We start from the raw sequence: 125,414 nt of genomic DNA on the forward strand, positions 1-125,414 counted from the left end.
CCAGGAGTAACTGACGATTTTTCTTCAAAACTGTGGAGAGCATGAAAATAAATAAATAGGGACAACTAGGAAAAACTAAGAGAAGGCCAAGTCAGTCTCCTTCTCATAGCTAAATTTCATGGGATCCACTACTGGGTCCTGGATTGGAAAAAGATCAGAAAACTGGCAAGTTAAGTCAGATCTGTAGTACACTTGATAGTACTGCATCGATGTTAACTTCCTGGTTCTGCCCATCGTGCTCTGTGAGATGTTAACATAAGGGGGAGGTGGTGCAGTAATATAACATGGGAACTCTGTCTACTGTGTTTGTCCCTTTTTAAGTCAAAAATTATTTCAAAAATGGTAAAAAAATTTAAAGGGACAACTATATTCAAAACCAAGTATTTGTGACTCAGGGTCTGTGCATGCCAATGATATCAAGTATTAATAATGTGATTTTTCCATTTTTTTTACTTCCCGACCACCTATAATGTACCAGGAGCTGAAGCTGGAGCTTCTATTCATTCTGTCCTTCAACCTTCACAACATGACACCATAAAGTGAAGTAACATGGATAAGGTGTCAAGTCATGGGAAACAAAGACAGATTGATACACTGTCACAGACCAGAATGGACTAAAGAGACATGACAACTAAATGCACTGTGGTGCCCTAAACCAAACTATGAGATAGGAGAAAAAAAGGTCATGAGTGAAAAAGCTGGTGACCTCCAAGTCAAGTCTCGAGTGTAGCTAATGGTAATATATCAATGTTGGTTTCTCGGCTTTGACACAAGTGCGATGTTAATATAAGATGTTAACATTAGGGGGAAACACGACTTGGCGAGGGATATATGGGAACTCTGCAACTTTTCTGTACATCCAAAATATTCCAAAGTAAAAAGTTAAAAAAAAAAAGGTTGGACCTACATTATGGAGAACCATATAGAAGTAAAAGGACAGTTAACTTAAGCATAAATAATTTGTTTGCAGTAACACTGAAAATTACAGCTGGGTTTCTCACATAAACTTGACACACGTCTCATTGAGAGTGAAAACCCTCCATCACACAGTTAAGAGAAGTTGTGCTGAGGAAACGGCCCATGCCAAAGAGACTCCAAATCACACATGCGCACCTACTCCATTAAAGAGAAATAAAACACCTCGCCAAGCAACTGTTAAACAAAGCACTCCGTGAACTCATACACACCTGCCATTGTTCAGCCCACATGAGGGTGCTATTGAATATCTCTGTCTGCTAGCCTGTAACCTGCAAAAGCAATATCTTTTTTTTACCCAGTTCCTGTGTTTCTTGAATGGAGCATTTAGGTTATTGAAGCAAGAGAAAGAACCTTTAGTTTCAACCAGAGTGGGATGTGTCTGGGAAAACACTGAGAAACAGCCCCATAGAGACCAGCTTCAGGTGACAGAGTCCTTCAGAGATCTGGACAACACCCTCAGCCTGATAGGCCTCACTCCATCCTCTGAGCCACGAAATGGGTCTATCTCATCAGGTATGCGCCCTTAGCAAAGACTAGTGGACACCAAGGGGGTCTGGGGCCATGATAAGAAGAAGGTCACATGGGCCTTTGAGGGCAAGGACAGTGACTCACAGTCCCTTATGCCTCTCCAAACTGCTAGCAGAGGGAGGGCAGGCACACACATTTTTGTTGATGTTGCTAACAGAATATGAGACTATACAGAAACACACAGGGCAGGGACATGTCCCCTACACACACCTGTACTCCCCTGGCCTGGTCAGTGCCTGTAGAGTAGGCGCTCACTCAGTAATCACTTGTTTGGTGCATTAGTTATATTCACCAACTGCTGCCCCTTGGCACTGATGACATCTTAAGAAAAGGTGGTACTAGGTCTCTATCCAACAGTCTCAAAGTTTTATTTCCATTTTTGTGTCTTTATTTTTACCTCTCCACTTCACTCAAAATGGTTATTTAGGCCCTCAAATCTACCTTACAAAAGAAGAATTTCATGAACTTGTTATTATTTTTCCACCAATAAAAAGGAATAATAGGCCCTGGCTGGTGTGGCTCATTGGATTGAGCACAGGCCTGTTAATCAAAGTGCTGCTGGTTTGATTCCCGGTCAGAGCACATGCCTGGGTTGCAGGCCAGGTCCCCAGTAGGGGTTCACTAAAGGCAACCACACACTGATGTTTCACTCCCTCTTTTTCTCCCTCCCTCCCCTCTCTCTAAAAATAAATAAATAAAATCTTTGAAAAAAAGTAATAATATTTGATGATTTTTGACAAGGTTGCCAATACCACTTAATGGGAAAAGAGCAGTCTCTACAATAAATGGTATTGGAAAAATTGGATATCCACAGGCAAAATAATGAATTTGGACCCTTATCTTACACCACATACAAAAGTTAACTCAAAATGGATTTATGGCCTAAATATAAGACCTAAAACTACAAAACTCCTAGAAGAAAACACAAGAGAAAAGCTTTATGACATTGGACTTGGCAATGACTTCTTGGATATGACATCAAAATCACAAACAAAAGAAACAAAAATAGGCAAATGGACTATATCAAATTTTAAAATGTTTATGCATCAAAATATACAGTCAACAGAATGAAAAGGCAACCTAAGGAACGGGGAAAAATATGTGCAAGTCATATCTGATACGGAATTAATATGCAGAATATTTAAAGAATACCTACAACTAAAAAACAAAAAAATCAAATAACCTGACTTAATACTGGTCACAGGACTCGGAGAGACATTTTTGCAAAGATGATATACAAAGGGCCAACAAACATATGAAAAGATGCTCAACATCATTAGTCATTAGGGAAATGCGAGCCAGAACCACATTGAGATATCACCTCATGCCCATTTGGATGGCTACTATTTGAAAGAAAAAAACACAACAGAGAGTAAGTGTTGGTGAGGATGTACAGAAATTAGGACCCTTGTGCGCAGTTGTTGGGATTGCAAAATGCTGCGACAACTACAGAAAAGAGTATGGAAGTTCCTCAAAAAGTTAACAATAGAACTACCATGTGACCCAGCAATCCTACTTCTGGGCATGAGCACAAAAGAATTGTAATCAGGGTCTCCAAGAGGTATTTGCCCACCCACGTTCACAAAAACCAAGGGGGAAGCAACCCAGATATCCACTGACAGATGAGCGGGGAAACAAAATGTGGTGTATACACATAATGGAATATTATTCAGCCTTAAAAATGAAGGAGATTCTGTCAAGTGCTACACAACATGGATGCATCTCGAGGACATTATGCTAAGTGAAATAAGCCAGTCACAAAGGACAAGTGCTCCACGGTTCCACTTATGGGAGGTGTCTAAAATAGTCGAACTCATAGACACAGGGCTCCTAGGGACTGGGGGAAGCAGGAAAAGGGATGTTGTTCTTCAAGGGTGAAGAGTTTCCATTTTGCAGGATGAAAAATTTCTGGAGCATTGCTTTAGGTCAATGTGAATATTTAATACTACTGCACTTTATATTTAAAAATGGTTAAGATCATAAGCATTGTGTTGTTTATAATAATTAAATAAAACTTTAGCTCGTTGATCATCAAGAGAAAGGCATAGTTCCTCCCCCACGGCCTTGTTTGGGGCTCATGCTCAGGCCCTCTCCACACCTCATCTGCTGACCTCATGGCCATTTCCTTGCTCCTGGTCCCTGGCTTCATTTGTCTGCTTCTTACGCATAGCCCTTGAACCTGTCTCTTGTGTTCACTGACCTTCTAGCTTTTACCTCTCCCTTTCTTCCTTGCACACAAATCCTACAGGATTTTGGTCTTAGGGAACCCTCCAAAACCAGGTACAAACAGCCAGTAATTAATTTATACAATCAGACCCTTAGCAATAGTCTATACTCAAGATATTCAATGCCAAGTTTAAAGAGACTACTAAAATACCTAATGCAGAAATTGTCATATTATAAAAGCACTTTAAAAATTATTCCAAATATCAAATGACACTTAAACTCCATTTCTTTAACAGAGAATCTTATGCTATTATCTTGCACCATTAAATGTGTGACAGAACTTTCATGTTATGTCTGGTGGGAATGCAAATTGATACAAACCCTTGGAAAACCAATTTGACAATATGTTTTGAGAACTGTAAAAATAACCATGCCCTTTGACCTATTAACCCCATCCTCAGGAATCTGCTCCAAGGAAATTATACTATAAAAGAAAAAAAAGGCTTACGTACAGATGTTTATTTCCAAGTTATTTTTGTAACTGCTATGTGGACATAAAACATATTTTATTGGTTTTCTCCCAGCTACTTTTAAAATTTATTCAGGTTTTTATTGGGGGAGGGGTGAGGGGAGGGACAGTAGGAAGGGGAAAGAAGCTTATCTCTGAGTCTAAATGACGACTATTGCAGCGTGCTGCCTGCTCTGGTCACTTTCTTGTAATGACAGTCTGATGGTCACATCTAGTTCCAAACATGGTCTTCATAGAGTCGTTCAATTTGTCCGTCATTATGTTAATCAACAATTCAGTTTTCATTCCAAAGATTTCTGCCCCTTCTCAGGCACAGCCTCCAGTCCAGTGAGAGGTGGGGGTGGAAGGTAACTTGTATGCAGTCAACTTCCTAGCTCCTGCCGCCCTGCGCGTTTCCACCCCCACTCACTAGCTGCTGTTTCAGATCCCACGTCAAATGGACGGAAGGCGAAGACCTAAGTGGTTGCCTGGAAATACTGTGGCTGGCTTGTGACTGCTCCTGCTGAAAGCTGACTTCATGCTCACTTTGCCACCATACAAACGCTTCTCACGTGTGGTGCTTTTCATGGAATCATTGGGAGGCCCCATCTTTGGGGACCTCTCCAGTTTTAATTCTTAGGACAAGGGAGAAGCATTTCCTCCCAACTGCCACTCCCCAACTCTTCCCCTCATTCCCAGGCCATCCTCTCCACCCAGACACCCCTGAGCAGGACTTAATTCCTGCTGGGAAGGGATATAAACAAACTGTGCATCGGTATATAACTGAATAGAAATTAAAAAGAATGAACTATTGACACACACAACCACATGGATGGAACTCAAGGATGTTATGTGAGTAATAACAAAAAGCCAAACTCGAAAGGTTCCACCCATGGCGGAGCACTCTTGAAATGACAGAACTGTAGTGATGGAGAATGGATCAGTGGTTGCCGGAGGACAGAGCTGGCTGGAGGGTCTGCCTGCAAAGATGTAGAGGTTCTTGGTAGTAATGGAGCAATTATGTGTCCTAATTGTGGTAGTGATCACACAAATCCACACATCTATAGATGTGATAAAATTTCATGGTAACATGTACAAGTGCGTGTAAAAATTGACGAAAAAACAAAGTTCACAGTACTGTATCAACGTCAATGTCCATTTTCTAGTTTTAAAAATGTACTAGTTTTAAGATATTGTCTTTGGAGAAAGCTGGGTGAAGGACACACAGGAATTGTATCATTTTTGCAACTTCTTACAAGTCTTATGTAATTTTTTTAAAGATTATTTTAAATGGCTCTAACCCAGTTCTCTCTCTCCCAGGGGGGACCCCACCTTCTCCTCATTTACCCCAACCGACTCAGGGAGGGCAGACTCAATCCCGCCCTCTGTGCCCTGCTCTCACAGCCACTCGAGCCAGCTCGTTGGCACCAACTGTAGAAACTACTTTTCAAGCTCAACATACGGTCCTAAGGGAGCCTCCATTACCCAGTCAGAAGAAGACAAGCATGAGCACCCCCGCCTTTCCCCTGGGGAGCAAGGGAGGAATCACAACATGCAACACTCTCTCCAGTGCATCTCCTTGCCCCATGCCCCCTGCTGAGTACTCAGTCTGGCTGCCTGAGTCCAGACTTGAGCGGATGCTATGGTCTCTGCCCAGATCTGCCTTCAAGACGGAGGCCCTCATTCCCACTGAGTCTCTCTGGAAATCGCTCTGAGCTGAAGAGAGCTACCTCACCCAAGGTCACATCCCCTTCCCAGGGGCAATGTGCATCCATGACTGGTCCATGTCGACTGATAAAGACCCGGACTCCTGGCCTCAGTAGGGACAACTCTGCAAGATCATCTCAGCTCCAGAATTAGTAGAGGGTCAGCAGAGGCCTTGTGGTGACTGCGCTGAAGTTCAACCAGCCCAGTCCTACTTCCTTCATTCCTCCCGCCCCCTGCAGGTGCTGATCCCCAGACACTCCCAGATAAACCTCCTGTACACAAATCTCCATCACAGTCTCTTCCTGGGAGCCTGGCCTGTGACACAGAGTGAATTCCATATACAGTGGTCAGTCTCACCCTCACGATGGAATCTGATAGCTGTTGAACTGGTGCCCAAGTCAAAACAGAGGGGGAAAAGTCCCACTTAACACCATCTTATATTTTCGATAGTAACAATCAAAGAGAAATTTATTAATAAATCATGGCAAATCAGCTTCATGAACTGTTAAATAGCCAGTAAGAATTATAAGCATTTGGCAGCAAAGTATTCCAGAAATTAACATTAATATTAAGAGAACACAAAATTGATTCTGGATTGGAAAAAAAGCAATAAAGGGCATTTTGGGGATATTTGGAGCAGTTTGAACATGGGCAGTGTATTAGATAATATTCTTGCATCAATATGAAACTTCTTGGACATGATCATAATATTGTCATTAGGCAGAAAAATGTCCTTGTTAGGTAAAGTTTCATAATGTCTGCAACTTGCTTTCAAATGGTTCAGCAAACAATCCTTAGTGATTAAGAGAGGATGATGGAGAGGGAGAGGGAAAGGGAGAGGGAAGGAGGGAGGGAGGGAGGGAGGCTAGGAAGGAAAAGAGGGAGAGAGAGAGGAGTGCTCGTGCCTGCAAAGAGCAAGATTACTCACTCTCTATAGTGATCTCATTCCCATTCCTGGGCTAAATGCTCCCCCTTGTGTACCAATAAAGCAGAATGCAGTCATCAAAATGTATTCTAAAACTCCCCTGCACAGTGGGAGCTCAAGACCCTGAGACTTAAAGAAGACCCTCCAAGTCTAGCATGTTTTAATGTACTCTTTCCCAACATCCAACCAACAACATAGCCCCCATAGTCCCCAGTTTGCTCTTCACCATATCAAACCTCTGGGTTTCAGTTCTGGTGGGGGAAGGGTGTGGTTGGCAAAGGGGTGGGGGGGAGAGTACCTATAGCCTTGCAGATGAAGGGCATAGGCTCTGGGGTCAAATGGCGCTGGGGTGACCTCTCCAATCATCAGCTTCTTCATGAGGAAAGCAGAAATAATAGTACCTACATGAAAGGGTAACTGGGAGGATTAAGTGAGATCATGCAGACCAAAACATAGCATAGGAAGGGGCCCACGGTCTAATTAGGGTTCAATGGGTATTAAACAGCCCTGACCAGAACGGTTCAGCTGGCCCATTTCCACAGCAGCCTCCCTAGTCCTGAGCTCCATCTGCTTGCATGTGGAGCCCTTTTTTCTCTGGTCTCCTGTCTTTCCCCTCTGTCAACCCCGACCTGCTACCCACAGTCCGAGGACACTGCAAAATGCTTGTTTTCCCGAAGCCTCCCAAGACCTTGTCACCATGGCTCCCTTTAGCTACTTGATTAACCCCTAAATCTCATCTGGTGGCTCAAGGCTCTCTGGTATCGAAGATATCTGTATGCCAAAGCCAGGCCACCCGTTACTGCCCTAGCTGCTCACTTTTAGTCTGCCCTGCCCCTCAATCTTGAGACCACCATGAGAAGTAATGCCAGATTTTGCCTTTGGACTTACTCCAGGGTGTCTGGATCTTCATTTCATGAGGTAGTCTCTGGAGTCAGACTCAGGTTCAAATCCTATTCTTCTGTGTATTAATTGCACTGCTTTGGACAAGTTACCCATATCTGGTTTCCCATGTGAAAAAGAGGGATAATAATAATAAGCCCTACTTCATAAAGTTGTTGTAAGGATTAATAATTTTATACACAACAAGTAGCTTTGGGTGGTACCTGGTACAAAGTGATTGCCCAATAAATGTTAGCTATCATTTTGGGTTCCTACAAGTTATTTTCAAATTCACAAAAGAAAACAAGAGATACCTACAAAGAAAGTTTTCTCCTTTGCATGAGCTCATGGGTTGCCTCCCATACACACCCCAATCAGGATTCAGCCTGCAACCCAGTCATGTGCCCTGACCAGGAATCGAACCAGCAACCTTTTGGTGCACAGAACAATGCTCTAACCAACTAAGCCATATTACCCGGGGTCCCCTGTTTCTCTTTTAATAACCCACTTTTTCAACTTTACAAAATACTTAATACATGCAATAGAATATAACGTAAACTTAAGAATAAAAATGCTACCACTTAGCTGAAGAAATATAACCTTCTTCATTTATTTTCATAGCTTTATATTTTCTTCTCCAGCTATACCTAACTCATTTCATCAGTTCCCATGGATGAGTCTCTAGGCAGTTTCCAGTCTTTCCTTGTTGTCCATCCACAGTGCTACACTGATTAACCCTGTTTGTTCGTTACCTTATGTATGTGTGGTGTCTCTGTAAAATAAAGTTCTACATGGGGAATTAGTAGGTGAGTGTTTATAGGTCATTTTTAGAGTTAAATACCTGGACTGCTCTCCACAGAGATTGAACCAAATTGATCTGCTCATTTTTATAAGCTGCCAAGAAGCCGACAAGCTCGATAGCTGGCAGTCATTTAAGTGGCGGAGCTGAGAGAATGGGAAAGTGGGAGGAATCTCTTTAAAATGACACTGATCGAGTTGTACACTTGAAACCTGTATGGTTTTTGCAAACCAATGTCACCCCAATAAATTCAATTTTTAAAAAGACGACATTTAAAAAATAAGCATTATCTTTCTTTTTAACCCTGAGGCAATCATAGAAAACTCCTGGCTTCTCTATTGGTGCTTGGTTTAGGGTCCAAATATATACTTTTATTCTGGTTTAATTCCTGTAAGGATTGATATTGCTTGGAACTGACCAGAATAATTCTTTCCTGTAATGATGTAATTATTAAGTCCTGTAACACTTTTTTGTAATTTTGTTTACTTTAAAATGCCTAATGCCTTAGATATTAAAGATGTGTATCTTGGGTTCAAAGTTTTGAAATTAAAATCCCAACCATCCGTAAGTTCACCTGACATTCAAAAGCATCAGGAACAAGGAGGATGGTTATCCACTGAAGTGTTTATCTGGAAATATAGCCACTGCTGAATCACAGGAAGTTTTGCAGTGGAATGTCACAGCCTATGGCATTTGGCATTGAAGACTCACGTAACTAAACAGAGTGTGTTCAAGTAATGTACCTAAAACCAACATTGCTTCCGGTCACGAATCCATTTACAGTACAGGTGGCAAACACAAGGCCTGGCCCTCCACCTTGTTTTACCTGGCTGAGCACCTTGTTTCTACCCAGCAGCAGCACCGAGCTCTTCGCCCCTAGTTAAGGAAGAGTTACATTCATACAGTCCTAAAATTACAGTCAATCCTTTGAAGGCAACCATGAGGCTGATGTGGCCCTTGGTGAAAATGAGTTTGACACCCCTGGTTTACAGCAAAAAAGAGTGAGCCCACGTGCTGGTGGTACCCTAGGATTCTCTCTGGCCTTACCATGTCTCCATATCCCAGAGTAGCTGATCTTCTGGATGGCAGAACAGAAGGCCCACTGAAGGCTGAGGCACAGCACCGGCCTTGGAGACACCACCTGGTGACGTCGGAGTTCTGTCCTATAAGACATGCTACCAGAAATTAGTCTGGGCACCCAGGGATAGATGTGAGGCATCTCTGGCTGCTATACCCAATGACCTCTCTCCAAACATTTGCTTCCATTCTCTGTGACTTTGAACCAAAGCCCCTTCAGTTGCAAGTAGCAAGAGTGACCTCAGGTACCTGCAACTGAAGCCCAGCTGTGGTGCTTACTCAATCAGCAGCTCTTGTGGAGGTGTCTGAGCATCTGCTTTTAAACAAACTCTCCAATGAATCTTTATTCACAGAGTTTGAAGATTACTGATAACTGCTCTTTGCAGTAACTGCAAGGTGGGTTACTTCAGGTGAATAGCTTTAAAGGGCACTTCATCAAGGCCATGAGGGAGCTGGATGCCCCACAAGAGAGAACACCTCTCTTTAGTGATGGGAATTTGATTGTGGAATTTGGGGACTGGGGACTGGGTAAAATGAACGATGGCAGCTGGCCCTAGAGTGGGATTCCCTGGATTCAAATCAGGCCTCACTAGCTATGCAGCTTCGGGTGAGTTACTTTAGTTCACTATGCCTTGATTTCCCCATCTATAATATAGAGAGAATCTACCTTATATCATTGTTTTGAAGATAAAATGGGTTAATACGCATAAAGAGCTTAGAAGGGCTATCTTAGAAGGGCATATATTAGGCACACGGTGTTAGCCACTTACAACACTTTACTATTAGGAGTATGGGACACTCTCTTTCACACACACACACACACACACACACACACACACACACACACACACAAAATCTCACTTGAACTCTTTCAAAATAATTCTTAAGGCAACCAAACCCCAGAGAGGTTAAGTGATTTCCCCAAAGTCACACAGCAAGTAACTAACAAAAGCACATCTATAATGGTGACTAAGGACTCAAACATGATTTTTCCTATATTTTGAGAGCAAGAACTAGACATACCTGCCCCAAGGAAGTCACACTTAGCTGTGGGCCTTGAAGGGAAGTGACTCACCCATCGCTCATAGTCCTAGAAATGGTGTGTGCTAGAACAGTGTGATGTACTAACATTTTGCCCCTCAATTTCTTTGCAATGTTCTTCCCCGAAATTGCTCTAAAACTCCAGGTCCCCATGGAAACCTAGAAAAGCCTGCCTATTGATTCTAAGTGAAATTCTGCTGACTGCTCCCTTGGTAACTAATGGATGTTATTAAAAGCTGGGCCCCACCTGACACCTGCTATAGCTCAGGGCCAAAGCCACATTTTCCTGAACTGAGAGTATGAAAGAGGCGGTTTTCTCTCCAGTGCTAGGGTGTAGTAGGCTTGGAGAAAAGGGGGGAAACAGAACCTGAGCCCCAACTGGCAGCATCAGACACAGGACAAGGTGCTTTCCACACGTTTCTGACAGCAGGCTAGAGTGAGATGTCCCCTGAGAGTGTGAGAGTGACTCAATTAAATCAGCTCGTGACAACCTTTGCTATCTGCAGAAGTCATTTGTAACGTGTTCTCCAGGCCAAAAGGTGAAAGAGTGGGGTTTGGAGATGAGACTTGAAAGACTGCAAAACAAACTTGCTTGAAAAAAGACATTAGAGTCTAAAAAAAGAAATAGAACCTGGTCAAAGGGACAAATTCAAAGAGCAAGAATATAGCAGCATTTTTGCAGCATAATCCAGAGATCTAGTGAAGGGGAACTCGATCCTCCAAACTCTTTTGATGACAGGAATTGTTCCTTCATTAAATATCTGAAGGCTATTCATTGAGTACCTACCCTGCATCACCCTGTCCCAGGCACCAGATTACAGGGGAGAGTGTGGGGGAAATAAGGCAGAGAGCGAGCTCCCAGTCTAGTAAAGGGAGATTTAAAAAAAACAAAAAACAGGCCTTTACAGTATGGAGATACCTCGAAAAATTAAAAATGGATCTGCCTTTTGAACCAGTGATCCTATTTGTGGGAATATATCAGAAGGAACCAAAAACACTGATTTGAAAGAACATAAGCACCCCTATGTTCCTTGAGGTATTATTTACAATGGCCAAGGTACAGAAGCAGCCCGAACATCTACTAGTAGATGAGTGGATAAAATAACTATGGGGCATTTATGCAATGGAATACAATTTGGCCATAAAAAAAGAAGAAAATTTTACCTTTTGCAACAGTATGGATGGACCCAGAGAACACTATGCTAAGTGAAATAAGCCAGTCAGAGAAAGACAAATACCACATGATTTCACTCATATGTGGAATCTAGTGAAAAAAACTGAACTAACAAGCAAAAGAGAGAAAGATTCATAGATAAAGAGCAGGATGACAGCTAAATGGCGGGGAGGGGAGGGATTGGAGGGATTGAGCAAAAAGGAAAAGGACTTGTGGACACGGACAACAGTGTGGTGATTGCAGGAGGGGGGCATTTGGGGACTAAATGGTAATGGAAAAAATACAATAAAAAGTAAATAAAACAAAAAAAAAAACAAGCTTTTAAAAACATAAATATGTAAGATACTTGCAGTTAGTGGTACCTGCTATAAAGGAAAATAAACATAGTGAAGTCACCTGATGTTGACTGGGGCGACCAGCTTTCAATAAATGATCGGGGAAGGATTAGCTGAGTTGGAGATGAGACCTGAATGCCAGGGAGCTGTCAGCCAAAAGAAGATATGGGAAAGAAAGGTCAGACTGGGGCAGAAGGGAGGCGAGGTTCCCTAAGGAAGGAGTGAGTGCATCCTGCTCAAGAACAGACACCGAATGGGGAGGCAGGATGGCAGGATGGGAAATGGTGGGGCTGGAGTCAGAGGCAACCACAATCCAGGCCACACAGGACCTCGTGGGCCAGGGCAAGAACAGAGGATTTCTATCGTAAGTACGTGTTGAAGCCATTGTAAATGAAGTGGTTGTTGTTTGTTGTTTTAAAGCAGAGGAGTGACATGATCTGATTTAGATATATTTTTAAAAGATCACTCTGGCTGCTTTGTGGAAAAACAATGCAAGGTGGGAAGAGGACAGGGAAAAAAAGCAGGGAGCCTATTCAGGCAGTGCCTAAGGCATCCCCATGATCTGGATGAAATATCTCTGCAGGCTGCCCAACTGTCTTTCTTCCAAGTTGACACCAAGGAATGGATCTAGTCGAAGGGAGTAGCCCCAGAGCAAGAACTGAGCAGGAATTGTCCCGGGTAAAAACAGTGGATCTGGAGGACAGGTCTTTGATGTCTCCAGGGATTTCCTTGGAGGGGGAGAATGGTTAACTTGTTTATCATAGAGAAAGAATTGGATGAGGACCAGACGCACAGAAGTCTCCCTTGACCAATATCCTCCTGCAGTACTGCCCCTTTTTCTAATCCCTTTACTATACCACTCTCTCCTGAATGCATTTCATATAGACCTCCATTCATCTCTCCAACGAAATTGCTCTGAAGACATTGCCAAAGTCAATGGTCATCTCAGCCCTCAGCTTACTCAACTGGTCAGTACCACTTAACATGCTGATCCCTCTTTTCCTTCAAATACACTTTCTCCTCTGGGCTTTCCTTGTTTCTCTTCCTCCCTCCCTGACCATCCTTTCTGTCCTCTTTCTGGTCCCCTTCCGCTTCCTCATCTCCTGACCTCTAAATGCAGGAACTCCCAAGGCTAAGTCCCTAGACTTCTCCATTTACACTCATTCTCCCACTGACCTCACACAGTCCTGTGCCTTTAAATACCACCTATTAACTGATGTCTCCCAATTTTATGTTCCCAGCCTGAGCCTCTCCCAAACCCATCCCCTTTATTCAACTATTTGGCATCTCCTTAGACATCTAGGTGGCTTCTCAAATTTAACATGGCCAGAATGAAACTCCTGATCTTCGTCTCCAAAACTGTTCCACACATAATCTTTCCCAACTCAGCAAAGAGCAACTACGCTTCCACACACAGTATTATGCTCATTGTCTGTTTGCTCCACCAAAATGTGAGCTCTGTGAGTGCTAGGGGCTCGTTTTCCTCACTGCTGAGTTACCAGACCAGGGACAGTGCTTGACTCTCTGTTTGCTACTGAGAGTGATGTGGCAGCTGTGTCCTTGAACTTGACCACTCTGTGCCTGTCTTCTTTTAGGACAGTTCTTATTTATCAGGACCTAACTTTACAAATGGTAAGCACGTACTGGATGCTAAGTGGGTAGACGGGTGGGTGAATGGAAAGATGAAGCAAAGCAGGGAGGAATGAATGGAACCTACCTCCCTGTAACTTCTAACTCTGTTCTCCAAAATGTATTCAAGGCAAATGACCAAGACTTCCTCTTCCCTGAATTGTATGAACCTGGTATGTCCCAGGCTTCCACCCATTGAGTGCAAGCCTGTCATATTTATAGTAATCCCAAATCTTGATGATTTAAGCACACATTTACCAACACAAAGTCCAGTTTTTTAAATGAGCATTCTCTACCAACAATTTTTGAAAATCATCAGAGGTGCCTACTATTGTCAGCTGAGGTACTCAAGCCCCTACTAACATATGAATCCTAGGCAAGTTCATGTTCTATTTCAAAGCCTTGATGAAATGCAGATTTTGAGAATGGAGAATCAAGAGCCATAGCCTACAGACTTTCTCATGCTTTCTGCTGCATTTGCTCTAAGCTAACCACCCAGCTACCAAAGTTCCAACCTCTGTCAGGTCACTGATTTCCACTGTTCCCCTTCTACTGCCCCAGACCAAGGGTCCCACAGAGCCATGTTGGGCTCCTAGTGACATAATTCTTTCCTTTCGTTCCTAGAAGACAGGGCTTTCAAGAGGTTGGAGTCATTTCAAGCATGCATTGCATGAAGGGGAAGCAAAGAGGAGACACACAGCATACTGTACCTACCACCAGTGAGTTCCCTAACCTCCTTGCCTTGTCATCCAGTCTGATTCACTCAGCCGGATGTCTTCTTCATTCAGGCTTCATTTCCTCTAAGAAATCTTTTGGTTTTTTTTTTTCTCATCTAGCAAAGATTGCTTTGAGTATTCCTGGTCCATTAGACAGGACTTGATGTGTCTGAACCATAAATGAGGATAAAGTTCATTTGTCTTCTTTCCCACAAGACTCCTGAACTTCATGCAAAATAAGAACTACAGATGACATCTATTTTCAGGGTTCCTGAACATTCTGTGAAGGACAATAATTCCACAAACACTGTGGGACATTTAGTAAAAGGTCTGACCCAAAGACGCAGAGGATCTAACTCTACATGGTGCATCACAAAGTCTTATTTCCAATCCAGTCAAAATAGTGTGTTACAAGTGTTTAAATGAGCACTGTATTATTTAGAGAGGGAAGACTAAACTGCTGGATCAAGATTCACCAATAATTCTGCGACCAAAAAAAAAAAAAATACACTTTTGCCTCCTAATGAACAGTTCCACACTCTACTTTCCAGGTGGATATGCAACTCAGCTCCAGAGGATCATTCAGGAATCCAGGCTGATGGTAGCTCAGCTGTCTTTAACGGATAACTTCTGAGGTCATTCTAGTCATCACCACTCCATCCAGTGGAAAAGGGGGAAGGTGTGAAGGAGTAGGCAGGCAATGTTCCACAAGTCAGCCTTGTAAGTGGCCATATCTTTCCCCTAACAACTCAATGGTGAGAACCTGATCACATGGCCACACCTAGCTACAAAGGAGATTGGGAAATGTGGTCCCTGGTAGGGTAGCCACAGACCAGGTATTATTACTCTTACTCTAGAACAAGGGACAACAAATTACACCTCAAGGGTCCACTCTTCAAGACCCTGGCTTTCTAAACAAAGTTTTATTGGAGCACAGCCACACCCATTCATTTTCATACTGTCTACAGTAGCTTTACCTGCTACAAAGGTAGAGTTAAACAGTCATGAGAAAGACCCTAAGGCCTGCCAAGTCTAATATATTTATTACTTGGCCCTTTATAGAAAATATTTGCTACCCTCTTTTCCAGGAAAAAGAAAAGCAAAAAACAAGAATGGATTCAGTGGTACAACTAGCAATCTAAACTTTCAAAATACAGGGTCCAGCAGAAGTAGGGCCTGCTTGAGAATGGTTGATAGGGTAAGAGTATAAGTGTAATAATTTATAGTTTTAATTTGAACATTTCACCTAAAATGTCATATGGTGGGCTTGAGTGTGTTATACAATTACATGCTTGTGATTTTGTAATAAAATGGCATTATTTGTGCTGGACCCTCTATATCTTGGAAATTGTTATAGAGATACATGAACAAAAGTACTGCTTGAAGCATTTCACACCATACCAAAAGACTAAAAACAACTTATAAAGGACTGTTAAATGATGGAGCATGCATACCACAGAATGCACAGAATGCTTAAAAATACCCATATTTTTTGGCCCATAACACACACCTAGGTTTTAGAGGTGGAAAATAGGAAAAAAAATTTTGAAGCAAAAAATGTGTTAAATATTTAATAACATAAATAACATTTCACCAATGTAAATGTAAACAGAATTCAACAGCAGCATTAACCACCATTATTCCTCCCAAATTTGGGGGGGAGAGGGGTATGTCTTATGGTTTGAAAATACAGTAAGTCCTGGCCAGGTAGCTCAATTGGTTAGAGCATTGTCCTGATATGCCAAGGTTGCAGGTTCAATCTCCAGTCAGAGCATGTACAAGAATCAACCAAACAAGAATCAACCAATGAATGCATAGAGTGAACAACAAATTCAATAAATACAATTAAATAAAAAGAATAAGAAAGTTCAACATGTACCTCTTAGAAAAATACCCAAATATATTAACTTAAAAAGTAAAATGCAGAAGAGATTTTTTTAAATTTTATTTTTAAAGAGGGGAAGGGAGGGAGAGAGGAAGAGAAACATCAATGCGTGGTTGCCTCTCCATCATCCCACCAGCGACCTGGCCCGCAACCAAGGCAGGTGCCCTGACTAAAAATCGAACCAGCAACCCTTCAGTTCATAGGCCAGTGCTCAATCCACCAAGCCACACTAGCCAGGGTGCAGAAGAGTAGATTTAGAATGTTACTATTGTGGGGAGGAAAATGAAAGAACTGAATACGTAATACAAATATGCTTACACAGGCACAAAAAATCCTGGAAGGATATAAAAGAAACTGAAAACAGAAGTTGTTTCTGGGTAAGGAAGTCAGAAAATTGGCCAGAGTGGAGGGAAGTTTACTTTTTACCATATAACCATATACCCCCTTTTATATATTTTGAATTTGTGAAATGTGCATGTACCATCTACTTTTTAAGTAATTAAAGGTTAAACTGAGAAAAACCACATACACAAGTATGTGTCATTATTTTCACTGCTAATCAACTCCTCTTCGGAAGGGTCATCTATCTTCAACCACAAACAGTCAGTCCTGCTGACCCGGGAACCGCCTCGTATCATTGTATTTGCATCCCTGCTCCACTGTATGTCAGATTCTTGAAGATTACTTATTTCTCTTATTTTTACAGTCAATTTACAAAGTTTATTTTAGTCCCGTGCTTTTCTTGAAACTTCCTCTTTCTAGACAGTATTCAGTTCTCTAACACATGTTGAATATAAAGAGTATATCTGACCTCAGAGAAAAATTAAGCACAGAAAGACAAAAGTAACAGTTCCTAAGTCTGATAAAATAAACAACTTTGAAGACAAATCTTGTAAGAGAACCCACCCACCTTTCAGTTAAAACTAACAGTGTTCCAATTCACAGAAGCTGAAGAGGAAAAGGAATCCACTGTTTTATGTAACTGGAAAGTTCAAAAGCTGGAGCCGGCTGGAAACACAGATTGTTCCGGGCACTCAGACTCGTCCTTGGATCTGTGGCTCTGCTCGCAGCACCGCTGGGTTGCACTCCGCAGGCAGGCCCTCCCCGGTGGCGGCAGCAGCCTCAAACTCCCAGGCCCCTAGCTTAGCAATCCTGGAAATGTCTCTCTCTGAACCCAAGATAGCAAATCCAGAGAACACTGTAACAGTTCGTTCTTAAACTTGTCAAGGCTGGGGTCCAAGCCTGGCCCAGCTTAGGCTCTATGCCTTTACCTGTGCCACCAGGACCATAGGTGCAAAAAAGGGGTCCCCAGAGGGCATTCACTGCAGGAGTACTAAGTAGAAAAAACAACAAATGCCCTCTACTGTTGCTAACAAGTCAAGACGATGGCCCCTGGATATTTTAACATGCTTAAAAACAATAAACCTTGCTTCCTACCCTTGTTAGAAGATAGGATTTGTCAATTTCAAGGCAAGGAGGCTGAAAAGTTCAAACTGCCAAATACATAGTCTGATTTGTCTGCACTAATATAATTTTGAACACCAAATAGGAAACCTACTTATGCATATGCAAAAAAAAATAGACCTAAACTGGAATTATAAATCAGATTACCACCCTTTGGTCCCTCTGAAACATTTTGCTCAAGACAAAGTATTTCCATGGTGCACCCTGCCAAGATTTATCTTCTTCATTTTAGCCACACACTTTTTAAATCACCATCTGGCCTTGGCTGGTGTGACTCAGTGGACCGAGTGCTGGCCTGTGAACCGAAAGGGCAGGGCGCCAGTTTGATTCCCGGTCAGAGCACATGCCTAGGTTGCAGGCCAGGTCCCCAGCTGGAGGCATGCAAGAGGCAACCACTGTATGTTTCTTTTCCTCCCTTTCCCCCTCTCTAAAAATAAATTTTTTAAATATTAAAACATATATAATAGATAAACGAATAAATCACCATCCACAAGGTCTACAAGGTATCTAAGTTTGAGGTCTATATTTAGCTCTAAATTATAAAATAACTTAAGAGGCTGTAATATTTGTATTCTTCTTACCAAAAATTCATTCACTTCCTCCCAGAATCTTCCTGGTCAGCTAAACCAAATGGATACAGGATGTATCCTTAGATTGGTTGATTCTTGAGTAAATGATTTCAGTTGGCCCTCCAAAGCACAAGGCAGAAAATTTAAGTTAAGGTTTTTGTTTTTTTTTTTAGATTCTATTTATTTTTAGAGAGGGAGGGAAGGAGAAAAATTATGTGAGAAACATCAATTGGCTTTCATATACACCCCAACTGGGGATCAAACCCACAATCCAGGCATGAGCCCTAACTGGGAATTGAACTGTGAACTCTTGCTTTGCAATACGATGCCCAACCAATTAAGCCATACCAGTCAGGGCTAAAGTTTCTTTTTTTCTTTCCTTCCTTCCTTTTTATTCAATTGTTGTTCAATTACAGTTGTCCCCATTTTCCCCACATTGCTCTCCCCTGCCCTGCCCACCTGCCCTCCCACATTCAATCCTCTCCCGCCCCCAATTTGTCTTTGTCCATGGATTCTTTATATACATGTTCCTTGACTTGACTCTTCCCCTTCCTTCCCGTTATTCCCCTCCCCAACTCCCTCTGGTCATTGTCAGTTTGTTCTTTATTTCCATGTCTCTGGTTCTATTTTGCTCACTTGTCTGTTGTTAAGTTCCAGTTATAGGTGAGATCATATGATATTTGTCTTTCACCTCCTGGCTCATTTCACTTAGCATAATGCTCTCTAGTTCCATCCATGCTGTCATGAAGGGTAGTTCCTTTTCTTTCTGCTGCGTAATATTCCATTGTGTAAATACACCACAGTTTTTTTGATCCACCCATTTACTGATGGGCACTTGGCTATTATAAATAACACTGCTATGAACATTGGGGTGCAGAGGTTCTTTTGAACTGGTGTTTCAGGATTCTTAGGGTGGAATTGCATAGGTCAAAAGGCAGTTCCATTTTTAGTTTTTTGAGGAAATTCCAGTTTTCCACAGCAGCTGCACCAGTCTGCATTCCCACCAACAGTGTACTAGGGTTCCCTTTTCTCCCTATCCTGGCCAGAACTTGTTTGTTGATTCATGGTGACCATTCTGACCAGTGTGAAGTGGTATCTCATTGTGGTTTTAATTTGCATCTCTCTGATGGCTAATGTTGAATATCCTTTCATATGTCTATGGGCCCTCTGTATGTCCTCCTTGGAGAAGTGTCTGTTCAGGTCCTTTGCCCATTTTTTAATTAGATTGTCTATCTCCCCGGTGTGGAGTTATCTGAGTTCTTTATATATTTTGGAGATCAGACCCTTCTCCAAGGTGTCATTGGCAAATATATTTTCCCATAGGGTTGGTTCCCTTTTCATTTTACTGTGTTTTCTTTTGCTGTGCAGAAGCTTTTTAACTTGATGTAGTCCCATTTAAACAAATGGTTTAAATAGGACTACATTCTTTCCTTTATATACTTAGGAATAAACCCAACCAAGGAGAGCCAAAGAGGTAAAAGAGAGCCAAGGAGGTAAAAGACCTGTACTCAAAACTACAGAATGCTAAAGAAAGAAATTAAGGAACACACAAATGGAAGCATATATCATGTTCATGAACTGGAAGAATTAATGTCATTAAAATGTTCACACTATCCAAAGCAATTTATAGGTTCAATGCAACCCCTATTAAAATACCAATTATGTATTTCACATATACAGAACAAACATTTCAAAAATGTATATGGAACCATAAATAACCCCACATAGCTTCAGCAATTTTGAAAAAGAAAAAAATAGTAGGAATCACAATATCTGATATCAAACTATACCATAAGGTAACTTTAATCAAAACAGTCTGGTACTGGCATAAGAACAGACATATACATCAGTGGAACAGAATAGAAAGTCCAGGAATAAACCCATGTCTCTATGATCAGTGAGTATTTGACAAAGGGGTCAGAAGCATAGAATAGAGTAAAAAATAGGCTCTTCAACAAATGGTGTTGGGAGATCTAGACAGGTATATGCAAAAAAAAAAAAAAAAAAGAAAGAAACTGGACCACTACCTTACACTGTACACAAAAATAAACTCAAGATGAATAAAAAACTTAAATATAAGTCATGACACCATAAAAGTCCTCAAGGAGAACATATGCAGGAAAATGTCAAATATCCCACAAAGCAGTATTTTCACCAATATGCCCCCTAGAGCAAGGGATATAAAGGAAGTAATAAACAAATAGGACTACATCAAGTTAAAGTTTCTTAATAGGCAGAAAACAACTAAGATCAAAAGCCTGGCTATCCTTGTTATAAAAATGGCTCATTTTTTTAGAATAATGAAGACATGAAGGAGAGCTACTGCTATATGCTGGTTTAATGCCAAACATCATTTATTTGGAATTAGATAATTAAAGTTCATTTCTAACACATCTGCAAGAAGATTAATAGGAACAACTATAAAGGATGCATGGACAAAACCAAGGTGGGGATGGAAGCAGGGGAGGGAGGTGGTTTGGCTGGGGTAGCGGGGAGTAGTGAGAGGATAATGCAGACAACTGTCATTAAACAATAAAATACTTTTTAAAATGACATAATCTTTAAAACAAAACTAATTTTAAATCAATTTATTTTTTAAAAAACAAAACATATATAAATAGGCTAAATAACATTCAAGCCTGAGAGGGCTACAATCTTTTTCAAGAACTTAATAGTCCAAAAAGACTAATACTTACTGCTGATTCAGCTCACAATATCAGCCCTCTCAGGCAGCAATACAATCACTAGCAAACGTCATATGGCCACCTCTTATGGGAATGAGAGATTCACTGTGCAATGAGCCACAACCCTGCCCTCCAGGAGCTTACATTGTAGCTGGAGAAAAACAATACATCCAGAACAAATAAAAAGTCCACACATCTATCACAACAAAAACAATTACTGGCATAAGTCATCATCACATGTTTTAACAAATGTTAGTTGTAGGGACTACCTTGGCAAATGTACACGACCTCAAGTTTCAACCTGATATATCCAAAAAAAAAAGTTTTATTTTTTTGTTCACTCATGTTTCAAACAAATTGAACCAAAAGAGGAAAACACAATTGCAAACCAAATGTACCATAAAGTTTAGTGTTCATGTCCCAGAATTTCTCCATCCAGACGTCCAGTTCAGCAGTTCTGACTGCCAAAACGATGTACAAATTCAGACAGCGAATAAACGGCTCCCCACCCTACCTCAGGATCCATACTGATAAAATCATTCAGGTTCATTTTGGAATCTAGAGAAATACATGAAAGAAAGGTCCACTGAAAGCACAACTTTGGTTTAACAGCAACAAAACAACCCAAAAAACCAAAATTGGGGAAAATTATTCAAACGGATAAGGATTCAGTATCACTTCTGTGGTATTCTTATTGCAAATGGGTAACCTCCACCTAAGCATGACAAAACATCACACAAACCCAAAATGAGGGATACTCTACAAAATAATTGACCAGTATTCTTCAAAGTTTAAAAGTTAAAAAAGAAAAGGAAGAAAGAAAATGTCACAATTGAAGGAGACCAAGGAGACATGACGACTAAACATAATACCATGAGTCAGAAAAAAAATCAGTGGGAAAACTTATAAAATTTAAATTAAGTCTATAAGTTAATAGTATTACGTCAGTATTTTTATCAACTGTACAATTTTCTTGGTTTCAATAATTACACTATAGTTTACTCAGATATCTGGAATGTGAGTGGTGTTTATAGGAATTTTGTGCTATTTCAGCAAATTCTCTAGAAGTCTAAAATTATTTCTAAATAAAAAGTCAAATGAAAAAAAATGCATGAATAACCAAACTGCTAATTTACAGGAAAGTCAGAGGACATAAAAAAGACACAATTAGGAAAATCCAGACTGTTTCTCCCACTCAGTTTCTTCAACAAATAAATTATAAGAAAACAAAAAAGAGTTGGAAAAGGAATCTACATATTAAAAAAGTCCTCCCACCCTGCCTGGTGTGGCTCAGTGGACTGAATGCTAGCCTGTGAACCGAAAGGTCATCAGTTTGATGCCCAATCAGGTACATGCCTGGGTTGCATGTGAGAAGCAACTGATCAAATGTCTTGCACACTGATGTTTCTCTCCTTCTCTTTCTCCCTCCCTTCCCACTCTCTCTAAAAGTAAATTAATAAAATCTACAATAAATAAGTAAATTAAAAATAAGACACTCCTTACAACAACAACAAAAAGCTAGATAATCAGCAAAACCAAGTTTTGTTGAAGTCATCAGAGAGCCAGGGATGCAGGATGACCAAGGAACCAGAAACAAAGGAAAGACAGGTAGGTACCTCCAAAGGAGAGATGGGGCAGAAGTTAATAAATCTTGCTTATTAACTGGGTAAGTCTTGTTTACCTGGGATGGAAGCCACACTCCCTGTCAGTAAGTAGGTCAGCTAAAATTTTTAACAAATTGCTAAGGAAACCTCAACTACTGAAATATGATAGTATCTGTTTTCTAGGGCATTTAAATACAATTAAATAAGAAATGAGTACTATCTTCAGGTATTCACTACTTAAAAACAAAATGAAAGTTTAAAAATTGTTAAAAGATCAATGTACAGCATTTGTTTACGTAACACTGCTCAAGGCGCTCAGCTCCAATCAGCCAGTGTTACCATAACACATCAGAAAGCGGTCAGATAAAAGCTGTATGCGGACAAGATGCTGCCAAGGACTCAGGAAGAGAAGAGGACAGATTTGGTGTCCTCTACAATTCAGCCCAGGACTTGGGAAATGTCCTTAAAAACTGAGTCTTAAGTAGCTGGTGCTGGGACTTCATCATTAGGGCAAGGCTATAAGACTGTAAATCTCAGCTTCCTTCTCATCAGGAAGAGTTCCTTTCTTTAAAATACACTAAATGCGGAATTGGAAACAGTGGCCCTGCAGACACATGGCCACTGAAATTACTAAATGTTTAGTTTTTCACAATGCACAATATATTAAATGTACTAAATTTTAAGTCATAAAAGTAATAAATGTAAGGGACCGAGTAAAGTTGCTATTAAAATACCTAAAACATGCATTAAGATTTGATATTTTCTTGAAACTTTAATTTCTTAAAAAATGAAACACTAATTAGCTAAAAGTAATTCCCATTTGTTCTAACATTAGATGTGTTCCTATGATAAATACACAGCTTGAAGTAATTAATCACATGAGAGAACATTACAATGTGATTAAATTATCACACGAGAAACCAGTACGTTTACCCCACACTGCAGAGCAGATTCCTTTTAATTTCAATCTCAAGTTCAGGAGGCCTCCGCTGAACTAATTACATATGCACCAAAAAAGACACTGGCCTCCCCATTAAAAAAACCTTCCTCAAGCCTAGTGTGCTGACCCTGCCACTTCCTAGCCATGCACCTTAGGCAAAAGGCTTACCCTTCATGTATTTCAGTTTACGGGTCTATCCAATATGGAAATAAAGCTTGACTCGTTGAGTCATGGTGAAAATTAAATTAAACTAATATGTTAAAGGGCTGGCACAAAGCCTGAGACAAAATAGCACTTATTACACGGTAGTAATCATCAAACCCAAAGGAGGGACCCAAAGAGGGTCAGGACTAATGAGGTGGTACTTACTGAATGTCTACCACGTACAAGGCTCTGAGTTAGTGCCCACAGCTATGAGAAAGGAAGCTGCCAAGACACATTGTCCCAGACCACACCCCCTACAACAGGCTGTCCAAGGCTGAAAGGCATACCTCTGAATCATACCACTCTCCTATCCTGGGAGCTATCCCAATTCTAATGCTGAGCCCAAAAAGCAGGTAGGTGAACCAAAAAGCAATTCCAGTATAAATTTTTTAAATTAGGAGAGCTTTTCACAGAAAGCCTAAAAAGTCAGAGTTTGAATCCTCTCTTAGTTCACTCCCTTCAAATATGACAAATATATTCTTACTTGCTTCCTTGCTGACGTCTGAACAGTTCTGTCCCATTTTTCTGGCTGTTGCACAGCTTACAGAGCACTTTCACACAGACAGCAGCCATGTGATGGGATGATCTCACCAATAAATGGTAATGTTGTAAATTACTTTCAACCATAAATAATGTTTCAACTCATGTGAATGCCAAACAATAGTAATAGGGTGAAGAACCCTTCATCCACTCAAATCTCAAGAAATTATTAATTGGACTGATGCCTAAAAGCATATAAATGAGATGAGTGGTACAACAAAATCTAGTGGATCTTATCTCCTCCTAATGCAGATTTTACTCTAGAGCCAGGGAAATGACGTTTCATACATCACAGGATACCCTGGTGATTTTTTCACCATAACACCAAGCCCTACCACAGCAAGGTACTACTAGGCACACTGTTACATGACACAAGCACACAGATCTCCTAAAGCCCAGTATTCCCGGAGTAGGTACATCCAATACTCTAGCGAGTGTCATGGCCTAATCCTTAATGCCCTTCCTCTCGCATGAATTCTGATGCCTTCCAGCTGTGCTATCTGTGTCTCAATTTCTGAATCTCATAAATACACACAACTACACTTCCTCTTACCTCCTTACCACTCGGGGGTTTTACCCAAAGAACAATGCAATTTTTGCCCTTGGTGAAATAAAAACGCTGATCTGCATGGGAACTGAAAAGCCCTCTAAGGAAGCATCTTTGGCTCACCTCCAGTTTCAATGCAGGGATATGATGGAGGAGGCTCTCTCCAGTTCCCACTGGAATCTTTCATGTGAGATCGGTCAGAAGCAAAATTCTTCAAATAAGAATCGGCACGGATTACTCTAAATTTCCTGCAGATAAAGCAGCATTCATTTATCTCAGAGAGGTTATCACAGTTGAAATTCTAATTCAATTTTTATATAAACTTATTTTCTAAAGCATGCACAAAACTATGCAAGTGTTTTTGTATTATCAGTAATACAGAAATAAACGTGCAGCTTATTACCTACTAAAGAAGCCAGGAAAAATGATCTGATGAAATCCAAAACTACAAAGGCATGAAATACATGTAGTTGCCATTTTTTACTCAATTGTGTTTCGGGAGCAAAACACACTCTTTTCAGGTGCTGCCGTAACAGCCTCATTTTGGCATCTGAAGGCACCCCATTCCCACACCACATACATACACCCAAAAGGAGCAAAATAACTATTTGGGAGAAATCTCCAAAATAACTAAGAAAATATATGAGATATTATCACACAAATTTTTAAAGGACTGCCACTGCCAACCCTTTATACACTGGACAGCCTTTAAAACTTTAAAACATTTTGAACCTTCTGTGTAGCATATCATTCTCAAATATCAACTCGACAGTGATGCCAAGACAAGCAGTCTTTGCAAAACAAATGCAAAAACAAACAAAACAACTTTATGTAACTGTCAAAGTCTCACTCCAGAAAGTAGGAAAATGCATCCTGACTTTCCTCACCTTCTGAACTGTGGATGGATGTCCTCATCAGATTTAAAAGCATCTTCTACATAAGCGTCAAAAGGACAGGGAAATGGCAGTACAGTGTCGAGATCATAAATGAAGCTCTGTCCTCCACTTGAAACATGAAGCAACACAACATGGTAATCCTAGAAGTAAACATCGCTGAAATTAAGCAAGTTACTTTATGATGCCAAATTCTAAGGTTATATAACACTAATATGAAGAAGTACCCAAAATACCCCAGAATTTATTTATAAAAAATTGTGTATTTATTCTCACGTGTTTAAACTTCAGTCACCTTCAAAGTACTCTCTATTTAATACAATACAGCTATAGAAATGTTTTTCCCACTGCTTAAAACAGTTTTTGAACTCATCAATTTTGATCCCTTTTAGTGCTCTGTCATCTCTTGTTTCACCTCTTCCACATCAGCAAAACATTTCCCTTTGAGGACTTTTAATGCAGGGGGACATTGAGTGAATAGGGAGGATGGGGCATGGGGGTCATGCCGTTTTTAATCAAAAACTGCTAAACACTCAGCACAATATGGGCAGGTGTGCTCATGAATCACCTATCATGAAATGGGCAAGCATGTTGAATCTTGAAAAAATAATCACTAAAGTAGAATACAGCCTCTCACAACACCACCAACTGGTGTATATGGGTTCCTAGAACACTCGCCTAGCAGGGGAAACCTGTACTACAAACAGCCTGTCCTCCAGAAGATAATTACGGTTGTTTTTTTGGCAGGGGTTAGGGTTCTCCCTTGTACATCAAAAACAGATATAAGATGATTACAACCGTCTTTATATTAGCAAAATAAAGCTAATATAAATCCTGAAAACAGACCAAATGTCCAGTGGCAATGTTCACACACATCAAATACCTTTTGACCATGCAATTTTTACTTCAAGGAATCTACACTACAAAAAAATGGCTATACACATAACAATATATACACACACACAAAGAAAATCTCTGTAGCACTGTTTATAATAGTGGAAATTCAGAAACAATCAGAAGTCCACCAAGAGGGTTACAGTTAATAAATCATGATACAGTCATATCATGGAATACCAATGCAGCTGTTAAAAAGATTTTGGTACATGTACGTGGAAAAGAAAAAATGTCCATGTTATATAGCTGGATGGAAGCAGCAAATTGCAGAATATGTATAACATATTTTTTTAAAAACTGCATGTATATAAAGACACAATGTACATTCAGAAGTAAATATGCATGCATATGAATGCAGAGGAAACAGTCTGTAGATATAGCCTCCAAACTATTAACAAAAGGAACTATTGAGGTTAGTCTGGAGAGGGAAAGAAGGGCTTTAACTTCTTGTTTTATACTATATATGTAGTTAAAAGAAAGAAAATTGTTTGTTTTGGGTTTTTGTTTATTTTTCTTCTTTTAATCAGCTAAAACCTCATTTGTAACCATTAAGGAATAAAGAAAGCTTTGTGCTCACAACTCAGTGGCAGAGTGTATGTGAGTCGCACTCTCACTCCCAGACCCTGGGCACTGCTGAAGGGGATGTCAGGGCAGTTATCAAGAACGTGGGGGCAGTTATCAAGAACGTGGGGGCAGTCTGGTGCCTTGAGTCCCTCAGAACAAAACACTGTCACAGAGAACACTGTGAGATAAAAAGTTCTATCACATTATTATAACATTCATAATACCATCTTATGTTTCTAGTACTTCAGAGCTTACAAAGCACTTTCTCAGCTATTATTTCATTTCACTCTGGAAGGTGGGAAAGATAATTCATTAAGACTAGAGGTGTTGTACCAACAGAGCCTAAAGTGCTCCCTCTGGCTCCAATTCTATCTTAGTAAAGCAGAAATAGCATCAGAAATGGATGCTTATTCCCTGTACCCCCGTTAATGCACCCTACCCTCCAGATATAAACGAAGCACGGCTCCCCTACAACAGCCCAATTCCCTCCCCTGGGCTCATTCATGTTATTCCCCTCCATCTACAGCAATCTTCTCCACCACTCTCTCCACATCCATCATTCAAGCTCTGACTCAAATGCACTCTTCCCTTTAAGTCTGTTTCCAAATCTGTTTCTTGCTTGACATCTTCTAACTCATATTATATATTTTTTGCAGTACACACTCCCTACTATTTATGGGAAACTGTGCTGTTGAAATAGATACAAAGATGGGAAAGACAGCTCCTCACTCTCAAGGAGTTCCCAGAGAAGTGAATCAGAAACACAAGTCAACTATCGCCAATAGAATGAGGATGAGATAGAATGAAGGAGGCAGGGGAGTGTGCAGATAAAGGCATTCTGAAATTGGTTCACCTATTCAAACCTTACCCTTCCACTTACAGCCTCAGTTTCCTCTTTTATAAAATGGAGGTAATTACAGGGTTCACCTTGGAGTGTACTGAGGGAATTAATAAGATTATGTATGTAAATATCTTTTTAAAAACCAACAACACCAACAACAAAAACCCAGAGGAGATGGAAGACCAATAGCCAAGGAGTTTCACTGAGGAAGGACTACCACCACTGAATTTTGTCCAAAGGGGAGAACTTTCCAGAAAGGAGATACAATCTGTGAAAAGGCATAAACAACAAATATCCACAGCCTTCGAGTTAGTTCAGGTCCACATTCCTACACATCAGATGGCTGATAAACTTGAGAGAAAGTAGGCCTCAACTTGGAATTGCCTTTACAGCAGAGATGTACAGCCAAAGGAGGCAGATAAAAGCAGTCAACCTCACTTTCTGAGTTGGGTTCAGTGTTTGCTCAGATGCCAAGGAAGACCCAGTGGGACTAGCATGGGTCTGCTCCTTGGGATCTGGTGTCTCTACCCATTCAGGGAAGCCTACCCACTTCCCACAAGAGGACAACAATGAGGCAAAGACTAATGTGCCAGAGAGTGTGGGAGGCTTCCTGCAACAAGGTTCCCCACGCTGAGCTGCCATGAGATTTGCATAAGGGGGACATGACCACAGGTCCTTGCCCTGTGAGTTTCCCTAAGACGGGAAACAAGGCCATGACTCAAAATCGGCTGAGTCATGCTACCAACTAGGCGGGTAGCTTAGTTGGTTAGAGTGCCATCTCAATGTGCCACCAAGGTTGCAGGCTTGATTCCCAGTCAGGGAACATCCAAGATTCAACCTCTCTTTCTGAAAACAATAAACAAACATTTAAAAAATTAGCTGAGTGGTTCAGCAATGAGGATGGCTTCCTCATAGGGCAGATAGATAGTCTGCAGTAGGAATTAGTTATATAGTGTTGCTAATGGTAGCTAATGCTGCCTGAGCACAAGTACACACAGCCCATCAGTGGGAGACTGGGGCTCAACCCCAGTGTGCCTAACTCTAAACCCATGCTCCTAACCCAACACTGCTCTGTTTGGGGCTTTAATGTCAGAGTAGCACATGGCCTGCTGGTGAGAGAAGTAAGAATGTGAATTCCATAATTCCAAGGATTTAGCCTATTTTGTATCTGGCATATAACAGGTACCCAATATATGTATGTTAAATAAACCAATGAAATTAATTCAAAGGATATTTTAAATTACCAGAAACTAGATGTTTGTTACATTAACATGAATGAAGTTTTCTTTTACTTTTTCTTCATGTTTACTAGTACAAACAATTCTGTTCTGCAGGGGGTCAGGTGAGGGTGACACATGCATGTGTACTGGAAAGGACCCAGCCTAAGACCCAGTTCTGCCACTGATCAGCTAGATGACCTTGAACTACTCATTTTGCCTTTCTAGGCTTGCCTGTACACCTGAAAAATGAATGGGTTGCAGTACATCTGTGTTTTTCCAATGCCAGTCATGTTTGTTTACTTAGGAGTTTGCTAAAAAACTAATTCCTAAACCCTTTTCTAGATTAACTAAATCAGAAACCTATATTTTTAACATAGTCTCCAGATAATTCTCATGCACAGCTGGACTAAATGTTACTAAAGCTCTTTCCAGTACTAAAAGGATAAGAGTCAGGGAGATCACAAATATATTGCCACAAACGATTTCAAATCACTCCTATAATAATTTCAAAATTAAAATAAACACGCCTTGTAAGTGCTTCTCCCTTAAGCCAAATAACATCTATCCTCAAGAGCCAATTTAGAATTACTATAGCCTTCCTCTACTGCCCTGTCACTTCTGCTCTACCAAACATAAAGACCACTCAGGGTTCACGGCACTCATAACGCATCAGAAGCTCTCTGGGTTAACCATCTTACCCAGATCACAGGTCCATCTCCAGGTCTTGCCTGCTGTTTCCATATAGGTATCTACAAAACAATAAATTACGTAAGCCACAGTTTCAGTAAAACTACTACTAAATTCTTTAAAGCAATATATACATGAAAAATAAAATATTTCTAAGCAACAAAAAATCAAGGTGAAAGAATGAATGGGTAAGAAATTCAAATACTTCTAAATGTCCTTAAAAATGAAAAAGCAAAATTAATTATACGATGGTCTTTGGAGAGTAGAAAGAGACCTGAACTGGGAATCAGAAGGCCTGGCAGGTTCCAGTCTTGCTTTCCCATTTAATTATTCATGAAACCTCCCAAGTCTCTGTTTTCTCATCTACAAAACCGAGATAGCTCCCTGAAACTTGCATGTTTCACAGGGTTCTTATTAGGAGCAAATAAAGTGATCCTTGCAAACGTGAGATAGCTCCCTGAAACTTGCATGTTTCACAGGGTTCTTATTAGGAGCAAATAAAGTGATCCTTGCAAACGTGCTTTATAAAATACGATGGGTTCCTTCTTTTTTAATACTTCATGTGAGTTTACTATAATTCTATTCTATTCTATTTAAACTCCTAAAGAAAAGAGGTTTAATCTGTGTGAACATACCAACCCATAGTTCCCTACCTACAAGTAAGGAACTAGGTTCTAGTAATCCAACTGTGTACCGTGGAAGGGGAAAAAAAATTCATCCAAAAACAAACTTGAAAATGTTGCCGTATTTTATAAAGCACATTTGAAAACAGTACTAAACCCACACTATCTTTAGCTTCGGATACCCTAAATTTCTTGTTTTCTTTGTGCAATCACTCACCAACTTACCATCTTCCTCTCATTAGATATGAAGACAGCATAACATTCTTCTAAAGGATACTGGTCGTGGTTTTTGATGTATTCACAGAGTTTCCAAATATTTTCTTCACTGAAACAAAGTTGAGTTTTGTTTAATCAATACAATGAAGCAAAAATGCTCCATGCCTTTCAAATCTGAAAAGACTGATGATGACACGAAGCTGTTGGAAGAGACCTAAAACACCATCTCATCTAACGACTGGCTAACATTTGAACCTCCTGCAAAACATCCCCAACAAGCTGTTATCCAACCTATACTGGGTGGACCCCTCTGCAGACATAGAGCTCATTACCTCCCCCAACAATGCCTGGGTATGGATAAAAATATTTCTATATCTGATTAAAATGCTACATCAGTATTCTGTAAGCTTTGGGCTCAGGAACTTGAGATACACCTGGAATTTCAACTCAGCCACTTAAACATAAGAGGCTCTGAATACCCTGACCTGAGTGTCTGTTTTTCTCATCTATAAAAAAAGATATAATCACATTATATTATAAACACTTAATACATCTTATTAACACTGGTTTCCTGCTCCCCTAAGGAATGGGGCAAGGCAAGGTGAGTGTTTGGGGTAGGAGGGCTCCTGAGTGGAAAGGGTCAGGGCAGTTATGTGATACGTCCAGGAATACTTTTGGAGGAATCCCTGTGAGTGTGATTCCCCAAACCCCTCTGGTACGGAGGCAGTCCTGACTTTCAGAATGTTCTTTCCCACAATGAATTGAAATTCACCTTCCTATACCTCCACCCCAGATGAAGCTGCCTTCTACATGAGAGGCCTTTAGCTATCTGAAGCAGTGGTCAGAACTGCCTAAGTAAAGCAATGTTCAGTGCATCAAGCCAAGCCACACTAGTAGCCACAGCCACACTCCCGCACAAGTAAGCAGTCACTGCTGGGAGTCCTCAACAGCTCAGCCCCGGCATTCCTTTTCCTAGTAGGCCATTCGGTGTACCTTTGCTCAAAATGAGCTATACCAACACTCATGTGACTCAATCTGTCAAAGCCTAACTTCCCGGCACCTACACCATGTTACTTGAAAATGAAGCAAGGCGCAAACGGCATTGAAGACTGTCACTATTTTATAGAATTAAACACTTTCAATCCACAAGCACTGTCATTGTCTACCTGGCTCAATGTTCCATACAACTAGGCTTAAAGCACCAAAGTTGAGTTTCTGTATTTTTCTCCTGTAATTTTGTTTCTCTCTAAAATACCTAAGAAACCTTATGGGAAAAGTAGTGGTAGAGGTCACAACAGGAGATTACTAACTACTTCCCCATAGTATGAAACAAACAAATGTACTATTTTTGCTCACATCCCCCAAGATATCTAAGGTATCTACCAGGTCTGACCCCCAAAGTATGCTTTCTGTTGCCCTGGCTGGGTGGCTCAGTTAGTTGGAGCATCGTCCCATACACTAAAAGGTTCCGGGTTCAGTTCCCAGTCAGGGCACATATTTAGGCTGCAGGTTTGATCCCTGGTGGAGGCACATACAGGAGGCAGCCAATCGGTGTTTCTCTCTCCCTCGTCCTTCCTCTCTCTCTAAAAAAAAAATCAGTAAACGTAACATCAGGTGCGTAGTTAAAAAAAGTGTATTGTCTTCAAATTTACTATCTGAGATAAATCCCTAGTCTCTTGACACTTTGCTGTGATTATGCAGTGTCAGCAGTAAGTCTTTAAAATGCAATTTAATTGTGACGGGATGTTAGCATCTAAAAAAATAAACCGTTTATAATCACACACACAGAAATCACGATCACACTTGGTTCTAGACCAAGTTTTGAGAAGGCATTTGTCTGTCTTGCCTATGACATTTCGCAGAGTTGACCACAAAAATTTTCAAGAGCCTGTGATGTACAAAACACGATGTGAAATGCTTGGAAGATATGATAATTACTGCTTACAGACAGTGAGAGTAGACATACAGATCCATAAATAAGCAAGTATCCAAGGCCACAAAAGATACATAAAGAAGCAAAGAAGGGGGACTCAGAGCCTGGCCTGGTAGTTCAGTTGTTAGAGCATCGTCCTGATAAACCCAGATTGCAGGTTTGATCCCTGGTCAGAGCACATGTAAAAAGCAACCAATGAATGCATAAATAAATGGAATAAGAAATCGTTGTTTCTCTCTCTCAAATCAATCAATCAATTTTTTTTAGAAAAAGGGAATCACTAATTTTAAGGGATAAGAGAAGATAGAGGACATACAGGTCAGTTGTTTTTCTTTGTTTGTTCCCCTTTACCTCACCGAAGGTGAGGCACAGAATTAATGCAAAAGTTCATGAATCCATATGTAACATAAGCACTATTGGTAAGCTGAACGCACATATGCTTTGAACATATTTGGCCTACTTTTTCAAATATATGTGAATATTTCACAAAAAAAACCCAAATTTAAACATGAGAGATACTGAATTTGTAGTCCCTTTCTATTTCCCTCCCAAGAGTAAGATTAATATCATGTAGGAAGATCTCATGAAACTTTTGATGTTAATAAAACAGAGGGCCTGTATAGTTGGAAACACTGGAAGTCAGTTGGAATAGAAAGAATCCCGGATTTGATTTGAGTCTGGAACCCATTTAGCTGATTTTTTAAAAGCGGGAAATGATGATAATAATGCTTCAACCTGTCAGTTGATTATTTTGGCAGCATTAAAGCTAACAAAGAAGGATTAGGGCCAAGATTCTACAAGGGTCACTGGTGATGGGCTAAAGTAGCGAAGGATACAAGAAGGAAAAAATGCTCGACCACCCACACAATGCCACACTAATACTGGCCATCACTGTTAGCATTAAGCTGGGTCTTAAAAGATGAAGTAACATCTGACAGAAACTAATAGAAGCAGAGACAACATTTATTTCAAGTTAGAAGAACTCACAGGAGCAAAGGCAGTAAGGTGTACCTACCTGATATGTACAGACAGGGTAAAGCACTGGTTCTCACAAAGAGGTGATTTGACCCCCCAGGGGACATTTGGCAATGTCTGAAGACATTTTTGGTGGTCATGAATTGAGAGAGGGTGCTATGGGACTCTAATGAATATAGGCCAGGGATGCTGCTACACATCCTGCAACAGATAAGACAGCTGTTGTAACAAAGAATCAACATGCTCAAAATATCAACTGAGCCAAGGTTGAGAAACCCTACAGAAGACAGGCTCAAACTGAGGTTGTAGGAACAGACGGTGAACAGATCTTAGTAGGCATTTTATGCTCAGGAGATGGACTTTTTTGCCTACGCCTGTATTCCTCATAATGTGATCCATAAGACACAGGCTACTCCTCTGTGCTGCTCACACGTCCAGACTCTGGGGTGGGACCCTAACAGCTGCCTGTTTTACAAAAGCTCCCAGGAGATCTTCTAGCACATTCAAATTCAGAATGGCACTGAGCAGCGTGAAGCCAGCTAAAGTTAAAGACATTAGGTGATAGGGAAGAGCTGGGCAGAGGAGTCTCATAGGAAAAATTGGAACAGGCCCCCAGCTGGCCAAGGAGGGTCTGGCCTATAGCTGAAGAAACTAAAAGATGATTTATTGAAGAGACTGTTATGTCCTACCATTCTCCCACTGAATCGCTTCACTACACTGTGCCAGCCTCCTTGTTATTCCTAGAATAATTACAGCATACCTCCTTCTCAGAGCCTTTGCCCCTGCTGTTCCTTGCCTGCCTGGAATGATGTCCCGCCAGTTATTTATTAAATTCCTGCCCTCTTTTTCTTTAGATTTCTCAAATATCACTTTACCAACAATGTCTTCCTTCAATATCCTAATATAAAATCATTAAGTCTCCATCTCTGATCTGGTTTTATTTGTCTCATAGCAATTAACACCATCCAAATGTGGTTTACTTATTTTTGTCTGTTTTCCCACAAGCAAAACATAAAAACTATGAGGAATGTTGTCTGTTTTGTTCACTGCTATAAACCTAGGGCATAGAATCCTGCATTACATGCTCCAAGTGCCTAATAACCATTTATTGGATGGATAAGTGAATGAGTAAAACAACTGAATGGGCAATAAGGACAAGAATAGGATTTAGGTGAGAGGCAGGGTAGAAACAAAGTGCAGTAGTTAAGCATGGACGCCAGCATTACCGAGGTTCCAGTTTCAGGACCACCTCCCACGTGCTAGATCTATCATCTTGGGAAAACAACAGGCTTCTCTGTGGCCCATCTTTTCATTTTAAAAACCAGGGAAATGATAATAAATGGAAACTGTGTCCTGGGCATGGATGGAAGAATTTGGCAACGGGCATGACATGCGGTCAGAGCTGAACAATCTGTTAAGCTCCTGGTAACACTGGTTTGGTAATCAGCCGAAGGAGGGAAAGGCAGTTTTAGATGGCCCTGAGGTTTCGCAATTGTGCAGGGACTGAAGTGGGAAGAAGTCATTACACACGCAAGGGGAGGTAGGTATGGGAGTAAAAAGGACCAAGGTAGGAGGGGTGGGTGATTCAGCCACAGGGTGGCCTAGGACAGGGGCACGACAGTGGAGTCCAGGCCAAACCCTGCGTGCAAGTCCCATTCCTTCGCTCACAAGCTCTGTGGCCTTAAATAAATTACTTCAGGGTTCTTACCTTTAAAATGGGGGAAAACAACGGTACCCCCTCCTAGAGTAACTGTGGGGCGTCAATGAATTCGGTTACATAAACCATTCCGGCATATAGCAAGTGCTATGTAAGTATAACCATTATTAAATGACAACATGGTGGTTACGATCATGGTTTTTGGTACAAGAAGGTCTGATTTGGATTCCTGGCTGCTATTAACTAGCTGACCCTGGGAAAGTCACTGTGAAGACTCTGTGCCCCCGTTATCTTACAAAATGAAAACGACCTTCACGTCAGTGCGATACCACACAGAGTTTGGCAGAGTAATTTTCCAACGGCTCTCTGTGTTCCACCCTCCGCTTCCCACTCCCCTTCCCGGGCCCGAAACACTGAGATCCTCTGAGGAACGTCCAAGCGAAAAGCGAGAAGCTGAAATAATGCGACGCCGACCCTACCATTCCCGGCAAAACCCGCCCTACCTCACCCCATTCAATGACCACGCTCTATTCCAGAGATTAAGGCTGCCATTCCCGCTACCTCCTCCCGCCAAACCAGAAAACCCGCCAGTCGGTGCCCAGAGCACCCCGGGAAGGGGCCGGGAAGAGGCGGGGCCCGGCTGCGACGCCGCTGCGCCCGCGCCCCCTCACCAGTAGCAGCTGTTGTAGACACAGGCTTCCCGCGGTGGGCTGGCCGGCTGGTAGTGGGCCGCTGCGGCTGCGACTGCGACTGCGGGGACATCCTCCTCCATGGTGGCTTGGACCGCGGCACCGGCCTGAGGTGGACTGACTGGACCAGCCCGCGGGCGGGCTTCGGGAAAGAGCGGATGTACTGCACCTGGGCGCTCGTATTCTCGGGATAAAGTGGGCGGAGCCCGAAGCCGCGGGTGCTGTTCCCCTAGCGGTGGATCCTGGGATGGGGTAGGCGGAGCCTGGGCGGGGTGGGAATCTCAGTTTACCCGCGACCTCCGCGGGCCGTTGGGTGGAGCTAGAGTTGATGGGCGGGCCCAGGACGGTCCTCTACTGGCGAGGTGGGTGTGCAGCTACGGTGGGCGGGGCCTGGGTGGAAGCTGGAGCTGGTTCCGGGAGGGTGGAGCCAGGGCAAAGTGGGCGCATCGGGGATGGAGTGAACGGGGTGAGTTCGCAGCGAGGAAGACTGCGGGATTCCGGATAGGTGGAGCCGGGCTGGTGGGAGGAGCCAGAGGTAAGACTGGCGGCTCAGGTTCCAAGTTGGGCGGGGCTGTGAATGCTGGCGGGGACATCTGGTTAAGCCGGGAAGAGAAGTTACACACTCCTGCAACCTGAAAATGAGTCCAGGGAGCAGTTTGAGTTGGTAAGCCACCAGACCCTTCGTGACTCCACGAGGAGTCGGAAGCCCTTCTTCCAGCCTGGGGCCGGGTTTCCAGCCGTGGAGGAACAAGATGACACAAGGGAGGCTCGATATGTGCGAGTAAAATAAGAGAAACTCGTGTGTGAAAAACGAAGCTTTAGTGCCTTGAACCTAGAGACCGCGGGACCCTGGGGGGAAAAGGAGTGTGTGTGTGTTGGGGGGGGGGGGGGTAATTTCAAAAACGCCTGCATCAAGGACGGCTTTAGGCAGGGATGTTACCCTAAAATCTCACCATTGTGTGTCTTTAAAAAAAAAATAAAGAATTGTATATATTGGCTCAGAAAGATACATGGATTTTTTAAGAGTGTTAATAGACCTCACGGTACCCATTTTGTGTTAATTATGTATTCATTATTTGCTGGCAGTCTGGAAGGAAATATGCCAAATTGTTAAAACAGGGTTTATCTTTGGTGAAAAATAATTTGCACAGATGTTACAATATAACATATTGTAAATATTATATATTATGTTATAAATATATATAATATTTGTGCAAAAAATAAATTGCACAGATGTGAAAGGGGAGATCCAGGAACTCTATACCACATAACACTAAGGATTAAAAAGAAAGGGTTTTTTTTTTTAAATTGAAAAGGGGTATTTATAATGCCCAGTATTAAAAGCCAAAAGAAAAAGGAAGAGATAATCCCATAGTTTGGCACCAAATAGTTGTTGGCTATTTCTGAAATAGCCAACAACTATTTTGCTCTATCAACGATGATCCTCAATCTGTAAAGGACAAGAAAAATAGCAGTAAGAGGAAATTAAAGTCAAGAGAAGTTAAGTGATAGAAAGCCCCAAGTTGCCTTAAATGGGTTTAAAATGTTCAGACCCAGATGAGTTATATCCGAGGATACTGAAAGTACTTTAGATTATGACTCCAATGCCTCTCTTACGGTTCTAGAAAACATTTTGGAGGAGATGACATAAGACTAAATATAAATACTTGCTGTCTTGAGTTTCATAAAAGGAAAAAATGTGTCCCATACACTATACCTGGTGAACTCAATGCCTATTTCCAGGATGGTCTGCGACCATGAAGAAAGGTAATTATTCAGGGGCCTTTAGTGGTTTCACAGAGCCCATCTCATTCCAAATGGGCCTCATTTCACATTGTTGGAAGAATTCATTGATCATTGGATTATAGCACAAAAATATAATTTGATTCCAACAAAGCAGATGCCCCAGTTTTATTAGCCATAACTCCTTTCCTCATTTAGTTAAAAGTCAAGGCAGAAAGACTGTTTATTAGCTGGTTTAGCAGGAAAGATGCTCAAGTGGCTCTCACAAGGGTGAGCTGCAGAAACCAGGGTCTCAAGGGACCAGAAGCAGAACTCCCCTCTCAGGCCTTCTGTCCGCCTGTGTCAGTCCGCTCGTCAGTGCTCGGCCTCCTTCTCAGGTGACTGACTGCACGGCTTGCTGTGGGGAAGATGGCCGCTGGCCGCCCCACATTCATATTTTCCAGGCTTGGCAACCCCAGTGGAACGAGAAAACTTCGTTTCCTCGTAGCAGTCACACAGAGTGACTTGTCCTTTTATTTTTTACATTTCTTTCCTGCTTGAGTTTTTCTCATGTATTAGTTTTTAATACATTTTAAAAATAAATTTTCTTATTAAATCAAATATATATCAACATTAATATAAAGAGCTACCTGGACAGACTTGCTCACTTAACTGTTCCCCAGCTGTTGCACATTAGTTTGTTTTGATATCCTACTATTATAAATAAAGCAATCAACATCTTTGTACATGAATCTCGGTCAGGATGGAGTCCTAGAGATAAAATTCCTGGGCCAAAGGTTTTAAATATTTTCCAGGTTTCTTGATACATGTTGCTATATTGTGTTTAAGAAATGAGCCTAGCTCTGGCTGGTGTGGCTCAGTGGATTAAGCACTGTCCTGTGGACAGAAAGGTTGCTGGTTCGATTCCCAGTCAGGACACATGTCTGGGTTGTAGGCCAGGTCCCCAGTTTGTGGGCGTGCAAGGGGCAACCAATCGATGTTTCTCTCACACATTGATATTTCACTCTCTTTCTCCCTCCTTTTCCATCTCTCTAAAAATAAATGAAATCTTTAAAAAATTAATAAGCCTATACCTCAATATTACATTCAGTATTATTTAAAAAAATACATAGACAAAAATTGGCATTCCCATTATTTTAAAGATTTGATTGATTGATTGATTGATTGATTGTGCTCAGTCACCACAGCCATACCAGCCAGAGCTTCCATTGTTATTTTAATTTATATTTAACCAATTACTACTTATCTGTACTAACAGGGAAAATTTCCTTATAAAGCAAAAAGTCCTAAGGCAGCAATGTACTATGGGAGCTCTGAGGGGGACACCCTCACTGCTGGGGAAAGGCATTGGGCTGGGTGGGAGCACAAGACTACTGTTACTTAGAATGGGGTGGGAGGGAGGTGATAGCCCAGCACCTTCTACGTGGACCAGTCCATGCCTGTGTTATTAGGGGAGGTTAACTAATGATTTTCCCTCTTTTTGTGGAAAATCAGGGAGATTAGCTATAAAATATAAGTATGGTCACATTTACAACATTCCTGAAAGAAATCCCTGTGCAAACTGATGTTTACTTTCTAACTTTGTTACCAAATTAAAAAAAAATAGAAAGGGACCGACCCATGACCTCATCTCAAATGAGGTAATGGAATTATGATTAACTCTTACTTCAGCCCTCCTTTCTGTCATACTTAAGGTAAGAACACTTGATCCTCTTTAAGCAGTCAGTGGGGGTGGGAAAGAACCTCAATGTTCACCCCCCTTCTTTTCCTAAATCAGACCACTCCTACCTGCAACAACTAGAGAGTGGAAAAGAAAGAAGTATTGCCTGCCAAAGGCTAATTCCAGACCAACTCTTAAAGTTTCCTAAGGCGGCTATGACATTACCACAAACTAGGCAAGGGGAAAAAAAACAGTGAAATTCATTCTCTCTCAATTCAGGAACCAAAAGTCTGAAATCAAGGTGTCAGCAGGGTCGGCTCCTTCGGGAGGCTCTGAGGGAGGATCTGTTCTGTACCCCACTCCTGGCTTCTGGTGGTTCCTGGCAGTCCTTGGTGTTCCTTGGCTTATCAACGCATCACTCCAATTTCTGCTCCCATCTTCACATCACGTTCTCTGAGTCTCTCTGTGTGTCAGATCTCTCTCTTTTTTCCCCTAAGACACCAATCACTGAATTTAGGGTCCACCACAAATTCAGGCTGATCTCGTTTCAAAGATCTTTAATTACATCTGCAAAGACCCTTTTCCAACTAAGGTCATATTTACTGGTACCAGAGTTAGTTCAGAACTTGGACGCATCATTTTGGTACACACAGATCAATTCACTACATCAACCAAAGCCTGAGATAAACGTCATAACTCTTAATATTGGGGCAGAGAGAATAAATGAACAAGAAAACCCTTTGGCTGGCTCTGTCTATGGGTATTCTGAAATATCTCTTTGCTTATTTTGAAAGAACTAAAATGACTGCTATAATTTCCATGGAAGTCGATTTGATAATATCTAACAAAATAACAAATGCATATGCCTTTGGGGTGGAGGGTCTTTTTATACATTTTTACTGTATAATATGCATTAAGAAAAGAGAACATGTCAGAAGGGTAGACTATGTGACTTTAAATATTGTGCTTTCCACTTCCATTTATATTGCATAAACAATCATTTTAAGGTTTTTTCCTAAAATTAATACATATTCAATGCAAAAAACCCAGAAAATTGAGAAAGTACAAAGAAACTACACAACAACCACAATATTACTATGCAGAAATTAACCATTTGTAATAGTGGAAAATTGTAACAGTGGGAAATTGTAACCAACACCACCAGCATTCTTTGGACATTATTTTTTTAAGTGCAAACTTTGACCAATATGTAGCTTTAGATGAACAGCATGTTGGTATTATATAACAATCCTAGAAATTAGTTTCAAAAGATACAAACCCTGACCTTCAGGCATCTCAGTTCCGGGGAGATTTGCTGACTTCAAGCACGGAGCCAGGATGATGAGAATCCACGATGACTAAACCAGGATGCTGCACACGGGACCATCACTTGCCTTGTTGGAATGGACTGTGCTAGTCTGCGTGTAGAGAACTTGGCAACCCCCTCCTTCCATCTCTTCTCTCCCCCTCTCCCTCCTTATAAAAACCTCTGCCTCCACTGAGAGGGGGAGATGGGCTTTGTGACTGTTATGAGTCCCCCATCTTCTCAGGAGATGGGCTTTGAGGTACGAAGCCCCCATCTTTCAGGTGGCTGGCATCTAGAAATAAACTATTTCCCTTACATCAGCACATGCCTCTTGAATACTGGCTTTTGTAGAGGCCGGCAGCCGGCCCTGCATTTGATTACACATCCACATTTTGTTGTAGTTTCTTCTAGACCAGGGGTGTCAAACCCCATTTTCACATCAATCTCGAGATTGCCTTCAAAGGGCTGAAAGTAATTTTAGGACTGTATAAATGTAACTACTCCTTAACAGTTAAGTGAGAGCTCAGCACTTCGGCCAGATAGAAACAAGGTGCCAGGAAGGATAAAACCAGGTGGAGGGCCGGATTCAGCCCGCAGGCCTTACGTTTGCCACCTGTGTTCTAGGCTTTTTTCAATGTAAATATACACATGTACTTTTTAAAAAAGATGGAACTGTATGACCCTTTGTCCTTGTAGTTTCTTAACAGTACCATGCATTGTCCACATATAATTTTCCGTATAAATAAAACTTTCCATGTAATTAACAGTTACATTCACTTTGTGGAATGACGCTCGAACAATTGAGCCACAATGGTCAGGTCTACTTCCTAATTTTTACTGACTGCATAGCATTCTTGTTAAGTGAGGCCCCACTGAGAGGCTTTCAGGTTGTTTTCAGGTTTTTGACATTATGAATAATTGTGGTAAATATCATTTTATATGTACTTAATTTTTTTCAATTACAGGTTATATTTAGCATTCATTTGATATTTCAGGTGTTGAAAACATTTTAAAAGCCAACATTTTAAGTGCAGAATATATAATGACTCTATATCTTAAATGTGTATCGAAAGGAATTCCTAATATTCCCTCCAAACTTGCTTTAGCCATAACCGTCTCCATCCAAGTATAGCTTCATCTTCAATTAGCTCAAATAAACGACAACAACAAAGCAAACACTGGAGTCATCCTTGACCTTGACTTTTCTCTTTTTGTATTAGTGAAATCCAATTCATCAGAAAATTCAGTTGGCTCTTTCTTTCACATAGACCCATAATCTGACCATTTCTCATTACCTTCATTGCTTTCATACTGTGTCAGCATCATCTTCTTCCTGGATAATTGCAGTGGCCTCCTAACTAGGGGTGCCCCATTCAGGAAATAAAAATACAGAGTACTATGTTAAATTTGAAGTTCAGATAAACAACCATTTTGTTTTAGTATAAGTATGTCCCAAATATTGCCTTCTCCACACAGCAGCCACAGGGATTCTTTGAAAAAGTCACAGTAAGTCACTTCTCTGTTCAAAATCATGTGATGTCTTTTCATCTCATTTGTAAGAAAAAGTAAAAAACAAAAACGACAAAACACCTTACAGCAAAGGCCCACCCACAGCTTGCAAGATTTGTTACTGTGGACTGTTCCTCTTTTACCTCAGTATCCTCCTTCTCCTCCCCTTTACTTGCACTTCTCTTCTCCCAGCTATGCCCAATGTCCTTTAGGTCTTCACTTACACTCCTGGGTGATACCTTCTCTACTCATGCTGTTTAAAATTGCATGCTTCCTCTCCCTTTCCATGCTTTATATTTCTCTGACATCACCTTCCTTCCACCAGAAGTTCCATGAGAGCATTTTTGCTCTTTTTGTTCACTGCTGCGTCTTCAGTGCTTAGAATAGTTCGCAGTCACATAATAGATGCTCAATAAATATTTAATAAATGTTGAGTTAAGGCAATGTAGTTATCCAAATCAATAAATAGCTTTTGTGTCTGTTTCACATTCACATTCTGATCATTCAGCATGTTTTTATCTATTTCAAAGTAGTCAAGTGACTGCTGTAATCTTAAAGTCATTTTCCGGTAATTCTATAACAGTAACAAACATGTATTAAGTGCAGACACGGTTCTAAGGTATAACAATATCTCAGAACGTTAAGTAGTATTAGTTCACTAAAAGGTGAGAAAATTAAGAGATGGAGAGATGAATAATTTGCTCAAGATCATGTAAGTGGGACATGGCAAAGCTGGGTACAGAACCTGCGTGTTTAGCTCCATTTCTGTTTTCTTTCGAACTTGTTTTGGTTAAGATACCAGTAAAAAGCTCTCAGGGATTCAAGCCAAAACTCAACAAATGCAAAGTGCTTTTTACCCACCGGCAAAGGCTCCACGTTTCGCATTTGAATCGTGCCCTGGGGAAGCTGAAGGCAGGTGTCTACTGGGACGGGGAGGAGCCGCCAGACCCCCGCCAGCCAATCAGAGCGGGCAAGAGCCCCGCCCCCCCCCGTCCCCAGCCCCACACTGACATCCTCGCGCCAAAATTCCAAACGAGACTTCGTTCTGCTTCTGGGTGTCTCCCTCCGCCGAGTTCAGCGAACCGGAACTATGTAAGAAGAAGAAGAAGTCAGCGTTCTCCCGCCACTGTCCGCTCAGGTCCTCAACATTATGGGTGCGGATTCTCAACTTCGCCTGAAGTCCTTCGCTGTACAAATGAGGAGTACAGTTTCAAGCCCTCCGTTGTAGGGTGGCGGCGTGGGCGGGACGAGGCGGCGGAGGGATTCCTGGAGAGCGCGCTGTGAAATCGGCAGCTGGGCTTGTGGCGCCAGAATTCAGAGCGCGGAAGATCCGGAGTGACCGCTACCTGGCACTTGGGACTGTCTCGCGCCGCAGACGCGGCGTCAGAGATCAGAGAAGATGGTGGTCCTCCGCAGCAGTCTGGAGCTGCACAGCCACTCCGCCGCTTCGGCCACGAGCTCCCTAGACCTGTCCAACGAGTTCCTCAGCTTGGAACACGTCGGCCGGAGGCGGCTGCGCTCGGCCCGCGCCACCGAGCAGTCCTCAATCGCTGCGGCCGCAGTGGGCGTGAGTACTGGCCAGGGGCGGGCGCCTTGGGCCCGGCTTCGGGGACTGCTCGCGGCGCGTTGCGCCTCTGGGACCCGGCGGTGGGCGGTGCGGTCTGGGTGACAGTTGCGGGGGGGCGGTTAGGAGTGTTGTCGAGGACGGGTAACGTGGAAGTCTTAAGATCGGACCCTCTAAGGGTGTGGGTGGGGTGGAGAGATCGGACTGCCCGGAAAAGAGCTAAGCCGTCACTACCTACTTTTACACAAGAGGAAGCCAAAACCCTGTGGAGCTGTGCGCAGTGCAGGGACGAGCCTAGGTTTGGGAGGCTGTCCCCGCCCCCCACCTCACACACTTCCCTAACCCGGCGCCCAGGCTCCCCGCCCTGCGTTCCCTCGATCGAGGGCAGGACACGTGTTCGGACTGTTAACTGTCTGCCTGGGGAAGGTTTTAGGGAGCAGGGGGATAGAAAGAGTGTAACTCCGATTCCCTGACCTCCATTTAGGTTCCAGAGAGTTTCCGTAATAAGAGCGCGGTGAATAAATACCAGGTTGCATAATGGGTAGGGATGGAGACCAACATTTCACGTACACCGCTGCTCTCAAGCCTCCTGACAGCTCCGTAAGCATGGGAGCTGTGGTTGTCCTACAGAGGAAGAAACGGACTCCAGAGGTCGCCAGGAAGGGGTAGCTCTCACATTGGAGCTTGGACTCTGTGCCTCCGAAACCTTCCCCTTTCTGTTCTGCCACGCTGCAGTTACGAACAGTGTCTGCAGGGGAAGTTCCCCCCCAAGGGGCTGGAGCAGGCAAGTCTTGAAAGCCGTGCCTCTCCTTCGCAGAAGGGAATAAACAAACACTTGGAAGAGTCACAGGTGGAGGGGACAGCATTAACGAAAGATGGGAGACCGGATAAAGCCACACTGGGAAAATCAAGGCAGCAGGAAGTAGTTTAGTTCTGCTGAAGGGGGGGTGGGGGGAGGCATGGGAATGGGAGAAATGGGGCCAGAGAGAGGCCACGGGGAGGTGTGTGGGGTCGGGGAGTGACCGCGGTGCGAGTGAGGAGCCGGTTTCCGTCGTGGGTGCTCCATCGTAGTTGCTGCTCTTCTGAGGGCAGCGGAAGAGTCCTGTTCAGTGTCTGAAAATGTGATTTTGAATTGTAAAAACCATTTCCTGATTTTCAGGATTGGTTTCTGTCTTGTGCAGAAGTTAGTAGTGGTCTGGGGAGGCCAGACACTTCTGCGTTGAACTCAGGTCACTTTATTAAACTATGTTCAAGAAAGCTAATTATTTCAGTGGATATTTATTGACTCTTATCTTCAGGACAATACTAGATCCTGTGCCTCTAATGTATTGAATACAGGCTAAATAACAGGTGTTTAAAACAGCTGTCAGTTTTTAATCTCAGGAATAATCAGCAGGTTTCTACACATTAAAAGGTGATACTCACCACATGGGTAATGAGAATGAAATGTGATCATGTGTATAAGGAGATGAACTCTTGGCATATACTGTAATTAGGGCTCAGTCGTTGTTACTTATTTAGATCAGTCAATTTTAGTCAATGGCCTGTCGTCTTTCCAGTTTCTCAGGCCAAAAACCTCAGAGTCATCCTTGACTCCTCCCATTTTATATTAGCAAATTCTCTTGGCTCTGCTTTCACAATATATTCAGAATCTGATTGTTGTTGTGCTGGTTCAAGACATTATTGCCTGGATTATTAAAATAGATTCTTGACTGGCCTCCCTGTTTTCCACCCTTACATACATATATACATATGTATTGTTGATTGTCCTTCCTGGAACAGAACTTAGACTAGCAAAGGAGACCTAACAGCAATATACAGAGACTATTTGCCATACATGCCATGTCAGTGGCAAGTGGTGGTGGAGCAATTAGCATTCAGCTAGCTGGATGTTATAGGGTGGAAAGGATTTTTTTTTTAACGTACCTGGATTTCCAGTGGGGATTATATCTTTTTGAGATGCAGTATTACTCTCGCTATAAATTCCCTGTGGACCAAATTATGACTTTCAGAGGGTTACTTATTTAGTGAGTATAGGATTGGATCAAAAGAAATGGATAACCTTGAGGGGCAGTGTATTCATGTTGACAAAGCTCACCAACAGCAAATACAAAATATACTTTTGCAATGGGACTATTTTCTAATCTGGGAACTTTATATTCAATACATTTGCCTCAATTATAGCTTGACTTTTTTTTCATCTATCATGTATTTTGGAAAGTTAATACCCTGACTGTATTTGGATCTAATTGTATTTTTTTAGCCTCCTCAACCACAGTCTCTGACAGCATTTCTTAGGGTAGGTTACTTTTAAATATGGTTGAATTTACTCATATTCATTAACTTGGATTTTTTTTCGTCTAATCTCAGGCTGACTTTATCTTCAAGTTCCGAAGGTAACTTTAGTCACCCATTCATTAACCACATACTACATTTTGAAAATTATCTCACTCAACTGGGCTTAAAGATTTTTCTTCCCTTGGCTTGTATGGATTCTCTGAATTTTTGTTGTTTTAAGTTTTGTTTTTAATTTATGTCCTACCAACCTCATGAGTTTTGGTGCCTTCTGTGGCTTCCTCTTCCCCTAGGTTTAGACTAGCCTTTTTCTATGTCTGTGCTTTCACAGGTCTGGGGCTCTTTAAATTTATGGTTGTTTCTGATGCCGAAGACTCACTTCAGGATTGGTGATAATCATACATTATTTTTGGATTGTGTTAACGTACACTTTTATTCTCTATGTTAGATAAAATAAAGCATGCTTTAGCTTGTAGAAGATACAGATTTTTTAATTGTGTATTTATTTAAAAGTCTGGAAAGATATTCTAAACTCAACAAAGATGTGTACAGCATACAGGAGGTTTTCTTAAAACTGGAAGCATAACACAGCACAGAAAAATGAAAAGTGTACAGTTCAGTGAAGTATCACAAAGCATGGATAGGGAAGTTTTGACATGTGGCAATGAGTGTTGTTCCCTGGAGTTGGTTGACATGGCTGTGCTGCATTTGAGAGAGCCTACTTGTTTTGACTGACCCTTCATTTTAGGTTTAGAAGATGGGACTTCTAAAACAGGAATGTGATGAGGTAATGTTTAGGATGGATTTTAGACAACAAATCTAGAGTTTGGAAAGCCAGTTAAAAGATTATAATATTAATTGTATAGCACTTATATATGCCAAGCAAAGTACATGATATGCATGTACACATTTGCCCTATAAAGTAACAATATCCTCATTACAGATATGAAAATTAAGGCACCAAGACCTTATATAACTTGGACAAGATTATACAGATCTAAGTTAAGAACCAATTCTAGGCAGTCTATCTTAGTTGGGCCTCTTAATTTGTATGCTGTTACCACAATAGACCAAAGCAGAGAAAAGTGAAGCCTAAATTAAGGTGGAACTAGGAGGAATGGAGAGAAAAATGCCAAATAATATTGCAAGGGGCCTGAAAGTTGTTGAGGTACAGGGAAGGAAGGCAGTAAGCCAAAAACATGAATAGTAGATTATTGGGAATATATGGTGAGAGATTGGCACTATGTATGTTTGGGACTGATCCACCTGTATAGAGGTGATAGTTGAATCTTTCAAGGTGAAAAGAAACATAGCAAAACAAAAATATTTAAGATCTTGAGCAGTGGCTATATTTTAAGGATGAGAAGAGGATGAATTATGTAAAAAGGAGTATCACATAAACCAAAGGACCAAAGCATTTAAAGAAAGGAGTGATCAACTTCGCAGAAGTCAATAAAGCAGAGCAGAGACCATTGGATTTAGTAAGCTATTGGGAGAGATAGTTTGAGATCCACTGAAAGAGCTGTACAGGTAGAAACCAAATAGTTGGAGCTGGTAGAATAGATTAATAGTGAGGAATTGACCACATTTATATTTAAGGATGAAGCTAAGGAGGGATATTATAACTATATAGGGTATAATATACCATTGTGCATTAGAATATGCTGCTGTTCAAACTTTGAAGGACCCCAAAGTATGGGTGAATGCATTTTATGTCAGTATTATAACTATGATTTAAAAAATCCCACCTGCTGATGTGGCTCAGTGGGTTGGGCTCTGGCCTGTGAGGCCTGTGAACTGAAAGGTTGCTGGTTCATTTCCAGGCAGGGCACATGCCTGGGTTGCGTGTCAGATCCCTGGTAGTGGGCCTGTGGGAGGTAGTCAATCAATATTTTTCTTACATATTGATGTTTCTTTTCCTCTTTTTCTCTCTCCCTTCCACTCTGTCTAAAAAAACTAAAAAAAAAAAAAAAAACTCACTTAAACCTCTCTTGTTGAATTGATATTGAATTAATCAACTGACCCTCATACATATTTTCTGTTATGAATTTAAAGCTTTAATAAACTTGGTTTTCTGTGGGAAAACAACATATTAGAATATTTCTGCCCTGGCTGGTGTAGCTCAGTGAATTGAGCACAGGCCTGTAAACCAAAGGGTAGCTGCCAACCGGGGGTGAGAGGGGGCACATGAAAGGCAACAACACATTGATGTGTCTCTCCCTCTCTTTCTCCTTCCCTTCCCCTCTCTAAAAATAAACAAAGAAAATCTTTTTTTTTTTTTAAGAATTTCTGTTTTGTGGTTGTGTCAACCTTGGGGAAAAACTTGTTATTCTACTGTATGCTCCCTGAACTAGTTTACTTACTGATTCTGCATGATTATAAGACTTAAAATCTAACAATATATTTTTCCTCTTTTAACACTTTTAAAGACCTATCAGTGCTTCTAATATTTAAGTAGGTTTTAGCCAAAGAATAAATGTGGACACTACATCTCTAGGCTTTGTTTTCAGATTATGTTTTCTCTTTGTTATTTACTTCTTAGGAAAATCTTTTCTGGTAGTGCATGTTGTAAAATGTAGAAAGTGAAAGTCCCCATTTTTATCATCCAGTGTTAATTACCCTTAGGAGTTGGCATTTAACTTACCTCTTGAGAATTATCTTGATAAGCTATATTCAAATGTGACTTTGATTTAATAACTGCATTAGTTTTCTTCAGAAATCAGATGTACACAAGATTATTTTACGTAACAAAAATTGCAGATAAACTAAATGTACACAAGATAATTAATCTATTTTACGACACAAAAGAATTTAAGCATTTGTTAAGTTGATTCATGTAATGGGCGGGCTACTCTCCATTCATTTAAAAAGATTTTTAGAATAATGTTTTATGACATGGGAAAATGCGTATATTACTAGAAAAAAGTTATAAAACATAACTAAAACATAAAACATATAAAACATAAATAGTATTATGCTAATTTTAAAATCATGTGAATATGTTTGCATAGGAAAAAATGCTTTGTACACCAAAAGGTTAATGGTAGTTATCTGAATGCTTATGTCATTTCACATGTCTCTTATAAGAAACATTTTTGAAAGTTATTGATATTTTAAAATTCCCTAGTGTGTACCTCTATACAGGTGATTCCCCCAACACCTGTTTTTACCTTTTTTTCTCCCCACTGTTAAGATCCCTGTTTTGAAGCCTACTGCTTATTTAGGAAAAATAGACTAAGCCACTCACTATACAAATAAAAGATTCAGGTATGACATTAAATCCTCCAAGTTTCTCAAGGAAATTTTTTCCTTAGTATTTAATACCCCCTTTTTTTCTTTTTTCCTATGGAAACATGCTTTTAAAAAATTATCCTCAGGAACACTGGCTGGTGTCGCTCAGTAGATTGAGCACCAGCCTGCAAACCAACAGGTTGCCAGTTCAGTTCCCAATCAGGGCACATGCTTGGGTTGCAGACCAGGTCCCCAGATGCAGGCTGGAAAGAGGCAACCAATCGGTGTTTTTCTCCTCTTTCTCCCTCTCTCCCCCTCTCTAAAAAGTAAAAATCTTAAAAAAAAAAATTATCCCAAGGAATATGGGGATAATTGCTTTTTATTAAAAATTGACCCATTTTAACCATTTTTTAAAATGTACAGCTCTGTAACATTATGTACATTGACATTATTCTACAACCATCACCACCACCCATCTCTAGAATTTTTTCATCTTCAAAAAGCGCTTATTTCACTGTTTTCTTCTAAGAATCCCCCAATTTTTTAGCTCCATATGGTACATTTTAAAGCTGCAAAGTTTCCCCTACCCCAGTTGGTTTAGAGTTACAAAGATCATTTCTGTCATCTTTTAATATTGCCATTAAAAAATAAAACCATTACATCAGACTTGTTACAAGTATCCACTGGAATTTAAAAACCATAGTTATTTGATACTGTCTTGGAACATTAAAATAATACATTGACAAGCTTTTTTAGCAGCCAAAATTTTACTTTGATTCTTCCCCCCCCTTTCAATTTGTATTTCCAAACCACTTAATCCCTAGCATTTTATCTTGATTTATTTTTATGCTTTAAGGTTGTATATTACATTTTTATACAAAATTTTAAAAACTTACTGTGTGTTGAGTTAAAATTCTTAATATTCAGTTGATCGAAACAACAAAAACATTATTTTGATTAAAATGATGAAGTATAAAAAGTAAGATTTCATTAGGGGTTCATCTGTGAAATCCTACCCACCCAATTCATGTATCCGTGAATAAATCTAATTGCTGAAGACAGTGTTTGACATCAGTTTCATTGTTTTTATAATTTTAAGCACTGAGAAAATATTCACATTAAATAAGAAGGTGGTAATGAAAGGAATTTTGTTTAGCAGTGCCATTCAGATTTTGGGCTTTTGTGCCACAAATCATTTGCCACGATCTCTTAATTAGGCCTCTTCAATTTTATTGAAAGCAAAGAATTAGAAACCACTTAACAAAGGTAAGTTTTGTTACGTAGCTTAGTCATTCAGTTTCTTAACACCCACACTTGCGTTTTTCTTTGTTTGGCTTTAGGAAGGTTGTTTTTTGTTTGTTTGTTTGTTTGTTTAGATTTCATTTATTTTTAGAGAGGGAAAGTGAAGGAGAAAGAAATATCAATGTGTGGTTGCCTCTCACATGCGCCCCACTGGGGATCTGGCCTGTAACCCAGGCATGTGCTCTGTCTGGGAATCAAATCATGACCCTTTGGTTCACAGTCCTAGCTCAATCCACTGAGCTATACCAGCCAGGGTGGAAGGTTTCTTAATGCCTTGAGGCAGTACACAATAGTAAGATTCAGAATGAGAGATAGGACCCTTGGTAAATGAAAGAGGATGCCTTAGGTTGCCTTCTTAGGCAGATCAGTTTTAAGAAAAAGTGTATGTGGAAGTTGAGAATCTGGAAATAGATTTTCTTCAAATTTTTCTTGGAAAGTCTTACCTTAAACTGCGCCCATCCAAGATGTAGGTGTTTGTTTTAAAAATAATACACCTACCTAAAAGTGTAGGTATCTTTTCAAACATTCTTAAATACAGGGATGGGCAAAATTAGGTTTATAGTTGAGTACATGAGACTGTTTATCCTTGTATTATTTGTTAATTATTGCATTATTTGTATTACAACTGTAAACCTACTTTGCCCGTGCCTGCATAACAAAAAAAGTACACTGTTGCATGGCTAAAGAAAACAGTATTAAAATAAAAAGGGAACCGACTGTATGGGAAAACATATTTGCCTCAGACAAGGGTTTAATCTCCAAAATATATAAAGAACTTACACGACTCCACTCTAAGAAGACAAGCAATCCAATTAAAAAGTGGGTAAAGGACTTGAACAGACACTTCTCTAAGGAGGACATACAGAGACACACGAAGAGATGCTCAGTATCGCTAGCTATCAGAGAAATGCAGAATAAAACCACAATGAGATGCCACTTCACACCAGTCAGAATGGCAGTCATAAACAAAGCAACAAACAACATGTGTTGGAAAGTTGTGGAGAAAAGGAAACCCTAGTGCACTGTTGGTGGGATTGCAGACTGGTACAACCACTATGGATAACAGTATGGAATTTTCTAAGAAAACTAAAAATGAACATGCCTTTTGACCCAGCAATTCCACTGCTAGGATTATACCCTAAGAACTCTTTTGAAACACCAATCCAAAAGAACTTATGCACCCCAATGTTCATAGCAGCACAATTTACAATAGCCAAGTGCTGGAAGCAACCTAGGTGCCCAACAGTAAATGAATGGATCCAAAAACTATGGTACATTTACACAATGGAATTCTATGCAGCAGAAAGAAAGAAGGAGCTCCTGCCTTCTGCAACAGCATGGATGGAACTAGAAAACATTATGGTAAGCAAAATAAGCCAGGTGGTGAAAAACAAATACCATATAATCTCACCTTTAACAGGAACCTAAATAACAAAACAAACAATCAAAATATAACCAAAGACACTGAAATAGAGAACAGGCTGACAGTACCCAGAGGGGAGAGGGGAGGGAATTTCAGGGGAAAGGGGGAAGGGTTTACAGGAACAAGTATAAAAGACACAGGGACAAAAACTAGGTGGGTAGAAATGGGAGGGAGTGGGGGAAGGCTGGATGGGTGGGCTGGGATGGAAGTAAAAGACAGAAAATTGCACTTGAACAATTAAAATTTAAAAAATTTAAACAATAAGCAAAGGACAGGAATAGAAAACTACCAAAAATGTAAAAAAAAAAAAAAAAAGTACACTGAAAAAATGCTAACAAATCACACAGACATCACTTAATATTTTATTAAGTACTTATCCAATTCTTACACAAATTCTTGTGGCATACATATCTTTATTTAACTTGTGAACCAGTAAAATATTCTGTCCATACAAAATTATATGACAAAATGTCCCAATTAAAAAAAAAATGACGTAACGGGTAAAGCCAGTTGGGAGCAGGGAGAGGATTAATGTTTCTTTTTTCTTCTTCTTCTTTAAAAAACACTGCCTATTTTTCTAAAATTATCAGTTTTCAAGGTACCCAGCTAGCTCAGTCGGTAGAGCATGAGACTCTTAAAATTATCAATTTTCAGAGTAGTAAGGCACTGAATTACAGAGTTGTTAGGTACTTTTGCTTTCTCTTCTAATGTAAAAATACCCTTATACAAAAGGTACATAGAACTTTTGAATAATTCATGACAGAAATTTATAGGTCATAAAGCAGCCCACTGTCTTAGAACCTATTGTGCAAAAATAAAGTTACATAAAGCTCTGGTTTTTACAACAGGAGTTAACATATATACCTAAGCAGTCGTTGAATTCAGTGGTTGAATTATCTGGACGAAATATATAATAACTTGTTTTTGTCTTCCAAGCCAAAATTATAATTATGATAGTCCAGTCATTTTAAGGTTGCTACCGGTGATTACATAGCAGACAATGGTATATGTGTATCTGTAGCCTTAAAATAAAGAAGTACTTACTGTTGTGAACTAGTACAACATTTTTATCAGTGGTGGAAAGCTTCACTGTGTAGACTACTTGTGAAATAGGACTATAAACCTCAGTAAGTTTTAATTAGCTATTTCATAGACATTGCTAATATTTATCATAAGATGATTATTCTAAATATTAACTACTGGGAAGATGCAAAATGATTCTGTACAAAAAAACAGTTGTACAAATGTGTAATCAGAAAACTCTTAGTAGTTTAAATCCAGCTTAAACTACTGGCAATTTTGACTTAAGAAAATTTAGATGGTTTTCTTTATTTTTCTTGAAGGATGGGTCTTCAGTGAAGGAAGTTGAAACCTACCGCCAGAAACATGCTTTAAGGACTTTGAGAAAAAATGCACAGAATTCTTCAGATTCTAGTTTTGATAAGAATATGGAAATAACGGAAACACATGCTAATGGCAGGCATTTTACAAGGTAATACAAGATGTTCATTTGTTAATTCAAAATAGTTTTAAAGTAATAATTTAGGATCTGTGTTTAATTTTTAAGTGATTATCACAATTCCAGGGTTATAAAATGTTTGTTTATTTTAAGTAAAGTTGCTTGAATTAGTATTAGTGAATTAAAAAATTAATGTGTCCATAGGTTTGTTGTTTTTTTTTTTCATGTTCAAAAACCATATTTGTGATATGCAACTGACAAGGTTGGTTGACTTGTTTATGATGCAGTCTTGCTTCATAATCTTTACAAAGTATTCAAAATAGTAGTTATATTTTTTAAATTTTTGATTGCTTGCTATCAAGTTTTTCATCAATTCTGAGTCATTCATTTTTCTGTGTTGGTGTACTTCTAAAGCAGTGTTCACATGGGGGCAGAGAATGATCTTTTTTTAAGTTGTCTAATGGGACTAGATGATTTTTACATATTTAAATTTTGTTTCTTAAGAACCCTGAGGTGTAGGTGGTATGAATCCCATTTTAATTCTTGGGAAATCAGTTTTAATAAATTAGGCCCTAACCCATGTGGCTCAGTTAGTTGAGCTTTGTTCCACGAAGTGAAAGGTCGCAGATTTTATTCTGGTGAGTTGTGGGTTTAGTCCCTGGATACCTACGAAAGGCAACCAATCATGTTTCTCTCTCACATGGATGTTTCCTCCCTGTTTTTCTTCCTTCCTTTTTCTTCCTAAAAATAAGTAAATAAAATATTTAAAAATAATAAATGAGGTAATATGGTAGTTTGTTGAACTTGGGTGTGGGGAAGCTCTGCCTGCAGGGCCCCCTGGACGCCACAGATGAGAATAAGTGTACCAAGACATGATCTGCTTGGGGAGGAAAGGTGGCCAATCTCTCAAAGGAGCAGGGCCAGGAGCCTTTTCCTCAGTGGGCTTTTATTAGGTTCATTTTGCACAGGAATACAGGTAAAAGCTCATTAATTATTGTTAGGCAGTAAGGATCAAACAGTAGATAACATACAAAGAACTCTGAGAGCCTATTCTGAGTCAGGGTCTGTTAGCTAAAGGGTTACAGAACTTTGGGAAACAAACTTATTTCCTGCTCAGACCTTTATCATTTAATTGAGAGCATTCTCAGCAAAGCAGGTTTCACAGGAGTTTATGTATTCTTTCTTAAGCCTGATCACCCAGGGAACCTCCCTTTCCAGCAGGGGCTGCATCGCCCTCTGTCATTGTTTCAGGCTTACTCAGTCAGGAGAAGTAAGGCAGCCAAGAGATTAGCAGACTTCTCCCAGACAGAATGAGGACTCAGGCTATGTCGAAGCCAAGGGGTGAGGATCCATCACCTCCTTTTGCTGTAGCCCCCCCAAGTCTTTCCCTGGGGCCTCTACCGATCGTGCCTGTCTTAGGTGATTCTCCCCTTGGAGAATCTTACCCATCATTGGCTAACTGATCAAGCATTAGGGGCCAGGCAGGGTGAAGAAAAAGGAGCAGACGCAGGGCCACTGCCAGGGAGATAAGCTTTGTCTCCTTAGTGGCTTCTGGCCTGAAGGTCACTTATTCAGCCTTAGCCATGGGAGGGGGGTGGTTACAGCTTTTGAAACCAGTCAGGGCGGTTCCCAACACTTGGGGTTTTTGGTTCAGGGCAGATGGCAAATTTAAATCTAACTTTAATTAATTCAAACCTTCACTTTTCTCCCCACTTGGGTAAGCCTAACATAAGTGGGGACCAGTGCCAATTAGAATGAAACTTATTCTTATAAATTTCTCATAATGACTTAGAAGACTAGAACCCTCCCACTCTTAAATCGAATTTTTATTCTTATTTTGTGTAGTGGATTTTCTACAAAAGTGAGATAGTGCCCTCTTCGGCTTTTTTTTCCCTGTTATTTAATACATATTTTGTTACATTTTTTAAAATCTTCACCTGAGGATATGTTTATTGATTTTAGAGAGGAGGGAAGAGAGACACAGAGAAAGAGATACATTGTTGTGAGAGAAGAAGCATCGGCATTGATTGATAGGTTGCCTTCTGTACCAGGAATCAAACCTGCAGCCTAGATATGTGCCCTGACTGGGAATCAAACCCGAAACCTTTTTGGTGTGCAGGATGATGCTCCAACCAACTGAGCCACCCAGCCCCAGGGCATTGTAACATTTTTTAATTTGCATCTTATTTCATCCATTATTTATGGAGTATTTACTGCTGTATTTCATGGAGTCTAAGATAACAGCAATTGAAACACAATTTATGAAACAGTAAAAAAGGAAAAAACACTGAAAATTAAACTGTGACAGGCCGTCAATTGTAAGACATCCCAATTTCAGAGATGGTAAAATGGGAGGAAATGTACAACTTTCAGAATTGACAACATGCAGTTTAAGCTCCTTCAGTAGTATATCTGAAACTTGAAGAAGCCTTTTTGGGGTTGAAGAATGGTCCATCAGTTCTTTATGAAAATTTCTTCTTTTTCGTTATTTTTTCTTTGTTTTTTCCTGTGAGAATTTTTAAATTTAGTTTACAATCTGAAGAAAAAAATAAACATTCTGGATCATCTAAATTGCCAGCATATGAAGAATAGCTGTAAAATTTCAGACCTTATATTTGTGTTTACAGTTAAATTGGTACCAAGTATTACTGCTTTAGTTATTTCAGGTTCACGAGATAAGAACTGAGTCTGACCTTAATACATAAACAGTTCATCTGCTTCCAAGACAGTGTCATTACATGCTTGCTATTCAAATGAAGGTTTGAAGCACTTCAACTAAAGTGGGTGATCATGCTACACAACAAACATAACACACCAAACTCAAGAAACTGATAGCAGTGAGACATTTCACACAGTAAATGGCTATTTTGTTTCACCAAAACCTCATTATGTTAATATTTTTGTTGGTTTGTCTTATGGTTTTATTTATATTAAATATAATTTATATCTAGTTTGGCTTAGACATAGCCAAAAAATTTAATGTTGGAAGTCCTCAAAATTTTAACCTTTAAAAGGACCTGGAGATTATTCGCATGTGTGAAACATTGTGCTGGGCTTTATGCTTAAAAGGTTGTAAAGGAGTGTTTTAAAGGTATTAAGTGCTTTTTAAGTTGGATTTAATTATGAATGACTTAAATTTTTAAATTAGATTCCTTATAAAATATGTTGAAATTACTATCTTTTTTATTATTTTTAAAGAGCAACTTTAATGAAATACAATTCACATACCTTAAAATTCATGATTTTAAAATGTATGATTCAGTGGTTTTAGAATATTCATAATATTGTGCAATCATCACCGCTCTCTAATTTCAGAACATTTCCTCAACCCCAAAAAACCACTGTGCTCATTATACTCCCACCCCAGCCCTTTGGGAACCACTATTCTACTTTCTGTCTTTATAGACTTGCCTATTCTGGACATTTTATATAAATGGAATCATACAATATATGGCCATTGTGTCTAGCTTCTTGCATTTGCTATACTGTTTTGAAGATTCATCTATATTGTTGTACCTATTAACACTTCGTTCTTTTTATTGCCAAATAAGATTCCATAGTATGGATATATCACATTTTGTTTTATCTACTCATTAGTTGATGGACATTTGAATTGTTTCTTTTTGGGGGGCTATTATGAAATAATGCTACAAACATTGGTTTACAAACTTGTGTGGGCATAGAGTTTTGATTTATTCTTAATTTTATTTATTTATTTGGTATATACCTCAGATTTAATTGCTGAGTCAAATGGCAGCTGTTCTAATATTGAGGAACTGCCAAACTGTTGTCCAAAGCAGCTGTACCATTTTACGTTCCCACTAGTGATGTATGAGAGTTCCAGTTTCTCCACATCCTCACCAGCAGTTGTCCTTGTCTGTCTTTGTTTTTAGTCATTTTAGTGGGTATGAAGTATTTCATCATATCTCTCATTTGCATTTCTTGACGGTTAATAATGTTGAGTATATTTTCATGTGCTATTGACCATCTGTCTTCCGTGGAGAATTTGTCTTTTAAAATATCTTCCTGTATTCAGCTCATTATTACAAGGACTATTATTCTATATAACATCAGGATCTGCTTGTCTAAGAATTATATAAAGTAGTTTGTAAGTAGTATTTTTGAAATCTGCTTTATATAGTTATCCCATTTCTTATCAGGGTGACCCATTCGCTGTGCATTTGGCCTAACTGTAGTAATCTCTTCTTTCTCTATTCCCTCTGACCCTTTCATTTTCAGTCTGTTTGGGGCTCAAAGACCAGAAAACTCAGGCTGTTAAAATAATACAGAAAGATTTGAGTAAGTGCCTTGAGGGCAGGATCTATATTTATTTGTTTTTGGAGTTCTTCACTAGGGTCCAGTAGTTATAGTTTTCAGGGGACACATGAAACCTCTGAAATAATGTTTAAACTTGTAAGTGTATATGCACTTTTCTAGAAGTAAAAATTCATAGCTGTGATCATCTCTGCAGGTGTTCACAAAAGTCCAGGCACCTGTTCTTGTCAAGAGTTTTCACTGTAATACACGCACGCCCATGCATTCTGTCTGTGGCTGCTTTTCCACTTCGGTGTTAGAGTTGTGTGAATGGTTGTGACAGAAACTGTGTGGCACGTAAGCCCAAAATATTTACTCTGTTTAAGAAACAGTTTACAACCCCTGTAGGGGAAAAGTGCTCCCCTTCCTCAACAGGCAAAAAAGAAAGGAAAAGGAAAACACCCCTTTAATCATTGTGACCCTACCGCCTAATAGGAGCCTGGTTATTAAAAGTAGACCTTCATGGTATGGAGGGAGGGGGTCTTTTTGGATGGATCACTCAACGGTTTTTATTTGGTTCTTGCTTCTTACTTGTGTTCTAAGAGGTAAGAAGTTAATGAAGACTTGCTTTGTTATGAGGATACATGAGCTAACTCTGTTGGATAAGATGTTTTCATTATAAAGTATCACATTTGAAATTTCTCTTGTACAACCAGCCCACTTGAAAAGAGCTAGATACATAAGTGGATTAATAGATATGGCCTATCCAAGTATGGAAAATTGATTCCCTAAAAATATATTAATGAGTTATATTGCATTGTTTGCTTAGTGGGTTTTGGAAAAAAGATAAGGGGAGGATTTTTTTGTTGTTGTTAAGCATTGGAACGTATTCTTTCCAATTCAGTAGATTCTGTCTGCCAGTTTGTGGATTATCTTGATTCATAAATGGGACTGTTTCTACATGTGAATGATAATGGGATATGTAACCTATAGCCAGCAAATGTTCTTAGAAATAAATCAACATGTCACAAAGGAACATTAGTTTTTTTCATAGTTATAAATTCCTCCAGGATGTAGTACCACTGTATCCCTGTGGTATAAGATACATTGTCTTGTTTTTACTCAATTCTTAGTTCAATTATACCTAAATACTTAAGCTAAAGATTTCATTTCTTGTTTTAAGTAAGATGCTTTGATTAATTCTATTTAGTTAAGATTAATGCATATATCATGGAATTTCACAACAGGTTCTCAGACTTTGTTTAGACATAATTTGTATAAACATATTCAACATATTCTTAAGCTTTATTCTTTCCAGGGGTTTTTTGGTTTTTATGTATCTACGAGTATTTACTCTCCAAGCTGATTTAACTTTTTGTCCTAGTTTGTTATTATGAAATACAACCTTTAAAATTATGTCACTTATTTTGAATTCTTTAATTTTTTTTTCATATAGGCAATCGGCCAGACAGCAGGCTAATAAAAAAAAGGAAGAGCACAAAGAAGGTAAGGAATTTTAAAGAAATTTCAAATATTTTAAATGTAATTAATATTTTGTTTACTAGTATATTGAGATATATACAATAAACTTCCCATATTGTATAAAAGTATACAATTTATTTGCTTTTGACATAATATACCATGAAATCATCACCACGGTAAGGTAATGAAGATAACTATCACTCCCCCCAAATTTTGCCAGGTCCCTTTATTATCCATCCTGTCTCCCCAAACTCCTCTCTGTGTCCTTCACCCCCCAGAATTCCTGAGTAGCCATTGATCTGTTTTTTAGTCCCTATCGATTTGTTTGAACTTTCTAGCATTTTCTACATATAAATCTGTAAGTAGAATTATACAGTGTGCATTCTTTTTTGTCTGGCTACACAACATAATTACTGAGATTCATCATGTTGTTGCTTTTTGATGCTGAGTGGTATTCTGTTATATAGATATGTCATAATTTGTCCTGTCCCATCCCCTTACCCTGCCAGTTTTATTGTGATATAATTGACCTATAATGTTGTGTAAGTGTACGAGGAATGTTGGTTTGATACACCTCTATATTACAAAATGATTACTAACATAATTTAGCTAACACCTGCATCATGTCGCATAATTATTTCTTTTTTGTGATGAGAACATTTAAGATCTACTCTCTTAGCAACTTTCATGTATTTAATACAGTATTAGCAAGTATAATCATTATGCCATGGAGCCCCAGAACTTACTCATAGCTGGAAACTTGTACTCTGAGTAACATCTTCCCTTATCCCTTATCCCCTAGTCCCAGGCAACCACCACCATTCTAGTCTTTTTATGAGTTCAACTTTTAGATTTCACATATAAGTGATTTTGTATGGTATTTCTTTTTCTTCATCTGACATATTTTACTTAGCATAATGCCCTCAAGGTCTATCCATGTTGTAGAAAATGGCAAGATGTCTTTCTTTCTGGTAATATTCCATTGTGTGTATACAGCAGGTCCTCAAATAATGTCATTTTGGTTAATGTTGTTTCTTTATAACATTGATGAGATCCTGTAGGTGCTTAACTCTTTATATCAATTAGCTTATGGTAAAGTTGATTTCATTATGTGTCATTTTGCTTAAAGTCACAGAAGCCATCAAGAGTGTTATGTGAGGACTTACTGTATTCCATATCTGCTTCATCCATTCATCCATTGATGGATACTTAGGTTGTTTCCCACAATTTCTTTATTCATCTTTTGTTGGATGTTGTTTCCAGTTTGGGACTGTTACAAAACTGCTTTGAACATTTTTGTCTAAGTCTTTGTGTTATATACCTATCCATTTCTCTTGAGAATGGAGTGGCTGGAACATATGGTAGAAGTATATGTTTTAACTTTATTTTGGGTTTCTAATATTTTAAGAAAGGTTAAGTTCAAGATACTATACTTTTGTTCGGTGAAAGTATAACTGTTCAGTTCATTTTAGAATTTTTTAATAAATGCTGTTGCTTCAGATCTTTCCATTTATTTGTATGTCTGTGTCTGAATAAAAAGCAATTCCAGTTACTCGGTCATTGAGGACTAGAAACATCGTTCAGACTACAGATCACTTGCATGAAGAGAACGGCGATGTTGAAGTTCGACGCAGTTGTAGGATTAGAAGCCGTTACAGTACTGTGAACCAGTCTGTGCTTTTTGACAAACTTATAACAAAGTAAGTAAAAATTATTTAGATCAAGATAATTTAGGTGACGAAAACGTTTTGTTGGGGAGGGATCATAAATTTCGGTCAGCCTGAATATTTAATGCATTTAGTTTATTTAAAGCACAAAGGAGAATAATTGCTAGAGGACTTTGTAATAATCCTATATACTCATACATATTTAAAGTCTTTGACAGATGTAGAAAATATTTTTATACAAGTAAATCAAGAAACATATTTAAAGTTTTTTATTTTATTATTATTTTTATTTTTAGAGAAAGGGGAAGGGAAGGAGAAAGAGATGGACAGAAACATCAATATGTGGTTGCCTCTCACACACCCCCTACTGGGGGCCTGGCCTGCAACCCTTGATTGCCTGGTTTGGGAATCCCAGCTTACCCTTTGGTTTGCAGGCTGGTGGCACTCAATCCACTGAGCCACACCCGCCTGGAAACATATTTAAAATGCCAGCACTCAATATACAATGGAAGGAAAATTAAGTTTTTTAAAGTGTACTGTTAATATTTTAAAGTTTTAGCTTATATTTATATTAATTTTTTTAAAGCACTGCTGAAGCTGTTCTTCAAAAAATGGATGACATGAAGAAGATGCGTAGACGGCGAATGAGAAGCCTGGAAGACTTGGCAGTGTTCAATGAAACAAAAGAAGTAAATATATTCTTCCATCAAGGGGATGGTTTGATCTTCAGTTTAACCTTTTCTATAGTACCTATCCATTTTTGGTTAAATTAGTTATCTTATTCAGCATTTGTTTGATCAGCACTAATTTTGCTGGAGTTGTAAGAATTTATAGCTATAAATATCTTTATTTTAAGCAAGATTAGAAGATCCTGCTGAATTTTTAAGATAAATATTCTAAATGTTAATGCCTTTTATTTGAACATTCTTAGGGGAATCTTAATATGTACACAAGAGGAAAACGAAAAGGTATTCAAAGAACTGATGAAGAAACAACTGATAATCAAGAAGGCAGTGTGGGTTAGTCTTTTCTATCTTCTGGGTCTGAATTTCAGTATTTTTATTTAGTAGGATGCATCCTTTTTATTTAGAAGTTGTGAGGACTGGTCATAATTTAAAAGAAAAAAGTGAGGGCAGGGAAGTGTTTCAAAGGATGGTATATTTTGTTTGGGAAAGTATTTGAAATCAACAATTCTAAAGCAAATAAAACTGTTCTGCTTATGTAATACACCTACAAACAACACACATATCTCTACTTATTTTTAATTAATTTACATTTAGAGAGGGGGAATGGGTTGGAAGAAAAAGAGGAAGAGAAACATCAATTGGTTGCCTTTTATGCATGGCCCAGCTGGGGACCAATCCTGAAACCTAGTTATGTACACTGAGTGGGAATCAAACTGGCAACCTTTTGCTTTGCTGGACAACACCCAACCACCTGAGCCACACCGGTCAGTGTTCTCTCTACCTATTTTAATTTTAAAATGAAATTATTTAAGTTTGGCTCTTCTCTTTAGGACTTATTACTGTACCCTACCAGAACTTTCCTTGAGTGAAAACCAGTTTTCTGAAGTGCATTTTAAATGTTTGATGTTTTATATTATCATAAATAGATTATTGGAGTTATGCTCTTACATTATTTAATGACAGCCAGAAGGGCAGGATGGAATGTCCAAACTTAAATTTAAAAGGCAAAAGCTAAGTGAGGAGATATTCAAATTTGTCAACATGTTCCATTTACTTAGAAGCTTAAGTATAATCACCTTTAGCAGTAATAGCATAAACTTTAGTTTGGTACTGACAGTAGCCTTTAAGCTTCTTTCTCTACTTTCCTTCCTCTATTTGTTTGGGTTTTTTAAATTATTTATTTGTTCATTTATTTTTAGAGAGAGGGGAGGGGAGGGAGAAAAAGGGAAACATTGATTGGTTGTGTTTCATACTTGCTCTGACCAGGGACTGAACCTACAACCTAGGCATGTGCCCTGACTGGGGATCAAACTTTCAACCTTTCACTTTGTGGAACAGTGCGCAACCAACTGAGCTGCACTGGTCAGGACTCTAGATGTTTTTAATTCTATAATTTTTTACTTCATTTAAAGGAAATTTTAATATTGTGAAAGAATTAGATTATTTTCATGAATTTAGAAGTGAACACATTTTAATAGGAGGGTCTCTTACTTTTCCAGTTCCCCTATGTTAAAAATTGTCAACATTTTGGTATCCTAAAGTAAATATTTCTTAATTGTAGAATCATCTGAAGAAGGTGAAGACCGAGAAGATGAAGATGATGGTGAAGATGATGGTGAAGATGATGATGATGGTGAAGATGAAGATGATGGTGAAGATGAAGATGATGGTGAAGATGAAGATGATGAAGAAGATGGAGAAGAAGATAATCAGAAACGGTATTATCTCAGACAGAGAAAAGCTACTGTTTACTACCAGGCTCCATTGGAAAGTAAGTGCTATATTTGTTTATCCAGGAGATGTAATTATAGTGCCTTTGTTTTTACAAAGGTAAATATAATTCCTCTATTATTATTTTTTAAGTCTTTATTTTGCATAATACTCATGGTTATTATCCTTCTTAAGCTACCCTAAAAGTGCAAGGTGTCAGTTTTTCCAAATACAGTTAAATTTTAGCTTTGACCAAGTCAAATAATTGGGCTATTCATTGTCTTAGATTTTACAGCCTTTGACTTAATTTATTTTGTAAGTTATGTAAATAGTACTGCTTTTGATTAAAGTCATGCCTCAATACTTATGAACATTTACATGCAGGGCTGATATTCAGCTGTTATCCATCAGTGTAATCATAACTGTTTATGGCCAGCATATGTTTTGGTTATTGATGTTTTTAATAGCAACCTTGTAGACTTATAGACGTAAATGATTTAAAACATGAACTGTGAAATATTTAGTATTTTCATGGAAGGGCAGCACCTTTGTAAGTATTTATATGAGGAGCAGAATCACTTCCAAACATAATGATGTGTCATGTACATCTTACTCTTTTCTTAAGAACCTCGTCATCAGAGAAAGCCCAACATGTTTTATAGTGGCCCAGCTTCTCCTGCAAGACCAAGATACCGATTATCTTCTGCGGGGCCCAGAAGTCCTTATTGTAAACGAATGAACAGGTTTGTTCTGAAAAATAACTGATTTATGACAACATAATTGTGGCTGTGTTAAGGTAGGAATTTAGTCTTAGGATTGGGGATGTTAGGATACAATTCCAGAATCATATATGGGAGAGTTAACTCTGCTTTTAGTGCTCTAATTCCTACTACTACTGACTAGTTCTTGCTTTTGCTTCCACTAGTAGGAATTGTTAATAACTACCATGGTAAGGTAGTTTACTCCATTGTTCCACACTTTAGTGATAGAGAGGTACCTTTACTTTAGTGTTTACTGTATTCCTGGCTTGGTATTAAGCATTTTGGGTAGACTATTTTCTTTAATCTTTACATTAAGTTGGAGGTAGGTATAGTGTTATCTTCACATACTATTACAGATATATTTTCCTATGATGACAAACACTCTAAGCTACACAGCTTCTAAACTTATCATGACCCCAACCATCTTTTTCTTTATTGATTTTAAAAATTTGTTTATATATTAGGAAAATAATTTTTTTGCTATTTAAATTATTTGTAAGTTTATTTTTATTTCACATTCCTTCATTTGTTGCTTGTCGTCATATTTAAGTCCAAAGAGGTTATTCTTGTTATTTCCTCATTCTCCTGAATAATAAAAGGTTTTCTGATCCATTAGAATTTTCTGGATAATAATAGCATTGTAGTACTTTACGAATGAGAGAGCTTGTTGGTGAAAACTAAAACTGCAGGAAAAAAATGACACTGGGATGGGAGATGGTACTTTTTTCTTAATAATAATTTGCTCAGAAGTAAGACTGAAGTCCTCTGAGACTTCAGCTATATGAACAGTTCTTAGAAGAAATCTCCAAGAAGCAAACTATCTGATCATGTTTTGGTCATGCAGGATAACACCTCTGTGGGTGCGGACGAACTCCTTCTGGGAAAAATATAAAATATAATTTGTGTCTCTGGATATTTTAATTTCATTTTCAGAATACCAAAATCACAAAATGTACATTCCAGATTTCTTGTTTCATCATCCCTTTTCTTACAACTAGAGCCAGAAGGATGGAGGCCCGGGAAGGCAAACTCAACCTGCCAGGGCTGTCCAAGATAAATTGCACTTAAGGGAGGCAACACCGTCAGTACTCTTCATAGGCCTCCTACAATATTGTTGAAGACTGATATTTTAATAGTGAAATTTAATGGTTTTCAGAAAAGGAGTAAGATGTATTGCTCCCCGGAATCCCTAACAATCATAGAATTCACAGCAGCTCTTGGTTGACTGACTCAAGGAGCAGATCTGTATTTGATCCAGCAGAAATGAGAGGCTGGCAGTTACTTTGAGATTTAATTTTTTCTCATCTTTACTGGGTTTATGTTCCTGGAAGTAACATATTTGTTGACTAACTACTTCTATAGTCACCACCTACAATGAGTCTTGCAGAAGGTAGAACTTTTTTTTTTTGTTGCCCCTTCTGGTTCAGAATCTACTCTTTCTCTATGTAAAGTGTCTCACAATGTTGCATAGCTCCTTGGGTGCAGGATTTCCCCCCCTCTTAATTATTTAACAAATGCTTTAATACTACTGTGTACCAAATACTATGGATATAAAAATGATGAAGCCAGGATTCCTGCCCTTGGATGTCATAGACTAGTGGAGGATCCTGGCACACTTAAGTTAAAGTATGAACCAAGATTTAAGATGTACCCTGGAGTCATATTATGTGACTTGATGACCTTTTTGGTGTTCATTACACTTTTTCTTTTCTATCAGTTTTATTGGGATATAATTCATATACTGTTTTGTTTGCCCACTTAAAGTATATAATGCAGTAGCTTCAGTATATTCAGAGTTGTGCAACTATTACCACAATAATTTTAGAACATTTTTCTTGCCTCAAAAAGAAACCTATGCTCTTTAGATCACCCCAACTGTTCCAGTACTTTTAATACTCCCATCCCCTCACTCCTAAGCCACCACTAATTAACTTCCTGTCTTTATAGACTTGCCTATTTTAGATATTTCATATTAGTAGAATCTCTCGTGACTGGCTTCTTTCACTTTATATAGCACATTCAAAGTTCATCCACATAGTAGCATGTATCAGTACCTTTTTATTGCCAAATGAGATTCCATTGTATAAATACACCATATTTTTTTTACTCATTTACCAGTTGATGGACATCTGGGTTGTTTCCACTTTTTGACTGTTACGAATAATTTTACTGTGAACATTTCTATACAACTTTTTGTGTGGATGTATATTTTCATTTTTCTTGGGTATATTCCTAGAAGTGGAACTGCCGGATCAAATGCTAACTATATTTAATGTTTCGAGGAAATGCCAGATTGTTTTCCAAATGGCTGCCTCATTTTATGTTCCTACAAACAATATCCTAGAGTTGTAGTTTCTTCCGTGGCTTTCTAACACTTATAATGACCTGATGTTTTTATCCCTTTAAACCTTTTTGTTTTTACTTTCTTGGAAAGGTGTTGTGAACATCTCATTTTTTTCTAACAACCTTAACGATAGTCATTTTGCTTAGCCTTTTAATTTTTTTCATCAAGAGACCACTACTTAGACCACTACTGTTTGTAGTTCATGTTCTATAGCTACTTAAGCATGGAAACAAAGTACATGTCCAAAATAATCATTTGAACATTGCTTTTAGTATCCATGGCAAATGGTTAAGAAACCTTTCAACCAAGTGCAGGATCTTCAAAGGGTCTTTTGGCAGTTTGTCATAGTGGAGCTTCAGGAATACTGCCTTTAAGCAGGATTTTTCTTCCTTATGGTTGATAAGCTCTAGTCCACTGGTTGATTTTCAACTGTTGTGCCACAAGAATTTTTAAAACAGGCAATTCCTGACTATTTAGTTTGAGGCACTGGCCTCTTTTTTCTTAGATTATCAAATGAAAAAATGACAACAGCCAACACAACAAAAGCCATCTGGTGTGAATGAATCAAAATTATACTTTTTTTGGTCATACCGGCAAAAAATGTATTTCTATATTACCAAATTTTAGTAATTTATGTGTGCCATGAGATGAAAAGGTTGAAAAATCACTGCTCTGGTCATCTAAGGTTTATTCTTTAGCTTCAGTCTGCAGTTTCTAGAACAAACCTAGTCCCTTTGAATAAAAAGATAATATAAGGGGACTAAATGGTAATGGAGAAAAAAATACCCCCCAAAAAAGAGAGAGAAGATAACATAGTAGCACAATGCTTTACCAATATTCCAGAGTACTTCTTCCTTGTTAAGGAACTAAACTAGCAACTCGAGATGTTCTAGTTAGGTTCACAGTGCTTGGCTGTGCCAAATTTTTCAAAAGTTTTTAGTAAAATGAAAAAAAATTATTTAAAAAGTTAGTGTGGGTGTGTTTATAACCCTTTTTAAACTGAAGTAATGGCTTTTCTACAGTACAGGGTAATTATGAAGAACCTGGACCTATCACTGGAATAACTTAGGTTGCCATCTCAGTTCTACCACTTAATTAGTGATCTTTGGCAAGTTACTTACCCTCTCTGTTCTTCAGTTTTTTGATCTGTAGAATGGGGATAATAGCACCTTTCTCATAGTATTGTGAGAATTAGATGAGTTAATACATATAAAGCATTTAAAGACTTCCGCCAAGATGGAGGTGTAGGTGGAAGCACTTCGCCTTCTCGCACAACCAAGTTTAAAAACAACAAAGTTTTAGCAACAAAAACTCAGCCAAACCACAGAAAATTGAACTGTATGGAAGTCTGACAACAACGAACCCTTCAGCCAAACCAGTAAGAGGGGCAGAGCCAGCAGCAGGCGGGGTCGGGCAGGAAAGATCTGGGATTGACCTGGTTGCTCCACCCAGGTGCGCCAGCAGCGGTGGGCAGATCCCAGGTGTGGAGAAGCGGGCGGACCCACTGAGGGCAGACCGTGGTCACACATTTGCGTGCACAGATAAACCGGTGAAGGAATGAGCAGTGAGACAGACCGAGGACCACGCAGGCCCCATTGGCAGGAAGTGGCAGAGGGAACCGCCATTGTCCCTCTCTGACCCCGCCCCTACATACATCCTCACAAACCAGTGACCTGGGTGGCCTCACCCTTGTGAACATCTAAAGCTCTGCTCCTCATACTTAACGGGCACGAACAGATCAAAAATGGCTCAAGAACAACTCAGCTCCAGAGCCAATAAAGCTTTGCTCTATCCAGCAAAACTTTCATTTAGAATGGAAGGGCAGATAAAGTGCTTCTCAGATAAGATCAAATTCAAGAAGTTCATCATCACCAAGCCCTTATTATATAAAATGTTAAAGGGACTTATCTAAGAAAAAGAAGATAACAAATATGAACAGTGAAAGGACAGCAAACGCACAGTTATTAACAACCACACCTAAAACAAAAGCAAACTAAGAGGACAGCTAGATCAGGAGCAGAAACATAGAAATGGAGATCACATGGAGGGTTAGCAACAGGGGAGTGGGTGAAGGAGAAGGGGGGAGAAGGTACAGAAAATAAGTAGCATAGATGCTAGGTAGAAAATAGATAGGGGGAGGGCAAGAATAGTATGGGAAATATAGAATCTAAAGAACTTCAGACACGTGGTCATAAACTAAAGGGAGGGAATATTCGGGGAGGGGGTATGCAGGGTAGAAGGGAGTGAAGGGGGAAATAGAACAACTGTAATGGCATAATTAATAAGATATATTTTTAAAAAGAAAAATTAAAGAATTTAAAATAGTATCTAGCACATATAAAGGGCTACATGTGTTATTATAACTATACTTTAATGTTTAAAAATAATCCCTAATCTTATATCAAATGTTGGAAATTTTGTGACAGTCCACAAAGTCCTGTTGTTTGCTTATAACTATGAGTTTGTGAAATAAACAACTGGAAATCACCAATGTAGTGTATAGAATGAGGATTTTTTAAAAAGGTAGACATGAATTTGAATTCTGACATCATCATTGACTGATTCTGATATTTCGAGTATGTTCTTTAAACTGTGGACCACATTTGCTCTGACTATAAAATGAGCCTACTAATAAATGCCTTTCCAAAGTCTTAATTAAGATTGAATGAGATATGACAACTACTTGGTACAAGGAGCACTTAGTAAATGTTAGTTCGTTTTTTAAATTTGAAGTTAGTCTTAATTTTATGTGGATACAGACTGAATTCATATGCAGTTATGTGAATTACATGACTATAAGTTAGTCTCTTTGTAATGTTAATATTAGATAAGTTAGTTCACAGAAACGCTGTCAGGCATGTTTGGGTAGGTGGACAGTGGAAGATTACTTTCTCACTAATATCTGTTTTTTTCACAATCCCTCTTTCAAAACCGTTGGAGCCATTTATATGTTCACAAGTAGGATTTTTTAAGAGGTTTTACAAAGGTAGCATGCATCATAAACATCTTCAGCAGTATCTGGGCCAGCACTACTTAGTCAAATACATTGATTCTGTAGTAAAACCTAGGAATAATCATAGTAGATGAGACAAATGGAGACTATGGATTTCCTTTATGACATTTCAGATCATGTTTTACTGCTAAGTGTTTAGTGGAAAAGCTTATTTTCAGAATTTTTTAGGTACAAGCTTTTGGACTTACATAATTTAGATAATAGATTGTGAACCTTTTATATTTTTGAAATACCTACTTACAATAATTGCACTCCGACTCAGAAAAAGGTCTAGACTCTGAGCCGATGGAATAACAAAAGGGTTTTTGCAGCCAGATTCTTTGCCACTCCCCTATACCCCCATTTGTCTATTGCAGTTGTCCAAAGGTAGAAGCGATTTACAATTTTTTTGAATATTAGTAGCACTTGGGATTTTTATTTAGTACTATCAACTAGCCTAAGACTTTGGTTTTATTTTATTTTTTTGTAAGTGAGAATATTGAGGTTTATGTGGGTTTGGTAACTTATTTACATTCACAAAGCTGTCAAGTGTCATTGTGAATTTACAATTGATGATATATCATAGATAAAAGGCCATATTATTCTCCCTGTTTCCTAGCATTTTTTTAAACCCTAGTTTACATAAAAATTCTCATGTTCTCCTTTAAAGTTATTTGATATTTTAAAATAGGTAATTCCCTTCCAAATATGAAATTATATGTAGTATAATATTGAAAATAATTTTCTAGAATTCCATTCCCCAGAATTCTAATACCCTCTTTATCTCACCTTTCTGTGAGGATAACTGATTTGTATAAAGACTAAAAAAACATCATTCCCCCTGGACCAAATGCTGTCTTAGTAAACATCGGTGGTTACTCTACAGCACTCTTTTATTTTTTTCCCCCTTCCTCTAAGTTATCTAAGTCTTTTATTTCCTTTCAAAGATTCAACCAACCAAACTTACTTCATTGGTTCAGCAAATGTATTAATTTTAAGATAAACCATCTTGGATCATTAGGTATTTCTGATTTTTCCATCTTATGCCTTTTATTTTCCCTGTCCTTCTTCATCATGATTTTAGTTTTCTTCTTTGCTTCAGGCGAAGGCATGCCATCCACAGTAGTGACTCCACTTCATCTTCCTCTTCTGAGGATGAACAGCACTTTGAGAGGCGAAGGAAAAGGAGCCGTAATAGAGCTATCAACAGGTAAGTGCTATATTGATGCCTTTTAAAACTACCACTTACTTTTTTTTTTTTTGAAAAGTGGTGAGAAAGCTGAATAATTTAGGAATAGGTACAGTTTAATGGATGAAAAAATTATACAGTAGGTTAATACAAGGCCAGAATACTGTCTTGTTTGCAATATTTAGTTGAAACTCATATTTTACTGTTTAACCATTATATAGCTCAAAATGGTGCTTGTTAAACAGTGATTTGAGGAAATAACTTACTTTCTTTTCAAATATACTCGTTTCTAAAATAACAATAATGCATTTTATTATAGAATATTTAAGGAAAATTAAAAGGTTTACTTATTGTATAACTCCTTATAATATAAGTTCACATATAGTAATCAACTTATTTGTAGCCAAATCACATACAGTAATCAAATTACTTACTCACAATAATTATTTGAAGTAGATAGGGCAAAGATCATTGCTGTTTTACAGATGTGGATGAGTAAATGAAAAATGCAGTGCTTGGATTCTAATAATATGTTCTTCGAGTAGAACAGAAATGCTTAAAGTAATTGGAACATAAAAATGAAGTAGTGTGCAAATCAACCACTCTTTGTATTATAAGTGCTATTCTTTTTTTTTTTTAAGATTTTATTTATTTATTTTGAGAGGGGGGGAAGGGAGGGAAAAAAAGAAAAGAAACATAAATGTGTAGTTGCCTCTCGCACACTCCCAACTGGGGACCCAGCCCTCAACCCAGGCGTGTGCCCTGAATGGAAATGTGCATCTAATCCTGTGGTTTTATATTATGCAGTTATATTTCTATTAAGAATTACTTAAGACATACCCTTTCAAAATCTGCAGTTGAAAAGTTGTCCATCTTAGATTTCACAGTATAAAGTTCCTACAGAGTTTGGGGATAGCAAGAAATGCCCCATGGGGCGAGCATGGTGCTTTTACTTGTGTTTAGTTACAATAGTTTTTCTTTGCTAAGGCATTCTGGTACAAGTATCTTAAACTCTAACACAAGCAGTTTTTGTTTTTCCATCAATAAAAAAAGCATGTTCTCCTAGGCATATTCTTGGCAACATACCATAACTGTTTTTGAAAGTAGTTAGTAGGAAATTAGTGATTCATTCTTGCTTGAGAGGATTGACATGGATCCAGATGCTGGTGGACTCTGACTGTTTTGCTGAGAGGTATTATAGTAAAGTTGTTACAGGTCTGGAGACAAACAACTTAGGTTTGATTTCAAGATCTGCCACTTGCTATTGTAGCTTATAACTTCGGGCATTTTAGTTTACCTTACCTGTGGCTTGATCTGCTTTGACAAGAAGGGAAATAGTAATACTTCATAAAACTGTTGTAGAATTTGATGAATTAATATATCTAAACCATCTAAAACTAAAACAGTGTCTGGCAAATGGTAAATACTCCATATATGTCAGACATGATCATTATAATGTATATTGATACTGAGTTTTCAACTGTGAATTACTTTACAGCAGTGTGGCTTCTTAAAAATTGGTATTTTCATTTGGTTATGTATCTTTATTGATAAGCTTTAGATATAACTTTTCTAACACAACTTCTCAACCTATATAGAAAATGAGGAAGTTGAAATTAAGATTGCTCTAGTTGAAATTTAATTTTTTTTAATTCTTAAGAAAAGAATTATTTTGACATGGCATTTGGAGATGTGTGAGGTTTTGCTTTTAATTCTTTCCTAATCTTTTTAAAATAGGTGCCTCCCACTAAATTTTCGGAAAGATGAATTAAAAGGAATTTATAAAGATCGAATGAAAATTGGAGCCAGCCTTGCTGATGTTGATCCAATGCAACTAGATTCTTCGGTGAATACTGTCCTGAAATGTGTGCTTGAACTGTAATCATATTCTTTGTTTTAGTTTAGTTTTAAAGTTAAAAAAGAAACTCCTCATTTTAAATCAGAAACTTTAATTTTTTGAAGTATTTTTATTGATTATGCTATTACATTTTTCCCTTTTGATCCCCTTCCCTCCATCCCCCCAACCCTTCAGCTCTCCCTGCCTTAGTGCATGTCCATGGGTTCTACATATAAGTTCTTTGAGTCCTCTGTTTTCTATACCATTTTTTAAAAATTTTATTCACTTATCTTTAGAGGGGAGGGGAAAGAGAGTGGGAGAGAAATATCAATGTATGGTTGCCTCTCGTGTGTCCCCCTCTGGGAACTGGCCTGCAACCCAGGCATGTGCCCTGACTGGGAGTCGAACCGTGATCCCTTAGTTCGCAGGCCCATGCTCAATCCACTGAGCTACACCAGCCAGAGCTCTATACCATTTTTTATATCTCCCTATCTATTTTATGCTGACTAATTATACTCTTCCTTGTACCTTTTCCCCCATTCCTCTCTTCCTCCTCCCCACTGAAATCCCTCCATGTGATGTCCATTTCTGATTCTGTTCCTGTTCTTGTTGTTTGCTTAGTTTTTTTCATTGTTTTTCTTTTAGATTCATTTGTTGAGAGTTGTGAGTTTGTTGTCATTGTACTATTCATATTTTTTATCTTCTTTTTCTTAGATAAGTCCCTTTAACGTATCATATAATAATGGTTTACTGATGATGAACTCCTTTAACTTGACCTTATCTGGGAAGCACTTTATCTGCTCTTCCATTCTAGATAATAGCTTTGCTGGATAGAGCAATCTTGGGTATAGGTCCTTGCCTTTCATGACTTCAAATACTTCTTTCTAGCCCCTTCTTGCCTGCAAGATTTATTTTGAGAAATCAGCTGATACCCTTATGGGCACTCCTTTGTAGGTAACTCTCTCCTTTCCTCTTGCTGCTTTTAGGATTCTCTCTTTATCTTTAATCTTGGGTAACTTAATGATGATGTGCCTTGTTGTGTTCTTCTTTGGGTCCAAACTCTTGGGACTCAAAAGAGTTTTGAGTCCCAATCTTGTCAGATTGGGGAAGTTTTCCCTCATTATTTGCTCAAATAAGTTTTCAGTTTCTTGCTGTTGTTCTCCTTCTAGCACCCCTATAATTCAGATATTGGAACGTTTCAAGTTTTCCCAAAGGTTCCTAAATCTCTCTTCATTTTTTTGGATTCTCGTTTCTTCCTTTTCTTCTGGACAGATGTTTATTTCTTACTTTTGTTCCATGTAGTTGCTTTGAGTCCTGGTTTCCTTCCTGTCACTATTGGTTCCCTGAATATTTTGCTTTATTTCATGTTGGGTATCCTTCATTTGTTTTTTCATTTTTCAACCCAGCTCAATCAGATCTATGAGCATTTTGATTACTAGGGCTTTAAATTCCCCATCAGATAGGTTGGCAATCTCCTCATTGCTTAGTTCTGAGATTATGCTGTGTTCTTTTATTTGGGCCATATTTCTTTGTCTTGGCGCAGCTGATCAGAAACTTCAATTTTTATAGACTTTTTTCTTCTCTTCCCTCTCCCCTCCCCCCTGCCCCCTCCCCTCTCCCCTCTTCATCTGCAGGCCACAACTAAGATACTGTTGCTCAGTTGACTCTGTAAGTTCTGTATAGTTTGGGGATGGAATGACATTTTTTAAAATATATTTTATTGATTATGCCATTACAGTTGTCCCATTCCCCCCCTTCATTCTCCTCCACCCTGCATACCCCTCCCCCCACACTCCCCCCTTTAGTTCATGTCCATGTCCATGTGTCATAAGTTCTTTAGCTTCTACATTTCCCACACTTGCCCTACCCCCCCCCCGTCTGTTTTCTCCCCACCATCTATGCTACTCATTCTCTGTACCTTCTCCTCCTCCCACTCCCCTGTTGCTAACCCTCCTTGTGATCTCCATTTCTATGGTTCTGCTCCTGATCTAGTTGTCCTCTTAGTAACTGTGAGTTTGCTGTCCTTTCCCTGTTCATCTTTTTTATCTTCTTTTTCTTAGATTAGTCCCTTTAACATTTCATATAATAAGGGCTTGGTGATAATGAACTCCTTGAACTTGACCTTATCTGAGAAGCACTTTATCTGCCCTTCCATTCTAAATGAAAGCTTTGCTGGATAGATCAATCTTGGATGTAGGTCTTTGGATTTCATGACTTGGAATACTTCTTTCCAGCCCCTTCTTGCCTGTAAGGTGTCTTTTGAGAAATCCACTGACAGTCTGATGGGGACTCCTTTGTAGGTGACTGTCCCCTTATCTCTCGCTGCTTCTAGGATTCTCTCCTTCATTTTAATCTTGGGTAATGTAATGGTGATGTGCCTTGGTGTGTTCCTTCTTGGGTCAAACTTCTTTGGGACTCTGAGCTTCCTGGATTTCCTGGAAGTCTATTTCCTTTGCCAGATTGGGGGAGTTCTCCTTTATTATTTGTTCAAATAAGTTTTCCACTCGTGGCTGTTCCTCTTCCCCTTCTGGTACCCCTATAATTCGGATGTTGGAACATTTAAAGACGTCCTGGAGGTTTTTAAGCCTCTCCTCCTTCTTTTGAATTCTTGTTTCTTCATCCTTTTCTGTTTGGTCATTTTTTTCTTCCTTCTGGTCCACTCCCTTGATTAGAGTCCCAGTTTCCTTCCCATCACTATTGGTTTCCTGTGCATTCCCTTCATTTCATTTAGTTTAGCCTTCATATGTTCATCTAATTTGTGACTAAAATCAACCAGTTCTGTGGGCATCCTGATCACCAGTGTTTTGAACTGCACATCTGATAGGTTGGCTATCTCTTGGTTGCTTAGAAGTGTTGGCTCTGGGGCTTTGAGCTGTTCTTTATGAGTGAGCCATAATGTTTTGGTCTGTTTGTGCCTGTTACGTATAAGAGATGGAGCCTTAGGTGTTCATCAAGGTGGGGCAACCCAGGTTGCTGGGTTGTGGTGCTCTATGTGGGGGCGGGGTCAGAGAGGGGTGGTGGCATTTGTTCAGTGCTCTCTTGGATTTCAGTCCCCTCTGCTGCTTCCTGCAAGCAAATTGGGTTCTTTTGGTGCTGGTTCCTAGGTATGTGGGTTTGTGCACCCTTCAGAACCCTGTGGGTCTCTCCAATGAACTCTTGTGAGCCTGAGAGCCTTTCCCAGTACCTCGACTCCCAAAAGTTTTTCCAGTTGGTGTTTTTAGGCTTTATTTCTCGGCACTGGGGCCCTAGGTAGCACGGTCTGTCTCACTGTTCTGTTTTTTCACCTGGTTTATCTGCATGTAAATGTGTGACTACAGTCAGCCAACCGCCTTGTGCCCTCACTAGGTCTACCCATTGCCACCCCACTCCTGGGATCTGCCAACTGCCGCCTCAGCGCCTGGGTCAAAGCAGCTTTTTCCTTTGCCCCTCTCCACCAGTTGCTGACTCCGCCCCTCTTACCAGTCTGGATAAATGGTTTATTGTTGTCAGACTTCTGTACAATTCAATTTTCTGTCTGCTTTGGTTGCATTTTGTTACTAAATCTTTGTTGTCTTTAAACTTAGTTGTGCAAGGAGGCACGGTGTTTCCACCTAATGCCTCCATCTTGGCTGGAAGTGTGGAATGACATTTTAATTTTGACTCCAAATCTAAGAATGTCAATGTTTCTCTTCCATTACCAGGTACGATTTGATAGTGTTGGTGGTCTGTCTAATCATATTGCAGCTCTTAAAGAAATGGTGGTATTTCCATTACTTTATCCAGAAGTCTTTGAAAAGTTCAAAATTCAACCTCCAAGGTAATTTTACTGTACATTTTATTTTAGCCAACATCTGTGCTGTGCTACTGTTATCTAGAAAGATAATGTTCCTCTGTTGAAGGTTTTTATGTCTACTGTAAATTTATATATTTTTCCTGCAAGGTCCTGGGTGCTTGAATATATTTATTTTCTTAATGTTTAACATGAAGAATGGTTTCAAAATTAATTCTCCATGAGTGGGAGGGGGGCGGTTTTTTTTGAAAAAAATATTTCATTTATGTATTTTCAGAGAAAGGGGAAGGGAAGGAGAAAGAGAGGAAGAGAAACAACAATGTGTGGTTGCCTCTCAGGTGGCCCCCACTAGGGACCTGTCCTGCAACCCAGGCATGTGCCCTGACCAGGAATTGAACCCAACAATCCTTTAGTTCATAGCCCACACTCAGTCCACTGAGCTACTCCACAGCAGCGGGAAGATTCTTCGTGGTTTTTCAAAAATTTTGTGAAATTGCTTTCATACATACTTCTTTCCATTTTTAAAGTTCTTTATAATTGTATATAATTTTAACAATCAAATTGTACTTTAAGTCTTTTGTAGAAGGCAGTAGGCCCCTCCTACCCTTCTCATTTCAATTTCTACTTCTATGGATACATTGATTTAAGTAAACCTTTTTAAATTGGTAGGCTTTTTTTACTTTTACATTATAAAAGTTGTATACTATAAAACATTGGTAAATTCAGTTTTTTAATTTGTTTTTTAGTTATAGTTAAACAGTGTTATTAGTTTCAGGTGTGTAACAGAATATTAACTGAGCCATTAAATTTTTTTAAACTGATATTCATATTAAATAACATTTGCTTATAGGAATGATGAAACTACCATATTTTGCCATGTATAGTGTGCATTTATGTTTTTGTGTACATTATACACAGTATTATTATACCTATGGTATGTAATTATTATTGTACCTTTATTTTCCCCTCAAAAATTTGGCCAAAAAACTGCACTATACATGGCAAAATATGGTATCTAGTTAAAGTAATTTAGTGAACTTAAAGAATGAACTCCCTGAGATTTTTGTCTTTCTCCTTCTTTATAACATACTCCCACAAAAATCAGATATATGATTGTGTAAACTTATTTCCATATATGATCTTTGTATTTTAATGGCTAAATAATATTTCATTTGTGGTTATGTCACATTTTATTAGATTTTGCTGTTGCTGGCTTGTTTTCTCCTAACTTTTCATTATCACAGATTTCAATATGAACATTTCATTACTTTTTGTGTGAATTCTTAATTCTATCTTTAAGATACAGTCTCACAAATTAGATTGTTGGTTCAGTAGATAATATTTTTAAAATCTATACCTGCCTTAGTTTTTGTTCATTGAAATTGTCTTTGCTTATTCCATTTGTACGTCTGTTTTCTTATTATGTGCTTTGTTTTTTATATCTGCATTTGATTATATCTGCATCCAATCTTACTATTTTTTATTAACCTTTAATAGATTTCATTCATCACTTTAGTTTTTTTTTCTTACAATTCTTACTTTGTCATTTCTGGTTTTCTGGGATTTTCTTTTAAGTGTTTCTTTTTAAGAGCAGTTATTTGGTGATCTGAAGTTGATTATTTTACATTACTTTGGTAGAACTTATCCTATTTTTATACCCTTTTTACATTTCTATTAAGTATTGTGAGTATAACCCATTTTCTCAGAATTCTAAGAGTAACAGATAACTTTGGAACTATGTGAAAAAAATAGTTTACCCTATTGGAGTGATGTCACAAAATTTATTTTAAATTATTTACATTGTCTTGGTCTTTACTGCCCAACCACCATTATTTCTTAAAATTCTCTCTTCTTTTATCTTATTCTCTCTCCTGTTCAATTCCAAGATGTTTTCTTTCAAAATTTTTGGTATTATGTTCCTGAGATTGAGACCAAAGATTGTAGAAGAAACCAGTTATTCTTTCCCCTAATACATTACAAAAGTAAACTGTCAAGTCCATTTTTTTTTTTTATCTTTGTCCAAGGACATACTCACTGATTTTAGACAGGGAGAAGGGAAAGAGAGAGAGAGGGAGAGGGAGAGAAACACCAATCTGTTGCCTTTCACATGTGCCATGACTGGGATCTGAACTTGCAACTTAAGCATGTGCCCTGACTGAGAACTGAATCTGTGACCTTTCCGTTTATAGGGCATTGCTTTGAACAACTGAGCCACACTGACCAGGGCAACTATCAAGTCTTTTTAAGTATAACTTCTGTGCAAGGAAAGCTAATATTAGCAAAATGAATATATAAAAGAAAATATATTTTAAATAAAGGGCTTTATTTAGCTTTAATATTAATTTTGTAGTAGCAATATTAATTACCATATTATAAGTTGTGCTTTCTAAACTGAAATATTTCAGTTGTCTCACTTACTTTTTTTATTTACTAATTAAGTGCACTTATGAAATTAGTTTGTAATTTTGTTTAAATGGTCCTTTTTTAATGTAGTACTGATAAAATAATACTTTTCTTTTACAGAGGTTGTTTGTTTTATGGTCCACCGGGAACTGGAAAAACTCTGGTTGCTAGAGCACTTGCCAATGAGTGCAGTCAAGGGGATAAGAGAGTTGCGTTCTTCATGAGGAAAGGTGCCGACTGTCTGAGTAAATGGGTAGGAGAGTCTGAAAGGCAGCTACGATTGTTATTTGATCAGGTATAATGATAAAATTTATCTATCTAGATTTATAATCAATGTAGATGAAAGTAACGAAGGATTAGATAAATCTTGTGTTTAATTTCTTTCATAGAAAAACATTTAGAAGAATTAGACCAAATATATGATCCTCCCAGATTATTTTTCTTTGTGTATTAAGATAACACTGACCTATTAGGGACAGTCTTATAGTAAGAAGAGAAAAGGAATAACTAGGTCTCAGTTCTTTGGGGTCTTAGAACCTAAGAAAGAACATGGTAGTTTTGTACTTAGGGAGACAGGAGTTGCAAGTTACGTCTCAATACATGAGAAGATTAGTTTTGCCCTAGATGGGCTTTAATTTCCCTTCCCAGGTTGTATTGTAAGATAATACATTCTGATCTATTGAGGCATAATGCTGCAAATACTTTTAAATCTCTTTTTGGAACTCACTGAGGTCTTTTGTTTTAACTTAACGGATTTTTTTCTTTGTCTTTTTAAACTATGGCGTTGTGCTCATTGTTTTCCCATCCTGACATGGAGGGAAGGCTGTATCACTATCTTCTATTCTTTATCTTGTTTGGTTTTGCTCTAATCTTCATCCAAAGACATTTTTTCTTGCTTTTAGAGAGAAAGAAAGAGAGAGGGAAAGAGAAACATCAATTACCACCTTCTTGTTTGTACCAAGGGATCGAACCCACAACTCAGGCATGTGCCCTGATCAGGAATCGAACCTGCGACCCCTTAGTGAATGGTACAAGACTCCAGCCAACTGAGCCACACCAGCCAGGGCTATTCTTTATCTTGTTTTGACAATTGGTCTTTATTAAAGATTCTTTTGTGTGCCCTAATAACTATAGCTATATGAAATCTAAGTTACATAACCAGTAGAGTATATATTTTGAACATTTCCAGTTGAGATGCAAATGAAGTTAAACTTTGTTATAATTTACCTTGAATTCTTAAATGTAGTTACTGACTTTATATTCAGATTTATCACATAAATTCCGTAAGCAAGCTGGAATGAAAATGGTTTATAATAAGTTTACATATTTGAACTTTTTCATGATAATATACCACTGAACCTACTTTGTAGGCTTATCAGATGCGCCCATCAATTATTTTTTTTGATGAAATCGATGGTCTGGCTCCAGTACGATCAAGCAGGCAAGATCAAATTCACAGGTAAAACTTGCTTGATGACACTTCTGACTTTTCCCGATATTCTGATCTGTATTGATTGCATGAGTAGCAGAATGGTCATTAGGTGGTGAAAGAAACTTTATAAACCAGAAGTTTCCCATTTTTGTGGGGGGCATAGTAAAATTTTGATGTACTATACAGTAGAAAGAGAAAAAAATTAATCTGAGATTTGGGTGGCAGGATAATTCTCAAAAAGTGTTAAAATCTTAGTTGCAGTTTTTGGCTCTCTGAGCAGCACTATGGTGGTCATCAAGAACAAGCACCTTACAAAAAGTGGCAAAAAGGGAGCCAAGAAGCAAATGGCTGACCCATTTTCTGAGAAAGATTGGTGGGATGTGAAAGCACCAACCATGTTCAGCATAAGGAATATTGGAAAAACATGTCGTGAGAACTCAGGAACCAAAATTGTATCTGATGATTTCAAGGGTCATGTTTTTGAAGTGAACCAAGGTGGTCTGCAGAGTGATGAAGTTGCATTTAGAAAACGGAAGCTAATTACTGGAGGTGTTCAGAACAAAAGCTGCCTTAATTTTCATGGCATGGACCCTTCCTGTGGCAGAATGTGCTCTGAGGTGAAAAAAAATGGCAGACCATGGTTGATGTCAAGACTACCAGTGGTTACTTGCTTTATCTATCTGTGTTGGTTTTACTAAAAAAAAAAAATGCAACAAACAGATTCTGAAGACCTCTTAATGCTCTTCTTCAATGGGCCTGCCAAGTACAGATGAAGATGATGGAAGTCATGATCCAAGAGGTACAGACAAATGACTTGAATGGAAGTGGTCAGTACATTGATTCCAGATAGCATTGGAAGAGACATAGGAAAGGCTTGCCAACCTATTTATCTGCCCCTTTATATCATTGTTAGAAAAGTCAAATGCCGAACAAGCCCAAGTTTGAACTGAGAAAACTTATGGAGCTTCATGGTGAAGGTAGTAGTTCTGGAGTAGCTACTGGTGATGAGATAGGTGAAAAAGTTGAAAGAGCTGGTGGATATGAACCCTTAGTCCAAGAATCTGTTTAAAATTCAGACTTAAAAAAAATACTTTAGAGGGGAAGGGAGGGAGAGAAGCACTTACATGAGAGAGAAACATTGACTGGTTGCTTTCTCCAAGTGCCCTGACTGGGGATGGAGCCCACAACCCAGGCATGTGCCCTGACTGGGGATTGAACTGGTGACCTTTTAGTTTGTGAGATGACACCCAACCGACCCACACTAGCCAGAGCTAAAAGTCAGGCTTTTAATGTTGGCAGATAAAAGTACTATTTGTGATGTTTTCTAAAAAATCTTGGTTACAGACTTAACCTGTGATACAAACTTAAATGCCCACTGGCCACCGAAGTAAGGCAAATGAAATGGGTGAGCCAGGCCAGTGGTAAGAGTGGGGCTGTGGTGAATGATCAGCAGTCAGAGCATACTCAGTTGTTTTTATCTCCAGCCTACTGAAGTGCAGAAGCTGACCCACACTTGGAAAATAAATTTTCTTTCTTAAATCTTATGTGCAAATTTTTGTGTTAAATGTCTTTTAAATGTTGAAGACACTGTCTGAGCCAAACAAAATATGTCCTAGTGCATGACTGCTAGTCTAATGTTCTACTAGCCTGACTTCCTCATTTTCAGAGTGGGAAAATTGAATCTCCCCTATGGTTACTCAAGGAAGCACTTTTTCTTAATGCTACTGTCTTAACTTGAATCTAAATTACTCTTAGTCCCAGTTCATTTTTAGTTTTTCATGACTTTGTTCAAATTATATCATAAATTATGTATAATTGCTTAATTAATTTGGGATGCCCTAAAGCAAAGATTTGCATGCCTTCATATTTGCTAGTATGTTTTTACTGTAAATGGTATAGAAGAAGAACAAGAAATAATCTGAGTGATAGGTAGGTTTTTACTTTTTTTTAACACTTGATATTTACAGTATTCTGGTGGCCTTCTTTGACTTGATGCTATACATTTTTATCAGTTGCTGTGAGTAGTAAATTAAAATATCAAGTTCTCTGGTAAAAATAGTTATGTTTCCACTGGTCAGGTAGCTCAGTTGGTTGGAGCATTATACAGATACACCAAGGTTGCAGGTTTGATATCTGGTCAGGACACATACAAGAAGCAACCAGTGAATGCATAAATAAGTGGAACAACAAAATCAATGTCTGTCTATCTTTCTCTAGCCCCCATTCTTCTCTCTGGCTAAAATCAATAAATTAAATTTTTAAAAAAATTTTATGTCTATACCAGCAATCATACAAATTTTTCTGTATGACACATTTCAGTGTCACCCATGCTGTACTGTGTTAATAGGAAGAAACATTTAACAATACTAACATCACTTTGCAGTTGAGTAATTGAGAACTTACTATATTTTGGAATAGTTAGAAAGGGATTGGAGTAATTTTAGCAAGCACATGCCATCTTATATATCTATTTCAGAGAAATTTAGTGTACAACAAATTATTTTGATGCATCAGAAAATAAGATTTTAGCCCTGGCTGGTGTAGCTCAGTGGATTGAGCGCGGGCCTGCGAACCACACGATCGTGGTTCGATTCCCAGTCAGGGCACATGCCTGAGTTGCAGGCCGGTTCCCTGCAGGCCAGTTCCCAGCAGGGGACGCACAAAAGGCAACCATACATTGATGTTTCTCTCCCTCTCTCCTTCCCCCACTTCCCCTCTAAAGATAAATAAATAATTAAAATAAAATAAAAAAGAAAAAGAAAATAAGATTTTAGTCTAAGAAAAAGGATGCAGATATAAAATAAATTAAAACCCTAAAACCTTTACTTTGAATTAAAAATATTATGATTTCATGATAAGTTTTTTTGCTTCACAGGCCTGTGCTCAATCCATCATGATGAATTTTTTTAAAGAAAACACCCTGAGAGAAGCGTGATCTGAATTTGTTTCATTAAATCAGGAATATATTAATTTCTTCATTAAACTTTGTGATAATGAAAGGGGGGAAAAAAAACAATCCCTAGCTTTGGACACTGAAAAAATCTAGAGGCAATCACAATCCAGTAGCAATTCATACCTCTAGCACCCAGATTGTGGACTGTAAATACTAGCACTCGTAGGAGAGATGATAGATTGCAGAACTAAAGCAGGAAATAAGTTAGACAAGCCTGGAACATCTTGTCAAAACCTGGAAGCAGGGAAAAAATAGAAGATCATTAGGATTATATCAGAATGAAATAGCCAATTTTGAATGAATTTCCATTGACCAAAGATGGGGCAATTTGAATATCAAAAATAATAATGACTACAGTAGATTGAAATACATCAGGTACATTGAAAAGTCAGTTTTTAATGATTCTGTTTTAAAAATCTAATTGGTCACTTTGAGGTTTCTGCATTGGTGACTAATTACTCTGAAAATTGAATGAAGAGAATGAATCAAGCATTTCTTTTTTCTGTTTTCTGTAGTCATGACTCAGGCCATGAATCAGGGTAATTTTATAGTTGATGAAGTAAAGTTCTTTATAGGAAAATTATAGTCAATAAATGCAAGGGAAATTTTTAAGTTAGAAGAATCAGCATTTTGCAACCCCTTATGAAAAACCCCCAGGGGACAAATGTCTGGGGACATTTTGATTGTCACAAGTGTGAGATGGTAATGCTTGGTATCTACTGGGTAAATACCAGGATGCTATTAAAATATCCTAGAATGCACAGGACAGCTCTCCACCAGAAAAAAATCATCTGACCCAAAATACCAATTATGCCAAGGCTGAGAAACATCAATCTAAGCAGTAATTATTAGTGGCTGCTAAAACAGTAAGGTATAAAGGTTCATAGTGAAGTTTATGGTGAGCAGAATAAGGTGACATCTCACTTAAACCCAACCCACTGATCTCAAGTGAGAAACTGGTATTAAGCACTCCTGAATTATATAGTAGAAAGTAAATACATGGTATAGTCCTATGAAATGTGCTATCCCAAGTAGTTTAACCTGCATCTATTAAATTTCTAGGTCTAATTACCAGTTCACAGGATATACAAATGGTAGAAGACAAGTTATATGACCCCATCAGAAAGATATCCATCAGTTCACAATGTGGGAAGACAATTCTATAATACAAATTACCCAGTTTCTTCAACAAATGAATGGCACGGAGGAAGGGAAAAAAAGTGAGGGAGTGTGATGGGAACTGTTAATGATTTGAGGGAGGTTTGACCATGTGCTTGATTGAACAAATCAAATATAAAAAGATATTTTGAGAAAATCCGTGAAATTGGGTATTAGGTTATATTAAGGAATTACTGTCATTTATACTGGCGTCATAGTATTGTGGAAGTTTTTTAAAGTCCTTATCATAGAAATACATATGTGAAATACTTAACATGAAATGTTTATATTAAATGATTTGAGGATTTTTGGTATGTTGTGTTTTTTAAAACTGTCTGGTAAAGACATATAAAAGGAGTGTTGTTAATTGTTGAAACTTGTTAATGAAGATGTGGAGATTATTTTACTAATCTCCACAGTCAAAAGTTTAAAATGTAATTAAGATTCTATGTATTTATGCTTTATGTATATTTTGTTTTTGGATTTTTTGTTTGATTGAACATACAAATGTTCTGTATGAGTACACAGAACATTTTATAATTTTTAGATACTATTTGTCTACCTGGTACTTGGTAGTATTTGGTTTGTTTGTCTTATTTGGGAACTCTCAAGTGTCTTTGAAAAAATGATGCTCTATGAAATGACTTTCAGGATCCATTTGTGCATTCTAAAGACCATCTCTGTGTTCTGTTGATTTTAATCTGTATATGTCATTTAGTGTGCTACTTTACAGAATTTTTTAAAATAGGTTTTAAGTTATTTTATTTACCTTTTTTAGAGAGAAAGGGAAAGAAACATCAGTGTGTGGTTGCCTCTTGCACGTTCCCAACTGGGGACCCAGCCCATAACCCAGGCCCGTGCCCTGACTGGGAATCAAACCAGCAAACTTTCAGTTTGCGGGCCAGTGCCCAGTCCACTGAGCCACACCAGCCAGGGCCAGAATTTTTTTAAATCTTTTGAAAGTAGTGAGATGCTAAAGAAAATTTATTCTAATTTAATGTATTTACTCTTACCAAAAGAAGAAATGTTATATCCAATCAATTAATCTCTTCTCTCTTATTTTTAAATTTAGTTCTATTGTTTCCACCCTGCTAGCACTTATGGATGGATTGGACAGCAGAGGAGAAATTGTGGTCATTGGTGCTACCAACAGACTGGATTCTATTGATCCTGCTTTACGAAGGCCTGGTCGCTTTGATAGAGAATTTCTTTTCAGCTTACCTGATAAAGATGTAAGAACCCAATTAACACCACTCAGTTTTTGGCAAAATATGTTGCCCTTATCATCAGCAAATCTTTGTACAGTAAAAATTTGAAGATTGAATTTTGTGTGTTCTGAAGCAAGGTTGTATGATTAACACCCAAACATGTACGATGTATTTACAGAGAAGTATTACTCTATTTAAAATAAGTCAGGTAATATATTTTTTTTTAAATAATGCCTTCCTAAAAATACTCTTTAAATTCTTTCAGTTTTGGCAAAGACTTTGGGGGTTAATAATATAAATCATACAACTTTGTTTTGCTTTAGAACACATTGCCTAATAAACAGCCAATCCTTAGCCTATTTGTTAGCCTTGGATTTTTCATGGGGGCCACCATGTTATTTTAAAGCCACTTATTTTTTTGAAACACAAGCAAGAAAATATAATAAGAGCCCTGGCTGGTGTGGTTCCATGGATTGAGCACTGTCCTACAAACCAAAAGGTCTCCAGTTTGATTCCCAGTCAATGCACTTGGCCTGGGTTGCCTACCAAGTCCCCAGCTGGGGCTGTACGAGAGGCAATGATGTATCTCTGGCACATCAATATTTTTTTCTTTATCCCTTCCCCGCTCTCTAAAAATAAATAAATAATTATAAATAAAATATATAATAGAGCTGTCAATACTCTTAAAAATAGTTTTTAAAGTGTACCAGAATGAATAGTAGTTCACTAGTTACTTTTTTCACTTACATTTTTGATGAATGGAACTTGAGTACTAAAGTGTAAATCTGTTTAATATAAATTCCTTAACCTTTTACAAATACATCTTTTTTTACTGTTTTATATTTTTATTTAGGTACTGATATCTTTAACATTTTAGATAATTGAGAGAGTATTTTAAATTGAAATTATTCTAATCTGAATAATACTTTATTATAGATGTTAAAAAAAATGTTTTTATTTGTAGGCTCGAAAAGAAATTCTAAAGATTCACACAAGGGATTGGAATCCTAAACCACTGGACATATTTCTAGAAGAACTGGCAGAAAACTGTGTTGGTAAGCATTGCTTTTAAGCATTAAGAAATATATGCAATTCAAAGATGGAACAAGTTGTAGTGTTGCAAAGTTATATTTAAAAAAATACAGGGTTATATTTGTTTCTCATCTCTACCTGTTTTCTTTCTATATCTATAAAGTTCCAGATATTAGAGATATTTGACAAATCTGCTGTTGGGGAATTTGAGAGCAAAATAGACAATAATAATAGCTATCTTTTGCTGACTGTTTACATTTTTCTACTCATCCTGTTGAGCATTCTTTTACATGTATCAGGTAATTCTCACATCAGACCTATAAGTAGGTAACATCATCCCCATGTTACAGATGTAGAAATGGCTGACAGAGAATAAATGATTCTCCAAAGATTACAGATCTCAGAAATGACAAACCTGAATGTGAACCTTATCTGTGATTTTAAAATTCTTACTCTCGACCCCTATGGTATATTAGTGTTTGCATATTTCACTCACAAAAGTTGACTTGTTGATGGTTATCACTACCATATAAGTTTACTAAGTAAATGAGAGATTTTAGACTTATTACTCTTAAATATTTTGCTACTCTATTATTAGGCTGACTTAATTTTAACCATAGTTATGCTAATAGAATGGTAATTTACCTTTTTTTTTTTTTTGTCTTGGTAGGATACTGTGGTGCAGATATTAAGTCAATATGCTCTGAGGCTGCTTTATGTGCTCTCCGTCGACGCTACCCACAGATCTATACCACTAGTGAGAAACTACAGTTGGATCTCTCTTCAATTAGTATCTCAGCTAAGGATTTTGAGGTAGCTATGCAAAAGATGATTCCAGCCTCCCAAAGAGCTGTGACATCACCTGGGCAGGCACTGTCCACCATTGTGAAACCACTTCTGCAAAGCACTGTTCACAAGATCTTAGAAGCCCTGCACAGAGTATTTCCACATGCGGAAATCAGAACAAATAAAGCGTTAGACTCTGGTATGAGATTTGATTGATTACTTAAAGTTAGTTTTTATAATTAGTAAAGCTAAATGTTTTGTAATTCTCAGCAATGCTTTTTATATACAGTTTCTTGAAAGGAATTTAGTCATGCTTTTCTTGGATGGTTGAAGGAAATATACTTCAGGAATTGCCTTTAACTTAATCTATTTTAAGTTTTGAATGCATTTTTATATTTACACCAGGTTCTCAGATAACATTGATTTATTCAACATAATTTTATTACTATAACAGTAATGAAATGCTATAGGATATAACTCCTGTTTATGTCAGTTAGCTTATGGTAAAATTTTCTTTATACATGGTCTCACTTAAAGTCACAGAATCTATTGATGATGTTAAATAAGGACTTAACCATTTTTGTTATTCATATCTGCACAATATTTTTGAGTGTTTAAAAAATGTCACTGATCCCTGACTGGTGTACCTCAGTGTATTGATTGAGCATGGTGGGCCTGGAACCAGGAGGTCTCCCATTTGATTCCCAGTCAAGGCACATGCCTGGGTCCCCAGTACGGCATGCGTGAGAGGCAACCACACACTGATGTTTCTCTCCCTTTCTTTCTCCTTCCCTTCCCCTCTCTCTAAAAATAAATAAATAAAATCTTTGTAAAAAAAAGTCATTGAAGTACACTGGTTTGCTAACTGAAGAATTATATAAAAGTTTGCTTTGCAATTTAGAAAAGTTACTAATGCACAGTTGTTTTTTTTTTTTTAAATAGATATTTCGTGTCCTCTGCTGGAAAGTGACTTGGCATACAGTGATGATGATGTTCCATCAGTATGTGAGAATGGGCTTTCTCAAAATTCCTTTAATAAGGCTAAAGAAAATTTTAATTTTCTTCATTTGAATAGGTACATTCTCCTTGCAAATTATTTGTTTGTGTGTTTGTTGTATAAATTCCCTAAAACTAAATGGGTCGGTGGTTGAAAGATAAAAGATACCAACTAATCTGCTTTTTTTTAGGTTGAAATATAAAAAGGGAATTTGTTGCAGTTGTCACTATAGTAGAAATTCCACTGTATAATTATTCTTAAACATGTGGAGGGTAGTTGTTTTCAAAAATCATGTGAGCCATATTGTTATGATTGGCCAACAAAATATTCAAAACTTCTTTTAAAAGTTTTTTTTTAAGTTTTTTTATATGCCAACTAATAACTGTGTTTTTTTTAATTTAGTTATTTTTCAAGTACAGTTTTTTGTCTATTTCTCCCATCCAAGCCCACCCCTCAAAACTTTTGACTTATGTAAGTTCATAGTTGGTAATTCGTGAGAAAATGTAAACTTTTCATTTTCTAAAACATTTTTTATTACTCCTTTCTTTCAGAAATGCTTGTTATCAACCTATTTCTTTTCGACCAAGAATATTGATAGTGGGAGAACCAGGATTTGGTCAAGGTTCTCATTTGGCACCAGCTGTCATCCATGCTTTGGAAAAACTTGCAGTATATACATTGGACATTCCTGTTCTTTTTGGAGTCAGTGCCACATCTCCCGAAGAAACCTGTGCCCAGGTCATTCATTATTACCCAGACAGATAAGCTGTAAGGCAAAGCATGCTCCCAAAGACAGAGTCTAGAATTGCTTCATTTTTTTGCACATTTTGTTTCCTGATTTGTAACTTTAGGTTTATAAAATAAAACTAGTGTATAACTTCTTAGTCATTAAAGAATACCTAAGTGACCCTAGGAGAGTTATTAGATCTCTCTGCCTAAAATAGGGAAAATAATTTTATTTCCAGTGTATGGCCGTTGTGAGAATTATACTTAAAACAGTGACTGCTGTGTTGTATGTACTCAGGTATTCTGCTTGTGTTTTTGCTATTTTTATATTTAAAAATTTTTTAATGAAAAAAGGTGTTTTATATTTTTATACTTAACCTTTGTTACAGCAGAAAAGTCTTCTACGTTTCTTGAACTGTTTTCTAATTGCTTGAAGTAATTATGTTTTCTAAATATGAGGCAAAACATTTATAAATAAGCTTGTGGGGTTAGGGGAAGCATAGCATTACTGATGTGCTGACTTTCTCACTGAACATAAATTTTTTCTTTTTGCTAGATGATTCGTGAAGCTAAGAGAACAGCGCCAAGTATAGTGTATGTTCCTCATATCCATTTGTGGTGGGAAATAGTTGGACCAACACTCAAAGCCACATTTATCACATTATTACAGAATATTCCTTCATTTGCTCCAGTTTTACTGCTTGCTACCTCTGACAAACCCCATTCTGCTCTTCCAGAAGAGGTAATTTGTAAGGGCAAAATTATTGTGCCTTAAAAAGAAATTTATTTGTATTAAAATAAGAACTTGTAAAAATTCCAAATGCTTCAGAAGTGAATAAAATGATAAAAATGTTCTTAGGAAATATAGCATTGTTAACTATTTGGTATATGTGCTTGTTAGGCAGCATGGTCTATGTATATGTGTATGTGTTTAGTAAGGTTACATTATAAAATTGTTTCTTTTCCAAAAATTGAATTATATAATACATAGTATTCTGCAATTTGCTTTATACATCTTATATATTCTTCCATACATAACTCTTATTCCTTTTAATAGCAACATGGTTTTTTCCATTGTCTTAATATACCACAACATATTTATCCAAATTCTTGTCCATAGGTATTTGGTTGTTCCTGTTTACTGCTACACTAAACATCCCTAGGTTTTATTTATTTACATATTTTGCATCCATGGGTTTTGATTTGTACAAGCATTACTATATGGTTTCTAGCATTCGTTCTTAAAAGTGGAATAACTATAGCTCAGTTAAAGAATATGAACACTGAATTTTTTTTAAAGATTTTATTTATTTATCTTTAGAGTGGAAGGGAAGGAGAGAGGGAGAGAAACATCAATGTATGGTTGCCTTTCATGCGTCCCCTGCTGGGAACTGGCCTGCAACCCCAGTATGTGCCCTGACTAGGAATCGAACCGCGATTGTCTGGTTCGCAGGCCCGCACTCAATCTGCTCAGCTACACCAGCCAGGGCACACTGAATATTTTTGATGGTACCAAATTACTATCCAAGTTTATGCCAATTTAGACAACTACCAATAACAAATAATAGTTCATGCTTCTTCTGCCTGCAGTACTCTCCTAGATACTTGCCTGGCATGGTGCTTTTATTTCCCTTGGTCTCTGCTCTGATACCACCTCAGAGACGCCTCCCTGATTAGTTTCTCAGTTACAGCAGTAGTTCCTCTGCCCATCATTTTCTTTTTCTTTACTCTGCTTTCTTTTTATCTTTTCCTTGATGTTAAATATGAATTTGTCTGTCTCTCCTAGCCAAATGTGAAGTCAGGGACTTTTTTCCCACCTCTATTCCCAGAGTATATAATAAGTACATTGTAGGCTTCTGTATGTATTCATTTAAGGATGAATGTAATCAGTTTTGCAATACCTTTGACAAAATTGGTTTGTAGTGTTTAGAGAATTGGTAGAAAGTTAAATTCAACTATTTTGTTAGAGAAATATCTATTGAGTGCTTATTCTCTGCTAGGCATCATTTTAGGCAAAAGGAATGTAACAATAAACAATATAAACAAAAATTGTGTCATCTTAGGGCTTACATTGTAGTTGAGGTGGAGATGAATAAAAATAAATAAATATACTAACCTATTGCTGTGGAGAAAGATTGAGCTAAGCAGTGCCAAGAGTGTGGTAGGGTCACAGTGTCAAATAGGCTAAGTAAGGCCTTACTAGGAAGATGTCATTTGAGCCAAGACCTGAAAAATGTAAGGTATCCTGATCCATTTGAGTATCCAAAGGACAAAGCTGTCTGGCAGAGGAAAAGCAAATGCAAAGGCTCTGAAGCAAAAAAAAAGTGTGTTTGGTATGAAACAAACACACTTCTAGCAAGAAGGCCAGGGTGGCTACAGCAGAATAAGTAAAGGGCATAGTAGGAGGAAATATGGTCAGAGAGTTATCAGAGGATCAGATTATATCCCTGACAGCTGTTTTAATAGTTGATTGTGAATTATTCCAGTGAAAGTTGAATATGCTGGGAAATGAACATTAAGTGCAGTAAGCATTCATATAGTGTCATCAGTAGGTTCTGTGACTTGAGCCAAAACAGTGTATAAAGAAATCAGTTTTACTCTAGCTTATTGATATAAATAAGAGTTAATTTCCTTCTCACCAACATTATAACAATGCAAGGTGAATAAAACACCATTATTTGGCAACCTTCTGTAGATTTTACAGATTTTTAAGGTGGGAAATCCTTAAGGGTTTCAGTTTAGTTAATCATCTTGTTCTGGATTCTTCTTACGTAGTCTCCCCTTTATGTTGATATCCCACCTTTGTTAAAACAGTTTTTTCACTATTGTTATCTCTAGATCCTAAAAAATCATCTTACTTTGAGAGGCTTCCATTTCTTAGTTTTCATTTGTTTCCTAGATACTATATAGAACCTGTCTAACCTATTTTCATTATGGCAACTCTTGTATATTCTAATACTCTTTTCATTTCTATGTTCCCATTCTAACCCAGGCTTCTTCACACTAAAGATTTCTTCTATGATATGTAATATTCCTTGGGGTTACTAATGCAATAGTTTATTTCTTGCTCACTTAACAATACCAGGCAGGTGACTAGATTAGTAGGTCTACTTGCCACAGAGTCATTTAGACACTTGAGCTGAGAGAGTTTTCTCATTTTCATCACATGGCTTGCCAGATTCCATTCATTCCATCCAGCTGAAAGGAGTGGCTCGTTCATGTGCCTGATCTGAAAATGATGTATATTATTTCTTTTGACATTATGTTGGCTAAAACTCAGTTACATAGCTCTACCTAATTGTAAGGGAGACTAGGAAATATGATATAGCAGTGTGTGCAAAAAGGAGAGAACATGGACTATGATAATAGCCAGCTCTGCCACACATTACACATACTTCTAGATTCTTCAAAATTCTGGTCACTCTCCTGGGTGTTTTTCTCTTTATATGTCTTTTGAAAGGCTGTACCCAGAATGAATTAAGTACTTTAGCAGTGTTCTGATTTACTGTTCTGTAAAGAATTGCTGCTTAGTAGCCACATTGTACCATTGGCTTATTGTATTTATTGTCAATTAAAATTCTTAATTATTTTGAAGTTAAAGACAAAAATAAGTTTATATTCTTGGTAATAAGAAAAACTAGCAGAAATTCCTCTAAATGGATATGGGGAGGTTGAAAATCAGTTTAATGTGGAATAGCTTTATTAAGAATGTGGAGATTCTGTACTTAACGATATTTTTTAAAGAATAGCCTCTCTTTTTTGTTATGTTAATATTTCCTAAGCATAAAATTGTAAACTGGGTAGCATATCTCAGTTCCCCAGTGTACAGTATGGTAGAATAGGCATAGGACCAGAATTTGCCCTTTAAAAAAAAAAGAATAATCTAGTTTATATGGATGCAAATAAGTATTTTGAGCCTTGGATAATCTTTATTGATTTAGTGATACTGTCAATATAGCATTGGACTACAGTATATGAGAAATACTGTGTGAAATATTAGCTACATTAAAGTTTGTCTATTTCAAAACTTCAGACAGAGTTTCTATATACAAGAAGTCAAAAATAAGTGGACCCTAACAACTCTGAGTAATATGGAAAAATTAGAAAGAATGTTATCAATGGATTAGAAACGTCCATGTATCCATGAATGACAAAACAATAGGAATTAAACCATAGTTTAAAGCATGTGCAAGAAAGGACCGATGAGTGATTTCTAGCTCTGTCAGTGCTAGGAAGGAATTGAAAGAGCCTTTGGACAACTTTGGGGTAATTGGGCTTTCTTCACTTTTGGCCATGCCAAAGAGTAGCAGAGTTTGTCCTCAGCTAGAACAGTGAAGATGAGCCAAAGGATTACTGTGACAGAGCAGTGAATTGTCTATGGCCCTTGATATCAAGAGTAGGAAGCCCCTAGTCCCAGAAGACAAATGATAGACACATTCTTTTTCATAGAAACTAGACTACACAGAAAAAGCATTAGTGGACAGTCAGAAATGTCAAGCAGAGATGAGCTTATAAATAAGCATTTGAGGAGGGAGAACTCCATAGCCATATCCATATACCACCAACAGACTTTTGTGGAAAGAATCAATCCGAGACATGGTAAGTTACACCCCCAACATTAAAACCCCATAAGGCTGCCCCAGCTGGTGTGGCTCAGTTGGTTCGAGCATTGTTTTATACTCCAAAATATTGGGGGTTTGATTCCTGGTCAGGGCGCATGCCTAGGTTGTGGGTTCAATACCCAGTTGGGGTGCATATGAGAGCCAAACAATCGTTTCTCACACTGATGTTTCTCTGTCTCCTCTCTTCTTATCTCTTTAAAATTAATTTTTAAAAAATTTTAATTAAAGACATAGGGCTGGCTGAAAAGGAGCAGACACAGATGAAGAGTGAATTGGAAAAAGTTAAAGGAAATGGATGAGATAGATTTAGCTCTAACATCCATTTATAAGGAATTGTGGGAGAAAAAAATGTAGAAGAGAAAATAGTCACATAATAGGATATTTTGTAGAATTAAAGAGTACCATAAGTCTTCAGTTTTAAAAGGCCCCTTGAGTTCTCACTGACATAAAAAGGCTTTTATATATGTAAAATTTCAGAATGCCAAAAGTACAAAGAAAATCTCCCAAGAGAAAAAGTTACCAGAAAAGACTGAAAATCAAATTGTTTCTACCTTTTCATTGGTAACACTGGCTACTGAGCAATATTTTTAAATGTTGAAGGAAAATAAATTTTAATTTTATTTTTTAATTACTGTGTATATTCAGTATTATTTTATACTAGTTCCAGGTATACAACATAGTGGTTATTAGACATTTATATGCATTACAAAGTGTTTCCCCCTCCTGATATTTCTGGTACCTGTCTGGCACCATGCATAGTTACTACAATATTATTGACTGTATTCCCTGTACTTTACATCCCGTGACTGTTTTGTAGCTGCCAATTTGTACTTCTTAATTCCTTTCGCCCAGTCCCCAAACTGCCCTGCCTGCTGACAACCACCAGTTTGTTCTCTGTGTATATGAGTCTGTTTCAATTTTGTGTTTGTTTGTTTTGTTCTTTCCACTCATAAATGAAATATGGTGTTTGTCTTTCTCTAACTTATTTCACTTAGCCTTATACCCTCTAGGTCCATCCATTCTGTCACAGATGGTAACATTTCATTTATTGTTATGGTTGAGTAATATTCTGTTGTATATATGTACCATAGCTTCTTTATCTATTCATTTATTGATGGACATTTGGGTTGCTTCCATATCTTGGCTATTGTAAATAGCGTTGCTATGAACATATGGGTACAAATTTTCTTTTGAATTAGTGTTTGGGGTTTCTTTTGATATATACCAATAAGTAGAATTTCTGGGTCATAAGAGAGTTCTATTTTTAATTTTTTGAGGAACCTTCATACTGTTTTCCATAGTGGCTGCACCAATCTGCGTTCCCACCAACAGTGCACAAGGTTTCACTTTTCTCCACATCCTTACCAACACTTGTTGGTTGATTTATTGATGATAGCCATTCTGGCAGGTGTGAGGCATATCTCATAATGATTCTAATTTGCATTTCTCTGATTAGTGGCATCGAGCATCTTTTTTAATGTCTGTTTGCCATCTGCGTATCTTCTTTGGAAAAGTGTCTATTCAGGTCCTCTTCCAGTTTTTAATTGGATTGTCTGTTCTTTTGGTGTTGAGTTGTATGAGTTCTTTATAAATTTTGGATATTAATCCCTTAATGAATGTATCATTGGCAAATATTAAAGGAAGATAATTTTGAATTTATAATTTTCTGCCCAAGTAAGTTAGCATTGAGAGAGAGCAAACTAAAGACATTTTTGAATACACAATCCCTAAGAAACTATTACCCATAAACCCCAACTGAAAGAATTATTAAAGAATTATTTCTCTTGAATATGTTATTTTGTAGAAGTATCATATAAAACAGTGAGCAAAGAAAATAGTAAAACTTATCACAAAGTTATGATGTAAAAATATTAAGGAATATGAGTCATACTAATTTGGTCTTAGTCTGAACTTGAAATGACATAGGGCCATAACTGAAGGAGAAGAAGGAAGTAAAAGCACATTTAGATTTTTTTCTGCTATGTAGATGTTGATTAACCTTACAGTTTGGTTGAAAAAGAAGCTTAGATATGTCCATTAAAACTTGTAACAATAAAAGAATTGAAGTATCACATTATTTTTAGGCCACCAGAAGGAGGGAAGTGGAGGTACACATTCTAATAAAAATCCCAACAAAATAAATAGACTTTAAAGTTCACTGTAGAAGGGAAAAAATGTTTTCTTCAAACATTCCTTTGAAGAAAATTTTTAAAAAACAATGAGAAGGTTCTTGGCCTACCAAATACAGGGTTCTACACAAATAATGCCCCCTTTTTATTACAAAATCTCTTATCACAGAATCATAAGCATGTACTTCTATAACATAACAATATCACATTCAAGCACACCATGTCACACCATGTGACATTTTAGGTGAGATGTTCAAATTGCTGGTCATGTCATGTGAGACATTCACATACCCTACCAACCACACTCAAGCAGGTGTTAACTTCTGCCAGACTCTGTATTAAAGCATACCAGAAAGTTAGTAATTAAAACTGGATTTGTATTAGAATGTATAGATTAATGGAATATAGTCTCTTAGTCATTAATACACTTTTCATATACATAGTAATTTAGTAAGTTAGTAAAAATAGAGACATTTCATGAATGATATTGAGACAATAGGAGGAAAATGTTTATATTGTAGTGTATTAGAACATTTGATAATGTTGGTGCACAGAAGACCTTGCAAAGCAAAAAAATGAAAAAACTATTAATGTAAATCTCTATCACATGTATCTTAAGCATCATATGAGGAATTAACATTATTACCATCTAAGAATTATACTAGGAAGGGTCTAGGTTTGTTTGGAAATGTTCATTTGGGATGTGTTTTACCTTTGTTTTCTTTGGCACCTCATATAAGTGGAATAGTATAGATTAGTCTCTGTGAATGGCTTGTTTCACTTAGCACTGTGTTTTCAAGATTTATGCATGTTGTAGCATTTGTTAAAATTTTATTTCTTTTTAAAGCTGAACAATATTACATTGTACGTGTACGTATGACATTTTGTTTATCCATTTATCAGGTGATGAGCCTTTGGATTTTCTAGCTCTTGTTTATTGTGAATATTCCTGCTGTCATTATTGGTTTATAGTATCTCTTTAAGTCTTTGTTTTCAGTTCTTTCATACATGTATACTGGGTTACATGGTCATTCTGTGTTTAGCTCTTTGAGGAACTACTGTACTGTTTTTAATGATGACTGTTAACTGAATGTTAATGGTTACACTATTTTACAGTTCTACCAGCTCAAGGGTTCTAAGTTTTCCTGATCCTTACCAGCACTTGTTATTTTTCCATCTTAATTCTTATTGAACAACCACTTGTTCTCATATTTTACTTTGGGCCCTGAAAGTGAATTAATTGATTTCAACAAAACCCTTTAAGTAAATACTACCATGTCAGCTACCAGAGTCCTCCTGAGTTTTAAAGATTCCATTTTTTTTTTAGTTCTTAATCTATTATATACCTGGTTTATTTATAAACTCAACATGTAAAAGATTGTTTTAAAAATTCTTTATTAATTTGGATTATCATAAAAATTGTGTATAATAACCTATTGTTGCATGTATTTTCTTCTTTTTAAGGTGCAAGAATTATTTATCCATGATTATGGAGAAATTTTCAATGTCCAGTTACCTGGTAAAGAAGAACGGACAAAATTTTTTGAAGATTTAATTATCAAACAAGCTGCTATGCCTCCTAGATCAAAAAAGAAAGCAGGTATATTTCTATATCAAAGTTAATATATACTAATTTTGAGAAAGTGGGAATAAAATATTAGTTTATGGCTTTTCCATCTTCTAATAACAACAAGCTTAAAACCTTGGGCATGAGATTAATACCTCTACAGCTTAAGTAGACTTCTTTCCCTCATTCACATTGACTAAAGTGCTTAAAGCACATACGGCCTTTCAAGTATAGTTTCAGTCTATGTGGACTTTGGGCCTAACCTTGTAGAAGAGCCCAAATCTGCTATCTAACCCATTTTTGGCACTTTCATTGTCCCATTTCCCCCACCTCTTTCCTTACAAAGCACTCTGTCTTTAAACCATACACACATATTTCTGCCCTTACATAAGTTCATTCATGCTTGCTTTCTGTCAGTAATGCTTTTTTCCTCATCCCCATCTCTGCCTAAGGAAGGAACCTTTTATTTTCTTGTTCTTCTGGTATGACTCAGTGTTTTCTTCCCTGACATATCTAGGCAAAATTAATTTTTTACCCTTTCATACTACTAATATGATATATTGATGTAGTAATTATGTCTCTTACTTCTTTAATAGTAGATTGCCAGTTTATTGGGACATTACTGTCATATTCCTTTTTTTATCTTGAATATTCAGTGCATATCTGTTTAATCAAAATTAAGCTTTTGTTATATTTGAAACATACCATCATTTTTTTTTAATGTTTATGTATTTATTTTTAGAGAAAGGAAGGGAGGGAGAAAAACATCAATGTGTGGTTGCCTCTGGAGCACCCCCTTCTGGGGACTTGGCCTGCAACCCAGGCATGTGCCCTGAATGGGAATTGAAATAGCAATCCTTTGGTCTGCAGTCTGGCACTCAATCCACTGAGGCACACCGGCCAGGGCCCATCATTTTTCGTTAGTTCAAAAATTAACTGGTAAAGAAGACTTTAAAGAAATTTTTTAAAGATTTAATTTATTTTCAGAGAGAGGAGAAAGGAGGGAGAGGGAGAGAAACATCGATTGGTTGCCTCTCACATGTCCCCAGCTGGGGGCCTGGCCTGCAACCCAAGCATATACCTTGACTGGGAATGAAACAGCAACTTTTTGATTCTTAGGCCAGTACTCAAACCACTGAGACACACTAGCCAGAGCAAGAAGACTTTTTAAAAGTAAAGATATTCTTGTCCTGGAAATACCCATAATGTACTTTCAAAGTTTTAATAGTCCCTTAAGTGATCTCAAAATGAAACAGAGGCAATGACTTGGGAATTAGTATTCTAGTTAGAAGTTACCAGTTATTGCTGGGGGAATGTAGAGGTAGAGATTATGGTTGCACTTTAGTATTCTAAATTCTCTGCTTCCTGGCAGATGTAAGGAGGGTTACCCCTGAAAGGCTGACTACCATGTGCGCTACATCGTTTTTCACACTTGATATAATGAGAGAGTAACAACTAAAAATCTTCCATTTATGTGAAGTTTTACAGGCCTTGGAGGTACTCCCAGTAGCACCACCACCTGAACCAAGACCATTAACTACAGAAGAAGTGAAACGGCTAGAAGAACAAGAAGAAGATACATTTAGAGAACTAAGGATTTTCTTAAGAAATGTTACACATAGGCTTGCTATTGACAAGCGATTCAGAATATTTACTAAGCCTGTTGACCCTGATGAGGTATTAATTTAAACTTTGCATCAAATGTGTTCTAAACTATAATGCTTCAAAACTAGAGACTATTTGAATAGTTTATGTGGTTCTCTATCTATACTCGGAACTTGTTTTTTGTTTTAAAGTTTTATTTATTTATTTTTAGAGGGAAAGGGAGGAAGAGAAAGAAACATCAATGTGTGGTTGCCTCTCACACACCTCCTACTGGGGACCTGGCCCACAACCCAGGCATATGCCCTGAATGAGAATCGAACCAGCGATGCTTTGGTTCACAGGCTGGCATTCAATCCATTGATCCACACCAACCAGGGTTGAACTTGTTTTCTTGTATAGAAACATACCAAATAGTGTCTAAGCACATGGAAATTTCAATAACTAACACATTTTTCTTTTCTGCAGAGAATAGACAGTTAAATTTGCTCAACCCAAACATTCTAGAAGCAATTTTTGAATGCTTTAATGCTAATGATACTTACCTACACAGAGTGAGCTGGAGGACAAGCTTTTAAGTTTACATTGAAAGATAGGTGACATTTGGTTGAGGAAAGAGGAATAGAATGTAACTGGAGATACAATTGCCCAAGAATAAGAATAAATACAAAATAAAACTAGCCTTAAGTAAATCAAAGCTTTCATATTAATACAATACCATTATTTCTTATATATTTATTCTCTCCTATATTGCCTGGCAAAGAAACTTTATTCAAATGTTTTTATGTTCAAGAGTTAATTTAGTGATTTGGTCGTTTGCTTGAATTTTAGGTTCCTGATTATGTGACTGTAATAAAGCAACCAATGGACCTTTCATCTGTAATCAGTAAAATTGATCTCCACAAGTATCTGACTGTGAAAGACTATTTGAGTGATATTGATCTAATATGTAGTAATGCTTTAGAATACAATCCAGATAGAGATCCTGGAGGTGAGCATTAGGGAGTTTTTTTCCACGGGGTGGAATGGGGGCAGCTAACACTTAGAAGGTTGATTTGATACCAGGTGCTACTATATGATAAACATTTTACATTCACAGTACCAAAGTGTTCCATTTCCTTTCATCAAGAGGTGGACACTGTTAAGTTTGAGGATCTCTTTCCAGACCTTTTCTGTCCATATACCCATTCTACCCTTATGTAAATATATAATAAAATTATATATTTGCTTATGTATATAATTATGCATTCAGATATCTACATATTTGGGATGAACTTATTCATTTCCAAAAGGAATTTTTTCTCAGTTTTGTTTTTTAGCTTCTTAGTCTTGTTTTATGGATGCAACATCCTAAATACTTCTAGTGGATAATATATTTTTTAATAGTCTGTTTTCTGCATTAACTCTCTCCTCCAGTACATGGCTTTTACAGTTGGTAGTACTTATAAGTTAGACTGATTAGCATAGAGACCTGTGGAGTTTCTTTAGCAACTGAAAAGCTCACTAGTATTCCACCCTACCTTCCCTAGGCTTTTCCTTATATATAGTTCAGGATCCTGGAGGTAAGCAGTGGAAAACAGGCTCCCAAGCTTGGAGTGTCCCTTAATTGTGGAAGGAAGGAAGTATTTACTTGGGAAGCAGAGGGCTTTTTCTGTTTGATTGCAATCATGCTGCTGCTGCTTCTCTTTCTGTCCATGTGGCAGCCTAAAATTACTTTAGACCAGTGGTGGTCAAACTTTATCAACTGTCAGAATCTAAAGGACTTGTTAAGATACATGTTGCTGGACCCATCTCTGGGGTTTCCAATCCTGTAGATAGAGGATGAAGGCCTGAGAATTTGCATTATGGACCAGCTCCTAGGTGATTCTCATGTTCCTATACCTCAGAAACCAATGCTTCAACTTTGCCCTGCCTTTCTTCAGGCACAGATGCCATTAGAAGCCCCTTCCAACATCTCTTCTGACATTGTAACTACACCTTGGGTGTGAATATTGCAGCCTACTGCCCTTTGAGAGAGACTGATGCACCCATTCAGTCAAGCTTGTATTCGCTTGACTTCTGCCTTCTGCCTTCTGCCTTCTGCCTCAGCATATTCTAGTTTACAGTAGTTGGACTCAGTTTGGGATTTTATCCAGTGTTTCCTACTATAGGGTTGTTCTTTCATTATCTTTGCTTAGTTTCTCTCTCAATGCGGTAACATGCCCTATATTGCTTCCAAAAGTCTTTTACATTCTGGTTCACTAATGACATTGATAGCCTTCCTCTCTGGGTTGCTTTTTTTTGGGGCGGGGGGGTCATTAATGTTGTTTAGTCTTGCTATTGATTGATTTCTATTTTTTTTTTCCTGATACTTCAAAGGGATCTGGATAGAACATAGCAATCAAATTGTTTGGATTTAGTCTGCCATATTGAATTAGATGTCCGAAACACTAAATTAGCACAAAGAAGAGAATAACACAATTTTAGTAACTGTTACTGTTTATGGTAAAATTTAAAAAAAGAATGGTAATGGCTATAATCTTAACCAAAAATGTTGAAAAATTTTTAAATACTTTATTTCTCAGATCGTCTCATTAGGCACAGAGCCTGTGCTTTGAGAGATACTGCCTATGCAATAATTAAAGAAGAACTTGATGAAGACTTTGAGAAGCTTTGTGAAGAAATTCAGGAATCTAGAAAGAAGAGAGGTAGGAAAATAATTTGGCATCAAAAAAGATGCTCTTGATATAGTGTAAGCCCTTTTAATTCTTCAAGTAATTTTGAAATCTGGAAATTTGATTTGAAATGTCATATCTATTTATAAGGTTGTAGTTCCTCCAAATATGCCCCATCTTATTACCATGTGATGCCAAAGCAAAATTCCACTCCTGCTGGTGATAAAAGATCAGATCCAGAGCAGAATGAAAAGCTGAAGACACCCAGTGTTCCTGTGGCTTGCAGCACTCCTGGTGAGTGCACACCTGGGTAATTTTCACTTAGGAAACTGTAATCTTTATGCTCTTCCAATGCTCTTGACTTTCTCCCTTGGTTTCCTTTATTTATATTGAGGTCGTGAATTACATTGGTTTTGTGAATATTGAGACAAGTTTCCATTCTTAAAGTAAATCTGTGTTGTAATGATGTCCTCTTGTAGTCCCAGTTCACCTTTATCTAATTGTGGATTGACTTGATTTGAAACTGATTTTCATTTCTTAAAAATCCTGGTCCTTTTCTGTTCCTCTTTATTCTTAGAGTATAACTTTACAGGGTACCAATCCAAAACCTGTGGGTTTCCCAAAGACCTCTCCCTTGGCAGGGTCTTACTTCCATTTTTTGCTCTTTAAGCCCCATGAATGTGAAACTCTGTTTCTTAGCCTCTCAGCTTTTCGTTTGTTTTTCCAGATTTGGTTGTCATAATTTCTCAGTGCCTCATTAGATCTCCAGTGCTTTTAAACAGAAATATAAAAAATGTGTGTATGTGTTTTACCGGGGTTGGAATTTTCTCTTATTGTATTGTAGGTTTGTCTATTCCAGGGTAATTTATTTGAGATAGATAGAGTAAGCCCTACTTTTATAAAAATGGGAAGAGGCAGCAGGGAAAGAAAGGGTGAAGCCCTGGCTGATGTAGCTCAGTGGATTGGGCACAGGCCTGGGAACCAAGCAACCACGGTTCAATTCCCAGTCAGGGCACATGCCTGGGTTGCAGTCCAGTTCCCAGCAGGGGACACACAAGAGGCAACCATACATTGATATTTCTCTCCCTCTCTCCTTCCCTTCCCCTCTAAAGATAAATAAACAAAATCTAAAAAAATAAAAAATTTTAAAAAAAGAAAGAAAGGGTGAAAAGGCAAACCAGTAAGAGAACCAGTCTCCACTACCAGAAGGTTCTTGGTCAAATCAACTTTAAGCAAATATATACATACGGAAATTGAAGACATAAGAAATGACTCGCTTAAAACAATCCATTCCCTAGCTATAAACCCAACAGGACTGCACACATTACCTTCACTAAAGACACATACAAGAATGTTCGTAGAACAAATATTCCTAACAGTCTAACACTTGGGGCAGCCTAAAAGCCCATCTATAGTAGAATGGGAAAATGTGGATTATTATACAGCAATGTGAATGATTCAACTTGAACTACATTTAATAATATAGATGAATCTCCCAAGCATAATACTGCAATACGATTATACTGTATTTGTCTAGAAAGTTTAATCTTTGTGTGCCTTAGTTTCTTCGTCTGTAAGATGATGTTGGTAATGGTAACAAACCTGATCAGGTTAAAAGTGAAATTTCAGTGACTCTCAGTGTACATGAAGACTTAGAAGAGTTCCTGCTGTATGGTATACACTAATTCTAAGCCATGTTTAATCTTGCCTTTTCTCTGGTTCATTCCTTAAGCTACTGTCAAAGTGTTCTTAGTAATATATGCAGCAGATCATTCATTGCCCTCCTTAAAATTATTCAAGACTTTAAAAAATTATTTCAGGTAAAATTCAGACACCACCGAATGATAGTTCATTACCCACTTCTTTACTTTTTCATAGTACTGTATATTTCTGTTTCTATATTCCAACCACTCAAAACTATGGTCATTTCTTAAACTCTGTTCTTTTCTGTATCAGTAATTTTTCCTCCGCTTACTTAGACTTTAGAAAATTGTTGAATGTTCTTTTATCCTTTTGTTTTCAATTCTCTGCAGCTCAGTTGAAGAGAAAAATTCGCAAAAAGTCAAAGTGGTACTTAGGCACCATAACAAAACGAAGGAAGATTTCACAAACAAAAGATGGTAGCCAAAATGTCACAGATGACAAAATGGAGAGTGATACAGAGGAAAATCACGACACAAGTGTTGACCCCAACGAGACCGGAAACACAGGAGAGTCTTCAATGGAAGAAAGTGAGGTGCAGCACAATGGCTCTGAAAGCAAACTAGATTTGGAAAATAATTCTAGTACCTGTAATATTGAGAAAGAACTTGAATCTGGGAAGGCTACAGCATGTACAGAATTGAAAAAAGATAAGATTTCTTGCAATGGAGATGCTTTAAGCTCTCAAATAATAAATGTATCTGATGAAAATGAAGCAAAAGGTAAGTCTCAAACAACTTACTAATTTCAAAAGATGTTTTAGTCGGAGTTCTTAAGCGACTAATTACCATCTCAATTTATTCCTTTTTGTTTGTCTTTTATAGTGCAGGTGTTAATTCATTAGGAAAGATAGCATTATTTTTGTTGAATAACTTTTACACTAGTAAATCACTGTTGTTAAAAGCACACTATGGTATCAAACAAACCTGGATTTGAGCCCCTAGTCCACTACCTAGTAGCCTGTGGCCTCAGGGAGGGTTCTTGACATATCAGCCTCAGTTTTCTCTTCTGCAAAATTGTGGTAGGTAGTTGCAGATAATGAGATATTTTGAGGATCGGATATCATCTAAAGCATTTAGCAAAGTGCTTTGGCTATATAGTTTTTGGCTAAAGGTAGCAGGATACCCTCTCATTAAGCAAGATAAGCAGTTTCCTGTGACTTTTGCTGAGTGGTGTAGAATAACCGTTACTCACTCCCATCGTTCCTCAATTCACATGGTTAGACCCAAGATTATTTACTGGAGGGGCGACTTTCCTCGCAAGTCCCCCCAGCAGCCACAGATGAGAGTAATCATGACTGAGACATGATGTGATCTGCTTGGGGAGGAGAGGTGGCCTTTTTCTTTTACCCAGAGGAAAAAGGCCATGAGCAGTGGCCACTTTCTCAGGGGAAAAAGGCATTGAGCTCCCTCCTCCAGGGGCTTTTATTGGATTGTAATACGCAGGAATACAGGGTGCCGGGGATCAAACAGTAGATAACATTTCACAGAAATCTGAGGGCTTAGTATGAGTCAGAGTCTCTCAAGAACAGAGTTTTAGGGTTTCTTGCTCGAACCCTTAACATATGAACGAAAGCACTCTTAGCAGAGCAGATTTCACATATTTATCAGGAAGTCTTTGTGATGCCAGATTTTTCCCCAGGACATGCTCTAGGAAGGCAAGGAGCTGCACCTCTCCCCATCAGGTATTCAGGCGCTTCTCCCAGAGGACCTGGGGACTCGGGCTATGTCAAAGTGGGGGGTGGGGTGGTCCATTGCTCTTTGTTGCAGCCCCCCCACCCCAGTCCTTCCATGAAGGCCTCCCAAGTGATTGAGTCTGGCTTAGGTTGCCCCCCTGCTGTGAGGGGTCTTACTCGTCACTGACTTCTGACCAAGCTTTGGGGGCAGGGAGAGGAAACCGAGGCAGGGTTTGCTACCAGAGACAAGCTTTGTCTCCTGCAGCTCGCATTCCAAAGGTTGTCCCTTGCCCTTAGCCACAAGGGGTCGAGATACAATTCCTAGAACCTAGAACCAGGCAGAGTGGTCTACAACAATTTACATTCCAATAATCCTCCTCCCACAGCTTTTTATTGAGAATTGTCTTCCATCTGGATCTTCTTGGATCTTTGATAGATTTGTTTATTCTTTGGTAAAGGCAAACATTTGGTTTTACAAAGTAAAAAGAGTGGTAACAGGGTCAAACATTTATTTTGGTCAATAAAAATTATTAACTAAGTTAATGACACTTTTTCTTCAGTGGCTTATAAGTGTAAGAAAATCCTTTTCAAGGGTTTCCTTGAAATGAGTTCCAGTGTGTTTGAGTAATTATAGCAGAATGGACTAAGATACAGCCTTTCCAATGTGGGTATTTTAAATGTTAATCTTCCAACTATGTAATTTACTATGTTTTGTTTGGGTTCAGAGTTCTTTTGTTTTTCTGTTATTATCTTCCTTAAAAGGACACTTTCATGGGACATATACTTGTTTACATGTCAAGAGATTTGGGTTCTTTTCTGGGCTAACAATTACGTATGTTCACCTTAGACAAGTCTTCACCTCTCTTGGCCTCAGTTTTTTTCATCTATCAGTGAGTAGATACTTCTAGAGCAGGGATATGCAAATTTTCTGCATAGGGCCAGATACTAAATATTTAGCCATACAGTGTCTATCAGCTATTCAACCCTACCAGAAAAGCCATACTGACATGCCAGCGTAAAATGGGAGTGGTTGTGTTCTGATAACACTTTATAGTAGTAGGCCAGATTTGTTGTGTGGGTGGTAATTTGCAACTCCTATTCTAGATTACTGAGGTCCCTTACAGCTCTTAAATTCTGTTTTATGCTTAAGTAGAAGACATTTGAGGATCCTATAAAATACTCAGTTTGAGAAATACTTCTCAAATGTTCTTAATTTTTTAATGTGTAAGTGGCAACATCTTAATCTTACAGCAGAATCAGTATACTAGAATTGATATTTGTGTCTTATTAAATATGTCCTGCAATTTCACCTACCTAGTATTTCTTTTAGGCATTATAATGTTTGTGAGCCAAATAATAATGTTACTCAATTATTCATTCTAGAAATGTGGACTCTGCGGATGACTCGTGCTAGGCGTTCCCAAGTAGAGCAGCAGCAGCTCATCAGCGTTGAAAAGGCTTTGGCAATTCTTTCTCAGCCTACACCTTCACTTGTTGTGGACCACGAGCGATTAAAAGTATGTAAATTGAAATTGTAATGCTTTCATTGTGCAGATTAGTAACATAACCCACCAAAAGAGGACTGTAATAGTAGTGTATTGTATTAATTTGGCATGTAATAAATAATGATCTTTTATTATAGAATCCTTTAATATTATCCTTTATTATAATTCTTTATTACTTATCCTTTAATATTAACAGATAAGTTTGGTAAAGAATAACTTTCATAAAGTGAGGGTTGGGGGTGGCTAGTATGTTGATATAGTTTTAGCAGACTTGCCTGCATCATTGATCCCATACATTGTTTTTATTATTATTACCTATGACTATTTTAGTTAGTTTTTACTTAGCCATAATGACATGTTTTATGAAATAATGACATATCCTGGTAGGGCTAGACTTGAGGAATCACAGAAATCCAGTGAGTCCATTTCAGTCATAAGAAAAAAACACTAAGCTGATGGAAAATCCTTTTTATAAGAAAAAGAACCCTAAAGTGGTAAGGCAATTCACCAGTTATGTTCTTTCTCTTTCTGTTCCACATAATGAAATTAGTTATAGTGCAATAAAATATCCTGCAAAAAATGTTGCCTTTTTTCTTATTAATCTAGTTTGAAATTATTTTTTAAGTTGACTGTAGCGATTTGTGGCTAGAATTGAAATTGGCAGCCTCCTCAGCTATAGTTTTTAGGGTGGGAGTTACCTAGGGCAGAGACCAGGATCGTAGAATAATGGTAAAGTTAACTACAGCGCCACTATCAGAGGCTGCCATGTCTCACCAAATGACTTGGTCTGCCCTCTGTCTGGTTTACATGCTAAAAATTCTCAAGATCTTCTAAATTAAAATATCTCAAGATAAATTATCCTTCCAATGTAAACATTCATATTTTCTTTTAGAATCTTTTGAAGACTGCTGTTAAAAAGAGTCAAGAATACAATATTTTTCAGTTGGAAAATTTGTATGCTGTAATCAGCCAGTGTATTTATCAGCATCGCAGAGACTATGACAAAACAGAACTTATTCAGGTAAAAAAACCTATGCAAGTACTGACTGATTTTATAAGAATTTTTAAAGACCAGGGGGTGGGCTGGGAAGGGAGTAAAAGAAAGAATACCGTAGTTGAAAAATAATTTAAAAATAAATTAATTAATTAAAAAATTTTTTTAAAAGAATTTTTAAAGACCATTTAATATGTGCATGGTAGATTGTTTTTAGGTGTTATTGAGTTCTGTACTTTTTTAAAATCAAGCACTTCACTAGTTTGCCTTTCTCCTTTTATAAACAGTGGAACTATAGTATCAGTAAACTATGAAAAATCTTTATTTTGTGTGTGTATTGGAGGTATCTAGCCCCTTTTTAGGATAGACCTATTTGTCTTAATACTGCTTTACAGTGGGCATTAGAGTACTGACTTTTAAAAACAGATATTAGAAAAAAGAAAAGAAAAAATACATTAGATGATACCTACATGGTATAATGTAAATATTACTGGTACCAACTGTATACCTACTAGTGTATTTTTATCTATAGTAATTAGCCTACCTACTAAAGTATACTGTGGTACCTACATAACATAAATAATATTAGTACCTATAAAATACTAATACCTGTAAGTATATTAGTGCCTTAGCTATAACTATTTGAATTTAACAGAAGATGACTGCATCTCAGACTCATTTAAAAGGGATTTAAACAATGAAGTCTCATCAGTGATCACAGTTTATGTGGTAGTCTTAAATTCTGAACTAAATTTCTGTTTTCACTATTATATATATACATGGGTAATAAGTTCTTAAGGTTGTTTAATGAAAAATAGTGATAGAGTAATGTTTCTTTAGCTTTTCCATATTGAAGCTTACTGTTTTTCTTTCCCACCCTTTATTTAGAAAATGGAACAAGCGGTAGAAAACTTCAGTTGTTCCAGAGCATGATGTCATGGTATCACATATTCTTTGTATTCTGTTTTTTATTTAGTTCACTTTTGTCATGTTCACATAATTGATGCAAGATAAAATCCTGCATTTTTAAGGAAAAGATTAAAATAGTTAAATAAAAATATTTAAACCTTCTTAATATTTATGTACATGTATAATGTAAATTACAGAGATAACTGAAAATGCTGGGAGTTTGAGTGAACAAGGCACTATAGTAGTAGTAATGCTATGGCATATCAGTAGTTGAAGTGTGGCCAACTCTTAATACGAAGTTACTTGATAGCTAGTATTTTACAGCACTGAAGAGTAATTAGTGACATTGACATTTTTTGTTTTAAGCACTTTTAATTTTATTTTTTCAATAATAATATATTATATCAGGCTAGAAGTTAACCACGTGCCAGCCTTTTTGTTGTCTTTGTTTTCTTCAGTGCCCATCTCCCATCTGCTTTTCAGCTGCTCCGCCCATTCACTTAGAAGCCAGTGTTCAAGTCATGATTTGCCAGAGGGCCCCTGACACGTTCTGGCTATGCCACAGTTCTGCACTCAAATGTCAAAATCAGTTCTTTTTAGATAAACGTTTTTATAATTCTAATTTGAGTTAATAAATATTTTAAATATTTTTAGTTAAGTTTTATAAGTATACACAACAAACATATTAATAACTACTTTGTTAAACAGTTTTTTATTAATTAGCACAGAGTTCTTATATTTGAAAACTTTATATTCTTCTAAATTTGTGTTTAGGTTATATTCTATATATACCTTTTATATGCAATTATATAAATATTATAAATTTTGTATTAATGATACCAAAAATGCATTTCTTTCTTAAAAGAATAAAACCATTCACTGCTATGCATTTGATTTTAGCAGCCATTTAATACTTATAAAAAAGCTTCTATTGGAAACCTTCAAAAGGAATAGGGGATAATGACCTCATATGAAAGATTCTGATCCTAAGACAGTTTCAAAGTTGAGCTACCTTTTGCTGATTTATCTGGATATTGTGTTTAAAGCCTAAGATCCAATAATTCAGATACCTTAATTAATAGATCCTATCTATGTAATGCATAAAGCATTGCTGGTCACTGAAAACATACGAGTATGTGTGTATTCCTGGATTCACACACGCACACACACGTGCACACACACACATACATATACTATTTTTATTGACGTTTATTATAATTTATTCCAGATGCATCTTTTATAAGTAGGATTTTATTTTGTATGTATAATTTTTGTAATAAATTATAAATCTGAAAATTGCTTCTCAAATTTGTTTCTATTTCTTTATCATTTAAAAATATCCTAAAGATAATTACAATACTGTTTACATTGAACTGTTTATATGCTGTATGTCTTTTAGCTACAAAGACTAATGTGCTTCCTGTTTTCTTGGCATACTGTCTATAGACATGGGAAGTAATATGTCTACATTCCTGTGTATTTTCAAAACTATACTGAAATAGCAAGCTTGGAGTGATTCTCATTTTTTGCTTAAAAGTAGAGTCAGCCCTGGCTGGTGATCCTCAGTATATTGAATGCCAAGCTGCAAACCAAAGGATTGCAGGTTTGATTCCTTGTCAGGGTACATGCCCGGATTGTGGGCCAGGTCCCCAGTAGGGGGGCATGCAAGAGGCAACCACACATTGATGTTTCCCTTTCTTTCTCCCTTCCCCCTCCTCTCTAAAGATAAATAAAATCTAAAAAAAGTAAAATCAGTCTAAATAATTAGGGAAGAAAAAGAAATAAGAGAGGCATTCAAAATGAAAAGAAGTAAAACTGTTCACAGGTGATATGATCTCATATGTAGAAAATTGTAAAGAATCCACAAAAAATCTGTTAAAGCTAATTAGTGAATTTGGCCAAGTTTCAGGATAGAAGATAAGTACTTAAAAGTTAGCTGTATTTCTAAACATTAGCACTGAATAATAATAGAAAATGGAAATTAAGAAAGCAATTCTATTTACAGTAGCAATCTCAGGCAATAAAACACCTAGAAATAAATTTAGCCAAGGAGGTACAAGACTTGTACACTGGTAAGTACAAAATGTTGCTGAAAAAAATTAAATGAGACCTAAACAAATGGAAAGATATCCTGTATCATAGATTAGAAGACTTACTGTTAAAGTAACAGTATTTCCCAAAGAAGTCTATAAGTTTAGTGAAATACCTATTAAAAGCTCTATGGCCTTTTTTGCAGAAATAGGAAAATCAATCCTAAATTCATGATAGAATTTCAAAGGGCCTTGAATAGCTGGAACAATCTTGAAAAAGAAGAAAAACTTGGATTCACAGTTTCTTCCCTGTTCCAGAACTTTCACAAAGCTACATCAATAAAACATGTGCTGACATAAAGGACAAACACAGCAGACCAATGAAATGGAATTGAGAGTCCAGCAGTAAATCCATATGTATATCTCTGATCAATTGATTTTTAACCATGGTGCTTAAGATTATTCAATGGGGGGAAAGAATAGTTTCTTTCACAAATAGTGCTGAAAAATTAGATATCCATGTGTAAAAGAATGAGGTTGGACCTCAACCTCACACCGTATACAAAATAATTTAACAAAATGGATCAAAGACCTTAATTTAAGAGCTAAAACAAAATTTTAGAGGAAAACGAGGACAACTCTGTATGACTTTGAATTTGGCAATTATTTCTTAAATATGGCACCAAAAACACTAGCAGCAAAAAGAAAATTAGGTAAATAGGAATTAATCAAAATGTAAAACCTCCGTCCTTTTTCTACAGATAATATTATAAAGGGCTATTAAAACTCAACAACAAAAAGACAATCCATTAATTGATGTGGATGTTTTTGATGACCTAATAGTTTTGAGGACTCCTGGTTAAGTAATTTGGAAGATTCTTCTCTATTGGAATTAGTCTGTTTTTTCTTATGATTGCACTGGAATTTGAGGAGGAAGATCACAAATAATAAAATAAAAGACAAAAATAAAGTGGTCATATCAAGCCACCTACTATCAATGTGATTTATGACTTGATTGACCTTGATCAGGTGGCGTAAGTAGTGTTTGTTAGATTTCTCCATTGTAAAATTACTCTTCCCTTTTTGTGGTACTTTACTTTGGAATATTTCTATGCACAGCCCACTCTTAAGTAATGGGGAGTTATGCTCCCCCTTTACCTTTTTATTTTTAGTTGATTCAGGGATCCCTATAAATACATACTACGGTATTGTGGTTATTTCAGACTCAGGGCCTGAGCAGAGTGGTGCAGCGGAAGCGTGCTAGGCCCATAACCCAGACTCACCTCTTTACTACTCTCCTCTGTCCCCTCCCACGGTACTTTTCTGCACAAAATAATGCAATTGAGATTGCCCCATAATATGAAGGATTTTGTTAGGATTTGGATAACGTGAGAGCGAAAACTCACTTTAGAATAAGACATTAAAGAAATGAGAGCTAGTTTGCCCCCTAATATCAATTCTCTCATTTCTTGTAAAAAAGCCTGGGCAATGTATCCTGCTGGGAAATTATGTTTTTGTTATATTGCAGCAAGATGTGGCCATGTGACTACGTTCTGGCGGATGAGGCACAAAAGAAAGTGCACCCTTTCTAGGAAAGCTCTTAAGCTCTTAGAAGGGGAGGGGTGAGAGCATTTTCTGTCCTTCCTTTTTACCTGCTGCCTGGAAAACACATGTTTTATGCATATATAATGGGTGGAACTTCAGAACCTCTCTTGGACTATGAGATGACCTCAAAAGTAGAACCTATGACCACTTTCATAAAATACAAAGAACCTTGTTCATGATAACTTTAGGGTATTGTTGAAACCTTTAACTATAGCTGGACTTCTTATTTGAAACTGAAATAATTTACCTTGTTTAAACTGCTGTTGTTGGGTAGATATCTATTATTGATAATGGAATGCAGTCCTCACCAACAAAGGCATACAGGATACATAAAGAGTTGGGGGCAATATTTTTGATGCCTAGGGTCTCAAAATGTCTCGCTTAAGACTTGCTGCTTATAGGAAGTAAAAGCAAAATAAGAAGCCACAGAGTCCTTGAGCACACAGGTGGCATGTTCAAGTGGACTTGCAAGTTCTTCTTGGATGGCCTAGAAAAATGACAGGCTCTAAGGAAGACAATCAAAGGAAGTCCTCAAAGGCATTTTTGGAGTGGAAAGCTTAATAAGACCTTGTTTGGTAATACAGTGTACATTAAAGATAACGCCATAGTTGTGAAGAAAAACTCCCAGAGGATTGGTAGGGATATTGACAGCAGCAGAGAAAAGTGAGTTCAATACAATTAAAAACATCTTGATTATCAGGTAATAATGGGATGCTAGGGGGGCAGAAGAGAGTAGTCTTTATAGTCCTTATTTTACAGATAATTTTTGTGAAAGGCTGGATAATGGCCACCCAAAAGATACCTTCATCCAATTCCCTAAAACCTGTGAATGTTTCCTTCTATGGCAAAACAAAAAAGGAGAGAGTCCTTTACATGTAATTAAATTAAGGACCTTGCAGCCCTGGCTGGTGTAGCTCAGTGGACTGAGTGCTGGCCTATGAATTAAATTAAGGACCTTGGTTATCTTGGGCTATTTGTGTGGGCCATAAATACAATCGTATCCTATGAAAGGGAAATAGAATGAGATTTTAGAAGAAAAGGCAATGTAACCAAGTCAAAGAATGCCGTCATGTATCCATGAGCCAAGAAAATGCTGGCAGCCAGTCACTAGGATCTGGAAGAGGCAAGAACAGAGGAGAGCAGCCCTGCCAGCACTTTGATTTTGGCCTGGTGATACTGATGTAGGACTTCTGGCCTCCAGCACTGAAGGAGTTATTATTGTCTAGAACTAGTACTGGTGAGAAAGAAAAACTTTCCCTTTAGGATGAGTCTTCCCCAAAAGGTAAGAAAGAAGAAAATTGTCGTGTGAGAGTAAGATGAGGAAGGAGATGAAAGAGGTTCTGAATTGATTTTGTGTGAAGGGGAATTCCTCACCTTGAAGTTGAAGTGCTCCAAGTTTCAAATCAAAAGGAGAATGGTTTTTGCTTTTTTTTTAACCTGGTTTGGGTTTGGGGTTTTGGCTTTTGGTCTAGCAGAAGGGCATGATTGGAATAGGGCATAGCTGGTTGCAAAAAGACTTGCAACTGCACTTACTAAGGGGACCAAGAACTGCTATTTTGCTGAATCAAATGTGCACTCATTCTCTACCATTCAGCATTATTCCATGTGCTAGAACACATGTATTTCTTGAAACAATTTTTTCCAAGATCAGGACCATGTTAACTGTTTTTAATTGGGAAGGTGTTGTCCATCACAAGTATGCCCTTCCAGGCCAATCAATTAAGGGGTACGACTACCTTAATGTTCTTTGTCAGTTGAGAGATGCAATATGATGAAAACAGCTGCAGCTATGGGCAACTGGTGATTGGCAGGTTCATCAGGACAATGTGCCTACTCATGCATCATATCCTCTGCAGAGTTTTTTGTCGAAATGTCAAATCACCCAGGTGACTTAGCCCCCCTATAGCCTAGATTTGGCACCCTGTGACTTCTGGCTTTTCCCAAACTAAAATCACATTCAAAAGGAAAGAGATTTCAGACTGTCGATGAGATTCATGAAAATACAACAGGGCAGCTGATGGTGATTCCAACAATGGATTTTGCCATGTTTTGAACAGTGGAAGAACTGTGTGAGGTCCCAAGGTCCCTCCTTTGAAGGGGACTGAGGTATCATTCATTGTCCTATGTACAGTGTTTCTTGTATTTTATATCTTCTTCAATAAATGTATCTTTCATAGTGTGGATGGATACTTTCTGGACAGATCTTGTATGATTTTTTTTCCCTCCAGATTCCAAGGCTCCCCACCACCCCACTCCACCCCTTTTTTATGGCTGCCTTTCTCTATCCTTAATCTTCATGTTCTTCAGAGCTTGGTCCTGGGCTCCTCTTTACACGTTTTTCCCCAGTGGTGTTTTCTGCTCTCAAGGCTTTAGGTACTACCTGTATATCAACTACTCCCAATTTATGTCTTCAGGCCATACCACTTTTCTAAATTACAAACCACATTTTGACCTTTCCCTGAAACCTGCTTCACCTCCAGAGTTCCTCGTGATTTAGAAATACAACTACCTTCCATACGAATGCTGAAGCTAGAACCCTAAAGCTCCCTTCTCCCTCAACTTCCAATCATGACCAAATCCTGATTAGAAAAATCAAAAATACCTCTCAATTCTCTCCATTTTCTCCACTGACTCAACTTGGTATAGCCATGTGCCTGTGCTATTGCACAAACCTCTCAATTGGTCTCACTTTCTACTTTTGCCCCTGCCATCCATTCTTCACCTAGTAGCTAAAATATTAGTTCAAGGAACTTAGATCTGATATCACTTGCTCATACTCAATGCTTCTTCCCATTGCAGATTCTCGTTATGCCTTCTGCCTACCTCCCAGCTTCACTCTCCTCCTGGCCCACAACGCCCCGGCCACCACTACCTGGCCTTTTTGCTACCTCTGGGCTTTTTCACGTGCCCTTTCTTTTGTCTAGAATGCTCTTCCCTCCACTAATGTGTAATTCCTATCCTTCATTTCTCAGCATAAACACTACCATCTTAAAGTAGTTTTCCTGACACTCTATTGAATTAAAACTTTAAAATAGATTTTCTGTTTTAATATCATTCAATCCCAATATTCTTACATGACACTTCATAATTTATAACTATATGTTATGTTTATTTAATCTTTGTCTCACCACAAGATCATAAGCTTTTTGAAGTCAGTAACTAAGATTGGTTTGTTTTATGATTTTAGATCAAGCACTTACAGTACTAGGTCCATAGTTGATGCTAAATAAATATCACTTGACTTAATGACGGTAATGGGTAAGGAGAGTGGAAGACTAAGAAGCGGATTAGTAAAATACGAAGTTGATAGAAAATGGAAGCCCATGGGGGCTATGGTGAAAGGAAGCCTGGGTTCCAGAGAAGGAGTGTGAGATCTAGCTGATTGCATCTATTTTTTTAAGATACAAAATCACCTCAATTATATTTCTAGAAGCTGCTTCTGCTGGATTTTATTTAATTCCAAGGCTATAAATAAGTTTTTATTTTGATTTGCTAATAATTGTCCACATATTGGGCTTTCTTATGAAACCCACCTAGTGAATGATTATATATTCTTGGGTTTGCATAGTCAAAAGAATGACTGGATAGATGAAGGTTGTGGGGTTTTCCAGTTCTTTCCAATTAACTCTAGAAACAAGCACAAAATACCAAGATATATATATTTACCTATTTAAAATAAATTATACATAATATATATATAATTAAATAAATTTTACTGTATTAAAATGTTTAATTTATAGTGATGTGAGAACGGCCATTGGTTAAACTGTTGAATAAAGGACAGATGCGTTTAATATTCTTTTGGTTGTAAACAACAGAAATTTTCTCTGGCTAGCTTTAGCAAAAAGGCATATTTTTGCAAGGATGTAAGGTACCACATAGATAGTCAGAAAAAACAAAAGTCAATGGTGAAAATCAGGGCTTCTCCAAGCCCTTGCAGCAGAAGTTCTTGCAATAGAACTTCAAAACGTAAACAGAAAAATACCACCCTGACCAGGTAGCTCATTTGGTTGGAGCATCATCCTGGTAATGCCAGTAGTTGCTAGTAATGTGAGTCAACAAACACACCCAAGCTCGGTGCTTCTCTGTTTTAGGTTTCAAAGTTCCCCCTAACAGAGAATTGGATTGGTCATGATGTTCCCCCTAACTATGGCCAGAGGCCCGGATCACATAATTTAGACATTGCTAAAGAAAACCCCCATTATAAGGAAGTGTGAACCTGGTAGCCACCCTGAGAATTGTCTGTCACCAAGGTTAACAGTGAGTTACTGACACATGTGGTGAACTCTCTCCTTGTGTACAGTTTCTACACAGTATCTTACTTAATCCTGAAAAGACCCTAGGAGGTAAATTATGATACTGTTTTCACTTTATAAATAAACCAAAGCTTAGATTAGGTAATTTACTGAATTTCACACCTAAGTGACAGAATCAGGACTTCACTAGATCTGTGTGATGGAGACCCATATTCTTAACCACTTCCCCTGCCCAGGCATTGTAGGGGTACCACTCATATTCTTGGCCTTCAACATTCTGTTATATATCATTGACAGCCTCCTGCCAACATCTGTAATCCCACCTGAGGGTTTTCTCACGGTCCACATTGGATGTGACTGGAAGTTATCCCCAGAACTAACTGCCAAACAGATACAGATTGGAGTTGGTGAATGAAGCCCCAGCTCCCTTGCCCCTTGGGTGAGGCAACTCTTGAGTGTTCTACATTTTTGTCTCTAAGTTCTTCACTGGGGTTGAGCCCTAGGTCTCAGAGCAACAACCTGCCTGAAACTGTAGACTAGCTCCCCTCCCCACCCTGTCTAACTGCACTTCCCTGTTTGTACTTCTTGGCATTCCCTCCCAAATAACCACGTGCTCTTACATCTTGACTCAGGGTCTGCAGTAAGGAAAACCGAACCTAAGATACTTCTTTCAACATAAAAATATAAAAATATCACCCTGGCCAGGTAGCTCGGTTGGAGCATTGTCCCGATACACCAAAGTTATGAGTTTGATCCCAGGTCAGGGCACATGGAGGAGCCAACCAATAAATGCAGAAAGGGATGGAACAGGGGAATTGCACTTGTGCTCTCTCTCCAGTCAATAAGTAAAACTTTTTTAAAAAGTAGGAAAATGTGAAATGCCCAACAATAACTACATTTTTTTTTCGGTTTCTCATCTATTATTGAACCTCACAAACCAGCATCAATTTTATTGTAACTACCTATTTTCAAATTTCTTCCAATTTCAAAGATTGTTTTAATTATGTTGTACCAATGTTAAATTATGTCAGTTATGTCTATTCTGTTTTTAAGAGGAAAACTCTGGAAGCTTGGTATTCAGCTATGTAGTTTTAGTATGCAAAGGTTGGAAGTGAAATCACTGCATTTCAGCAGTCAGCCCTGCCAACATCTGAGTCTGGCCGGGAGTCAGAGAGCAGCACTTAACATGCAGTGAGAGGGCTCTTGGAATACTCCTACCTTCAGAGCACATGCCAAATCAAAATGATGTAAACATCCGAAATATACTGGGACTGAAACATTTAATGGATCGAGGAGTGCCAAACAAGTGTACCCTGCACAAGCAGATACTGTGAGCTAACGTATTAGTTTAAAGGACCTTTGTAAGACTCCAACTGGCTTAAACATTGGGGGGTAAAGGGGCTCATTGCAATAGGTAATGTATTCATGAAATAATTTGGAAGCTGATTATGTGTGATGAATCCTAATTAAAGCTATTTACTGTGGTGAATATTTAGGAAGATCAGGGTCTCAAAAAAGGCACAAGCTTTTACTTTAATTACTTAGGGAGAAAAATAAGTTACCCCAGTTTTATGTTGTAATTATTTCTTCATTCAGTTTACATATTTTATATTTAGGACCACGCATATGTATCATATGTCTCTTTTCTGCTTCTTTCTTAAATTTTTCTTAAGTCTTCTTCCCCATCCCACTAGGGAAAAAATGTAAATTGCCACCATCACTCAGATGAATTCCCTGGTTTCTTCTGAACCTTCACCTCACAGCTGTTGCATGAAATACAGTCACTAAAATACTAACTAAATGAAAATGTCTATCCAAAATGACAGTTTTCCAATAACCTTATACCAAATAACCTTGTAGAGGAAGAAACAGAGATTACTAAACATTTTCTTTTATCTAAAAATAGCTGATCTGGAAATAAAATTCTAATAGTGGTCAGAAAGTAGGATCATGAGGACCATGAATGAGTTTTTCTCTCTTTTTTAGATATTTATTTATTTTTAGTGAGGGAGAAAGAGAGGAAGAGAAACATCAATAAGTTGCCTCTTGCACGTGCACCCAAATGGGGACACGCCCACACTCCGGACATGTATCCTGACCACAAGTCTAACCTGAGACCTTTTGCTTTGTGGGACCACACTCAACCAACTCAGCCATGCCAGTCAGGACTTATCTCAATTTCGTACATTTTTTTATTGATTGATTTTTAAGAGAGAGCGAGCGAAACATGGATTTATTCCACTTATTCATGCATTCACTGGCTCATTACTGTTTGTGCCCTAACTGGGGATTGAACCCACAACCCTGGCATATCAGGATGATGCTCCAACCAACTGAGCTACCTGGCCAGGGCTTTATCTCTTTCTCTCTTCTTTTTCTTTTAAGTTGCTTTGGTAATGAAAATATTTCATAAAAATTTACAAGTTGCTTTAAGCTATAATTCTCATTTTAATTGTGAAGTATGAAATATCTAAGGGCAAAAATAGACCAGAACCTGTCCACTATATATAAACTGAGAAATTATGTATTTCTGATATTTTTATATTGCCCCTCAACTGTCTTTTGCAAGTATTTTTCAAAAAAACGGTTAAACATCTGAAGATCTACGTGCCTGATCAAAAAGTTGTCTAGCCCTGGCTAATGAACCTCAGTGGATTGAGCGCTGGCCTGCAAACGAGAGGATCGTGGCTCGATTCCCAGTCAGGGCACATGCTTGGGTTGCAGGCCAGTTCCCAGCAGGGGACACACGAGAGGCAACCATATATTGATACTCTCTCCCTCTCCCTTTCTCTTCCTTTCTAAAGATAAATAAATAAAATCTTTTTTAAAAAGCTGTCTAACATGTGGGTATATACATAATATAAGCCTAGCATTCTGTCACCTGTTGACTCTAAGCTGCATGGGTCTCATCCAGCTGTGACACAGGAGAGAAATGTGTGAGGAGGAGGTAGTTTACAAATTGGTCAATGAATGAGAAGTCCAAGCTAATTGTTCTGTATTTCCCATTTATAACATTCACGCTTAAATGAGAGATGGGAATTCAACTACATTGAGAAATGATGACACAATACTAATATGTTGTTATTAGGGGACTTTAGTTGTAGTTATGAGGGCAAGAACCAATTCTTCCTTGTCTGAATTTGCTGAATTTCTATATGTATGTAAATACATACTATTACTGCGGCTCTACTGCATAGAAGGCATTATGAGGGGGGGATAAAAGTAAGAATGAGATACGGTCCCTGTCCCCCAAGGAATGTATAATATGGTAAAGTTGCACATCAACACACCTAAATCGTCTTACACCTCAGGAGAGAATTTAGGTTCGTCTTAATCATCCGAAGCACAGAAGAACGGACTACATCGGTAGGCTTCACTGTGTGGTGGGAAGGGTGCCTGTGGAGTCAACATAGGTTTTAATCTTATTGAACATGTTCTCCAAAAAAGATGTCTTTTGTTAAGGCAGAGTTTTCACTGCTCACCCAAATGTCCTTGTGCTCCCCCACATTTCCTGTGACTAGAGCTGATCAAAGAGCTCTAAGCAGAAGTGCAATGTGACATTTTTAAGCAAGCATTTAATGGCTGGCGGAAATCTCCCTCCCCTCTGCCTAAGCAACACAGGAGACATGTATTCCAAACAACGCAGCCCAAAAGAGGAAGCAGCCTGAATCCCCATCACCCATTGGTGGGGAGTTGCCCTAGAGAGGCCAAGAGCTGCAGGAAACCTTGATGACTGAGAAACCATTGCATGTTAAGCCAGGGGTATCTGGGTTGGTTGCTGCAGCCAGCTTAGTCTGTTTTGACAAAGAGATAATACATTCACTTGATGGTTGTTGATTGAGCCTGTGAAGGGAGAATCAGTGTGAAGGCAAGATTGTAAGATGTTTTTTAAAAGGGGCCAAAATTGATATCTTTGTTGATTTCTTTACAAACAATGAAAAAGGCCTGACCAACCTGCAAACCAATCCAGGGCCCTAAACCTCTGGCTCCACAGCTGGTGGGATTTGGGGAAGGCGATCTTCTTGAGCCTCAGTTTCCTTGTCTATAAAACGGAGGGTGTCGTACTTATAGGATTGTTTTGAAAATTAAATTATAAATATAACAAAGCACTTAACTCACAGCCAGGCGAGTGGAGGTGCTTACTAAGAGTTGTCTGCCTCCCCTATCCTTTGTGTGAAGCCAGCAGTTCTCAACATGGACTGCATTTTAAAATCATTTTGGGAATATTTTTTAAGTGCTCTATCCCGCCTGAAACTAAATCATCAGAATCTTTGGAGGTGGGGCTCAGGCAAAGATGTTTTTTTTAAGCACCAGGTAATTTTACTGTCCAGTCAGAGTTGAGAACCATTCATTGCCTTTAGACCAATGATCCCTAACTGGCGCCAGGAACTGGTTTCATGGAAGGCGATTTTTCCGTGGACCAGGCTTGGGGGGTTGCTGGTTTCAGGATGACTCAAGCACATTACATTCAAGTCCAGTTAGGAACTGTGAAGCCCAGTTTCTAACAGGCCTGGACCAGTACCAGTCGGCAGCCCAGAGGTTGGGGATCCCTGCTTTAAACAGTGTTAAACAAAATATTTGACTACACGTAATTTTAAAATACCTTCATAATTTAACAGAAACACTCAAGCACAAAGTATGACTACTTTTTCACAGACTTAGAGCTTTAAAACAGGCTTGTGTCTCCCTCAGAATTCATATTACATAACCCCATGACTCGGAATGTGACTGTATTTGGAGACAGGGCCTTTGCAGAGGTAATTAACGTTAAAATGGGGTCATTAGGGTGGATGCTAATCCTATATAAGAGAACAATTTGAACAGAGACCTATCCCGAGTACAAACAATGTGAAGACCTGGAAGAAGACAGTTATTACAAGTCAGAGAGACCTGGCACAGAGCCTTTTGTTACAACCCTCAGGAAGCATCAACCCTGCCAGAACCTTGATCTCAGACTTACAGCCTCTGGAATTCTACGAAAAATAAATTTCTGTTGTTTAAGCCACTACGGCAGCCCTAGCAAACTACCGTGTACATCTGTGCTACAGCTAAAGCATGTGGTAGGATTTGGGGGAGTGGAGGGAGAAATAGCCATTCTCCCTCCACTTTACCAAGAGATGTTCTGAGAGGAGATGAATGTTTAAATATTTTACTTATTTTTAGAGAGAGGGGGCGGGAAGGAGAAAGAGTGGGAGAGAAACATCAATGTGTGGTTGCCTCTCATGTGTCCCCTACTGAGGCCCTGGCCTGCAACCCAGGCATGTGCCCTGACTGGGAATCAAACTGGCAACCCTTTGCTTCACAGACCCATGCTCAATCCACTGAGCTACACCAGCCAGGGCAAGGAGATAGATTTTTATAAGGTTCTTGAAATTTAGTACTTCGACTATTTGATGGGATCATAATTTAAATCAGAGGAGGCTGCTTGTATCCAGGAAACGTGAATCACAGTGTCTGCTAGCTCACAGCCATGTTCTGAAGGAACTGCCCTTGCTTACAACCTCTGCTGCCCACGTAGAGCTGCCCTTTCCCCCCAACACTGCCCACTGTTCCTGCCATGGCAGATTGGAATAACCTGGCCTTATAAGAAAATATGTGCTGGACCAATCAGATTCTCTCTTTAGATTTGGGAATTGGGACACTGAGAACCAGGCCATTTGGCTCTAACAAACAGAGCTGAACATCATACTGGACTCCTGGGCTAAGGTTACTTGGCTGGGCAGGTTCTAGAGCAGAGTCAAGGAAGGAGGTGATGGAGTGGACCTATAGGGACAAGCAGAAGCTTTGGTTTCTGTAATTGAGCAAACTTTAGTGGATTTCTGTACCACAACGTGAAGGGGGTTAACTGAAACATCGTGAAATCAAGAGAGGAAGTCAAGGCCAAAGTCCTGCCCTGAAGGGCCACGAAAAAACAGCCTACTCTGTCTTCCATGCAAATGCATAAGATTTCCAGGCTGGAAAAACCCTAGAGGGTAGGATCAGCACCATCATGGCTAATATTTTCCTAGAAATTAAGATAAGCCAGGCCCTTTGCATAAACTATCAACCCCTTGAGAAAGAGCAGAACAATTACCCTTATTTTACAGATGTGTAAAGACAGGTTAAGTCAAAAGCATGCCTTTAGTCATATAGGTATTATGGTAAATCAGTTATAAAAATGGTCCCATCCCTGGGCCCTTCCTGTATCCTCATCCTGCTCAGCACGACTTCACTGCTGCTCGATCAAGAGATGGTATTCTGTGACTTGCTTTGGCCAGTAGAATGTGGCGGAAATGACAGTATGTCGATTCTGAGCCTAGGCCTGTGCTGCTGCTTGGCCTCCTGCTGCTTAACCACAGGCAGTGTGCTGACACCGACTGTGCAGAAAGAGGAGGCAGAACAAACCCAACCTGTACACACCTCAGCCCAGGCCCCTTGCCTGGTCTGCACTGTGACTGGGGGAGCACAGAGTTGAGAAAGGAAAAATAAAGAAACAAATAAGGAAATAAATAAAATGCTGCTTCTTCATTTATTAGGACCCTGTGCATGTGAAGTAGTCTAGGCTGTTTACTGGAAGATGAGAAACATATGGCCCAGTCACCCTGTGATCAACAGCCAACCACTGGAGGAGTGACTGAGGCCATCCTAGATGAGCCAGCCCTTGGCCAACTGCCAGACATGTGAAGGACACTCCTGGATCAGGCAGCCCCCAGACAAGCCCCTTACTAAACACAGGTGCCTAGGTGATTCCAGCCAAGATCAGCCACACCTGGACCAGATCAGCAGCCCCCCCAACCCCGCTGACCCACAGACTCTGAGCTAAAGCATAGCTTAGGCTTCTAAGACACTTAAGTTTTGGTAGGTTTGTTAGGTGACAACAGCTGCAGATGTGTAGAATCTGGGACTTGAACAGAGGACTATCTGACTTCAACACCAGTGCATGTTTTCAAATCCTGTGCACACTAGCCTGGCTAATGCAATGTCTTCCCTCTGAGAAGCAGCCTGAAAGTAAAGTCTACAGGTCACTTACAAAAGCATCAGGGGCTGTTTGTCGAATGCAGATTCACCCCCTTATCCCAAACCTACTGAATTAGACTCTCCTGGGAGCAGGGTTTGAGATTCTACATTTTAAACCAAGTTCCCTGACCGTTTTCATTGCACATTAACATTTTGGAACACTAGATTGTTCTGCTAAGACTTTGAAACAGTGAAGCATTGCATTGTCTCACTCTGGTATTGCTTTCTCCTTGGGTAGTTCCCTAGGCTTATTTGTATGGTAAGCTTTTAAGTAAAAAAAAAAAAAAAAAGACACACTGGGCCCTGGCTAGTGTGGCTCAGTGGATTGAGCACCAACCTGCGAACCAAAGGGTCACCGGTTCAATATCCAGTCAGGGCACAAACCTGTGTTGTGGGCAGGTCCCCAGTAGGGGGCGCGCAAGAGGCACCCACACATGAATGTTTCTCTTACTCTCTTTCTCTCTCCCTTCCCCTCTGTCTGAAAAAAAAGATACATTGGCCTTTTTTTTCCGGAGGTAGTGTTGACACAGTCACTAACTTTTTTGATGGAGATAGAATACATACTAGTGAGTGAAATGACCCAGATGACACCATGATTTAAGTGTATCAACATGTTACTCCTTGAATAAATACTGGAAAATTAGTTTTTCCTGATCCTATAGCCCCATGAACACATAGTCTTATACTAGATATAGAAATAGGGGAGGAATGGAGTAGGAAGGGCATTTACCAACAATATTCACTTGTCTTTACTGTTATTATCTATAATATTATTTTCCCAAAGCAAGCACTAAGAGGAATAGGAAAGGACTTGATCCTAACTTGACTTTGAGTTTGTTCAGTCTGAACTAGCTTTAGCAGGAATGTGTGTTCACCTCTGAAGTAGCCATTACAATTGTAAGAATATTTCACCAGTGCTACCTTCTCAAGTTCACCAAACTCTAGTTAAACGTTTAAAGTGTCTTTTAGACTGATCTGTTTCATGGTATCATGTTTTATAGAAGAGTTTTTCACCAAGAATAGAAAAAGGGAAAAATAATAATAAAAAGAAACTACTGCAGAAAGTGCTGTTGGAAGCCTGTTCCTCTTCAGATGACCCCAGCGCTTAGCACTTTTGATTCAATGTTCTTTGTTTCCTACAAATATTTCCCCCCCTGTTCAAAAGGTGGAAGAGGCTCTGAATAGCTGAAGTACTGCACTTTTTAAAACCTGCTGGGCAACTTCTCATTTCTAACAGTACTAAAGTTTTGCTGTACCAGACTGTGCATGACAAACCACAAAACATACGCATAAAAAAATCTAGACTCTTCTAACTGTGCCAACCCGTGGGTAAAAACTTACTTCTGGAGTCACGCAGCTGTTGAAATCAGTCATATTTACAATTTTTACAAATGAGTTTATTTTAATAAAAACAAGTTACTCTGTGAGCATGATCTCTAAACAGATTTATGTGGGCTGGCACAATCTGCTATGTGAAACATATATTCACATTGCTTTGTTCTGCAACCAGTTTTGTTTTTTTTTTTTTTTGAGGGTGGATCTTGCTTTGTACAAGGATACCAAATAATTGGCAGCAATTCAGCTAAGGATACTGTTCTCAGCTCTGTGCTATCAAAATTGTTATCCTGGACAGAATCGCCCTGTGGGCGTAGCCCTAACTTGGGAGGACTCTGGGCTGCTAGCATTGGTCAGTGAACCAGACAGCTTTATAGAGAGAAAGAAGGAGGTGACACTCTAAATGGTGACTAAAGAAGAGGGTGAGGGGGACGATGGGTGGGAGAAAAGGAAGGATGGGAAGTAAAGAGGGAGAGGGTGGGAGGGTGGGCAGAGAGTGGGGAGAGAAAGAGATGGGATTTGTATTCCTCAGTCCACATCCTTAAAGGGGTCTCTTTATGTATCAGTCCTTGATCTCTGGCTCATGTTTCCATATTCGTGTTTGCTTGGTTACTAGACTGTAATCTCCGTGAAGACAGTAATGTTGCCTGACTCAACTCTGCATTTCATATGCCGGTGCTCAAAAACCGCTGTTAAACATGTGAACAAAAGAATGAATTTCTGTATCGGAAGCATTCCTTTCCTCAGATGAGTCCTAAAGAGAAGGCACCGGACTGCCCTCTAGGAGGCATACTGGAATTCTGTGGATGCAGTTTGGGGCCTCTAGTTCTCATATTAGTGTATTTATTTAAATAGCGAAAAATAC

At 38.2% G+C, this 125,414-nt stretch overlaps 2 protein-coding genes and 1 non-coding gene across 4 annotated transcripts; 2 read left to right on the forward strand and 1 right to left on the reverse strand.

Annotated features, from left to right (window-relative positions):
• Positions 1-20,710: 20,710 nt before the first annotated feature.
• NTAQ1 (N-terminal glutamine amidase 1) lies at positions 20,711-36,361 on the reverse strand. The gene is made up of 6 exons (XM_037166755.2): positions 36,074-36,361; positions 30,847-30,946; positions 30,010-30,060; positions 25,787-25,935; positions 25,023-25,147; positions 20,711-21,622 (listed from the first exon to the last, which is right to left on the reverse strand). The coding sequence occupies exons 1-6, from the start codon at positions 36,172-36,174 to the stop codon at positions 21,513-21,515; spliced, it is 636 nt and encodes a 211-aa protein (XP_037022650.1). The 5' UTR covers positions 36,175-36,361; the 3' UTR covers positions 20,711-21,512.
• A 6,973-nt stretch (positions 36,362-43,334) lies between these two features.
• ATAD2 (ATPase family AAA domain containing 2) lies at positions 43,335-109,612 on the forward strand. Of its 2 annotated transcripts, XM_053661117.1 has the most exons (29): positions 43,335-43,876; positions 53,468-53,616; positions 59,294-59,343; positions 60,860-61,019; positions 61,573-61,675; positions 61,918-62,005; positions 63,234-63,287; positions 63,318-63,443; positions 64,008-64,125; positions 70,582-70,689; positions 72,406-72,514; positions 76,186-76,301; positions 78,798-78,972; positions 80,048-80,136; positions 85,293-85,452; positions 86,393-86,483; positions 87,131-87,445; positions 88,189-88,321; positions 88,795-88,981; positions 89,526-89,711; positions 97,185-97,320; positions 98,768-98,964; positions 99,721-99,880; positions 101,454-101,576; positions 101,694-101,837; positions 103,577-103,966; positions 106,303-106,436; positions 107,317-107,445; positions 108,307-109,612. In XM_053661117.1, the coding sequence occupies exons 1-29, from the start codon at positions 43,709-43,711 to the stop codon at positions 108,349-108,351; spliced, it is 4,143 nt and encodes a 1,380-aa protein (XP_053517092.1). In that variant the 5' UTR covers positions 43,335-43,708; the 3' UTR covers positions 108,352-109,612. The 2 variants fall into 2 exon arrangements, with proteins under 2 accessions (XP_053517092.1, XP_037022605.2); XM_037166710.2 differs by having other exon boundaries at positions 63,234-63,443.
• Positions 109,613-122,533: 12,921 nt separating this feature from the next.
• Positions 122,534-122,666, forward strand: LOC119064866 (small nucleolar RNA SNORA51). Its single transcript, XR_005085504.2, has one exon. It is a non-coding gene; the product is annotated as a small nucleolar RNA SNORA51 (small nucleolar RNA).
• Positions 122,667-125,414: the final 2,748 nt, after the last annotated feature.

The sequence above is a fragment of the Artibeus jamaicensis genome, unplaced genomic scaffold, assembly GCF_021234435.1.
Source record: "Artibeus jamaicensis isolate MK-2021 breed Jamaican fruit bat unplaced genomic scaffold, CSHL_Jam_final scaffold_916, whole genome shotgun sequence".
NCBI lineage: Eukaryota > Metazoa > Chordata > Mammalia > Chiroptera > Phyllostomidae > Artibeus > Artibeus jamaicensis.

Coding starts and splice junctions, on each gene's coding strand:
- NTAQ1 (XM_037166755.2), bottom strand. CDS start 36,174: ATGGAGGAGGATGTCCCCGCAGTCGCAGTCGCAGCCGCAGCGGCCCAC. Junction 30,061..30,846: donor TATCTAATGAGAGGAAGATG/GTAAGTTGGTGA, acceptor ATTGTTTTGTAG/ATACCTATATGGAAACAGCA. Junction 25,148..25,786: donor ATCCATCCACAGTTCAGAAG/GTGAGGAAAGTC, acceptor CTTTATCTGCAG/GAAATTTAGAGTAATCCGTG.
- ATAD2 (XM_037166710.2), top strand. CDS start 43,709: ATGGTGGTCCTCCGCAGCAGTCTGGAGCTGCACAGCCACTCCGCCGCT. Junction 63,444..64,007: donor CTACCAGGCTCCATTGGAAA/GTAAGTGCTATA, acceptor TCTTTTCTTAAG/AACCTCGTCATCAGAGAAAG. Junction 86,484..87,130: donor ACTGGCAGAAAACTGTGTTG/GTAAGCATTGCT, acceptor TTGTCTTGGTAG/GATACTGTGGTGCAGATATT.